Source organism: Peromyscus leucopus, chromosome 17 (genome assembly GCF_004664715.2).
Source record: "Peromyscus leucopus breed LL Stock chromosome 17, UCI_PerLeu_2.1, whole genome shotgun sequence".
Lineage (NCBI taxonomy): Eukaryota > Metazoa > Chordata > Mammalia > Rodentia > Cricetidae > Peromyscus > Peromyscus leucopus.
The window spans coordinates 9,069,685-9,213,863 of NC_051077.1; the positions used below are offsets into that span (position 1 = coordinate 9,069,685).

Genomic DNA, 144,179 nt, shown 5'->3' on the forward strand with positions numbered 1-144,179 from the left:
CAAAATTTGGGAGCCATCAAATAATGTGTTGTTGCTCATATCTCAGATTCTGCATTCTTTTTAACTTTTAGAAAATGTGAACTTACCGACAAGAAAGAACAACTAATTTAGAGAGGGTGATGTGCTTCTTCCCAGTCAGAAGTGCTTCTATTCCAAAGAAGCAACTGCTGTTCCTATACAAACCTTGTTCTGTGCATGTTTTTATGCATTTTCCCTCACTATGTATATGTCAAAAGATACAGAACATTCTACTAATTTCAGTCTTCATATGATGTCCCCGTGTGATAAGTGCTAGCTCATACTTACATTTTGATAAATACTGGTCAATTGTTTAATTGTTTTTATTTATAGCTGTGTTCCATTACTAGAAATCAGGAAGAATACTGATTTACATACTCATATTTAAACATATATATGTCATATTGTCTAATGGGACATGACCTCTCCAATATCTTTGTGAACTTAGATTTATCAGTCATAAAATATATATCTCCTATTTCAGATACATCCCTCAATGTCTTCGTGATCTTCACAGAGTTGACCTCAGTAGCACTCACTAAATTTGCATACCCAAAAGATCACCATGCTCATATGAGTGATTTATATTTATGTGTTTTCATTTCTGTTTTTTCCTGCCTGTACTCAGCACAGAACTGGTCATTGAAATCCCAGAGTATGTCCAACCAGCATATATAACGTTTAAAAAGAATGCCCATTTGAAGTAAGTCAATCAAGTTTTGATTTGCACCATAGTTATTATTTTTTTATTATTTTACATTCTCTCCTTTGTTTCTTCCCAATTCCTGGTAGCAGCAGATTTCTCATTTGAAGAAAGACATCTGCTCATGTGGACACCACAGAAGGTAGAGACCAGAATCCTCCATCAGTGTGGCCACATACTTACTTCCATGTTTGTTGAAACTTGGGGGGGCGGACGTGGAGAACAGATCTTGACTTTGTGTGTGTACAGTCTGCAGGAGATTTTATGGTCCTTGTGAAAGTTGATACATGTACTATTATGCTTTTCTAATATTTATTAGTCCCAATATAACAGGTAAAAATTGATATTTCAGCATCATACTAGTTTACCTTATTCTCATGAATTGATGGCACAAGTACCTATGCCCAAGTAGTGTGTGCACCATGTGTATTTGGTCAAATGCTCCATTGAGGGGGAGGGGATGGGAGGGAAGGAGGGAGGATAAACTGTGGTTGAAATATAAAATAAATAAAAAATCAATAATAAAAAGTCTCTTGTCTTTCTTGGACTTTTCACACGAGCACTCAGAATTCTCCTCACATGGCTGGAGAGTCATCATCCTTCAACCACTGTCTGTTCCTATGCAAGTTGTCATCTCTGCCAGTCTGTCACTCAGGGATTACTGGGACAGTCCAATGATCACCTCCCCTGTAAGAGTAGTCATGTACTAATCTGATGCACTCTTTTTCCAAACATAAGAGTCTCCAACAGGAAGTCCTCTGTGCACAGGAGCTATGAGGAGTCTCCCATGCCAGACACCTACCTTACCAGGCTTTCTAATCACTCTCTGGTAGATTATAAGGACACACCAAGGAAGAATCTATGGATCAGTGGGCTTCATAGAGAGGGACAGAGAGATCAGACAGAAGAGTCACATCTTAGCCCATAATGGTGTCAGACTGGCCTTTCAGGATCATGGATCTTGCCTGAATCTTAGAACACAACAGAATGAGAAGCTTAGAGACAAGCCAAATTCAGTTGGTGTTGGTTGTGATCAGCAGTAGAAAGAGTAGCAGAGGCATCTGGGTCCCAGACACACCAGCCTGTGACATAAGAGGACACTGCTGTTACTGACCTTTCTTCAGACATAGTCTTCCTATTTATATACGATGACTGTCCATGTACTGTCATTCTCTACACACACACCATCGTCAACAATCCGTGGTTGCTTGGGGAATGGCTCTCTGTCATTTTATTTTGGGTGTTTCTCTACAAAACTTCACTGTGCAGGAGATATCAGGGTCTCAGCTTTTAGGCAACCCAGGAGAGCACACACTGCTTTATGCAGTTGAAAAATTATGTTTCTACATTTCAGGTATGGGGAGATGAACTGTTGTTCTGGATATTAGAGCTCAGTCCATAAAACAAGGATCAAATCTACAAAATGAATCTTCAGCAGGGGAGACTGGGGACTCACAGAACCTCTTCTGCTGAGCTTATCTTAAGAGCTCCTACATAATCATTAAACCACGTTTATAAGGAATAGGTTTTGCTGAGTACATCATCAAGAGGGATGAAGACAAGGAAGTGCAGATAGAAGCATATCTGGGAACACAACAAGCCTTTACCTCTTAAGAAACAGCACATTGCCATGTTCTAGAGGAGGAAGCATCTATAGTCCAGAACATTTTCCTCGGTCCTTAGTGTGCTAAGGGTCAGGGTGCTCTTAGAAAGAGAGAATGGTTCTCTCTCAGATGAGCCTGCATAACAGTCCATACATCTTGAGTAGTGGCACATTCATCATTCTTGGGTGAGAAAATCCCGTTATATAGACTCTTTTCTTATGTCCTCAGTGAGCCAAGCGTCAGAATGCTCTTAAATGTGGAATGTGTCTCTTTGTCAAACAAGGCTGTTGGCCACAAATTGTACATATGTGAAATGAAGTTTTAGAGGATGTGGCTTATGAAGAATTCATGTGTCTATATGATACATATCATATAAATATAACTTATGATATATATACCATAGGATAGGGAATCTTATGCCTTTTGTTGTATTCATTTACTATTGTTAATAACCCATATATTCTCCTTTATTGTCATCTCATGTTTGCTTTTTGAGTGTTTATACATTTAATCACAACATAGATTATACAATGTTAAGTCTATATTGGTAAATCCTCTGTTGATTAATTTATTCTTTAAGTGGAAATTATCAGTGCATATGTCAAATAAGAAACGAATTTATTTCCCCTCTAGTTTTTTGTGGTACAATTAATAAAAAATTTTATGTAATGTATACAATGTAATGATTTGGTACATGTGTACACTGTGAAGTGATCACCACAACCAGCTTAATTTACATAACTATCATCTCTCTGAAATAATCCCTTCAAATTTCTTTTATCTTTTCAGATTAAAATATGTATAAATCCTTTTCCTCTCTCCAAATCCTCCCATGATATATCACCTTTCTCTCTTTAAAATTTACAGCCTGTTTTCATTAATTTTTGTCACATATACATATGTTCATACATATATTCCTAAACACATAAACAACCTAGATGCCCCTCAACTGAAGAATGTGTAATAAAAATGTGGTACATTTAAGCAATGGAGTACTACTCAGAGGTAAAAACATTAACTTCATGAAATTGCAGGCAATTGTATGAAACAAGAAAAAGTTATTCTGGGTAAGGTAACCAAGACCCAGAAAGAAAACACAGTATATACTCACTCACAAGTGGGTAGTAGATGTAAAGCAAAGGATAACCAGGCTATAGCCTACAGTCCTAGAGAAATTAAGTAAGAAGGAATACCTAGAGTGACTCTTGAATCTCCGTGGGAAACAGTAAGAGATGAGATTTCCTTTGTAAATGTTGGATGGGTGTGAAAGAATGGGAACATGAGGGATTGGGATGGTTGGATTGGGTGGGACAGAGAGGGAGAGCAACAAAAGAGGTATGCAAGGAAACTCCCACCATTCTACGTGGATGACCCCAGCTAAGAGTCCTAGCAATAGAGGATATGTAGTGTGAAACTCGCCATCTCTTGTAATCAGATTGGTGACTACCCTAATTGTATTCAGTACTTCAACCAGTAACTGACGGGAGCAGATGCAGAAATGCTCAGCTGAGTACTTGGCCAAGCTCCTGGAATTTTGTTGAAAGTGAAGAAGGATTGTGTGAACGGTGTGTGTGTGTGTTTGTGTGTGTGTGTGTGTGTGTGTGTGTGTGTGTGTGACAAGATTATCACAAGGGAACCCATAAAAACAATTAACCTGAGCTCATAGGATATCAGAGATCCTAGACTGACAGCTAAGTGCCCCTGTGGGACTCATCTATGCCTTCAACATATGTGTGACCATTGTAGAGCTCACTCTTCTTGTGGGACTCCTAGCAGTGGGAGTGGGTCCTGTTCTATGTGCTCAGGTCTTTATCTATATCTAAAATTACCTAGGTGTTGTTGTCCTAGGATGCCTTAATCAATATTTCTCTATTTGTGCTGAGCTGTTGTCAAAGGTGACTGATCTCACTTGTATATAAGATATGCCAGACCAGAGAGAGGTACAGCAGGAGGGAACAGCTCCCAGAGAACAGTATCCTCAGTCTCCACACCACCTCATGCCTCCTGTGCAGGGGCCTAAATAATGACCATGTATGGTGGACTGCAGGAGGAACTGTAGGCCTTGAGCTTCCAATCCTTCACAACCATCTGCCAAATTTTTCAGACAACTTAAACATGAGTGTTTGAGAATGCTTCCAAGCTTATTCTTTTCCTTTTTTTAAAAAAACCACTTAAAGGTCCTAGTTTAACACTAGCAAAACACAAAGAGACTCCCAAGCCTTCCAAAATCTAAAATGATAACAAGGAATCATGATTGATTTTGTGAACTCACACCCTCACTGATTCTTAGAAGATCTCTTAATTCATAGATTCCAGTCTCTTTTACAGAGTCTCTTATTTTGTTCTTGGAATGTTTGTTTTGGAACTGAGATGGTAATGCTGCGGGTTCAGCAGACTGGTGCTTGAGTATAATGCTCTGAGGGGCCTCTGAAGACTCTCTGAGAAAAGAAGAGTCTTTGGACAGCTGTTCCATCTGTCCAATTCTCTATGGGAGCTGGTCCTCCTTACTGGAATAGTGTATTCTTGGTCAGTGTCTCATGAAGAAAGACATTTCAATATGGAAGCACACTGGAGCAGCTGAGCATAGACAGGCAGACAGGCAGACCTGGGTCCCAACAGGCTGCATTTCAGTGCACCATCCTAGATGACTGGCTATTAAACTGGTTAGCTGTGAGTGTAAGACTGGGGTGAAGAGCCAAACCCAGATCAGAGATAAGATATTCTTGACTATCATCCTAGAGACTCCTCTTCAGCCTGGTAACTTAAGAAGGGGTAGGGGAGGGATGCTTATCTTGTTTGCATTTGGTCACTAAAATATTGTACTGAGAAAAACGCATTGTTCAAATAGGGTTATATTTTAGTGTTTGCATATGTGTAAGAGGGAGGCTTGGAAATGTGGACAGGAACCATACAAAGCACCATTATTCCCCATGAACCTTTGATGTTCCTCTGACCTGGGATTTCTGCTTATACCACATGTTGCCTGTATTTAAAGGCTAACGATGGTTACTTGATGAGCAATGAAAACATAATGATAAGATTCCTTGATCCCTAGCTGCTTAAATATTTATCAACATCCATGTGTATTCTCCTCTGTTGTAACATATTGCTTTTAGAACAGACCAGGAAAATTCATTAATTCTCCAAATATATCACCCAGTTCCACTAATATATGTCCTTGCAATTTAAAGAAACACTTCCAAGAATGGCTATAGTTTCCAAATGTTTTGACTCTGCAGTAATGTCAGCAATGCTCTTTGAGAAAGAACTTCTATACCCAGTGTGGAAGCTTCAGTCCTGATTCCTTGTGACCCAGGTATGTGTGTTTTCTCAAAACAAGTCTCATTCAAGCACAGCTGAGGTCAGGCCTGGTGGCACTGGGCTGTGACTCCAGTACCAGGGTGAAGCACTCAGGAAGACAGCAATACCCATGTCGGACTGGGCTGTATAGTCAGACCCTGTCTCACAAGGAGCAAACATGCACACCACAGTGGCTGTGATCACTCTGCTGACTTTCCTGAAAGTGTCCTTCAAAGCTGAAAACACTAATGTTGATTATGAACATGTGTTGCTTTTGTTGATTGCCAATCAAAAATTGTAACTCTCACCGGGCGGTGGTGGTGCACGCCTTTAATCCCAGCACTCGGGAGGCAGAGGCAGGCGGATCTTTGTGAGTTCGAGGCCAGCCTGGGCTACCAAGTGAGTTCCAGGAAAGGCACAAAGCTACACAGAGAAACCATGTCTCAAAAAAAACCAAAAAAAAAAAAAAAAAAAAAAATTGTAACTCTCTTGTCCTCTCCAAGATTTGATAGTCAGGTTTCAGTTCTAAGAACCTGCTTTACTCTGAGTTTAATTTTATACATCACGTGAGGTAGAATTCCACTGCATTTTATTGCTTGTGACTACCTAGGTGCTGTAGTGGGTAGCCATTCCAGCTTGGATCTGGAAGTTCCAATCCCCATTGAGACTCTGGCAAAGCCAGGGGAGGTGCCTGGAGACTCGAGAGCTGGATGGGCCAGCACTCTCTATGTGTGCTCTCTCTGTGCCGGGACGCTGAACGTTGGAGGTGGACTGAGCAGAGCTTCAGAGAACACCGCTGGACTGAGATACACCTTTCCCAGACCCTGCGACCTACTATTCACTTAATTTGTGAGTTACACCATTTAATAAATATCCTTTTAACTACGTGGAGTAGCCAAAATAATTTCTCCAATATCTGGCGCCCCACTTTGGGTGCCATTTGTTGCTGGAGGGCTTCTCTCCAGGTTCCACCAAGCCCTGCAGTCCCACAATCCACGTATAAAATAATCACTCAGACGCTTATATTACTTATAAACTGTATGGCCACGGCAGGCTTCTTTCTAACTGTTCTTATAACTTAAATTAACCCATTTCTATAAATCTATACCTTGCCACGTGGCTGGTGTCTTACTGGCGTCTTTACATGCTGCTTGTCCTGGCAGTGACTGCTGTGTCTCTTATGTTTCTTCTCAGGTCTTTGATGAGGTTAAAGACTAGATAGTTGTAATTTCCTCAGTTATGATAAAAGATAAGTTAGATATAAAACCTTAAACTCACAAATATAAGATAGATAGGACATCTTCTTTAATATTGTAACTGTAATTCTTGCTTGATAATTGTTTTGTTATATGTAATTTTACTATGTTAAAATTAAAACATTCCCTTTTTAAAAAAAAAGAAAAAGGGGAAGTGCTGTGGATATCACTCTATATAAATAAAACACTGATGGCCAGTGACCAGGCAGGAAGTATAGGCAGGACAAGGAGAGAGGAGAATTGGGGAAACAGGAAGAATGAGGGAGAGACACGGCAGCCACCTTTAAAAAGAATGCCCATTTGAAGTAAGTCAATTAAGTTTTGATTTGCACCATAGTTTTCATTTTCTTATTATTTTACATTCTCTCCTTTGTTTCTTCCCAATTCCTGGTAGCAGAAGATTTCTTATTTGAAGAAAGACATCTGCTCATGTAGACACAACAGAAGGTAGAGAACAACATCCTCCATTAGTTGGCCACTTACTTACTTGTGTTTGTTGAACCTTGGAGGGAGGGAGGGAAACAGAACTTTACTTTGTGAGTTTACAGTCTGCTGGAGATTTTATGGTCCTTGTGAAAGTTGATACATGTATTATGATGCTTTTCTAATATTTACTACTGCCAATATAACAGGGAAAATTGATATTTCAGCATCATAGTAATCAGGAATTGATGGTACAAGTACCTATGCCCAAGTAGTGTGTGTACCATGTGTATTTGGTCAAATGCTCCATTGAGGTAGTGGTTGGCATATTCATTTCATATTTTTAAGAAAACATTTACTTATTTTTATTTTGTAAGTATAAGGTATTTGCGTGTGTGTGTGTGTGTGTGTGTGTGTGTGTGTGTGTGTGCCTGTTGCCTGTGGAGTCCAGATGAGACAGTCGAATCCCCTAAAAATAGAGTTACAGAAAGCTATCAGCTAACATGTGGGTGCTGAAACAGAATTTGTGCCCTCTGAAAGAGCACCAAATGTCCTTAACAACTGAGCCATACCTCCAGACCCACATTTTCTCTAACTTTTAGCTATTGTTCATAATCTGGAAATTTTTTCTTTGTAACATGTTACAAAACTTAAAGATTATCTTTTTCCTTTGTCTTTTTGTTTGCTATACCAAAAATGCTGGCTTTTATTTTTTTTAATAATGTTTCTGAGTTTTATTTCTTTTAACTTAAATTTCTAAAACACAAATTTGTGTATTCGAGTGATTTTTGGCATTAGCAAAAATTTTTGTCATATCCTGTGATTGAGACAGAGTTGTCTTTCTTACTCACTGCTACAAATGAGGGTGTTTCATCTTCCCAGGATGGGTTTTCATGATCATTAATGATCTGGCATATATAATATCAGATGTGGATGCCCAACAATAAGTTAGAAAGTAGAGTTGTGATGAATGGAGTTGGTGGGTCAGATATATTGAAGTGAGGTTGGAGAAATGAAGGAACTCTTCATAGTTCACACTCCATTGTACTAGATCATGTCCAAGTACCATCACTTACTCAGAGTGGTCTCTAAAGAGTGGAAGTTACCTCCACTGGCCTCTGAAAGCTCAGATCTTGTAGTTGACCCACTTGTGCTCATGGGAGGGCTATTCCTCATTCTTCCTCACAGGCACTCAGACTCTACTTGACCTGTCGTAGGTGCTGGGTAAGATGAGTCACAGCCTTGAGAGTTTGTTTCTTCTTAAGATCTCCTGAACTCTAAGATGGGTGCAGATGTAATCACTCCTATACTTATTTTGTGTCCCAGACCAGTATGAAAATGTCAACAGAACTCAAAATTACCCTTAATAATCTACTCTATTTTATTAGCAGTGATTATACATGTGTCATTTCATTTGGCTCATTATAATTGAGTATGGGCAAAGTTATCTTTATCCTGAAAGAAAAATTTAGGTTAATTGTCAAATTCTAGGAAAGGTAACTATATCCTTCATTATCCAGTCTGTGTATAATGCCAAAGTTCAGGGTTTATCTCAAGTCCTTATTCAAGTACTCTTTCAGACTGGATCATCTCAGCTAGTCATCTCAAAATTGCTCTGAGCACCTTGTAGTTCAAAGCTGATCTGTAGATGATGTTTGTCAGCTTAATGATATTAGTATTGTCCACGTGGAATTGTTGTTGTTGTGGGGCCCCATCTTCTTTCTGGAGACTTCAGTTGATGTTAGGCACTGGCCGTGATTTCCTGCAGAAAACTGATAAGAGACTCAAACACAAAGACATATATATGCAGCTAATTGAAGCCTTTTTTCTAGAATTAGTACTCTATATGACCACTCATATCTTAACAAAGTTTAAAATGTATATATATCTATATATGTTAATCTTGTAAATTTTGATATAAAATTCATACTTTAAGAAAAGTTTAAAGAATCAGAATAGAATCAAAGAGTTTAGATTAGTAATAGAATAGTCCCTTAATTAATTTGGCTTTTGTCCTGTCCATAGCAGAAGATGGCTCTTTTTATTCTGGCATGATACAGGGAGTTTGCATTTTCCTTTTAAGAACATGCTTGAGTTTAAAGAAGGAGAGAGCCATTCTCCAACTCCAAAGTCAGCTTTAAATTTTAATTGAACTGGGACTATTAGAAGACCAATAGTGTTAAATTCTTTAGAGAAACAGCAGAAACAAACATTTAGGAAGACATAAGCTGTTTCACTCTGTTTCCTGGGATAGATGATTTGTCCCTTTTCTTCAGTTGTCTCATTTGTCCTGTGTTTTCAGATTCCTTAACCTTCATTCTCCTAAAAGACCAAAAAAAAAAAAAAAAACCTTTCCCCAAGACTAATTTTGGTGATGTTCCTTTTGGCAAGTTAATATCTGATTAAATGAAAAGGCATGTGTTACTGGTACAAGTTAGTTTAAAATTGGATGTTCATGTTGGTTGATGGAACTATCTCCTCTAATTAAGAGGTTTCTCTTGTTCAAATCGAACTTTATCAATTTTGATGGTATCCACAGCTTATCTCTCTGTAGAAACAAAAGCAAAACCTCTCCCCAACGTAATACATACCCTGGTTTCCATTCTGAGGTCAGCACATCTTAAAGTATATAGGCTGATTTAATTCTGTAGATTTTTTCTATTATCCAATGTCTCTCTGCAGCGGTTGTTCCTTTCTCATTAGCACTGAGAAAATTTAAAGTTAATAGAGCATTATGCAGTCTATTTCTGGGGTTTTTGTTACCCATTTCTGTTTATTTAGCATATCCTTTAGAGTTCTGTTTGATCTTTCTATAACTGCTTGACCTGTAGGATTATGTGGTATACCTGTAATATGCTTTATATTATAATAAACAAAAAATTGATTCATTTTAACAGAGACATATGATGGAGCATTGTCAGTTTTGATGTGTGCAGGTATACCCATGATGGCCATAACTTCTAGCAAATGAGTGGATTACAGAATCAGCTTTTTCAGAACTCAAAGCAGTTGCCCGTTGAAATCCTGAATAAGTATCGATGGTGTGATGTACGTATTTCAATTTTCCAAATTCTGCAAAGTGAAACAAGTCCATCTGCTGAGATTTCATTCCTCTGTGTACCCTTTGGTTACATCCTGCTGGTAATGGCATTTGATTGTAGAAGGAACAAGTAGGACATTTCTTTACTATTTCTTTGGCTTGTTGTCAGGTTATGGAAAAATCCTTTTTTAAACCTTTACTATTGACATGATGTTTTTTATGAAATTCTGAGGCCTCCAGCACATTTCCTATCAATAATTTATCAATCTCATCATTGCCTTGTGCTAGAGGGCCTGGCAGACAAGTATGGGATCCAATGTGAGTTATATATAAAGGATGACTCCTTTTCCTGATTGTATCTTGTAATTGAAGAAATAGTGAAGTTAATTCTGAAGCATCAGGGATAAATTCTGTAGTCTCAATATGTAATACTACTCTTTCAGCATACTGAGAGTTAGTTACTATGTTGAGAGGTTCTGAAAAATCCATTAATACCAACAGAATAGCATACAATTCTGACTTTTGAGCTGTATTATAAGGACTTTGAACAACTTTACTTAAATTTTCTGATTTGTAACCTGCCTTTCCTTGTTTGTTAGCATCTGTATAAAATGTACGAACTCCAGATATGGGTTTTTCCCATACAATTCGAGGCAAGATCCAATCAGCTCTATTTATAATATCAATTATATCGCTTTTGGGATATTTGCTGTTAATTTCTCCCAAAAAATGACTGCAAGCTCTTTGCCAAGGTTCACTTTCTGTCCATAATTTTTCAATGTCCTCCTTAGTTAAAGGTATGACAATTTCTGCTGGATCTCTTCTTGCTATTTGACCAAGTCTCAATTTTCCTTTCCAAATCAAGTCAGAGATTTTTTCCACATAAATTTTTAATTTTTTATTTGGTTTATTTGGTAAAAATATCCATTCCAATATAATATCTTCCCTCTGCATTAATATTCCAGTAGGAGAATGCCTAGAAGGTAAAATAACAAAAATGCAATCCAGGTTTGGATCAATACAATCCAAGTGCCCTTCATGTACTTTCTTTTCTACCAAGGCCAATTCTTTCTCAGCTTCAGGTGATAATTCTCTTGGACTATTTAAGTCCTTGTCACCTTCTAAGATTTTGAACAATTAGTCAGTTCATCATTTTTACCCCAACAATAGTTCGTAGATGAGAAATAGCTCCAAATAATCTTTGAAAGTCATTAAGAGTCTGTAGTCTATCTCTCCTAATTTGCACCTTTTGGGGTCTAATTTTTTGTAGCTCTATTTTATATCCTAAATAATCAATAGAATCTCTCTTTGTATCTTTTCAGGAGCAATTTGTAATCCCCAGCAAGGCAAAATTTCTTTACTTCTTCAAACATTCTTTCTAAAGTATCTGCATTTGAGTCAGCTAGTAAAATATCAGCCATATAATGATAAATCATAGATTTAGGAAAATTTTTACGTATCACTTCCAATGGCTATTGTACAAAATATTGGCACAGAGTTGGGCTATTCAACATTCCCTGTGGGAGGACCCTCCATTGAAATCTTTTAACCGGTTGAGAATTATTATAAGTAGGCACTGTGAAAGCAAATCTTTCTCTGTCTTTTTCTTGTAAGGGTATTGAAAAGAAAGTCTTTTAAATCAATAACTATGAGAGGCCATCCTTTTGGTAACAAAGTAGGCAAAGGAATTCCAGATTGTAGAGAGCCCATTGGCTTGAATTACTTTGTTAATTGCTCTAAGGTCTGTTACCATTTACCAGATTTCTTTTTAATAACAAATACAGGAGAATTCCAAGGGCTGGTTGATTCTTCAATATGCTGAGCATTTAACTGTTCTTCTACCAGCTCTTCTAAAGACTGGAGTTTTCTCTGTTGTTAAAGGCCATTACTGGACCCATACAGGCTTGTCTGTTAACCATTTTAAAGGTAGAGCTGTTGGTGTCTTTGGAAGATCATTCAGTTGTTGTGCCCTGGTCTTGTATAATATGGATGGCTGGTCACCACTCAAAAATAATGCCTTATAATATTTCTCTCAGAAACCTGTGATAGTTTATGATTTGTTTCTGAGATTGGAGGGATGTTAATCTGAGTATTCCATTGTTGCAACAAGTCTCGACCCCACAGGTTTCATAGCTATGTTAGCCACATATGGTTTTAATTTTCCTCTCTTTCCTTCTGGACGTATACATTCGAGCCATCTTGCACTCTGTTTCACCTGAGATAATGTCCCAATTCCTAACAGTTGAACGTTTACCTCCTGAAGAGGCCAAGTTGGATGCCAAAATTCTGGTGCAATTATGGTAACATCCGCACCTGTGTCTACCCGACACACAACAAAACACCATTTATATTTATCATTAATTTTGGTCTTTGTTCATTAATAGAAGTTTGCCAAAAATTTTTCTTTATGTTTTCTCCTGAATTTTCTATTCTCTCTGTTTCATCATCCTGACCAGCATGATTTATTCCAATAGGCATTTGGTTATTTAATTGCTCTGAGCAGGGGTTTCCTCTATGGCTGCAGGAAAGGTTTGAACTGGATTTGCTATGGGGGCCTGCATGAGGCCCATCTGGGAGTTTCCCGAAAACTGAGGCAAAGGATTACCCTGTCTGTCCTTTGTTGATCTACATTCGTTGGTCCAGTGTTTTCCCTTACCACACCTTCTGCATACTCCAGATGGAAGGGGCATTCTGTTGCCATTGTTCCTTGAAGAAACATTGTTTCTAGGAATGACCTGTTTACTAGTCCCTTTTCAAATATCCTTGCTTTCCACATCCAAAACATCTAACACTCCTCAAAGCTTTTGAAATTGATTCTCCTACCCACATATCATCATGCTCATGAGCCTCAACATTAACTGTGTTTCTAATCCAATCTTCCAAAGGTGCAGATCTTGCCTTTAATGGCCTGATTATTCTTTTGCATGCTGCATTCACATTCTCAAAGACCAAAGATTCAATTATTATCTTACTAGCTTCAGAATACAAGACCATTCTCTTTACTGCTGAAGCCAGTCTTTGTAAAAAATCTGTGAAAGATTCTTTTGGGCCTTGCATCACCTTTGTAAATGACTCAGGTCTTTTTCCTGGTTCGTCAACTCTGTCCCATGCATTCAAGGCTGCTGTAGACATAAAATTAGGGTTTGGACATCATATAAACCTTGTGCTTGTACTGAAGCATATTGCCCTTCTCCAATAAGCTGATCCTGGCAAACTTGTATTCCTTTATCCCTCCATTGTTTTTCTATGTTTTTAGCTTCATCCTTAAACCAAGTTAGAAATTGAAGCCTCTGGCTGGGTTCAAGAACAGCTTGTGCCAGCTCCTGCCAGTCCTGTGGTACAATCCTATTATATGTTGACCAAGAGTTTAACATTTGCTTTATATATGGGGAATGCATGCCATAAAATACTATTGCCTCCTTAAACCTTTTTAAATCCAACATTTCAATTGGAGCCCAAATATTTTGTGTAGTCATTTGATCAGGCAACTGCTGTACAGTTACAGGATAAATTAAGAGTGACTGTGTGAAAACAGGCTTTCTTTCTGTAACCTTATGATCCAAACTTGAAACAACTTCACTGTTAATTTCTTCTGTCTGAATTTTTACAGGTTTAACAAGTTTTTCTAAAGCTGTCATCCTGGCACTTAAATTGACTATCTTTTTAAATTGTAAAATGAGGATAAGCATAGTGATAACTGCATAATTCCAACAATTCTAATCTTCTCTTATAGTTGTTCCATTGTCAGACTGCCTAAAATTTCAAACAAAACCCAATTTTCTTCCAATGTACACATGAAACCCATTTTTTTTTAATGTGGAAAAATTTCTCTTTTAAATAGTTTCCTTTAAAATATCTGATATGTTGTGACTTACCAAATTTGTGTAGAACAGTCGAAATCTGATGAAATTTAAAACAGCCACCTAGTGTCCTATGTGTGGAGAGAGAGAGAGAAGAGAGAGAGAGAGAGAGAGAGAGAGAGAGAGAGACAGAAAGTATAGCCAGCTAAAGCTTAAATCCAGCCACGTATTCCCTCTTGAGCTGAGTCAAGGCTTGGCTCTGGCTTCCTTAAGCTCTAACCAAGTGTGTTGGCTTTACAGGAGGGGACCTGTTTGGCAGGGCAGGCCTGAGTTGTTTGTAGCATTGGCTTTAAGCAAGCAGCTCATGGTTAGTCCGGCCTGAGGCAAAGCAGAGCTGGGCTGGGGCTAGGGAGCCGGCTACTCAGACTAGGGAGCCGGCCCCAAGCAGTTTTTAATGGCTTCTTGTCATGTTGGGCGCCAGATGTAGATGTATTCAACCATCTTATTAAAATAAGAAACACAGAACCAATGTAAAAGAGAAAGCCGAGAGGTCAGAGCTTAGAGCTAAAATCTTACCTCCTGCAGTGCTCCTAGCTTCCCTGAAAGAGGCGCTATTTCCTGTGTGTCTGTCTTTAAATAGTCTTTCTGTTCTGCCTTCTCATTGTTGTAAACCCAAACACATGACTGCCTCGTCACTGCCTGTAAGTACCGACCTCCAGGTCTTAAAGGCCTATGACTCTAATGCGGGCTGTATCCCTGAACACACAGAGATCTACCTAGCTCTTCTACCAAGTGTGGAATTAAAGGCATGTGCCACCACCACCACGCTCTTGCTATGGCTCTAACAGCTCTGACCCCTGGGCAACTTTATTTATTAACATACAATGAAAATCACATTTCAGTACAAATAAAATACCACCATATGGGGAGGTTTTTGCTTTGTCTTCCAGGAAAACAAAACAACCATATAGAGGAATTTAAAGACCTTTGGACAAATAACTATCCAAAGAAAGAGAACTACCTGAAATAATTACCGAGAAAAGAATAATCTGGCCTAACGAGATCTCTGAAGTCTCCAAAAATTGGGAGACTCACAATGATGATTCCACATGGACTGTGATAATGCCACTAAGCTGAAAAACACTACCTAAATATCAACTTTGGACTATAAACTGCTCAGGACAATTTCGATGTGGCTAGATGAGATGACCCAGCCTCACTGACTGCTCTACCTAGGACTTGAGACATCCCTCCCTTTTACAGTACACAGAGACTGGACAACAAATGATGCAGCTGCCTCTCCCAACTTGACAATTAATTCAAATTTTTCTTTTCACGATCCTCTAAAGTTGCCATTACTCTCAGACAGCAGGAAGTAATTTTAAGAACACAATACCCACATTCCCAAGAGGAATGAAAAAAGGAAAAAAGGAAGTTTTATTAATGATAGAATAGAGTAGGTTACTAGATCTACTCTGAAAAGAAAAAAAGGGAGATAAAAAGGGAAATATAGATATGTTAGGATAAAAGGGTAGATTATTAAATCTATTTTTAAAAGCAACTATATATTTTGAATATTTTACATTGATATGACCTATGTTTAATGATACAAATTTGTGATTATTTTTGTTAGAACAGGTTATACAAACATTTCAACTCACATTCAAGGTATTTTACCCATACAACTCATTTAACAATGTAATGTAAATTTCTAGTCTTTGAATTATTAGAAACTATTTAGGATAATAAAGAAATGCAAGTTAGTAATTAGTTACTATAATCAAACTTGTAGTCATATTAGGTATGTCTTCAAATTTAAACAGAGATTTATTTAGGTAGATAGGTGGTCTTCAAACACTTCAGAGATCTCCAGAATATGGCATTTAAGATGTTTTAAATAACATAGGCTCTTTTTTTTAAATGACAATGAGACATGTCTGCTCATGACAATACCAATCTAATCCAGAGAAGATGATGGCCACTGAAGAAACTCCTTTTCTAGTTTACATCCTTTGTGGCAAAAGTTAGCCACTGGGCAAAAAAATGCCCTTGCCTTGACTGCTGACAGTATGCTTTCCAAAATGGACAAGGAGGACATAAAAGAAAGGACTGCCAAACCTTGACAAGACAAGGTAAGACAGCCATTCAGAAAATCCTGATTCACAGATAAGTCTGGCAGATATTCTAGGCCTATAGGTCAAAGATAGATATCCCAAAATTGCAAAGGAACTTTGGTGACTATCCAGGCTGTTTCTATCATTTCTGGCATTTTATAGAAGTCACTTTCTTGCACTTCCAGCATACTCAGGTAATATTATGCCCTTCTCAGGTCTCTGATGGAGTTGAAGACTTATAGTTTTCCTTGTTATCAGATTCAGAAAAGAAATTCACTAAAGAGGTATAAAGAATATAATCTTGAGAGCCATTAAAAAATAATTCTTGTAATGCACGTTAGAATAGAAAGTGAATTTGGTACAACCTTTTGGACTCACCAAGATAGGATAGATAATGGAATATTTTCTATGAATTTGTCAAATGCTAATAGATTACACATTGTTATTGTATTTATTGCCTGTATATGTTGTATACAGGTATTGTATGTATTGCATATAGTTTTCCATATATTAGTTACACCTTTTTATTTTAGATAAAGGGGAAAATGTGGTGATACTTTGTTTGTGCTCCAACAAATAAAGCTTGCCTGGAGATTAGAGAGCAGAGCTAGGCACTAGTTAACCATAGAGGCAAGGCAGAGGTAGCACACACCTTTAATCCCAGTACTTAGGAGGAGAAAGTAGAAAGATCAGGAGTTCAAGGACACTTTGGGCAACATGAAATATATCCGTTCTAAAAGAGAAACAGAGCCACACAGTGGAGGCTACACCTTTAATCCCAGCACTTGAGAATCTCATGCCTTGATCCCAGTGCTTGGGAGGCCCATGCCTTTAATGCCAGCACTAGGGAGGTAGAGACAGGAAGAGATATGGCTATGTGGAGAGAGGAATATAAGGTAGGAGAGACAGGAGCTCACCCCCTTTTCAGGCTGAGGGGTTGGCGAGGGAAGAAGTGACTGTGACATGCTCCATTGTCTCTCTGATATTTCAGCATTTATTACAATATCTGACTCTGGGTTTTTATTATTAAGACCAATTAGAATTCATGCTAAAGTTAAGTGTAAATATAGAAGAGTAAGCCAACAATTTTCACTGGAGGATTGACAAGACTTGTATGAGCTGAGAAATGAAGTGTATTAGAAATATTAATGGTGGTGGGAAGAAAAATATAGGGAAAGTACAATAGTGTAATGTGCAGATACTTCTGACTAGAAGGCTATGATGTTAGGATGGATAATGAAAAGTAAGTTGAGCTTCATATTAGGTTGAGGAGTTTCCTCAGACAAGGGAAACAAACCTCCCTGTTTTAAGGATAAGTATTTAGGAACCAGTGAATTCTAGTGACATTTTAATTGTTAAGTCAATACAGGAATTCTGATTCCAGCCCCAGTTTACACACATTTTCCTGTGTTTCCATGCTTTACAAGGAGTCTAGAGTCACAATAAGAAGCCATAACTTGGGCCTGACACAGAGTAAGTCAAGTATACTGGAGAGTACTCCCACAATGGCAGGACAAGTCTTGGTTATGCTGGAGATGCAGAGAGAGTATAAAGCACTGACAAAGAAATTACCAATGAGTGATACACAATCTTGGAAAGATGCTTGAAGAATCCAGAATGTTTGTCATAATGGCTTCATGATGGTCAACATTATGATCGACTGTCACAGGTGTAATAAGGATGACAAAATTGAGCATATATGATATTTTGTGTATTAGTGGGGTAGTGTAGTAGTACACCCAGCATTTATGCTTCTAGATTTGTAATCATACAAGTGTTACTTTTAGACTATATGGTAAATTTACACATGTGTATTTTAATTACACATGTATCCATATAATAATATTAATTGATATTTTCCTACTTACTAGAAAAGCACAGAATTAGCCAAATTCTTCCAATTGGGAAAGGACCTCAGTTTTTAAAAATGAATTCAGAGATAGCCTATAACATGAATAATTTAAAGCAAGACAAAAAATTTTGATTTTTTTTCATGCATACCATGAGTAAAATAATCTTACTGAGGAAAGGGTAAACATTCAGTAAGAAAAGTGTCCTGGTGAATACTGGTGGTTTCATGGAGCACCAGGAACACAGAATTTCCTAGCATGGCTGAGGATGAGCAATAGCTTGCAACACTCTTTACTGGGTATTTGTTGTTTAATTATTGTGCCTTAATCCTCATCTCCGAAAAGAAAATGTCCAAGATCTCAGATGTCATCCACAGCACATTTCATGGCTCTCAAAGTGTGAAGAGGCACCTGGAATGCACTCATGAGATGTGTTCAGGTCACACTGGCTTCTTCACAACAACCTGCTCTAGCTTCAGTCTGACCAACTCTGTCCTTTGTCTCCTCTTGAGCTCAATTTACCAGGGCCATGGGCTTTCTCCATAATGGCCCCAAAGGAAGGGATTCACAAAGTCTTCCTTCATGAAGGTGATAATACCCCAGTATCACTCAAAACCTGACTATCCAATCCACAGGGATTCAGGTCTGGTCCAGCATCCACACTTTCTGAGAATAGCAGGTTCCAACTTCAGAACATTAAAAACCACTTGTTCTATGAGCTTACTAACTTAGAAAGCGCCTGCCTCTTTTCTTTCCTGACCACAGAAAGGTAAGTACTCAAGCAGATGGGAAACAGGGGAAGATAGCAAAGGACCTTCATTATTATCAGCTGGAAGGGAGAGCTGTCACTGAACACACAGAACAACATCGTGATGACAGCTGTGAGAACAGAGGAACATCAAAGGGATCTTGAGGGCAACAGTCTCTCCCAGTTACCATCTGTGCATGCCCTCTCTAACAACAGGGCCTGTCTCTGCTCCTTCTCATGACAGCTCTATAAATGCAGGCTGGCTCCTCACTCCCCACACACTGGGCTTCTGCTCATCCTTCCTCCAGGTGACTCTCAGCCATGAAGACACTTGTCCTCATCTCTGCCCTTGTCCTGTTGGCCTACCTGGCCCAGGCTGATTCTCTCCCAGAAGCAACTGAGGAGATTAAAAATGAGGATCAGCCTGGGGTAGAGGACCAGGATGTGTCCATCTCCTTTGGAGGCCCAGTAGGCGATGCTCTTCAAGATGCAGGTGAGTGGTGGTGCCCAGTATGATAGTGGATTGGAGTCTCCTGAGAGAGGGTTGATGATGGGCTCCCAAATCATGTCCAGAGCTGTGTGATTTAGTAAGTATCTCTTCTGATCCTTTGGAGTCTTCACTGTATTATAGTTAGAAGTAACAGTAAGAGTCAGAAAAGTGTAAATGATTTTATTTCTTTTAAGTTTTTATTCTAAAAATTTATCTGTGGAATAGTTTCAAAATATAGAACATACTGATTAGCTCTTAGTCTTTCCATTGATAAGTTTTGTTATACAAAGAAAAATCTGCTTTTCTTAAAAAAAAAAAATTAAGGAGCAAATGCCAGTATGTGAATGTGTTGGTTCAGGAAGACACAAAACAGGTGAAGGAATGTGTAATGGGTGTCAAGTCATGCATATGATCAATATTTGTTTAATGTATTATTTCCAAGTATTTGAAGTTGAACATGGTGATGGATGTGATGTCATCAATAGAAACAAACTTGCTCTGTACCATGTATCCCAATCTTCAAATTTATTGTACACTATTGCATACTGCTGGCTTCCTTATTTAATGTCTGATGTTCAATTTTTTTTCAGATACAAGAAAGATCCCCATATGCTTCTGTAGAAAAAGAACCTGCAGATTTCTTGAACGTCACGTTGGCAAGTGCGGCAAAGGCTATATATTCTGCTGCCGCTGAGACCAGAGACAAGCTCACCATGTGCTCTGAGACTTTATCATCTGTCATCACCCCTATACTTTGCCTCAATGGTTTTTCCTTCTCCAATAAATTTCTTTGCAGAAGAAGAATATGTTTTTACATTTCTTTCATGCTTTCTATGTGTCTTAGTCAGGACTCTTCCAAGCTATCTAGCAGAATCTACAATGAATTGCTTGTAAAAACAAGTCTAAGTTACATTTTAGTAGTCATATCAAGTGTGAACAGGTAGATACAAAGTCACATCTCAGTGATTCTGCTGTAGCTACTTCTGTCTGTCAACTCTCCTGTCCTTTAGATGGGACTCACCCTCAGAAACATGTCCTACATTTCCAGAATCCATTCTTCAATTGAAGGACATTGAGGTTGTTTCCACTCTCCAGCTATTGTGAACATAGCATCAATGACCATCGCTGGGCAAGTATCTGTGGAGTAGGATGCCCACACTAATTTCCATAGTTCTTGTTTACAACCCACCAGCATTGAATGAGGGAATCTCCTTTCTCAGTCTCCTGAGAGAGGGTTGAAGATGTGCCTTGCAATCCTGTCAAAAGCAATCTGGCTCCCTTGATTACTCTATCTTACTTTCTTCTCTTTCTTATTCATAGAAGTAATGGTGAGAGTGGAGTAAGTCAATTGATTTTCTTTCTTATAAGCCTTTTGCTTTACAAGAACTCTTAGAAATTTCACCAGAATAGGGAGCAATATACTGAGTAGATTCTTATAGAACAAAATGAGTAGTCTTAGTTATAATGAGAAAATTTTCTTTGTCTAAGAGAACTTCATATCAGTTGTAGAGTTCAGTCTAGTATAATAATATTGAGAAAAAGACCATAATAATTATACACATCAGCATGGATCTCAAGCCCTACATTTTACCAACATTCCTTCAGCACATTATTTCAATTTGTGTTGAGTTGACCATCCTGCTGGCTGTAATGCTGCCAACAAAATATGCCCACTCTGTGTCACACATCTTCATAGGGCTGTATACTATCCCATCCTACCAACCTCTAAACTCAGTTCCTCTTTCTCTTTGTGTCTCTAGCCTTAAAAAAGCTCTTGATATGCTACTGTCAAAGCCAATCCTGCAAAATACTAGAACGCATCAGTGGGATTTGCAACAATGGTAGCAAAACCTATGTGTTCTGCTGCAGCTGAGCATGAGAAAAGAAACAGCAAGATGACCATCTGAGGCGCTTGTGTTTCTCCTTTGTCTCCAATAAGTTACTTGCGATATGTTCCTGTGGGTTTGCATTCTTTGGGTCTTTGTTATAAGGCTCAGTCAGGACTCTGGGTATCAAGTATCAGAACCTTAAGGAAACCTTTGCTAATAAAAAATTACATCACTGCCTATCATTCATTTATTATTAACAAGAGGCTGGAACGTTAATTACTTAACCTGGGATATATTGCTGAGGTGCCTTAATACAACAAGTTCATACCATGGAGAATGTTAATCAGCTCTCAAAAAATGTTATCACAACAACAACAACAAAAAAAAAAACAATAAAAATGTAAAGTATAGGGTAAATACTTAAAAGAAGCAGTCTTATTTACACGTAATCAAATTCAAAATATTGAGGTTAGACTAACTGTCTTTTGTCATTCAAAATTTAAATTTATTTATGCCACTCCACTTCCACACAATTCCTCTGAGATAACCTAGGCATAGGTTAGGTCCCACTTCCACTGCTTATGGAGCAGTTCTAAACTATTTGTAAACATGCAGTCTTTGCATCAATGAACCACAGCCATTAGTTTAGCTCAACTGTAGTCTGCCTTGGTAACTGTGGTAAGAAATATATTTTTATAACCTCTCACATTTTCTTCAGGACATAGCTTTTGATCTAGTATCATTAATTTGGGAATAACCCTAGGAGTTATGCTTATTTTGATTCTTGTCCTCCCAGTCATCTTTTTAAAAACAAAAGGGGGAGATGGCACAGCCATATCTGAATGGAATGGCAGAAGTCCTGAAGCCAGCACAGCTGCTTGACAAAGGTCCAGCAAAGCTGAGCCACATGATGGCTGCCATGCAACCTTTGGTTTTCATCTCCACCTGTTGCATACTTGGGGAACTTTTAAAATTGAATAATTTGGGGATATTGATTTGATGGAAAATTTCTTATGAATTATTTATGCCTTCTCCCAGGAATGCTGCTTCTTAGCTTCTCCAGGACAGTCCTGAACATACTATTTCTCCCTGCTTTTAAAAAGATATCCTTATCAACTTGAAGGTCTTCCTTATGCCTTAGAGGTTGTGACACATAAAGAAGCCAGAGGTCTCTTCATGAGGCTATGAGAAACTCCTGAAACATCTATCCCTGTACTTACTCTGGAACAAGATAATCAAAACAAAATAAAGTTTAAAAGGTTAACTAGAAGAGTTGTCCACAGTTCAGATTACAAGCCTCTTCCCACTGTACATTCAGACAATTATGTGGCATACAACTGTGCCCTACGCAGAGTCATATTGATGAGCCCAGGGCTAGTGAAATCATGGATGTTAGAGGAGAACTTACAATCACCATTTTACTAAGCCATCACAATCCCTAATTACACTATCTGTATTTGTTCTTATATTCATAGATAAGTATAGACCTTACTCCTTGTCAAGGAAACATCTCTTTGCAACCAAGAAAGACCATTACAGAAAACCACAACCAATCTAAATGTAAAGTTCAGTTCCAATACATCTACAAAAAACTGGCACACTGAAGGCTCAAGGGCAGAAATTTTGGAAGAACCAGATAATCATGGAGTTTGCTATATATATTGTGTTTCCAAAGAATGTCAGAAGACACACCCATAAATTCTCCTCAACCTGACTTCCTGAGCATGAGCTAAACAAGAACAACAACAGATATGTTGAAGTAGATGAGGGAAAGCTCAGGAGGCCTTAGCCCTACACCAACAACTAAAGGCAACTAAAGAATACATAAGTGGTAGAAATATTCTTCACTGGAATAATTTATCCAATTATTAGAGCACAGCAATAATTTATCCAATACTGAATGATTACCACTGAAAACATCATACAAGTAACATACCCACAGAACAAGATGTATTTACGTGTTTAGGAATATATGTATGAACATATGTGTATGTGACAACAATTAATGAAAACAGAGGCCGTAAATTTTAAAAAGAGAAAGGAGGCATATCATGGGAGCATTTAGAGGGAGGAAAAAATGATGTGTATATATATTAATCTAAAAAGATCAAAGTAATTTGAGTGATTATTTCAGTGATGATAGTTATGTAAATTAAGCTGGTCATGGTGATCACATCACAGTGTATACATGTGCCATTCTGACAGCTGTAAGATGGTATCTCATATTCATTTTAATTTGCATTTCCCGGATGACTAATGGTGTTGAGCAATTCCTTAAATGTCTTTTGGTCACTTGAGATTTTTCTGTTGAGATTTCTCTGTTTAGATCTGTATCCCATTTTAAATTGAGTTATTTGGTATTTTGACATCTAGTTTCTTGAGTTCTGTATATATTTTGGCAACCAGTCCTCTGTCAGATGTATGTTTGTTGAAGATCTTTTCCCAACTGCAGATTGCCCTTTTGTCTTATTATCCTTGTATTTTGCTTTACAGAAGCTTTTCAGTTTCAGGAGATCTCTTTTGTTTTTATGTTTTTATTTTAATATTTTAATTCATTTTACATACCAACCACAGGTCCCTCTCTCATCCCTCCTCCTGCTATACCTCCCTCCCTTATCCCCTCCTCCATCAGGGTAAGTTCTCCCATTGGTGGACAGCTAAGCCTGGTACATTCAGTTGAGACAGGATCAAGACCCTTTCACTTTATCAGGGGTGAGCAAGGTGTCTGATCATAGGTAATGTGTCTAGAAATCTGGCTCTTGCAGCAGGGATAGATCCTGATCACACTGTCAGGGGCCCCTAAAATGGGAAAAGAGGTTGTTCTGAAGAAGTGAGTGTGACCTGCACACATCTCAGAAGCACATTACAGGTGCCTCTTCAAAATTTGGAAGCCATCAAATAATGTGCTGTTGCTCATATCTCAGATTCTGCATTCTTTTTAACTTTTAGAAAATGTGAACTTACCGACAAGAAAGAACAACTAATTTAGAGAGGGTGATGTGCTTCTTCCCAGTCAGAAGTGCTTCTACTCCAAAGAAGCCACTGCTGTTCCTATACAAACCTTGTTCTGTGCATGTTTTTATGCATTTTCCCTCACTATGTATATGTCAAAAGATACAGAACATTCTACTAATTTCAGTCTTCATATGATGTCCCAGTGTGATAAGTGCTAGCTCATATTTACATGTTGATAAATACTGGTCAGTTGTTAAAATGTTTTTACTTATAGCTGTGTTCCATTACTAGAAATCAGGAAGAATACTGTTTTACATACTCATATTTAAACATATACATGTCATATTGTCTAATGGGACATGACCTCTCCAATATCTTTGTGAACTTAGATTTATCAGTCATAAAATATATATCTCCTATTTCAGACACATCCCTCACTGTCTTCGTGATCTTCACAGAGTTGGCCTCAGTAGCACTCACTAAATTTGCATACCCAAAAGACCACCATGCTCATATGAGTGATTTATATTTTTGTGTTTTTATTTCCGTTTTTCCTGCCTGTACTCAGCACAGAACTGGTCATTGAAATCCCAGAGTATGTCCAACCGGCATATATAACCTTTAAAAAGAATGCCCATTTGAAGTAAGTCAATCAAGTTTTGATTTGCACCATAGTTTTCATTTTCTTATTATTTTACAGCCTCTCCTTTGTTTCTTGCCAAATCATGGTAGCAGCAGCTTTCTCACTTGAAGAAAGACATCTGCTCATGTGGACACCACAGAAGGTAGAGACCAGAATCCTCCATCAATGTGGCCTCTTATCTACTTCAGTGTTTGTTGAGTCTTGGGGGGAAAAACAGATCTTTACTTTGTGAATTTACAGTCTGCAGGAGATTTTATGATCCTTGTGAAGATTGATACATGTACTATGATGCTTTTCTAATATTTACCAGTCCCAATATAACAGGTAAAATTGATATTTCAGCATCATACTAGTTTACCTTATTCTCAGAATTGATTCTCATGAATTGATGGCACAAGTACCTATGCCCAAGTAGTGTGTGTATCATGTGTATTTGGTCAAATGCTCCATTAAGGTAGTGGTTGGCACATTCATTTTACATTCTTTTTAACTTTAATTTTTTTATTAAGAGATTTTCTATTCATTTTACATATCAACCACAGATTTCATTTTACATTTTTAAAGAAAAACATTTACATATTTTTATTTTTACATGTATAAGGAATTTGCCTGAATATGTTTGTGTGTGTGTGTGTGTGTGTGTGTGTGCCTCTTGTCTATGGAAACCTGATTAGACAGTTTAATCACCTAGAAATGGAGTTACAGAAAGCTATTAGCTACCATGTGCATGCTGGAACAGAACTTGTGCCCTCTGCAGGAGCACCAAATGTACTTAACCATTGAGTCATCCTTCCAGACCCACATTTTCTCTAATTAACCTTTAGTTTTTGTTCATAATTTCTGGAAACTTTGTCTTGGTAATATGTTACAAATCTTAAAGATTATCATTTTTCTTTGTCTTTCTTGTTTGCTATACCAAACAAGGTGGGTTTTAATTTTATTTCATAATATTTCTGAGTTTTCTTTCTTTTAACTTAAATTTGTAAAACTCAAACTGGTGTGTTAGAGTGATTTTTTGCATTTGCAAAATTTTTGTTATATCCTGTGATTGAGACAGAGTTGTCTTTCTTACTCACTGCCACAACTGAGGAAATTTCATCTTCCCAGGAAGGGTTTTCAGGATCATTACATTCTGGCCTATAATATCAGATGTGGATGCAAAACAAGCACTTAGAAAGTAGAGATGTGGATGGAGTTGGTGGGTCAGAGACATTGAAGTGATGTTGGAGAAATGAAGGAACTCTTCATAGTTCACTGCTGTTTCTCCTACATTTCATTGTACTAGATCTTGTCCAAGTACCATCACTTATTCAAAGAGTGCCGCTAAAGAGAGGAAGTTACCTCCACTGGCCTCTGAATGTTCAGATCTTGTAGCTGACCCACTTGTGCTCATGGGAGGGCTCTTCCACTTTCTTCCTCATAGGCACTCAGACTCTACTTACTTGGAGGATTCTTCTTAAGATTTCTTGGACTCTAAGATGGGTGCAAATGTAATCACTCCTATACTTGTTTTGTGTCCCAAACCAGTATGCAAAATGTCAATAGAACTCACAGTTACCCTTATTAATCCACTCTATTTCATTAGCAGTGATCATAGATGTGTGATTTTTTTTTGGATTGTTATAACTGGCAAAAACCTTTTCTTTAGGTGTTTCTAGAGAATATGGGTTATTTATTGGTGAGTTCACATCAAATCCCAGAGAAGGGAATTTACAGAGGTAGAGACCAAGGAGAAGCAATGGAAAGCCCATCTATCAACAGGTGTCTTTCAACCTTGAGCCTCTGTGAGGTTCTAAACAAGAAAAACAAATAATTCTAATAAATGACAGAGGTTATCACTCTAAAATGCAGAACTTAAGGTGGAACCTTTGCTAGTGGTGAGGTACAAGGAATGCAGGATTAGAGTGTAACCCAAGTTTCATTCTCTGTCCTTGTGGAGAGAGTTAGTGGGAGGTGTATGGCCTTGGCAATTGCTAGAACATGAGGGAAATCAGAATGTGATTTTTTTAACTAGGAATTTAATATAATAAGGTTCTATAGATCTGCCCTTCATTCACTCTGCCACCATATCAAAGACATCAGTAAAAGAAAGAGAAATAAAGGCCAGCACAACATTATTATTCCTTGAACCAGTCAGTGTCTCTAGTCAGGATTCCTCTTAACAGTTCTCAAAAATTTGAATGAAAATGCTGCCTCAGCCTCAGGTGGTTCCTGAACCTTGAATCCAAAACTCCAGTTAATAATACATAGGCAAAACACGATCAGTTCTAATGTAGGGCATTCAGAATGAAAGGGATAGCTACAGCTGGCGTAGATATCGCCTGGGCATCAGAGTTCTCAGGTCATTCTAAAGCACAACTTTACTGAATCTAATTATCAAAGAACTGGTATCACCCACATCAGAAGACCTGAAAGCAGTGGGATAGATTATAATCCAGGAGTATTAGGTTGACACACAAAGAAGGGGAAATCTAGGCAATGGCAAGTGTGTGGGCATGTGGTCATTGGAAGAAGGGTTGAAGAGAGTGAGGTCACTGTCATCTAGGGAGTCAAACTACTAAGAGGTTGAGAAGGTGACCATCTGTGCCACCTAAGACCAGAGAAATTTTTCTCTAACCTGCACATTTCTGAAATGACCTATGGAGTTTTTATTGCCAAAGGAAAGTTCTCAAAGCACAGAAAAATATATTTTCTCAATCCTTTATATCCTGATTCTGGTTGTAGAAAACAGGAAACCAAACTTTCAAATGGAAATGAACACAAATTGGACAGATATTGTGTATTATAGCTCTGCACATTGTACATTATTGCCAAGAGATGGCATTGATCTCCATGTTCCACAGTGGGTGTGTGAATATGGAGAATTTGGTATACAGAAACATTGTGTGTGTGTGCGTGTGTTTGTGTGCTTGTGTATGTGTGTGTATGTATTTGTGTATGTACAGATAGAGTACTGTTCAACCATAAAAAGATGGAATTTTCAATAACTGAGATGATCCTGGAGGACACTTTCTGTGTAAAATCCAGATGCACAAATATAAGGACAACATTTTCTCACATATACAAGATAAAAATCAACATAATGGAAAGTGAGAATAGAATACTTGCTAAAGAAGACTGGCAAGGTCAAGGGTTGCAGAGGAAAGGTTGGTCAATGGGTACAGAATTACATCTAGGTAGGAACAATGAGTTCTGGTCAATTATTATATAATAACATGATTTTAAATAATAATGGATTATGTATTTCAAAATAGTTAGACAGTAGAATTTTAGTGTTTCATCAGAAAAAATTACAAATGTCTGAGGTGCCAGACATGCTAATTCCCCAGTTCAATAATTTCATAATCTGCATATACATATATCAACTCTTACTATTATGCCCTGTAATTTTTCACCATTACAATAGGTCAGTTTAAAAACAAACAACTCTTGAATTTTATAAGAAAAATTCACCCCAAACTTCAAAAGTGGGAAGGAAGAATTCATAAGATTAATCCAACCATGGTCAAGAATTGGCAATAGAGTGAGAAGTTTGAATGAACTCTTTAGAGACAAAGACAGGCTTTCGGCATTGTGGGCTAGTGGAGAAGCCTTGGAGAATGTCAGTGGTTTAATCAATGTGATTGTGTCAAATGTTTGCTGATTGACACTTAATGGAGTTATACTAGCTGTACCTGAAAACAGAGTACCTATGTCCTTAGATAATTACATTTCAAAAGGATGACCCCACATTTATTTAAATCATTAAGTTTATTTTGGAAAGGACATGATAGACTATTTTAAGAAAGAAATGTTTTGTGGGACTTTGGTAACTGCATATTATGTTTGCAATCACTCATCAATTTTCTGTGATATTTGAGGCTAAAAGAGTTGTACTGTCTGAAGTTACACTTTCTCTACGAGTTCATTTGGTGGAGCTGGTATCTGTCATGGCCCAACACAGATTGTTATAGCAACTACCAAATGAGATGCTTCTAGCATCCCTTTTTCCTCAAAGAGTGATGGGGTATTCTATTCTCCCAGCATGCCTCCTTTGCCCACAAGGATGTATGCTGTGAACCCACATTACCTGTGTTCCTGGAATATGCAATCTAAGAGGTCACCGATGATGTCTTTTCATCAGATATCATACATAACTCCACTAAGGAGTGTGCAATGTTCTGGAGTCTGAGTCTTAGCAATCTGTAGCACCACTGGGGACTCCAAGCTTCAGGGAGAACCATCTGTTGATTTTTTATTTTTCTTGGAATCACTTCCAAGCTACATTACACACACCAAAGCTACCAGATAACTCACATAGTGTATATTGCAGAGCAAATTGGAATCATTAGGCACATGCTCTTACTGTATATGAAGAACAGTTTTCTGTATATAAAATACCTTTTGCTGTATACAAGCTTAGGTGCTGTGAATATATGCACATCATATAATGGGTTGCTTTGCTTTTGTTCAGACCCATTCTGTCTTTGTACTAACATTTCCAATATTGGTAAAAGTTGTCTCTATGGAGCCAAAAACAACCCAGTGCTTAGAAGGTAGAGGCATAATCCAGGCCTAATCATTAAAATTTTAACACTGTTTAAGGGGACTGTGGTTCTCTGAAAAATTAAGGTTAGGACTGTATAAATCCAAAGCCCAAAGTAATAGTTTTTTCTTAAGATGTAGGCATGTCTTTGGTTGTGAGTTGAATCTACATGAAGGCAGAGTCAAAAGTCAAGAGAGAAATGTAGAAGAATCATAAGCACTCTGAAATTTCTTTACATTTTGTTTCCAAATGCTGGGATCATACGTTGGAGTCTGTATTTTGTGGGTAAAAACTAAATTATTTATTCAAATGCAAAAGTTTCCTTGAAGGCTCTGGTACTTAATTTCCAGAGTCCTGACTGAGTCATACAGCAAATACTGAAAGAATGCAAACACACAAGGAACATAATGCAAGAAATTTAATGGAGACAAAGGAGAAACACAAGGGTAGTGGTAAACAGAGGCCTCTCTTGGGGCTCAGATGGTCATCTTGTTGTTTCTGGTCTCCATGATCAGCGGCAGCAGAACACGTAGGTTTTCCTACCCCTGGTGCAGATCCCACTGATTCGTTCCAGTATTTTGCAGGATCGCCTTCGACAGTAGCATGTCAAGAGCTTCCTTGAGGCTGGAGACATACATAGAAAATCAAGAATTGAGTGTGGAGGTTGGCTGGATGGGATATTATACAGCCTATGAAGATGTGTGATACTGCATGGGTAATATTACAGCCAGCCATATGGTAAACTCAACAGAAAGTGAAATAATGTACTTGAGTCACATTCAGTGTTGATAACATGCAGAACATCAGATCTATTCTGATATGTCTATAATTTGTATGCTCATTTTCTCACCACTCATATACCTGAGTGAAATCTTAAACTGACTTGAAGTTCTCCTAAAAAAAAAATTATCTCCTTAAACCTAAGACTACTCAATTTGTTCTATAAGGATCACTCAGTATATTGCACTACATTCTGGTGAAATATCAAAGTGGGTTTTTAGAGCAAAAAACATGAGAAAGAAAATCAACTGACTTCCTCCTCTCTTAATGATAATGTTGTGAATAAGAAAGAAAAGGAAGTAAGACAGAGTTCCTAAGGAAGCCAGATTGCTCTTGAAAGGAACCCAAGGCACATCTTCATTTCTCTCTCTCAGGAGACTCCAACCCACTATCACACTCGGCACCACCATTCACCTGCTTCTTGAAGAGCAGAGCCTTCTGGGCCTCCAAAGGAGATGGACACATCCTGGTCCTCTACCCCAGGCTGATCCTCATTTTTAGTCTCTCCAGTTGCTTCAGGGATGGAATCAGCCTGGGCCAGGTAAGCCAGCAGGACAAGGGAAGAGAGAAGGACAAGTGTCTTCATGGCTGAGAGTCACCTGGAGGAAGGGTGAGCAGAAGCCCAGTGTGTGGGGAAAGAGTAGCCAGCCTGCATTTATAGGGCTGTCTTGAGAAGGAGCAGAGACCAGCCCTGTTGTTAGAGAGGGCATGCACTAATGGGAACTGGGAGAGACTGTTGCCCTCAAGATCCCTTTGATGTTCCTCTGTTCTCACAGCTGCCATCACCATGTTGGTCTATGTATTCAGTGACAGCCGTCCCTTTCAGCTGATAATGATGAAGGGTCCATACTATCTTCCCCTGTTTCCCATCTGCTTGAGTATTTACCTTTCTGTGGTCAGGAAAGAAAAGAGGCAGGCAACTTCCAAGTTCATAAGCTCATGAAACAAGGGGTTTTTGTGTTCTGAAGTTGGAACCTACTGTTCTCAGAAAGTGTGGACCCTGGACCAGACCTGAATACCTGTGGCTTGGACAGTCAGTTCTTTGATGCTTTGGTATTATCACCCTCATGAAGGAAGACTCTGTGAATCCCTTCCTTTGGGGCCGTTATGGAGATAGAAGGATTACTCTGTTGAATCAAGCTCAAGAGGAGACGAGGCACAGGATGGTCAGAGTGAAGCTAGAGCAGGTTGCTCTGAAGATGACAGTGTGACCTGACCAGTTCTCATGAGTGCATGCCAGGTGCCTCTTCACAGTTTGGGAGCCATCAAATGATGTACTGTGGCTTATGTATGAGATCTTGGACTTTTTACTTTTTGATGATGAGAATTAAGGCACCAAAAATAAACAACACCTACCCAGTAAAGAGGGTTGCAAGTTGTTTCTCATCCTCAGCTAGACAATTAAATGTTCTGTTCCTGGTGCTCCAAGATTTGCACCAGTATTCACCCGGACACATTTCTGTACTGAACTATTATCTTTTCCCCAGTAAGATTATTTTTACTTATGTTTTGCATAAAAAAATATTAAATTTTTCTCTTGCCTTAAATTATGCATGGTGTATGCTATCTCTGAATTCATTTTTATAAATTGGGATCTGTAGCTAGAGTTTTCCACAGCAGAGATCCTTTTCCAATTGGAAGAATTTAGTTATTTCTGTGCTTTTCTAATAAGTAGGAAAACATCAATGTATATTTTTATATATTTACATGTATCTATTAAATATATTTAATGAATAAATATATAATAAAAATACATATAAATAAATCATGTAGCCTAATAACAACCATTATTTTGTCTGCATGTCTAGAAACAGAAATGCTGGGTGTATTACTACACTAATCCAGTGAAATAAGAAGTCATACATGCTCCACTGTTTCCATCCACAGTACCTTGTGACAGTTCATCATACTGCTGACTGTCATGACGCCAATATGACAAACATTCTGGATTCTTCAAGCATCTTACCAAGTGTTTTATACTCTCTACATCTTCAGGCCTAACCAAGATTTGTCCTGCTATTATGGGAGTAGTCAACAGTTTACTTGACTGAATCTGAATCTTTGGATATATAAAGGTTGGTACATGCTGCTCACTTTGTTTATCAAGAATTGGAAAAAAACAAAGTACTGCTCTCTCTGAATCTGGAATTACACAGTACTTATCAATGATGATTTTTTTTTTATCAACAGTCCTTGGAATGTAAGTGTCTGCCTCTTAGATGAAAGTGTTTTAATCAAAAGACTGACTCCAGTTAGTAGCAGGTGCAAAGAAGAGCACAGATTCCAGATACAAAGTGAAAGAAAGAAGCTCAAATGCTTCTACTGGTCGAGTTGTATACTTCTCTCTCTCTCTCTCATTTTGCCTTAATTTACACTGGACTCAGTCACAAAGGAATCTCTCCTGCAATAGGCTCACATATTCTTCTGAAACAATCTCATTCAGAGAGAATGAATTCAAGACACCTGAAGAAGGAATATCAATGAATTCATGTAGTGGTAACTAGAGTGAAAAACAAAGAGAAAGGCTATTCACAAGATAAAATGTCAAGGAAACAAATCATGCACAAAGAAAGCCAGTTATAATAGAAATTAAACAAATGAGGGCCACAAGATGCCTTAGTGAGAGATGGTACCATCACACCTGAAAAACCATAGAACTCACACAGTGGAAGAAACAAGTAAATCTATTACCTCTCCTCTGACCTCCACACATGTACTGTGCTACATGAGTCCTCTCTACACATACATTAGGTAAATAAATGTAAAACAAATTTTCATGAGTCAGACTCCCCTATCATGCTAAATTTTACTTTAATGAGGCAAAACAGGTTACATTTGTTTATGTTGCAGTATATTAGTCTAACTCTTTAAAGGTTTATTATATTTGTTTATGCTATATTTGTTTGACAATGAAAGGATGTATATAAATTATGTAAAGATGTGTTGCATTTGATTCACCTTGCCTACCTAAAAACAAAACCAAAAAAAAAAAAAAATAAGCCTGGTACACCTCTGGGGATCAGGTACAGAAAGCATACTTTGTCCCACAGAGGGGTTCCCTAGTTTAACTGAATCACAAAGAGTCTAAACAGCTAACTTTGTTTGGTCTTGGACAAATATCGAAGAACTGCCAGTTTATATCCTAATTGACACTTACTTTAGTTTGTGATGCTCAGAAGACATGCCCCTATTGGAATCACATCTCCTCTATCAACACGGCATTGTCAACATGTCCACCAACTGGGCCCGATTCCATCACTTATCACTACAATGATCCTCTGAAGAAATTCCAGTAGGCAATCTGCATTATCATGAAAAAACACCTAAGATTTTTGAAAATATCCCACTCTTCACAGGAATTTAAAATGTACAGCACATGCTTACTGGCTCATACCAGCCATGGCAGGCCGAAATTATGGCTTCCTATGATGACCCTAGACTCCATGCAGAGCATGGAAACACAGATAAGTATGTAAAATGTGGCTGGAGTCAGAAGTCCTGTATTGACTTCAGAGTTAAAATTCCAACAGAGTTCTCTGGTTCCTGAACACCCATCTTTAGAACAGGGAGGTTTGTCTCCATGGTCTCAGGAAACTCCTCAGCCTAACACAAAGCTCAGCTACTTTCCATTAACCACCCTAAGATCACAGTCTTCTGACCAGAAATATCTGCACATTACTCTGCTGAACTTTCCATGGTTTTCTTCTTCCACCACCATTATCATTTCTAATACAGTTCACTTCTCAGATCATCCAAGTCTCTTTCATCCTCAAGTGAGACTTGATGTCTCACTCTTCTGTAGCTACACTTAACCTCTTTGACTTTATCTTGGAAAACTGCTTATTTTGTGTAATTTCTCTTTAACAATGAGATAACTAATTCCATAAAGTTCTTGAGTTATTTGAAACTAGAAAATATGATTCTTGCTAGTTTCACAAATAGAAATTATTGAGTACTGGATAAAACATTTAGATGCTAATGAACTTAACAACTTCTTACATAAGGTGAGAATACTAAACTTTCATTTATTATACAGTCAGGACAACTTTGTGTGACTTCACAGAAATCATGATAATTTCAAGCATACGATGCCAAATAGCATTTTCAAAGTATATAATATATGCATTATATTTATATTAATTGGTTGCTAAGATCTCTTTATTTATCCCAATAATGGATTTTCACAACTCAATAAGGTAGTTGCTTTTATTGACCAATATTTTGTGGCTTTTTAAAGGTACTTTGAAGAAGTTAATTAACTTACCCAGAGACACTAAAGTTTAGGTAACAGGGCTGTGGCCAAATCCCTTGTACTTCACCACTAGCCAATGTTCCACCTTAACTTCTACATTTCAGAGTGCTACCTTCCATCCTTTAATGGGACTATTTGACGTCCTTGCTTAGAACCTGACAGTGGCTCATGGTTGGAAAACAGCTGTTGGCAAATGATCTCTCCACAGCTTCTCCTTGGTCTCTCTCTACCTCTGAAAATTCCCTCTTCTGGGACTTGATGTGAATCCACTAGTAAATAAATTACACTCTCTAGAAATACCTGAAGAAAAGGTTTTTGCCAGTTATCAAAATCAAACACACACATGTGATAAATGCTAAAGAAATAGAATTGATTATTATAGGTAACTGAGAGCTCTGTTGACATTTTGCACACTGGTTTGTGACACAAAACATGTGCAGAAGTGATCACACCTCCACCCACCTTAGAATTCAGGAGATCTTCAGAGGAACATGTCCTCAAGACTGTGACTCATCTTACCCAGCACCTCCTGCGGGTCAATAGAGTCTGTGTGCCTGTGAGGAAGGAAGAGCAATAGCCTTCCCATGTGGACACATGGGTTAGTTGCAATATCTGAAGTTTCAGAGGCCAGTGGAGGTAACTTCCATTCTTTAGAGGCAATGTTTGAATAAGTGATGGTACTTGAACACCACCTAGTACAAAGGAATATAGGATAAACATCACTGAACTTTGAAGAGTTCCTTCATTTCTCCAACATCACTTCAATGTCTCTGACCCACCAGCTCCATCCACAGCTCTACTTTCTAACTGCTTTTTGAGCATCTACAAGTGATTTATATGGCAGAACATCAGTGAGCCTGAAACCTCCCTGGGAAGGTAGAACCTCCTCAACTGTGGTAGTGTTTAAGAAAATAAACTTTCTCAATCACAGAATTTTAATAATGCTGATAAATCACTCCAACACACAAGTTTGAGTTTAACAAATTTAAGTTGAAAGACAGGAAACACAGAAATATTATTAAATAAATTTATAAATCAAGTTGTTTGGCATAGAAAACAAAAAGACAAAGAAAAATAATAATCTTAAGATTTGTAACATTTTAAAAGAAAAAATTTCCTGAATGTATGAAAAACAACTAAAGGTTAATTAGAGAAAATGTGGGTCTGGTGGGGAGGCTCAGTGTTTAAGAACATTTGCTGCTCTTGCAGGGGACCCAGGTTTGGTTTCAGCACCCACATGGCAGCTCATATCTTTCTGTAACTGCAGTTCTAGGGATTTGACTGTCTATTTGGTCTGCACAGACAACAGGCACACACACAAACACACACACACACACACACACACACACAGGCAAATTAATTATTCTTATAAAATAAAAATAATTAAATATTTACCTATAAAAATGTAAAATGAATGTGCCAACCACTCCCTAAATGGAGAATTTGACCAAATACACGTGGTACACACACTACTCCGGCATGTCCGCATCTTCCCACAATTCATGAGAAAAAGGTAGACTGGGATGATATTGAATTAACAATTGTCAGCTACTAGACTGGGACAAGGAATTATGAGGAAAAAATCAAAGTACAGGTATCAGCCTTCACAAATTCCATAAAAACTCCAGCAGACTGTAAACTTACAAAGTAAAATTTGTTTTTCCCCAAAGCTCAAAAAACTCAGAAGTAGGTAAGTGGTCACATTGACTTCCCAGACAGAGGATTCTGGTCTCTTCCTTCTCTAGTGTCCACATGAGCAGATGTCTTTCTTCAAATAAGATAGATTTTGCTACCAGGATTTGGGAAAAAAACAAAAGAAAGAATAGAAAATAACAAGAAAAAGAAAACTATGGTGCAATCCAAAACTTGATTGCCATATTTAAAAAGGGCATTTTTCTTAAAGGACATATTTTAATGGTTTGAGATACTCTGGAACTTCAGTGACCAGTTCTGTGCAGAACACTGGCAGAGAGAATAGAAAGTAAAAACACAATAATATAAATCATTCAAATGAGCATGGTGTTCTTTGGCTATACGAATTTAGTAAGTGCTACTGAGGCCAACTCTGTAAAGATCAGGATGACAGCGAGGATGCGTCTAAAGTAGATGATGTGCTTATTGACTGATAAATCTAAGTCTGTAAAGGTATTGAGAGGTCATGTATCATTAGCAAATATGGTGTGTGTGTGTGTGTGTGTGTGTGTGTGTGTGTGTGTGTGTGTGTGCATGTAACATAATACTCTTAATGCTTTGCTAATTATTGCACAGAACTGTAAATAAAAACATTTTAACAATTGATTAGTATTTATCAACATGTAAATATGAGCTAGGACTTATAATACTGAGACCCCAGATGCTAACTGAAATTAGTAGAATGTTCTGTATGTTTTGGCATATACATAGTGAGGGTGGGGGAAAATAGATAAAAACATGTACAGAACAATATTTATATATGAATAGCAGCCACTTCTTGGAGTAGAAGTACTTCTTGGGGTTGAGATGAAACACATCACTTTCTCTACATTTGGAATGTTGTTTCTTGTAGGTAAGTTCACATTTTCTAAAAGTTAAAAAAAAAACCGCAGAATCTGAGACATGAACCACAGCACATCATTTGATGGCTCCCAAAGTGTGAAGAGACACCTGAAATGCACTCATGAGACATGTTCAGGTCATACTGGCTTCTTTAGAGCAACCTGTTCTAGCTTCACTCTGACCATATCTGTCCCTTTTCTCCTCTTGAACTGGATTCACCAAAGGCATCTTTCTTTCTCCATAATTGGCCCCAAAAGAAGGGATTCACAGAGTCTTCCTTCATGAGGGTGATAAAACCACAGAATCACTCAAAGGACTGACTGTCCAAGTCACTGGTGTTTAGGTCTGGTTCAGGGTCCATGCTTTCTGAGAACAGTAGGTTCCAACTTCAGAACACAAAAACCTCTTGTTTCATGAGCTGATGAACTTGGAAGTTGCCTGCCTCTTTTCTTTCCTGACCACAGAAAGGTAAATACTCAAGCAGATGGGAAACAGGGGAAGATAGTATGGACACTTCTTCATTATTAGCTAAAAGGGAGGGCTGTCACTGAAAACACAGAACAACATCATGATGGCAGCTGTGAGAACAGAGGAACATCAAAAAGATCTTGAGGGCAACAGTCTCTCCCAGTTCCCATCTGTGCATGCCCACTCTAACACCAGGGCCTGTCTCTGCACCTTCATGACAGACCTATAAATGTAGGCTGACTGCTCTCTCCCCACACACTGGGCTTCTGCTCACCCTTCCTGCAGGTGACTCTCAGCCATGAAGACACTTGTCCTTCTCTCTGCCCTTGTCCTGATGGCCTACATGGCCCAGTCTGATTCTCTCCCTGAAGCAACAGAGGAGACTAAAGATGAGGATCAGCCAGTGGTAGAGGACCAGGATATGTCCATCTCCTTTGGAGGCCCAGAAGGCTCTGCTCTTCAAAAAGCAGGTGAGTGGTGGTGCCCACTATGATAGTCGGTTGGAGTCTCCTGAGAGAGAGTTGAAGATGTGCCTTGGAATCCTGTCATGAGATGTGTGATTTGGGTAGTTATCTCTGTTGATCCTCTAGGATTTTAACTGTCTTATTTATACGAGTAACAGTGAAAGTTAAAAAAAAAATGTAATTGATTTTCTTTCTTTTGAAGTTTTTTGATCTAAAAATGTATCTGTGGAAAACATTTAAAATATGCAACATATTGATTAGCCATTTGCCTATCCAAATGATACTTTTATTATAGAAAGAAAACTCTGCTTTGCTTTAAATAATACAGTTAAGAACCAAATGCCTGTTGTATGATATTTTGTTTGTGTACTGACAAATAAGGCTTGCCGGGAGATCAGAGTGTGGAGGTAGCCAATAGTTAACCATATAAGCCTTGCAGTGCTGGTCCATGACTTTAAGCCTAGCAATTGGAGGAATCACATTTTAACTTGGAAGTAGAAACAGGAATATAAGTTAGACGGAGACAGGATCTCTCCCTACTTGGTGTGAGGATTCCAGAGGTAAATCATTCAAATGTCCTTTGTGGCTTCTGCTCTGCTTCTCTGATCCATAGGCAAGCTCTATGTTTCAGAACACAAACAAAAATTTCATACCACATACGGCAGTATATGAATATGTTGGTCAGGAGACATACAAAGGTAGATGAGTGTGAAATGGGTTTCAAGTGCTGCATGGGATCAACACTTGTTCAATGTATTATTTCCCAGTGTTTGGAGTTGATCATGGTGCCTGGTGTGATGTCACCAACACAAACAAACCTCCTCTTTACCATGTATTGTGAATCTTTATAGTATTGTACACTATTGTATACTGCAGTCTACCTTACTTAATGCCTGATCTCCTGTCTTCTTAGCCGGCGGAAAAATCTTGACTTGCTACTGTAGAAGATCCTGCAAATTTTTTGAACGTGTCACTGGGACCTGCTGGCAAGGGTCCAAACGCTTCAATTTCTGCTGCCACTGAGTCCAGAGATAAGATCACCATGTGCTCTGAGACCTTATGATCTGTCATTTCCCTAGTATTCACCTGAATTGTTTTTCCCTCTCTAATAAATTTCCTTGCAAACAAAGAATATGTTTTTTTTCTTTGATGTTTTCTTTTTGGCTTAATCAGGACTCTTTCAAGATATCTAGTAGAATCTGCAATGAATACTTTATAAAAGGAGCCTGGGTTACATTTTACTAGTCATGTGTGAACAGAAGGATAGATACAAAGTCACATCTTATTGATTCTGCTCTAGCTACTTCTCCTGTTTGTCAACTCTCCTGTCCTTTAGATGGGACTCACCCTCAGAAACATGTCCCACATTTCCAGGATCCATTCTTCTATTGGAGGACATTGAGGTTGTTTCCACTCTCTAGCTATTGTGAACACAGCAGCAATGAACATGCCTGAGCAAATATCTGTGGAGTAGGATGCTGAGCCCTTTGGGCATTTTCCAAGGAGTGTTTCAGCTGTGCCATAGGGAGAGTTCCTTATAGTCTTTGAGAAATCTGCACACTGATTTCAGTAGTTCCTGTTTGTAATACCACCAGCATTAAATAAGGGCTTCCCTTTCCCAACACGCTTACCAACAATTGTTGTCTGTTGTTTTCTTGATCTTAGCCATTCTGACTGGGGTTAGATTAAACCCCTGAGAACATTAAATTCATGTTTCTCTAACTGTTAAGATTGTTGAGCACTTTTAAATATATTTATTAGCTATTTTTCTTAGTTTTTTGAACATTTCCAACAAGCTGTTAACCTTTTGGGAAAATACTTATCATTCCCCAAACTCTTCCCAGATTACTGCCTTCTCTACCTACCCATGTTTGTGTCCCCCCTTTTTTAAATCCATCTAGACCATTTTTTGCTGCCCATATGTTTTTAGATATGAGGTTTTCATATGGCAAATTTACCATGGGATACACTCAGAAAGAATCAGTCCCCTCTCTAAGTAGCTAATAACTGGTAATACAACAACTGATAGGAGTGGATTTTTGAACTCAACTCCCATCTCCATTGAGGAATTTGGTCTGATTTGTGCTTATGCACTACAGTCATACCACGTTGACCATTCCTGATCTCATTTTAGGTATTTTTTTTATATCCATTCCCCCCCTCCCCGAATTCGCTGTTCTGATCCATACCTTATTTTCAATTTGGCTGTTTTCTTAACATCATTTTATCTTTTTGGGGTTTTTTTTTGTATGCTGAATGATATCCTTATCAAAGGTATAGCTATGCAAAGATCTTTGTCACACTCTGAACTTCCTCTTTACTGCACTGATTTATATTATTATTTGCTATAGGGAAGGTGATTTGTTTTATAAGGTCCTATTGTCACTTGGCCTAAATCCTAAGTTGTTAATCCTATACCCATGGATATATAAGCATTGTTATATAAACTCTCTTATAGATGCATGTATGTATTTGTAAGCATTCAAAATTTATACACACACACACACACACACACACACACAAACACACACATTATAATTAAAGAAGTGGTAGTATATTTGTGGTGAGGATGTGGGATGAATTGGAAGGTTGAAAGAGAGCCAGAAGCAGAGTAGATGCAGTGTTGTTCATGTACATGGTTCCCAGGAAAATGTTTAAAATGAAACTGAAATTTAAAACATTGTATCCCACGAGTTCTGTTAGAAACATCATCAAATTCCGCATGTCTCATAGATACTGTGCCCAATGGACTGTCCTCCAGAAGCCTTGGTATTAGCCCTGTACACTGTCTTTTCCTCCAGCCTGTGTTTAGTGTAGTACTGGCCACCACTGATGCCTGACAACCTGGAAGACCTCCTGCTGAGAATGTACAACAAACAGAATTCTGGCCACATAAACAAACTCCCTCATAGGGTAGTAATGAGGATACCTTTATAATATTAAATATATTTGACTTACCATATCTTCATTTTCCTATTTTTTACACTTTCTTCTCTCTTCCTTCCTGTGGGGTCGGGAGCCCTGTACCAACTATCTTCTCCATGGAAGAGCCAGTTGCTTGATGGGCATGAAGGACCAGATAGAGGAGGAGTTTCGGTGTCCTCAAATCCACAGTTTCAGACACTAAACTGACACCCTACTTTGCACATGTAGGGATTTGATGTGAGATTCATTGGATTCATTTGGGGCTGAAAATAATCAACTTGTGTTAAGTATATATTAAGTTGGTTTTTTGAGACATGGTTTCTCTGTGTAGCCCAGGCTATCCTGGAATACACTTTGTAGATGCTGCTGGCCTCAACCTAACAGTCACCCCACCTCTGCCTCCCAAATGCTGGGATTAAAGGCATGTGCCACCACTACCACCACCCAGCTAGATAATTTTAAAAATATACTTTCTAAGTTGATAGGTAAACATTGGTATTCCCTTGAGGTGCCATTTACATTTTTGTATGAGTTAGTGCTCGATTTGCATGGAAGGAATAATTTGTAGATCCTGGTATTCTCTTGTTATTGTTCATTTTGTGTTTGATTAATATGTAGTGTTACAAGCTCTTCATAAATTTAACAAACTAGCACTGTTTCCTAAGTTTTACAGAATGTTTGAAAGCTTATAATTTTCTCTGGCATTAACTTTATGGTTCAAAAGTTCTGTATGTGGTTAATATATCATGCACCCCAATAAACTTATCTGGATATCAGAGAACAGAACAGCCACTATATTAAACACAGGTTTAGGCAGTGGTAGCATATGCCTTTAATCCTAGCATTCCAGAGGAATGGAAACCACACTGGAAACAGCCAAGCATGGTGACACATGCCTTTAATCGCAGGAAGTGGTGACAGGAAGCAGAAAGGTATCTAAGGCATGAGGAACAGGAACTAGAGACTTTTTAAGCTTTTAGCTTTTAGCAGCAGTTCAGCTGAGGTTCATTCGAATGAGGACTCAGAGGCTTCCAGTTTGAGGAAACAAGATCAACAGAGAAATTGCGAGGTGAGGTAAGCTCTGGCTTTTTCTGTTTCTCTGAAACTTCAGCGTTCACACCAATATCTGGCTCCCAGGTTTGTTTTCATTAATAAGACCTGGAACAGTTCCTGCTACACGTGTATTATTCCCCCTGACTTTTGTAAACCTGGACTTTCTTTATTAGTGATTTCCTGCCATAAACGCATGCCTTCCAAATTGCATCCTGAGTCAAGTTCTTTCTCTCCAGCAGCGTTTCATGAATGTTGTCATTCTGACATATACATCACGTGCATTCGCCCAGCAAGTGCATAGGAAACAGGACTGGAGATGGCACTGATGAGTCAGAGATTGCAAAGTGACTTCGGTGACACCTTCCTAGGCTGTTTCTTCTTCTTCTCTGGTCTTCTGTGCCACAACCTTCTTTCCATCCTCAGCCAACACATAAGTCTTTCCATCAAAGATCCAAAGTTGATCCTGGACCTCTCATCTTGACCTGATGAATTTGTCTGCTCAGGATGCCCGATTTTTCCCTCTGTTTCAAAGAAATTCAGAATGATGCTCACCGCAGTGTAGAACCCCAAGATGGGCCACAATTTCAGTACTTATTTCTCCTTGCAGTCTCCTTCTAGACATAACACCAACATTTCTGTCCTTGTTTCTGACTTTTTATTCTTTTGGTACAACAAGTTCTGATCACAGTTTTTCCCTCTCAAATCTCCTCTCATATCTCCCCTACCCACCATTCCAATTTGATGCCTTCTCTCTCTCTCCCACTTTCGAAAACAAGCAGGCAAATCAAACAAACAAAGAAGAATAAAGGAAAAGCATGATGTACTCATCACATGTGGAGACACACACATATACAATCAAAACCCATACAAAACATACAGAAGACAGCATTAGAAATCATAATATAGAAAAAAAGACCAGTAAGGTTTTAAAAACAAAAAACAAAAGCCCAAACCAAGTTACAGGAGACAAAAATACCTTCATAAATAACTTTGAGTTAATTTATACCAATATTTTTTAATGAACAATTTTCTTCACTCACCTTTCATAGGGCATTTGAATTATTGGTGGTGTCATGTGATAAATATTGTTTTCATGCTTTCTAGAGTGCACACAAAAATCAGGTTTCATGGGCCTCACATCAAACCCCAGAAGAGGGAATTTGCACATATATCCTAAGAGGAGTCTGTGAAACCCATAGGAAGGAGTATGTAGAGATAGCCTAAGGAGAGGTTATGAGACTGAAAGGAGAGAATTTTGTACATAGTCCCTAAAGAGAGGCTCAGAGCAGCAGCAGCCTCATCTGAGAATCAATTTCCTATTTCCTTGTCTCTAATTCCACTCGTAAATCAACAAATGAACAAACATCTATCTCATTTGTTACTGAAAGTATTAAGTATTCATTCCCTCAGAATTAGAATGCCTGTGAAGAAAAACACACATTTTTTGTTTGTTTGCTTGAGACATGGTTTCCTGGAACTCATTCTGTAGCCCAGGCTGGCATCAAACTCACAGAGATCTGCCTGCCTCTGCCTCCAGAGTGTTGGGATTAAAGGCACGTGCCATCATCACCACCCAGCTCAAACACACATATTTTTTCAGTGTTGTTTTTGAAAATTGAAGTTATCCAGTCCCTAATTTTATATTTTGTAAATATAAAATATTGTGTATGTTTATTTCATATTTTTAATAAACAACTTATTTGTCATTTAAAGCTTTTTCTTTCTCCTTCAAGCCAATGTCTTGCTCAGCATCTCGTGTAAGAAGCAGGGCTGAGTGTCTGTGAGGGGCAAAAAGAAACTGGTCTCAAGTAAGCTCATCAGTCAACTGAGGGCTTCTCATGTGTGGTGTTGAAGTCCTTGTTAGATGGATTTTAGCTCTTGGAGGGAGAATTGTCAGCCCAGATGAGAAAATTTCATCAAAACTATATGTGCATATTTATAGACAGACTTACAGTGTTATAGATTCTTGTTTGCTTTTTAACAGTATGCTTGCTAATGCTGTCTTCAATGGAGCTAATACAATCTCAAGTCCTAAAAGACATACATTTTCTTATGGTGTTTTCAATAAAACTCCAATCTTTTAGGGAAGAAGGTGGTGGCTTTCCTTAGAAGGAAGTTGACATGAGTGTTTAAGTGTGTCTGGGAGAGAACTATCTTTGAAAATGTTGAAAATGTAAGTGAGGGCAGAGTTGAGAGACAAGAAATACACACACACACACACACACACACACACACACACACACACACACTAAACAGAAGTGCTCTTAAACTTTCCAAACACTTTACTTCTTAAGCTTATTATTTCCTGACATTTCTAGTATTGGAAGACAGGATTTTGTTTAAAGGGCTCTTGTTTCTTTAAAAATTGCTGTGTTGGGTTCCTAAGGAGCTCTAGTTTAGTCTAATAGCAAGTGGCCTAGAAAAGTAATCTAGAGAAGTGGCTGCAGTGAATTTATTTCAAATAAAGAAAATTAAGAACAAGTACAAGGACATTGTCAGCTGGTTCTTTGTTCTTGAGGATAAATGTGGTGTTGTTTTTATCTCTGCTCTTGATGCTCAGTGGCAGCATAGTAGGACAAGTATACATGTTTTTGAACAGGCGCCTCTTACACTTTGAGGACAACATGGCAGGGTCAACAGGAGCACCGCTGGTTCCTTGATAAACCTACTGATGTAGAGTATATGATTCCCTGAGTGCCGGGTCACACAGGGATGGTAAGGAAATTTAGAAGTTTTGTGCTGAATCAAATGGGTGTAACATGGGACTTCCTTAGATGCAGCTGCATTAACAACTCTGTCAACAGAATTCAATATACACAGTAAGTGTTAGTCACTTGGCATTTGAAGCTTTGCTCAACATTCTTTACTTCTTTGTACCTCAGACCCTCCAAGCACACACTGAAACATATTATCATTCCAGGCACAGATTCAAAATTATCCTCTATAATTAAAATATTCTGTCTTTAGCTAACTTGACTTGTTTTGACTCAGAAAGTATTAAGGTCTGTTGACGTCTTAAGATGTTGAGTTGCAGACAGATTTCAGAACCAAGTCTTTAGAGGAAGAGCATCTCTTAAATGAATTTGTCTCTGGCTTTTCAATCTTCAATTAACTTTCAATTCAAGTAACTTTCAACTTTCAATGGGAAAGTTCAAGCCTGGAGAAGTTAACTAAAGAAGCTTGCAAGCAATATGGACCTTTCCAGACCTCATCCACAATCTCTGTCCACCCTTCTCCTTGAACTCTGATCCTCTATCATGTGGATGTGTTCACCAGCTTCTTGAAGAACAGAGCTTTCAAGCCCTCCAAAGGAGATGGACCTGGTCTGCTGTGGGATGGTCTGTATGCCAAATTGCTTTGATTGGTCAATAAATAAAACAGTGATTGGCCAGTGTCTAGGCAGGAAGTATAGGCGGGACTAACAGAGAGGAGAAAAGAAAGAACAGGAAGGCAGAAGGAGTCACTGCCAGCTGCTGCCATGACAAGCAGCATGTGAAGACGCTGGTAAGCCATGAGCCACGTGGCAAGGTATAGATTTATGGAAATGGATTAATTTAAGATATAAGAACAGTTAGTAAGAAGCCTGCCACGGCCATACAGTATATAAGTAATATATGCATCTGAGTGATTATTTTATATGTGGGTTGTGGGCTTTGGGGCTTGGTGGGACCTGGAGATAAACTCTCCAGCAACAATGGTCTGGTCCTCTTCTGATGGCTGCACTGATCAGGGGCGTCCTCAGATGCTCCAGAAGAGGCTCAGCCTGGGCTTGGAGGACCAGCAGAAGAGTGGTGATAAGGAAGAGTGTCTTCATGGTTGAGAGTCACCTGGAGAATTGATGAGCAGTAACTAAGTGTGTGTGGCATGAGGACTCATTATGTATTTATCGGTCTGTTAGGAGAAAGTGCAGAGACGGGCTTTGCAGATAGAGAAAGGGAGCATTAATGAGGAAAGGAGGAACTTTCCCCTTCAAAGTCCCCTTGATGTCCCTCTGTTCTCATAGGTTCCAGGACATCTAAACTGTGTTTAGTATCTGCTTGCTGAAGAGCATGAAGATAAGAATATCATTATCATTTTTTATTGTCTGAGTCAATTTTCTCTCATTAATATTTGAAGAAGAAAAAACCCACAAAATTTTCCTTCCCTTCAATATTTTATAACAGTATGGAAAAATAGTATTAATTGTTTTTTAAACATCTTGGTGAATTTGGCAAGTGAAGCCATCATTCCTTGGGACTTTCTTTGTGGAGCTCTATAAACATTCTCAAACTTATATACTGTTGTAAGAAACCCAGAGTAGAAAATATAAATTTGGTCTAGACATAGAAGCCTGTTTCCAAATCCCCTCTAAAGCACTTGTGTATACACTGGACAATGCAACATGAAAAGATACGTCCAGATCTTTAAAGGGAATTGTCTTACAGTACACTGTTTTATTTTTAGTATGCGTACAATGTGATGGGTCATATTACTGCATTTTCACACACACACACACACACACACACACACACACACACACACACACAGATAACTGATATTCTTCTAGGACACCATAGTCCTTTTAGTAGGGACTGGGGAAGTCACTTTAATCAAAAGTTGTCAGAGCACCTAGGTAGTCACAAGCAATAAAATTTAGTTGAATTCTACCTCACGCCATGTGGCCACGTATAAAAGTCAATTCAGAGAGAAACAGTGTCGTAGAGCTGACATCTGATATCAAAACTCAGAGAGCACAGGAGAATGTTTATGTCTTATGATTGGCATGGAACAAAAGAAACATGTGTTTATCACTAAAATTAGTGCCTTAAGCTTTGAAGGACACTTTCAGGAAAGTCAGTAGAGTGATCACAGCCACCGTGGTGTGCATGTTTGTTCATAGTGAGATCGGGTCTGAGTTTACAGCCCAGTGTGGCATGCTCTCAACCTGTGTCATGAGACACTGATGAAAAATCACACTATTCCAGTAAAGGAGGGCCAGCTCCCATAGAGAAGTGGACAGCTGGCAGGGCAGTGGCCAGCAGGTGGCACAGCTGTCCCAAAGGCAATTCTTTTCTCAGAGAGTCTTCAGAGGCGTCTTAGAGTTGTATGCCCAAGCACCAGTTTGGTGAACACTTAACCTTACCATCTCAGTTCCAAAACAAACATTCCAAGAAGAGCAAAAGAGATGCTCAAAAGAGGCTGCAATCTATGAATTAAGAGATCTTTTGAGCATCAGTGAGGGGGTGAGTTTACAAAATCAACCATGACTCCTTGTTATCACTTCAGATTTTGGAAGGCTTGGGAATCTTTTGTATTTTGCTAGCGTTAATCTTAAAGTGGCTTTAAAAAAAAGGGGGAAAATAATGAGCTTGGGAGCATTTTCACACATCCATGTTTTAATATGTCTGATAAATTTGGTAGATGGTTGTTAAGGACTTGAGGATCGAGGTCTCTCTTTCCCTCTGCATTTTCATGTTCAGTTCAGGATCTAGTTAACTGTACAGGAGGCATGAGCTGGTGTGGGGACTGAGGATACTGTTTTCTGGAACCTGTTCCCTCCTGCTGTACCTCTTTGTTTTGTGGCATATCTTCTTATGTAAGTGACATCAGTCACAATTTCTAACAGCCCAGCACAAATTGAGAGCCATAGATAAAGGTATCTTAAAATACCTACACCTATATATCTTAAGGTATAGATAAGGACCTGAACACATTGGTTTCATGTTTTTAAAAGCCTGGCCTACCTATATCAAATTCAGCTTTACCAGATGTGGGAAAATAGTTCTGGTGATGAGCACATCTGGGAGGGACTTCCTGTTTTTCTTCTTATCTAGTACCTTTGCTGCTAACCTTTTTTAAAAAATATCTTTTATTAATTAAATTTATTCATTTATTTTGCATCCTGACTTCAGTTTCCCCTTCCTTTTCTTCTCCCATTACCTCTTCTACCTCCCCTCTGCCCGCCCTCCCCATTCCATTCATTACTCCTCTGTTTCTTTTCTGAACGGGACAGGCCTCCCCAAGGTGTTCACAAAGTATGACTTATCATGTTGAGATAGGAGTAAGCTCCAGCCCTTGCTAAGACTTGGCAAAGCAACCTAGTATGAGGAAAAGGTTCCCCAAGGCCTGCCAAAGTGTCAGGGACAGACCCCACTCCCACTGCTGGGTTTCCCACAAATAGACTAAGCTCTACAACTGTCACACATATATTGAAGGCCTAGATGGGTCCCGTGTAGATTCCTTAGCTAGCAGTTCAGTGTTTGTGTGATCCTATGAACCCATGTTAGCTTTTTCTGTGATAACCTTATGATAGCTTTGGACTCCCCCCCCCCTTATTGGTTGGTACAATCTTTCCTCCCTCTCTTCAACACAATTCCAGGAGCTTGGCCCAGTGCTTGGCTGTGGATCTTTGCATCTGCTTCCCTCAGTTACTGGACTAAACCTCTCTGATGACAATTCAAGTTGTTACCAATCTTATTACAGGAGATGCCAGTTCAGACTACCTATCCACTATTGCTAGGACTCTTAGCTGGGGTCACCCTGCTAGATTTATGGGCATTTCCCTTGCACTAGTTTTCTACCTGGTCCCAAAATGCACCTCCCTTCCCTCAAGATATCTTTTTCATTACTCTCTCCTTTTATCCTGTCCCTGAGCCCTCATGTTCCATCCCTACACGCCCCAATTTTACCCAGGAGATCTCTTCAATTTCTGCTTCCCAGGGAAATTCATGCATCCCTCTTTGAACCATTCTTGTTACCTAGCCTCTCTGGGGCTGTGGATTGTAGCATGTGCTAACCTTTCTTAATGCTACTTACAGTTATGTCTGTGGAGCTGATACAAATCTAGGGCTTTATGGGCAGATATATGATGTTGGCATGTTCAGTTAAATCCTAATATTGAGAATGAGGATGTTGTCTTCTTTGAGAAGTTAGGTCATTGAGACAGTGGAAACATGAAGATAGTTGTGTTGTTTTCAACCTCACACATTGCCAATGGCTTTGAGAGTTGTTCTAATCTAAATGAGGCAAGTTATGAGATGAAAAATGAGAATGATTACAATAGCGTTGAGTTGAGCTTTCTTATTTTCCAGAAGCCTGTGTGACAGCCTTGATATTCCTACACATCAGAGCCAGGAATTTCTTTATAGCATTCTGGTACTCCTTTCTCAGAGTCTTGCTTGGAGAAACCAGGCAAGCACAAGCACACACGTAGAGAACTTGCTGCAAGGACTTTATTTAGATATAAAGGAGGAAGAAATTCAAGGACACACAGTAGGGGACAAGTAATATCCTTCAGGCTCTCAACTCATATGGCAAATCTCTTTGTCTTGTTCTTAGTGATCATGCGCGGCAGCAGAGTCGGTAGATGACATTCCGGTACCTGCAGTACCCAATGAGGCGTTCTCCAAATCCACAGCCTCTTAATCTGCAATAGCAGGTCAAGCCTGACCTCACATCTGGGGAGACAAGGACCACAAGAAGCACTCAATGCCTGGGTCAGCAGGGTTAATGTGATCATGGGCACGATATGTGCTAGGTGAAGTGGGTCCCCCACATTCACCATTACTGACAGCAGCCTGAGCAATCACAGTCAATATGAATAAATATACACGTTAAACATTGGTAGTTTTGTTTTCTTCTCTTGTGCTGCTATCATCACACATTTTTGTACATCCTACCATTACATAAATCTCTAAACACCTGCCTCCAATTACTAAAATGTAATAGGCACAATAAGATATTCTCCTCATGACCAAGTCTAGCCATTTAGATCTAGAAAAAAACTAGTCATTAATCTCTTTATGTATTAAACCCAGTGATAGTCACAAGCATATCTTGAAACAAAAATCTTTGCAGAAAGAAATTGGTTTATTTGGTTCCTGCTGTTGAATGAGAATAATGAAGTAATTAAATCACCTAGGTGACCTGATTTCAGAGCTTTTCTTTATCCTTTTTCTTTGTTCCTATCTCTAACATGCTGACATCTCTCACCTGCATCTTGAAGAGCACTGCTTTCATCCCCTCCAAAGGATATGGACATATCCTGGTCATCCTCTCCCAGCTGTTCCTGGTCTAGAACTTCCTCAGCTCTTCTTTGGAGAGGTTCTGCCTGGGTCTGGAGGGCCACCAGAAAGGCGATGAGTAGAGTGAATGTCCTCATGGCTTTGGGTTTCCTAGGGGATGAAAAAAATCAGGAACCAAGTGTGTGTGTGTAGCATGTGAACAGAAGGGTCCAAGATAGGCCCTGAAGTTGGACAGAATTGATAAGGCTAAGGATCTGTCCTTGAAGTCCTCTTGATTCTCTTGTTCTCACAGCTTCCATCACAAAGTGTCTTCATCAGGGTGTTTGGTGACTGCCTTTGGTTTAAACTAGTGAGGATGGGGAGGACTCTGCTATTGTTTCCTGTTACCGCTTAGATTTTGTACTTACCATTTGAACGAGTGCTTACTTTTTAAAGTTAAAATAGAATAAGCAGCACTCTTATGCATTGAGTTCAAGAAAACAATGCCTCTAAATCTCTGAAGATGGATTCTGATGCCTTCTGTTGTCAACTCTGGGGTCAGACCTGGATCCTGATGATGCCTGTTAGTCAAGACTTGTTAGGGTTAGATGTGTTACAGCACATGTGATGGATGACCACTTTGACCTTATCACACTATGGATGAAATGAACTCCTGTGATTCTGAGTAAAGCATGAATCTAAGAAGGAGAAATGTTTATTCTTTCCACCTCTATGCAAGTAGGAGTGACATTTAAGTTATCAGAATTAAACCACACAACCCAATGATTTCATGCACAATTGGAACTTGATCTCAAATAAAATGAATGATTCAAAGACCTTGGCATATGATTTGAAAGCATTAAACTACTAGAAGAAAATTCAGACCTGGATCTGGACAGGGATTTTTTTTGTGTATGACACTAAGTGTGCTGAGAACAAAGCAAAGATGGGCAAGTGGGATTGCACTGGACTCTACATAGGAGAAGAAATAAGCATCAGCATGGAATGTCAACTAGAACATGGTGGGAAAGGTAGGCAAAGCATACACCTGATAAGAACCTATTTTCCATATACAGGTAATGTGTGCAACTCAGAAGCCAAACCCAAGTCAAACACTAAATGGTAGATGACCCAAAGAGATATTTCTTAAAACAGAAACACATTTTTAAGATGATATTATTCTCCCTACCTAAAGGATAAGTAAGACATCTGTTTTTGGAAAAAAGCATTGTGAATTTCCCCTTATCCAATGACTATTGTCCTTGGAAGCCACTAGAGGCCCATACAGAAGAGCCCTAGAAGTTGTGTCTTCAAATGTGGGCTCCTCCAGAGTGCCCTTGCCTTTAGGAAGTCAATTGCAGATAGGCCTAAATGCCATATCCATCCTTTGAAAATAAAGGGACTTTCATTACTTACAGATCCTTGGGCTGTGCGGAAAACAGAGCAGGAGACAGTACTCCTCTGTCCAGATCTTGGGATGCAACAGCAGTTGTAGCCTTGCAGGACAGACTTGCCCTTTTTAATGGTCACTTGTGATGTCCTAATTTTTTGTGGCTAATTTCTATTGGGTACTTCCAACACCTGTGGTGCAAGGACACTTAGGCAATTTGGAAAAGCTGGGGCAAGTCAGGGCTTCCAAGAAGGAACTTGTATCTATGTTGTCCAGGCCTAGACAATATTTGTTTACCCCATCTCTGCTTACACAGTGGAGCGTGTGCTGTATAGGCCTGTGGCTGAGGCCTAATCACTGATGTCAGAAAGTATGAAAGAGCACAAAGGAAACATATGGCTTACAAATCTGCTTTATACTTAGTGAAGATGACTAGAATAAATATTTAATGAGTGTGTAGAGAAGGACTTTAAAGTGAGTTCTCAGTGAATCTCCCCAGGACCTAGGTGGCAGCCATGAGAGCTAGTTAAGACATTCAGTGGATTAGGGATGCTGCACTAAGATGAGCTTGTACATTGGTTCTGCTGTGTGGCTGTACAGTTTCTAGTGGACTCTCTCACATGATTGATATGTATGCATTATGCCATTCTCTGGAGGGGCAGATGCAACCTTTCTTCACCACTAGCTAAGGATAAAGAGTTATCTAGAACAACATGGGCAAAATAGTCATGAGATGGTTATTTGACACATAATGGCTTCTGGATGTCCCAGAGACTAGACATATAGCAGAGAGATTGGTAGTAGATGGTCTTGCCAAGTGATGTGTGTTCAGAGGCATTATACCTAAACCAATATTGGTCATCTCTAAGGGCTGTATTAGACCAAGCATGACCAAAATGGACATTGCATGTTGGAGATGCACCAGCTTTTCCTGTATGCACCATACAGTCCCTAGGATAGAAAACAGTGCTTTAAGATGACTTCAGATCCTGAGACACTTGCTATCAGAATGCAGACTTGTCCAAACTCCTCTTGAGCATATATGGTAATTTCTTGACCAATAGCAAAGTCTCACACATGTCAGCACGCTGTATTTTTGCTTCCAAGACTTGAAATATTAATATTTTCACTTTCTTCTTATTGGATTATGTTATGGTCTGAATGCTTAAGTCTTACTAAAATTACTGTGTGGGCATCTTCCTCCTAAAGTTTATGAAATTTCTGAGTGTGGTCTTCTGTCAGGGGATTGGGTTAAAAGAGAAGAACTCCCAAGTATGAAGTAGTTCTTTTATAAAAGAGGCTGAGGGAACCTCCATGTCCCTTTTAAAAGTTGGGGTTATTTCCTGAATGTATCATTTGTCAACCAGGAAATGGGCCATCACCACAGAGTAAATCTTTTGACACTTTCATCTTAGACTTCCTAGCCTCCATAACTTCAGGAAATTGATCCCATCTGCTGTGTATAATACGATTATCAATGATCTGATACATGGTGTTGTTATATACCAGTCAAAATGTACTAAGACAGATGTTCATGCTCGAACCCATTTGCCATACTTTGAGGAACTCCATGTCTTGTGGAGGAGACCAGTGGGGAAGAACTGAGGCCTCTTATAGTGGTAGATCAGAAGTACTTACTTATTGCCAGGCTGCTCATGGAAAAATGATTTGATTTATAATGTTTACAATATTCATCATTAAAACCCACCTGGTTCACACAGGGACAACTGTCTAATGATTCTTCCCTCCTGAGCCAGTATGGATAGTTGTGGTCTGCACATCTTGTCTCAGCTCACAGCCCTGCTAAGCTTCCTCCTGACACCAGTACCACTTGCCTACTACGCTGGAGGGTTCATCTGCAGTAAACTCTTCAAATCCTAGAGAACCACTCCTTTCTCTGCCCATGGTGTTGACCAATGTTCAAGTGGTAAATTCAAGTTAGAACACGTGCGGGTGTTGTATGGAATCCATTTCTTACTCTAATGGTTTCTTACACAGCAGTAGGAGAGCAGAGCGTGCTTAGGTACACAGTGAGCAAACCTGTGACTTGTGTAGATTATTTTAAACATAAACTTTTGCTTTGTCAATGTATTTATAAAGGGGGACTTTATCTTTTCTCTTAATTTCTCAAGAATAACCCAGAACACATAATAAATAAATGGCATGAAATTCTGTACTCATTGGAATGTTATAGTGAACAAGTTCTTTTCATTTTTCATCTAAATTTCTGCCAAAGTGTGGTTCAGGTCTCTGTCCTTGGGGAGAGAGTTAGTGGGAAGTATATGGTCTTGGCAATTGCTAGAACATGAGGGAGACCAGGAAGTTGTCGGGTTTTTTTTTGTTGTTGTTTGTTTTGTTTTTGTTTTTAACTAGGAAGTTAAGCTAGTAAGATTCCATTGATCTGCCCTTCATTAACTCTGCTATCATATCAGAGTCATCAGAAAAAGAAAGAGAAAGACAGGACAGGACAGCATTTTTATTCCTTGAACCAACCAGTTTCTCTAGGCAGGATTCCTCCTTACAGTTCTCAAGAATTTGAGTGAATATGCTGCCTCAGCTTGAGGTGGTTCATTATCGTTGAATCCAAGACTCCAGTTAATACACATGGGAAACCCGACCAAACCTAATGCAAAACATTCAACATGAAAGAGCTGGTTACAGCTGTTGTAGGTAGAGACTGGGCATCAGAAATCTCAGGTCATTCTAAAACACATTACTGAGGCTAATTATCAAAGAACATGGGATCACTCACATCAGAAGACCTGAAAGCAGTGGGATAGGTTATACACCAGGTGTTTTAAGTTGACACTCAAGTGAAGGTATATCTAGGCAATGGCAAATGTGTGGACATGTGGTCATTGGCTAGAGGGCTGAAGAGAGTGAGGAGAGAGTCACTGTCACCTCGGGTGTCAGAGTTCCAAGTTGTTGGGAAGGTGAATATCCGGGCCACATTAGACTGGAGAATCTTCTTCTCTAACCAGTACATTTCTGAAATGATCTGTGGAGCTTTGAGTGGCAAAGAAAAGTTCTCAAAGCACAGAAAAATATATTTTCTCAATCCTTTATATCCTGTTTCTGGTTGTAGAAAGAGATCAGGAAACCAAACTTTCAAATGGAAATGAACACAAATTGGACAGATATCTTTGTGTATTACAGCTCTGTACATTGTACATTATTGTACATTATTGCCAAGAGATGACATTGACCTCCATGTCCTACAGTGGGAGAGTGGGTAAAGAAAATGTGGGATACATAAACATTGTGTGTGTGTGTGTGTGTGTGTGTGTGTGTGTGTGTGTGTGTGCATGTGTGCACACTGAACACTCTTCAACCACAAAACATGGAATTTTCAATAAATGAGATGATCCTGGAGGACACTTAATGTGTTAAATGCAGTTGCACAAATATAAGGACAACATTTTCTCACTTATACAAGATAAAAATAAACACAATGGAATGTGGGATAAAATACTTGCTATTGAAGATTGGCAAGCCAAGAGATTTGGAGTAGATGTTGGTCAATGGGTACAGAGTTACATTTAGGAAGGAGCAATGACTTCTGCTCAACTATGACACAATAACATGATTGTAAATAATAACGGATTATGTATTGCAAAATAACTAAGGCAGTAGAATTTTAGTGTTTCACCATAAAGAAATTATAAATGTCTGAGGTGACAGACAGGCTAATTCCCCAATTTAATCATTTCACAATCTGAATATACATGTATCAACCCTTACTATTATATACCTTATTTTCACTGTTACAATAGGTAAGTTTAAAAGCAATAAACTCTTGCATTTTACAAGAAAATTTCACCCCAAACTTCAAAAGTGGGAAGGAAGAATACATGAGATTATTGCATCCAGGGTCAAGAATTTGCAATAGGGAGAGGGGTTGGAATGAACTCTCTGGAAACAAAGGCAAGAGAGGCTTGTAGCCTTGTGAGCTGGTGGAGAAGCCCTGGAGAACATTAATGGGGAGATTGGTCAATGTGATTGTGTCAAGTGTTTGCTCATTGACAGTTACTGGAGTTACATTAAGTGTAACCGAACACAGAGGACCTCCATCTTTAGATAATTACCTTTCAGAAGGATGACCCCACATTTGATTAAATCACTAAATTTATTTATCCTGGAACACGAGTAACTTATTTAGACAGAAATGTATTATAGGACTTTGGTAACTAAATATTACATTTGCAATTCGATAATCAGTTTTCTGTGATATTTGAGGCAGAAAGAGTTGTACTGGCTAGAGCTACACTATATCTACTAGTTCATTTGGTGGAGTTGGTATCTGTCACAGCCCAACACAGATTGTTATAACAACTACCTAATGGGATGCTTCTAGCATTCTTTTTTCCTCAGAGTGATGTGGTATTCTATTCTCCCAGTATGCTTCCTTCCTTATTGAAGGCCCACAAGGATGTATGATGTGAACCCACATTATCTGGGCTACTAGAGTCAGCAGTCTAAGAGGTCACCACTGCTGTCTTTTCATCAGATAACACACATAACTCCCTTAAGGAGTGTGCAATATTCTGGAGTCTGAGTCTTAACAACCTGTAGCACCACTGGGGACTCCAAGCTGCAGGGAGAACTGTCTGTTGATTTCTTTATTTTTCTTGGAATCACTTCCAAGCTGCATTAAGCACACCAAAGCTATAAGGTAACTCACTTGAGTGTATATGGCAGAGCATACTGGAGTCATTAGGCCTATGCACTTTCTGTATGTGAAGAACAGTTTTCTGTATAGAAAATACATTTTGTGGTACATAAGCATAAGTGCTGCAGATAATATGCACATCATAGATAGTAATGACTTGATTTTCTTCCTACTCATTGTGTCTCTGTATTCACTTTTTCTAATATTGGAAAAAGTTGTCTCTATGGAGCTGAAAACAACCCAGGGCTTAGAAGGCACAATTCAGGCCAAACTCATTGAAACTTCAGCACTTTTTAAGGAGACTGTGGCTCTCTGAAAAATTAAGATATTAGGACTCTATAAACCTGAAGACCAAAGTTGTAGTTTTTTTTAACATGTAGGCATGTCTTTGAGAGTGAGTTGAATCTACATGAAGGCAGAGTCAAAAGTCAAGAAAGAAATGTAGCAAGATTATCAGCACTCTGAACTTCCTTTACACTTTGTGTCTGAACCCTGGGATCATCTTTAAAATTGTTAGTATTTGGAGTCAGTATTTTGTAAGTAAAGACTAAATTATTTATTCATTTGCAAAGGTTTCCTTGAAGGTTCTGGTACTTGATATGCAGAGTCGTGACTGAGCCTTATAGCAAACACTAAAAGAATGCAAACATGGGGAGCATAATGCCAGCAGTTTATTGGGACAAAGGGGAAGCACAAGGGCGGTGGTAATCAGAGGCCTCTCTCGGGCCTCAGATGGTCATCTTGTTGTTTCCGGTCTCCATGCTCAGCTGCAGCAGAACACGCAGGTTTTTCTACCCTTGGTGCGAATCCAATGAAGTGTTCTAGCATTTTGCAGGATTGGCTTCAATAGCAGCATGTCAAGAGCTTTTTTGAGGCTGGAGATACACAGAGAGAAACAGGAATCAAGTTTGGAGGTAAGCAGGATGGGATAGTATACAATCTTATGAACATGTGTGATACATGCATGGGTATGTTTTGTTGGCAACATTACAGCCAGCAAGATGGTTAACTCAACACAAATTGAAATAAAGTACATGAGGAGTGTTGGTAATATGCCAGACTTCAGATCCATTCTGATGTATCTTTAATTTTTATGCTCCTTTTCTTACCATTTATATAATTGAATGAACTCTTACACTGATTTGAAGTTCTCTTAGGCAATAAAATTATTTTCCTCATACCTAAGACTACTGCTTTTGTTGTATAAGGATCTACTCAATATATTGCTCTCCATTCTGTTAAAATTCCAAATTGTATTTTTAGAGCAAAAGACCAATGAAAAAGAAAATGAAAAAAAAAAGTTTTACTTCATTCTCACTGTTAAAGCTATGAATATAAAATAGAAGGAAGTAATATAGAGTTATCAAGGGAGCCAGATTGTTCTTGACAGGATTACAATACACATCTTCACCCCTCTCTCAGGAGACTCCAACCCATTATCATACTGGGCACCACCCCTCACCTGCATCTTGAAGAGCAGAGCCTTATGGACCTCCAAAGGAGATGGACACATCCTGGTCCTTTACCCCTGACTGCTCCTAATTTTTATTCTCCTCAGTTGTTTCTGGGAGAGGATGCCTGGGCCAGGAAGGCAAGCTAGATAAGGGCAGTGAGGAGGACAATTGAGTTCATGGCTGAGAGTCACCTGGAGGAAGAGTTGAGCAGGAGCCCAATGTGTGGGGAGTGAGGAGCCAGCCTGCATTTATAGGGCTGTCATGAGAAGATGCTGAGACAGGCCCTGGAGTTAGAGAGGGCATGCACTGATGGGAACTGGGAGAGACTGTTGCCCTCAAGATCCCTTTGATGTTCTTCTGTTCTCACAGCTGCCCATCACGATGTTGGTCTGTGTGTTCAGTGACAGCCCTCCCTTCCAGCTGATAGTGATAATTATTCTTGTTTGTCTATTTGTTTTATTTGCCTGCTTGTTTTCTAAAGAGAGGGATCAAGAGCAGGCATCAAGTTGGAGTGGTGGAGAAGATCTGGGAGGATATTGGAGATGGAATTCTGTGATCAAAATATATTGTACGAAAAGAACAATTTCAATGAAAATTCAGATACAAAGACAGAAATTTTGGTGTTGTATCTACACAGCGGCTTCAAGGAAAAACAAGTACTGAAAGCTGTGGCCCATCTTGGGGTTCCACACTGCGGTGAGCACCAGTCTGAATGTCTTTGAAGCAGAGGTAACAATCTGGCATCCTGAGCACACAAACTGGTCAGGTCAAGATGAGAAGTAATAGTCCAGGATCAACTTTGGATCTTTGATGAAAAGACTTATGTGTTGGCTGAGGATGGAAAGAAGGTTGTGGCACAGAAGACCAGAGAAGAAGCAGGAACAGACCAGGAAGGTGTCACCAAAGTCACTTTGCCATCCCTGACTCATCAGTGCCATCTCCAGTCCTGTTTCCTCTGCACTTGCTGGGCGAATGCACGTGATGTATATGTCAGAATGACAACGTTAATGAAATGCTGCTGGAAAGAAAGAACTTGACTCAGGATGCTATTTGGAAGGCATGTGTTTATGGCAGGAAATCAGTAATACAGAGATTCCAGGTTTACAAAAGTCAGTGAGAATGATAGAAGACTTGTGTACTGTGGAATTAATGCCAGAGTAAATTATAAGCTTTCAAAAATTATGTAAAACCTAGGAAACAGGGCTAATTTGTTAAATTTATGAAGATCTACTAATACTACATATTAATCAAATGCAAAATGAGCTATAAAAAGAGTATACCAGGAACTGCAAATTATGCCTTCCATGCAAATGGACCACTAACTCATACAAAAAACTGCAAGTAGCACTTCAATGAAATACCAATTTTTTACCTATCAACTTAGAAAGTATTTTTTGTAATTATCTAGCCCAGTATGGTAGCACATACTATCAATTCCAGCACTAGAGAGGCAGAGGTAGGCTGATCTCTGTGAGTTCCAGGTCAGACTGGTCTGAAAAGTGAGTTCCAGGAAAGCCAATGCTACACAGAGAAACCCTGTCTCTAAAACCAAATGTATAAATATTTAACACACATTGTTTGTTTTCAACCCCAACGACTGGAGGGATCCAATGAATCACATCAAATCCCTAAATGTGCAAGGCAAGGTGTCAGTGAAGTATCTGAAACTGTGGTCTTGAGGACACAGAAATTCCACCTCAGTCTGGTCCTTCATGCACATCAAGGAACTGGCTCTTCCATGGAGAAGATAGCAGGTAGAGGGTTCATGACCCCACAATACAGGAAGGAAGAGAGAAGAAAGTGTAAACAATAGGAAGATGAAGATATGGTAAGTCAAATGTATTTAATATTAAAAGGGTATCCTCATCACTACCCTTACAAGGTTGTTTGTTCATGTGGCCAGAATTCTGTGTATTGTAGATTCTAAGCAGGAGGTCTTCCAGTTTGTCAGGAATCACAGGTGGCCACTATTGTATTAAAGAAAGGCTGGAGGAAAAGACAGTGGGCAGGGCTAATGTCAAGGCTTCTGGACAGTCCATTGGGCACAGTATATATGAGACATGTGGAATTTGATGAGGTCTCTAACATAACTCATGTGGGATATGATGTTTTAAATTTCAGGTTCATTTTAAACATTTTCCTGAAAATCACATTCATGAGCAACACTGCATCTACTCCACTTTGATTTTTCTTCCACCCTTCCAGCTCCTCCCACCTCCTGCCCCAAACTTACTACCACTTCTTTAGTTATAATTATTACACATGTATCCATGGGCATGAATTAAAATGCATACAAATAAATGCATGCATATATAACAGACTCCATGTAATATTGTTTATATGTCTATGTCCAGGAATAACCATTTAGGATTTAGGCCAACAACCGACAATAGGACTTTATAAAACTAAAAACCTTCCCTGTAGCAAATAATAATAACAATAATCACTACCGTAAAAAGGAAGCTCACGGTGTGGTAAAGACTCTTTGCAAGCTATACATCTGATAAGAATTATTATCCAGCATAAATAAAAAACTAAAAAGATAAAACAGTTAAGAAAATCATCCAACTTAAAATGAGCTATGTATCTGAACAGAGAGTTCAGAAAAAAAAGAAATTAAAATGCCTAAAATGAAATTATGAATGTTTAGGGTGGTATGCATGTAGTGTGTAAGCCCAAGTCAGACCAGATTCCAGCATGGACTTAGGAATTGGGTGCAAAAATCCCACCTCTAGTAGTGGTTGTATTGCCAGTTGTTCGCTACTAAGACAGGGAAATGGGAATAGTTCTTTTTTATTGTATCCCATGGTAAATTTGCCATGTGAAAAACAGCACATCTAAAAACATATGGGCAGCACAAACTGGTCTAGATGGATTAAAAAAGGGGGGGGCATGAACTTGGGTAAGTAGGGAAAGTGGTAGATCTGGGAAGTGTTTGGGGAGAGATAAGTGTTCTCCCAACAGGTTAACAGATTGTTGGAAACTTTCAAAGACCTAATAAAAATAGTTAAGAGGCATAATTAAAAGTGTTCAACATTCTTAACATTTTAAAAAAAGTATATTAAAAGTACTCAGAGGTTTCAGCTAAACCCAGTAAGAACAGCTAAGATCAAGAAAACAACATATTGTGGGTGAGGGTGTAGGGAAAGGGGAGCCCTCATTCACTGTTGGTGGGATTGCAAGATTGCAAACTGCTGCAGGAACTGTGGAAATCAGTGTGGAGACTTCTCAAAAGACTATAAGGAAATCTCCATGAGGCACAGCTGTACCACTCCTTAGCAAATGCCCAAAGGACTCAGCATCCTACTCCACAGATAGCTGTACAGCCATGTTTATTGCTGCTGTATTCACAATAGCTAGAAAATGGCAACAACCTTAATATCCTTCAATGGAAGAATGGATTGTGGAAATGTGGGACATGTTTCTGAGGATGAATCCCCTCTAAAGGACAGCAGAGTCTACAGACTGGAGAAGCACCTAGAGCAGAATCACTGAGATGTGACTTTGTATCTAACCTCCTGTTCACTTTTGATATAACTATTAAAATGTAACCTAGATTTCTTTTATAAGGGATTCATTGCAGACTCTACTAGATAGCTCAGAAGAGTCCTGACTAAGCCACATAGAAGGCATCAAAGAAGCATAAAAACAGATTCTTTTTCTGCAAGGAAATTTATTGGAAAAGGAAAAACAATTGAGGGTACAAGGGTAATGACAGATGATGAGGGCTCAGAGCACATGGTGATCTTGTCTCTGGTCTCAGCGGCAGCAGAATACATAGCGTACTGGACCTTTGTTGCAGAGCCCTGAGACTTGTTCGAAAAGTCTACAGGCATTTTTTCTACAGAAGCATTTCACCCTTCTTGCAGCTGAGGAAACAGAGAACATCAGGCATTAAGTAAGGTAGCCAGTAGTATGCAATAGTGTACAATAATATGAAGATCAGGATACATGGTCCACAGCAAGTTTGTTTCTATTGGTGACATCACACCCAGTACCATGATCACCTCCAAACACTGGGAAATAATACATTGAACAAGTGTAAATTACATGCATGATTTGACACCCATTTTACATTCCTTCACCATTTTCTGTCTCCTGACCCAACATGTTCACACATTGGCATTTGGTTCCTAAATCTATTCTTTTAAGCAAAGCAGATTTTTCTTTCTATACCAAAATTATCAGCTGAATAAACAAAGAGCTAATCAATATGCTTTATATTTTAAAACTATGACACAGATAAATTTTTAGATCAAAAATCTTAAGGAAAATCAATTACACTTTTTTTGACTCTTACTGTTACTTCTACAAATAAGACAGTGGAGATTATAAATGATCAATAAAGATATCTACCTGAATCATACAGCTCTAGACAGAATTCCAGGGCACATATTCAACTGTGTCTCAGGATATTCCAACCCGCTGTCAGAATGGGCACCACCACTCACCTACATCTTGAAGAGCAGAGCCTTTTGGGTCTCCAAAGGAGATGGACACATTCTGGTCCTCTACCCCTGGCTGATCCTCATTTTTAGTCTCATCATTTGCTTCTGGGAGAGGATCAGCTTGGGCCAGGAAGGCCAACAGGACAAGGGCAGAGAGGAGGACAAGTGTCTTCATGTCCGAGAGTCACCTGGAGGAAGGATGAACAGAAGCTCAGTTGTGGGGAGTTAGCAGCCAGCCTGCATTTATAGGGCTGTCATGAGAAGGAGCAGAGACAGGCTCTGTTGTTAAAGAGGGCATGTGCAGATTGGAACTGGGAGAGACAGTTGCCCTCAAGATCCCTTTGATGTTCCTCTGTTCTCACAGCTGTCATCATGGTGTTGTTCTGTGTGTTCAGTGACAGCCCTCCCTTCTAGCTGACAATGATGAAGGGCCTTGCTATCTTCTCCTGTTTCCCATCTGCTTGAGTATTTACCTTTCTGTGGTCAGGAAAGAAAAGAGGTAGGCAACTTCCAAGTTCATAAGCTCAAGGAACAAGGTTTTTTGTGTTCTGAAGTTGGAGCCTGCTGTTCTCAGAAAGTGTAGAGCCTGGACCAGACCTGAATACCTGTGGCTTGGACAGTCAGTTCTTTGAGTGATGCTGGGGTACTATCACCCTCATGAAAGAATCCCCTTCCTTTGGGGACATTATGGAGAAAGAAAGATGGTCCCAGTAAATTGAGCTCAAGAGGAGACAAGGGACAGAGTTGGTCAGACTGAAGCTAGAGCAGGTTGTTCTGAAGAAGACAGTGTGACCAGCACACATCTCATGAGTGCATTCCAGGTACCTCTTCCCCCTTTGACAGCCAAGAAATGATGTACTGTGGCTCATGTCTGAGATCTTTGGACTTTTTATTTTTAGGAGATGAGAATTACGGCACCAAAAATAAAACCCACCCAGTAAAGACTGTTGCAAATTGTCTCTCATCCTTAGTCAAGCTAGTAAATGTTCTGTTCCTGGTACTCTAAGAAACCACTATTATTCACCAGGACACTTTACTGTACTGAATTGTTACCTTTTCCCCAGTAAGATTATTTTCACTCATGTTGTATATGAAAAAAAAACCATCAAATTTTTCTCCTAGCTTAAATTATTCATGGTATATGCTATCTCTGAATTCATTTTTAAAAATTGAGATCCTTTCCCAAGTGGTAGAATTTAGTTATTTCTGTGCTTTTCTAATAAGTAGGAAAATATCAATGTATATTATTATATGGATACATGTATAATAAAAATACATATAAATTTACCATATACCCTAAAAGCAACATTTGTATGGTTTAGAAGCATAAATAATATCTAGAAGCATAAATGCTGGGTGTATTACTACACTACCCCAGTGATACATAAAATATCATATATGCTCCACTGCTCCCATCCATATTACACCTGTGATAGTTGATCATGCTACTGACCATCATGAAGCCAATATGACAAACATTCTGGATACCTCAAGCATCTTTCCAAGATTGTGTGTCACTCATTGGTTATTTTCAGCCAGTGTTTTATACTCTCTCTGCATCTCCAGGCCTAACCAAGACTTGTCCTGCCATTATGGGAGTAGTCTACAGTTTACTTGACTGAAATTGAATCTTTTGGATACATATAAGGGGTAATACATGCTGCATATTCTGTGTACCCAGAATGGGGAAAACCAAAGTACTGTTCACTTTGAGAACTGGAAATTACATGGTATTTACCCATGATGCTGTGAAGTTTAGTCAAGAGTCTTTTGAACATAAGTGTCTGACTCTTAAATGAAACTGTTTCAAACAAAACCCTGACTCCAGTTTGTAGCAATTGCAAAAAGGAACACAGATTCTAGATAACAAAGTGAGAAAAAGAAGCTCAAATGATTCTGGCCAAGTTACATACTTCTTCTCTCTTCTCTTAATTTACACTGGACTCAATCACAAACGCATCTCTCCTACAATAGGCTCATATATTCTTCTGAAACAATCTCATTCAGAGAAAATGAATACAAGACACCTGAAGAAGGAATATCAATGAATTCATGTAGTGAAAAATAGAGGGGAAAACAGAGAGAAAGGCTATTCAAGAGATAAAATGACAAGGAAACAAATCATGCACAAAGAAAGTCAGTTATAATAGAAATTAAATAAATGAGGGCCAACAAGATGGCTTAGTGGGAGAGATGTTACCATCCCACTTGAACAACCTCAGGATCCACACAGGGGAAGGAGCAAACAGATCCATTAGCTGTCCTCTGACCTCCACACATGTACTGCAGCACATGAGTTCTCCCTACATATACAATAGGTAAATAAATGTAAATACAAATTTCATGAGAGAGACTCCCCCATGTTGTAGAATATTACTTTATCTGAGCAAAGATGTGTTACATTTGCTTATGTTGTGGAATATTACTTTAACTCCGTAAAGGTGTATTATATTTGCTTATACTACATTTGTTTAACAATGTAAGGATGTGTGTTTAATTATGTAAAGATGTGCTGCATTTGTTTCACCTTTCCTGCCTAAGGCACCTGATTGTTCTAATAAAGAACTGAACGGTCAATAGCTAGGCAGAGAAGATGGATAGGTGAAGCTAGTGGGCAGAGAGAATAAACAGGAGGAGAAGTCTAGGCTCAAGAGGAATGAGGGGAAGAAGAACGAGAAGAGAGAAGAGGAGAGAATGAGGGAGAAATAGAAGGAGAAGCTGGGGCCATCCAGGCAGCCACCAGGCATCAGAGACTGAGCAGGACATATAGAAAGAAGTGTAAAGAAAGGTTAAAAAGCCCCGAGGCAAAAGGTAGATAAAGAGAAACAGGTTAATTTAAGTTAAAAGAGCTAGCCAGAAAGGAGCCTAAGCTAGACAGAGCATTTGTAACTAATAATAAGTCTCCCTGTCATGATTTGGGAACTGGTAGGTGATCCAAAGAAAAAGCCTTTTACACCTCTGAGGTTCGAGGTTCAGTTATAGAAAGCATGCTTTTGTCCCATACACGGGTCCCCAGTTTAGCCTAATCTCAAAGAGTCTCAAACAGTTACCTTCATTTGGCCTTGGTAAAACATTAAAGGACTGTTAGTTTATATCCTAATTGAGAATTACTATAGTTTGTGATGCTCAGAAGACATGTCCATATTGGAATCACATCTTCATCAACATGGCATTATCAGCATGTCCACCAACTGGGCCAGATGCCATCACTTATCACTACAATGATCCTCTGAAGAAATTCCAGTAAGCAACATTTGGTATCATGAAAACAAAAACAACAACAACAAAAACCCAAGATCTTTCAAAATATCCCACTCATCACAGGAATTTCAAATGGACAACACATGCTTACTGGCTCATACTAGCCAACTCTGGGGCAGACTCACGTTATGGCTTCTTATTGAAACCTAGACTCCCTGTAGAGCATGGAAACAGGGAAGTGTGTAAACTGGGGCTGGAGTCAGAAGTCCTGTATAGACTTCACAATTAAAATTCTACTAGAATTCACTGGTTCCTGAACACTCATCTTTAGAACAGGGAGGTTTGTCTCCATGGTCTCAGGAAACTCCTCAGCCTAATGTGAAGCTCAGCTCACTTTCCATTAATCATCCTAACATCGAGGTCTTCTGGCCAGAAATATCTGCACATTACTCTGTTGGACTTTCCCGATTTTTCTTCTTCCCACCACCATTAACATTTCTAATATACTTCACTTCTCATGCAAGTCTCATCCATCTTTAAGGGAGACTTGATGTCTCACTCTTCTTAGTTACATTTAACAACTTGACTTTAACTTTGAAAACTGCTTATTTTGTTTGATTTCTCTTTAACAATAAAATTACTAATGCCATAAAGTTCTTGAGGTATTTGAAACTAAAAAATATGATCCTTGCTAGTTTAACAAATATAAATTATTGAGTATTGGATAAAACATTTAGATGCTAATGAACTTAACAACTTCTTACATAAGGTGAGAATACTAAACTTTCATTTATTGTAGAGTCAGGACAGCTTTGTGAGACTTCATAGAAATCATGATAATTTGAAATTTATGATGCTGGGTAGCATTCTCAATGTATATAATATATGCAATACATTTATATGAGCTTATATTTATTTACTGTTAAGGTCTTTTTATCTATTCCAGTAACAGGTTTTCACAACAGCTCAATAAAGTAGCTGCTTTTATTGACCAATATTTTGTGGCTTTGTACAGGAACTTTGAAGAGGTTAATTGCCTTGCTTAGAGACACTAAAGATTAGGTAACAGGGCTGTGGCCAAATCCCTTGTACTTCACCACTAGCCAATGTTCCACCTTAACTTCTGTATTTTAGAGTGCTAACTTCTGTCATTTAATGGGATTATTTATTTTCCTTGCTTAGAACCTGACAGTGGCTCATGGTTGAAAGACAGCTGTTGGTAGATGGTCTCTTCACAGCTTCTCCTTGGTCTCTACCTCTGTAAATTCTCTCATCTGGGGTTTGATGTGAACTCCCCAATAAATAACCCACACTCTAGAAATACCAGAAGAAAAGGTTTGTTGCCAGTTTTCACAAATCAAAAAATCACACATATGATCACTGTTAAAGAAATACAGTTGATTATTACAGGTAACTTCGAGTTCTATTGACTTTTTGCACACTGGTTTGTGACACAAAACAAGTGCAGGAGTGATCACACCTCCACCCATCTTTGAGTCCAGGAGATCTTAAGAAGAAAACGTCCTCAAGGCTGTGGCTCATCTTACCCAGCTACTGATTGCAGGTCAGTAGAGTCTGAGTGCCTGTGAGGAAGGAAGAGGAAGAGCCTCCCCCACAAGTGGATAAGTGGGTCACCTGTAATATCTGAGGTTTCAGAGGCCAGTGGAGGTAACTTCCACTCTTTAGAATATTTGAATAAGTGATGGTACTTAGACACGTTCTACTACTATGGAGTGTTGGAGAAACATCATTGAACTATAAAGAGTTCCTTCATTTCTCCAACATCACTTCAATGTCTCTGACCCACCAGCTCCATCCACAGCTCTACTTTCTAACTGCTTGTTGGGCATCCACATGTAATATAATATGCCAGATTATTAATGATCCTGAAAACCCTTCCTGGGAAGATGAAACTTCCTCAGTTGTGGCAGTGAGTAAGAAAAACAGCTCTCTCTCTATCACAAGATATGATAGGAATTTTGATAATGCCACTAAATCACTAAAACACTTGAGTCAGAGACTTACAAATTTACATTGAAAGAAAGAAAATTCAGAAACAATATTAAATAAAATAAAAAACCATGTTGTTTGGTACAACAAACAAAAAAGAAAAAGAAAAATAACAGTATTTAGGGTTTGTAATATGTTACAAAGGTAAACTAGCCAGAATTTATGAACAACAGCTAAGGTTAATTAGAGAAAATATGGGTCTGTAAGGATGGCTCAGTAGTTAAGAGTATTAGTGTTCTTGCAGAGGACACAGGTTCAGTTTCAGCACCCACATGGCAGCTCATAGATTTCTGTAACTCCAGTTCTAGGGGATTTGACTGCCTATTCTGGTCTGCATAGGAATAGGCACACACACATGCATGCAGGCAAATTTCTTATACTTACAAAATAAAAATAAGTAAATATTTTTCTTAAAAGAATAAAATGAATGTGCCAACCACTCCCTTAATGGAGCATTTGACCAAATACATGTGACTAGATCATGGTTTTCCCTCTTGAATCTCTTCCTAGAGCCTCCCTACCACTCCAACTTGATGCCTTCTCTCTCCCTCTCTTTGGAAAACAAGCAGACAAAACAATAAACAAAGAAACAGGAGTAAAATTAGCCAACAAACAAAGTGCATGAGACACTCATACACATGCAGAGACACACACATACACAAACAAAACTTGTAAAAAAAAAATCACAGCTTTGGAATCCATAAGATACATGCAAAAGACCAGTAAGGGTTTGTTGTTGTTGTTGTTGTTTTTGTTTATTGTTTTTTTTTAAGCCCAAACAAATAGGAGACAAAAATACCTTTGAGTTAATTTACATCAATATTTTTTAGGGAATAATTTTCTTTACTCAACTTTCATAGGACATTTGGATTATTGGTGGGGCCATGTGGTAAGTATTTGTTTTACTATTTCTAGAGTGTACACAGAAAGTCAGGTTCCATGGGCTTCACATCAAAGCCCAGAAGAGGGAATTTGCAGATATACCTTAAGAAGAGACTGTGAAACCCAAAGGAAGGAATTTGCAGAGATATCCTAAGGAGAGGCTGTGAGACTGAAAGGAGGGAATTTGCAGATACTCCCTAAAGAGAGGCCAGAGCAGCAGCAGTCATCAGGACTGGGCTCTTGCTGACTCATCCTACAACCCCCACATTTCTTTCCTTAATATCTCTGAGAGTCAATTTCCTATTTTCTTGTCTCTCATTCTGTTACTGTTGTGAAAGGACATGAGAGGCTTTGGTGGGTTTGGATCAATGTGCCCCGTGGTGGGTGAGGCATGCCGTGTGGGCAGGGTGGACAGCAGTGTGGTGCTGTGAAAAGCTACTCATGTGGCTGATGAGGCAACCACATGGAAAGTTTTTTATTGAGAGACAGAGAGAGAGAGAGACAGAGAGAGAGAGAGGGAGGGAGGGAGGAGGAGGGGGAGGGATGGAGAGAGAGAGAGAGAGAGAGAGAGAGAGAGAGAGAGAGAGAGAGAGAGAGAGAGAGAGAGATGCATGCTACCTCTGGGGAGAGGTGGGAGAGAGTGAATTGGAAGGAGTTTTTTCTTTTTCTTTTTTTTTTCGAGACAGGGTTTCTCTGTGTAGCTTTGCGCCTTTCCTGGAGCTCACTTGGTAACCCAGGCTGGCCTCGAACTCACAGAGATCCGCCTGGCTCTGCCTCCCGAGTGCTGGGATTAAAGGCGTGCGCCACCACCGCCCGGCTGGAAGGAGTTTTTTCTTAAAGGGGACTTCACATAAGATGATGTCAGGATGCTGGGCGGGTCCCCAAGGAGTGGGTCAGAATACTAACATTCCTCCGTTTCGATTATTTTAAAAAGGTGAGTTATGGATAGCAAGTTCAGGGGAATGAGGGCGTCAAATTCTCGAGGCTGCTTTCTACTGACAAGGGGCAAAGTGTGTGTGTGGGGGATTGGGAATCATGGCAGGAGGTGTGAGTGAAGAAGCATTCAGTTAGCTGTCACCATGGAGATCTCCAGTGTGGATCTCAAGCGTCTGTTCCTGGAGGGAGCTGAGAAGGCAGGTTGCAGCAGTGATGTTCCTCTGGAGGTGGAAATGCCTCTATTGTGTCGATAAATTAGGAGACAACAGAGTTTTTGTGAATGGGCATGTGGGTGAAGTTAACCTGTCAGTATTCTTCTGGTTGGCATCTTCAGTCGGTGGTTGGCATCTTCAGAGACGGTGCAGGGGCTGGTGTATCTGGAGGATTCCCTGTGGATTGGCCTTTACACCAGTCTGGTAGGAAGTGTGAAACTGTAAAATACACTCAAAAATGGGTGGGGTCAAAATGGGCTCTGGAGACAGGAAAAGGTCAGGAATTGTGTTGCAAAAGCCAGAAGGGCATAAAGAAGCTGTGGGCAACTCCAGAGGGGGTATAACAACCCAATTGAAACTTACGTGATTGCCAATGCTGGATAGAGTAGTGAGCGATTGGGTGAACCAGAGCCTGTTGTGGGTAGACTGGGTCCAAGATCCTGGCATGTGAGGGGCTGTTAGGAGGGCCTATCCGAGTCATGCAGCACCAATGTTAATGTTAATGAATGTTAATGTTAATGTTTATGTTAATGAAAAGGCATGAGAGGCTTTGGCAGGTTTTGGACCAAGGTGCCCCACGGTGGGTGAGGCATGCCATGTGGACATGGTGGATGCCAGCATGGCCTGGTGGAAAGTTAGTTACTCACATGACAGATGAAGCATCATCCATGAGGAAACTTGTTGTTGTTGTTGTTATTATTATTATTATTATTATTATTATTGAGAGAGAGGGAGAGAAAGAGAAAGAGAGAGGTGTTCACTATCTCTGGTGAGAGGTGGGAGAGAGAGGGAAGGGGAAGAATTTTTTCTTAAAGGAGACTTTATGTAAGGGGCAGGTCAGAATACTAACTAACCAACACATTCAACTCTTTATTCAACAAATGAGCAAACATATATTTCCATTGTTACTGAAACTATTTTCTGTTCATTCCCTTAGAATTAGAATGCCTAGGAAGATACACATACATCATTGTTCAGTGTTATTTTTGAAAATTTGATGTTATCCCCTCCCTGATGTCTAATAAATATTTTATATTTTTAATGAACAACCTATTTGTCATTTAAGGCTTTTTGTTTCTCCTTCAAGTGAATATCTTGCTCAGCACCTCCTGTAAGTAGCAGGGGATGAGTGTCTATGAGGGCATAAAGAAATTGGTCTCAGTAAGTTCATCAGTCAACTGCAGGCTCAGAGGTAATGGCCTGTTGGACATGGACTTTTGTACTTCCACTGCATATACAGTACTGAACCACAAGATGGGTTACAATTTCCAGAGCTTGTTTCTTCTTACAACTCTGCATCAGAGCCTTTGATAGGCCAGCTGTTCCTGTTCCATAGACCAGTGTGGATAGTCAACAGAGCTCCAGCCACCATTTCCTGGACAGACCATGTCCATTCACTAAATAATGGCCACATATGTAAATTATGACTTGACATGCCTGATAATTAGTTTTACTTCAACTATTTAAAGATAAAAGAATACAGATTCTCATTGTCTCAATGGTGGGGATATGGAAAGCACATACATGAGATGATCAGTCAGCAGTTGGGTTCTGGGCACAGAACACAAATGTTTCTAACATTGAGAATAACTAGTTTTGTAATATGTTGAGAAATTAATAGAGAATATAGGGTAGTAGTTATGTATATGGGACTATGCAACAGCTGTGTTGCTTAATCTTCAATGACTTTGAATGAGAGATGTAAACTCTCCAACTTGCTATTGAGACTCAAATAAAAAAACTGCTTAAAGAAACCTTTTCCTCCACAGGGTCATAACAGACCTATACATACCGTTAGCCTTCACTCTGCACACACACTTAGCTCGTGCTCTCTAGTCCTGCAGGTAACGCTCATCCTCTTCACTGCTATTCTCCTGGGGGTCCTCAGGGACCCAGAATGGACCTCTCTGAGAAAAACCTGAGTCATCTCTATGCCAGGAACATCTTAGATAAAGAACCATGACATGATCAAAGAGCAGGTGAATGGCCACAAGAGGATAGAGACAGATATCTAGAGAGGAGGATCTAGATACCTACTGCATAAAAACTTCTGGAAAGATTATATCTATATATCAATATCATCTACATTTATCTTTTCATCTATGTCTATATATCTATATCATCTATGTCTATAGCTACATATCTATATATTTTGTCCTTCTTTAGCTTATTTTATCTCACCTATATGTTCAAGCATGAGAACCAAATAAGTGTAGGAGACTTATTTCTAAGATAAACTTTTGATATGTTGGAAAATTTCTTAGTATAAGTTAGAAGAAAGCAAACTATGAGTGATTAATATTGCATTTATAAAGTTTAATTGCAGAGCCTATTTCAGTCTACCTATTAGAAGAGATTTTAGAAATTGGGGGTATGTGAGAGTCTGTATAAGCATATAGGCTGGGGTTGGGGTCCAGAAACACCAACAAGGAGAGGCAGTAAGAAAAATTCTCACATCCTGGAAAGAACAACAACTCCTCTGGATATCAATTCCCACCAGCAGAGTTGTTCAAGCTGCTTGCTCTGATGTAGCCAGCATAACACACCCACCCAATTCAGCATGGGGCTTCTCAGATTCTCCACTACTGGATAGTAGACCTATTTTTAGTGTCTAATGTTCTCTGTATCTCTAGGTCTGAAACTTTGTTTTCTTTTTTTGAAATGGGATTTTGTTTTGTTTAGCCCTGGCTGTCCTAGAACTTGCTCTGTGGGCTGGGGTGGCCTCAAACTCTGAGATCCACCTGCCTCTGCCTCTCAAATACTGGGGTTAAAGGCAGGTGCCACCACTGCCCAGCTAAGGAACATTTCTTCATAAAAAGGTACCTACCAGAAGAATAAAGGCCTGTATGTGTCACAGAATGAAACTTGTGTCTATATTGTGTAAGGAAAGTAGAAAAACCATTAGTCCTAATTTGCTTCTTTATTACAAGGAAATTATTAATGCAGTGTCTGCATTAACCCTCAAAGTCCCCTCTAGAAAATTCTTACTATTTCATTTGATATTTACTTTGTGTCTTTGTAAAGACTCAGTTTCAAACCTCAGAATCTTATTTCAAAGTTTTTTTTTTTTTTTTTTTTTTTTTTTTTTTTTTTAAGTCCTAGCTCCAAGTGCTATGGGTGCAGAAAACACTGACTCAGTTTAAATTGTAATTAGCTGAATTTGTATTTCAGGCTGCAGCTGTCCTCAGTTCCCATGGTTGGATTTGGAACTGAGATCCCACTAAAAGGGGAGGGCTGCTTTTAAATGCAAAGGCTACAATGAACTCTTGTGAAGTAAGTTTCCTCAGGTTTGAGAGGACATCTGGGGTCTCTTGCATTCCTGGGATTTCTGGTATTGTCTTAACAGCCTCAGGTTGCTCTCAAGGCTGGCCTCCAGAAGAAGTTTCTTTAGCCATCACATTCCCCATTGACTCTTGTTGTAACTGTCCCTTTATTGTCAGGTTCGAACCTGGGCCACTGCCAGGCAGATGGGGGTAAATGCAGCAGTGGCAGTGGGCCCAGCGGTAGAGGGTTTTTATAGGGAAAAACCACAAGCTAGGAATCACATGCTTTGGCAACTTGGGATTGAGTAGAAGGGCTATGGGGCAAGGTGATTTTTGGAAACTATTGGTCTAGACGTTCAGCACGAAACCACATTTGAAACTATTGGGTTGGACTTTTTGGTGAGAAACCACAACTTGTTGAGCAGGATTATCTGGGCTGCTTGGCAGGATTATCTAGATATCTTCAAGGGCCATAAACTGCAGACAGAATGTCTACAGGAGGATACTGCCCTGTATCCGTTCCCATTGTCATGGCACATTCCTGAGGTCCTTCCTGGAACTGAGTACAGCAGGTGGTCTAAGATGGTGGCCCTCCCCTAAGATGGGGTCTGTATTGCCTTCACACTCTAGATCACATGAATCAAATCATTGATTTGTGTTTGTTGTGCCCAGAGAGACCACCAAAGACGAGCATGCCAGAATACAAAAGCAAGGTTTAATTCTGGATATCCAAAAGCAATACAAGCCTAGGCAGGGACTTTGTCCAAAATATCAAACGCAGTGGAGGCTGGAGGAAGTGCCCACCTGTCTGCAAGTTCAGTTTTTAAAGGGAAAAGTCACAAGGTTACATCATTTAGGGGTGCTAGTATGGATACAATTCTGATTGGCTCGCTTCTAGGGACTTCTAGAAATTACTTCTAAGGGAGTGGTTGCCCGCCACCATTTCTCATTGGCTGCCCTCAGATGGGGGCATTTCTGTGGTCAGTTACCCTGGAAACCAGGGAGAGGACATTCCATAGTCTGGCAGGCATTACCTCATGGCTATCTTGTGACTCTGTACTTTTACACTTCCTGGTTTCTGGACTCTGAACTGACTGGTTTCAGTAACTAATGGCCTATTCCCAAAAGGAGAAATCTTAGGCCTTAATTTTAGGGTGAAAGCATTTTGGTCTTATTTCTAAGATGGCTCATTTTGGTGTCACAGTGTTGATACAGGCTGATACTGAGCATGTAAGGCTAATATTTTAACAGAGTTGATTATTTTATGAGATACATCAATTACAGTTTAGTAGCCTTTTTTTGTTTCCACTGGCTCTAGAAGAATGAGTCAAATCTGGGAGATTTAATTTTAAGTGTTTTTATAGTGTTTGTCCTTGATATCCACAAATGAGCATTAGGATGTATAAAGCAGTAAGAAAGAGAAAATAAACATCTGCTTTACCCAGGTAAAATTTGTAACCATGAAGTAAACCATTCAATCAGATCCCAGCCTCCGTGTTGAGTAGCCCTTTTCCAAGTTGGGGTTTTGTTTTGTTTTGTTTTGTTTTTGTAATATGTACTTGTGATACTGAAGGAATGTGGAGGCCAGCATGGGCCCTGGCATGTCAATAGGCACACAGGTAGCCATTTTGCAAGAAAGAAGGGAAGTGACTCCTTCTGGTAGAAGAGAACTAGTTTCCTTTGAACCTAACATTCCAGCCTTTTGTTGAGGGTAAGTGGTGACATTCTCTCTTCATAACTGCTTCTCTGCTGAATTAGGATCTCATTGTCAGGGACAAAGAAGGTTGGAATGCTGGTCAAGGCTGGGAGGGAATTTAGGCAATGGGGAGACATTGATCAGAAGCATCTGGTCAGCTGACCCAGTCTGAAGAGACAGGGATTGATAACATCAGCTAGCCTGGTTCACATCAGCTTTCAGCGAGTCCAGGGCTGTCCGGTTTTGTAGGACCACTTAGTGTTGGTGTGGTGTAGGTTACTTTGGAGCAATTTGTAGTCCGCAGCTGATCCCTGGATAGATGGTGTCTGTCAGCTGAGTGGAAGTATGCTAGGACAGACACAGTCCAGATACAGAAGGTAAAGAGCTTAGGAGAAAGTCTTTTATTTGGAACCTTTTAGGCCTGTAGTCCTGGTAAGAACAGGGGGGGAAATCTGTCTGCAGGCGTAGGCAGTGGGTAGGGAAGCTTAAACTGTTGAATGACATGACAGGAGTACTTATCTGGAGTCTGTTTGACCCACAACAGGTGGGTTAAACTCATGACTGTCTGAACCTTACATGTATTTCTTTTAAGTTTATAAAAAGATAAACATTTTAGCATATTATCATAAATATTGTGTGTAATCTGCACTGAAATCCTCATTATAAAAAAATAGTTGACATGTGTCTGTAAACTGTTGGGTAAATTAATACCTTGAGCCTTAGCAAACATTTTAAATGCCATATTCAGCAGATCTGAAGAGTTTTGAGGGCCACCAATTAATTATACCTGATTTTAAACAAACTTTATTTGTTTTTGGTTACTTGCTTCAGGCTTAACCTTAAAAACATATACAGGAAGCTAAATAACGCTTGTCCCTGTAAAGTGAATTACATTTGTACTTAGCATGACTACAAGCACAGTTCTGAGCACATTAAAGAATTTGATCATTTATAAGGTGACTATTAACTTGCATGTCCTAATTATCTTCAACAGTTTATAACAAGTTATCAGTTTTTAAAAGATTAGCATTTTATGGTTTTATCCTTGTTAAATTTTAGCCTTAAGAATTACAATTTTTGAATCAGAGATCTTTTAGATACAACATAAAACTTTAAATTTTAAATGCAGCCCATAGAGAGACTAGAAGTTTTATTAAAACATAAATATAGTTCACAGAGAAACTGGAAACCTTATTTTCTTGATTCTTTCATAGTACACCATTACAGAATATCACAGGTTTTTTTTATGGCTCAGTTCATCCAAATGGCTCAGAAACATCCAATGCTGTTTCTGACAGCTTGAACAGCTCTTAGAAATTTATAAACCTCATTTGTCAAACAAATCTTATTAGTCATAAATACATTGTTTCTTTTTTATAAATTTCTAGAAGTCTGGTGTTGAACGCAGTAATAAAAACTTAAGTGGGTAGATGTATATCTCTAAGTCAGTTTTTGTTAACCTGAATAGACCTTTCAAACCATTAGGAATTAATTAATAAATCTTAATTAGGCATATTTTATTTATTAAACATATGTTGTTTATTGTTTTCAATCTAAATTTTATTACTCTCAGGACAAAAATCATCATACAAAAATCCATCCTAATCCAAAATATCTTGGAGACCTGATGTTGCCTGCTTAGTTGATTTATAACATGTGATCACCTTAATCAAGATGGTGGTAAAGTCAATGGCATGTACCCTCTTTAACCTTAGTAAAGATGGCTGCCATCCACATAGTTGGTTTCATCCTCATGAGGTCATCAGTCAAAATGGCTGCCAGTCACATGGTTGTTATTTATTCCAAGGTGAGGCCATTAGACACATATCCCTTTAACATATATATACCTCTGTATAGATTTTTAACTATCAATCCTTTTGTTACAAGTTTTAAGTTAATTTTTACTATAGATTTTTAACCATACCCAATAAATTTACAAATCTTGAAGTACAAAAAGTTCACATAATGGTCTTACAAATCCCGAGATGACATTTATACTTTAGCAAAAGTTTTAGGGAGTTAAATAAAACCAAACCTAAAGAGTATGAGCTGAGTACCAATAATCAGTATTGGGAATAGTCTTCTTTTTGTTTGTTTTTAGCTAATTTAGAGCACATAGTGTGTTTTCCTGGGCTGTTTTATTGGGAACCTTTGGGGCAACTGCAAGTAGCCATCATACCTAAATTTGATAATTTGATATTGAATATCTGTGACTCTTTCATATGTGATTTGTTGACTCTTGTATTGATTTTCCTGTAACTGTTTTGTCCTTGATTTAAAAAAATAACAAGGACAAAAAAACCTTTTGTGTGTTTTGTTTGTTTGCATGCACATAAGAGTACATGTGTGTATATATATATATATATATATATATATATATATATATATATGCATTCATTTTTGTGGATATGGGCATACAAATGCAACAGTGCATGTGTGGAGATTAGGGAACAAGCTTGTGTGTCAGTATTGGCCTTCTACCTTGTCTGAAACAGAATTTCTTGATGTTTCCTGGACTGGGTGGTCCATGCGATTCTGGGAAGTCTCCTGTCTCCACCTCCCATCCATACACTACTACTACTTCAGCTTTACTTGAGTCCTGGGGTTCCAACCTCAAACTCTCATTCTTACATGGCTTCACCCACTGGGCCATCTCCCCAGCCTGTGCCCTTGATTTTAGATGGTCTTATTATAGTGTGTCTAGGATAAATCATCTCTGAATTGAGTTTGAATACAGATTTCAGTTTTTACTGTAGATAGTCATTGGTTGTTTAGGGGAACTTTTGTTACACAAGCTGGGAGATCCTACTACCTACTATTTCTTCAGAAACAAACTGGGAGGCAGAGATTGTCTGACATATAGTTTGATTCAAGTCTGGGCATAAAGTAGGATAGAGACTATCAATGTTTTATAAAAACCATTCCCCACTTCTTTAGAGGGGGAAAGTCTTCTGGCTTTTTATGGGTTTGGGGATGTTCTTTGTCATTCTACACATTCCTTGAGGGATTTGTAGAGTAAATAGTCCATATTTTTTTTTTTTTTTGAACAGCAATTTCCTTTGTCCCTGTTAACACATTAAGTTTTTCTTCTCTTTTTTTCTTTTCTTTTCTTTTTTTAAAATATGATTAACAGGAAAAGGAATGAGGAAGCACCACCAAATCTCTCTCGCTGGAACTTAGAGTGCTTTGTAAACAGCAAAGGCTGTTAAGGAACTGGGCAAAGGGAACAGAGTTTGGCAAGGCTTTGTTTACATTGCTTATCAATGCTCAGCAAAGGGAAGGCAGTTCTTTCCTGGCATAGCATGGCTTTTTTGTTGTTGTTATTGTTGTTTATAAATTCATTTTTATTTCATTTCTGTCATTTTAATCTCTTCAAATATGCCTCCCTCCCTTCTTCCCCCATCCCTCCCTCTCTCCTTTTGTGTGTGTGTGTGTGTGTGTGTGTGTGTGTGTGTGTGTGTGTGTATGTGTGTGTATGTTCCTATCGCTGAGAGCAATGTGTTTATTCTATAGCCTAAACTGTCTTCAAACACCTGTCACAAACTAAAGAAGATTAAGGAGATGTAGGAAAGGAAATCAGTCCCTCATTCAAGTGTCTGCTTGAGGTCCTTGCCATTCAAGAGTCCAGAATTTTGATATAATTAACAAAATTTACTGTGAGGGTTACCTGCACAGAGACAATATTTTTTTTAAAGACACTCCAAATAAGAATGATAAATAAGTATGAACCAGCTTAAGGCCTGAGTATGTGTGATCTCGGTGTTTGACTTTACTCCTTTCTCAACTTTATATCTTGAATTCTGGAAGAAGTTAATAAAAACAAGATGATGAACTTCGTTTACCGTCAAAATATATTTGAACTCCCCTATAACTTAGCATAAAAGCCCTCTTTTGAACATTATGACCTATGGTTTTATCTGTCTGTACTCTTATCCAGAATACCTCTGAAATAAGTCTATGATCTCATTTGGGAAAAGAAAAAAAGTTTCTTTGAACAATAGAATTCCAAAGGTATCAAGGTTATCTATAAGGTTATTGCAAAAAACATGATGTATGACTCTCTCTTGAGAAGCTCACCCCCATGTCTAGGGTGTGCTGCCGTTTTCCTGGGCTACCACCAATACACATGCTTAATTAAATGTTAAAACTTTTCTTAATAAAATGTAATTCTGCTTCATATGCATTGGTCCTGAAATTCTTTTCTGTTATAGTCAAAGATCCTGCTTTTCCTGAGTGAAAGTCCTCAAGGCAGAACCTCTCAGGCTACTGTTAGCAATGCTTCAATGTATCTCTCCTGCTGCCTCAGACATCATCACCAAGAAAATTATGAGGCTAAATATATATCTACCATTAGAAGATGAAGGTTATAGAAAATATATTTCATGGTTTTCCTCACTATTTTAGACACACACACACACACACACACACACACACACACACACACACACTCATTATAATTAGTTAAAGTGACATCACACTAGACATATTGTTTTGAAAACAATAGTGATTTATTTACTGTCTTCTATTATTAGACATTGGTTTGTAACCTTTCTAAGGATTGCTTAACGACTAGCACTAAATGAAAAATAGAGCAAAAATAGCAAAACATCTCACAATTCTGAAAAACTGAAAAAAATAGTTAAAAATCCAAATAAGATTATGGAATCAATTAATAATGCACCAAAATAAATGAACCTGGAAAAGCCAGGATTTGGACATTGTCATTTCTGATTTGTGATTCAAATCAATTTGGTGACAGAATCCTTACTTCTATCCATTTATCTTGTTGGGGAGGGCAATTTTGTTTTTAAAACACATGTTATCTGGCTCCAAATAGCAGTCATTTTCTTTTCAGGCATGACCCCCTGGCTTCAGAATGAGAATCCTCATCACTTGTAATAGATAAGGACCTACTTTTCTGAGACGAAGATCAATCCTACCGACTCTGCCTTCATCTCTCTACTCTGGCCATCTGTCAATATTATTTTGTTGTTGTTATTAGTATAAATCCATGTTCCAATGTTATTTGTCCTCCCATAAGAAGGACTTCTTAAAAAAAAAAAAAAGATTTAGAGGCCCCAAAAGGATCTAGAAGTGCCCTCTAGATACTGGCAAAGAAAGAGATCTGCTTTCTCCAGGAAGGTCCAGGCACAGCATCAGGATGCATGGAGAGTGGGATTCCCCCCTATACCCTGTAAAAGGGTGGAGCTAAGTACCCCCAAAAGCCTGGAGTTGACAAGGACAATAGAGGGGCAAAGTGAAAAGGCATAAGAATCATGGTGTCCTCTCTACACACTCTTGGTGAGCACACATGAACAAAATCTGGAGCTACCTGACAACAGAGTTTTTCTTTAATGAGAAGAATGAATGATAGCATGCCTTGGGTGTATCTGGTCAGCTCAAGAACACTCCAAATGGAACAGAGGATAATGTGTCTTCTGGTAACATGAGTGGATCTTGCTGTAGATGTCAGGATGGTGACCAACTATGTCATCAGAATCTGGATATTCAGGAGACCCAAGACACAGAAGTTCTGGAAAAAGCCAGACTTTTGGGCACAGAAAATAGTGAGGATTTGTCATCCACACAAACCTGCAGAGAACACAGGAAAAGTCAGAGTTAGAAAGAATTGGGTCTCTGCAACTGTGTTTAGAGACAGGGTTTTCAAAGAGGTGATCAAGGCAAAATAAGGCTGTTGCTATATTACCTGATGACATGACTGCTTCATGGTATGATTAAGGGGAAGGGTTTTATTATAGATATGAGAGAGAACATCCAGAGGCATCTAAAAAAATCCAGAGCAGAGAGAGAGAGATTGAGAGAGAGAGAGAGAGAGACTAAACATGGCCAGTCAACTGGACCTGGCTAGGACAGAAACAGGAGCAGAGCAGAGGGAGAGAGGAGTAGGAGAGGTGTGGGTGAGTGAGATGAGAAGACAAAGAAAGTGCAGGCAAAAGAGAGAGCAAAAGAGGAATCATCGCCAAAATAGCCGGGTTATAAGGAAAATGAGTAGCTGGAGGGAGGAAGCCCATGAGCTGGAGAAGTTTAGGGTAGGACAGGAGGTGAGAAGATCTAGGATGTCAGCTTTGACTCTGAAATGTGTAACAGGCACTGGTGATACAGAGGGAGCCTGGAGGCCAGCACACACTTTGGTATGTTAACAGGCACCACAGGTAGCCATTTGTCCCTTCTGCCACTGATGAGGGAAATGGCTCTTTTATTAGAGGGAACTGGCTTCACATGTTCCTAAGGCATACTGGCTTTGATCTAACCACCAGAATTTGTGAAAATGGAGTTTCCTGTGGACCTGATGGTGTACATCCTAGCCAATAGAGCTGGTCCTCTCCTAAGAAGTGATACCAGAGGCCTGTGGTCACAGAAGAAAAGTTACCTGATGAAATAGCAAGAATTAGCCATCTTGGGCACCAAGGAAGTATGAAGCACCCTAGTCACCTCCTTGGTCTTGGATTTCCAACCTCCATAATTGTGTGCAAACAAATTAACTGTTTCAACCACCCAAATGGTACTGTTTTGTGAAGGGAGTCCTAATTGAGCAACAAAAATGTTTTAAGAGCTGTTAAGTACAGTGGAGAACAATGAAATGAGAGAAAGAGTGAAGATGAGGGCATTCTACAGACTTCTTCTAGACTGACCAACCCATGTTGGCAGTCGGGTAACAGAGTGTTGAATGTGGGTGTTCAGGTGTTCATTCTGCAGTCTCTCTTTTCTCTTTTTATTCAGTCTAAGACTCCAGTACATGGCACAGTGCGGCCCACTCTTGGGGTGAGTTGTTCCTCCTTAGTTAAACCTTTGTGGGACACCTCACAGACATACCTCAAAATGTGTCTCCTCAGTCATTCTTAAATCCAGCCAAGTTGACAGTAAAGATTCACCATCTCAGTAGCCAATCCTGCTTCAGGAAGGAATATATCTTTAAATACTCTTAGGGCATATGCTAATGGCCTGGAAATCATTGACTCAATGATTCTGTCAGTTGATTAACACCAGTGTGCTCAGAACATGATCAGGGCATAATTGTAACCTGCAGCAATAACCACTCAAGAGTGAAGAGACTGAGTACAGTACTCTGCTGCCCAGAGGAGCAAAGTCAGACCGGAGAGGACTTGGGACGGGGCTGTGTAGTTCAATAACCTAGTTTTAGTTATTACATCCTTCCAAAAGATCCAATTAGACCAAATGAACATGTTTATTCTCTCTCACAGTTTTCTCCCACTCAGAGCTCAAGGTCAGGTAGTTACCGCTGGGCACAGCAAACACCTGTTTTCACATTATTGCTATTCCAAAGACAGGAAGGTCTGCATAGACACCGAGGTTGTATTTTATTTTTAGGAACAAAGTAAAATATACCTTTTATTTCATTATCTCAAAGATGGCATTGGTAAATGAGAGCCAGAGCACCCTGGTGTGGATAAAAATGCTGCTGAGGGACAGACATTCTTAGCTGAAGGGGGAGTTTGGGGTCACACAATCAATGTCCAGATCTGTCCAGTCAGTATATAGACAGAGGTGAGCTGAAGGATTCTGCATCTTTATGGAAGCTGTCTCGTTATAGAAAGGCATCATTCTCCATGTGCTTCATTCCCAGTAGTTCAATGCCAAGAAGACAAAGAATAATAAGATCTATGCTCAGAATGACGACTTAACATGTAAGAGGATCTAACTGGCTCTGGATGACAGGGAAGCAGTTACATTTTCTAGTGAGAGAGGAAGTTGATTCGGTGAACCTGACAGAGATGATTTTGGAAGCTTGGGATTCTACAAGCAAGAATGTTGTAGTGAGAAGAGACTATCAAAGGGTTTTGTTTTGTTTTGTTTTGTTTCCAAGAGAGATGAAATAGGCAGTGTTCTAATTCTCAAGTTGTCTACTCAGAGGCTGGCTTTCCCAGAGGGCACTGCCAGGAGACCTTGAAGAATTTCCAAAGACTCTCATAAAGTCCTTCCTCTCATCCTCCTTCTTTTCCTCCTCCCACTTCTTCCTCCTTCCTCTCTTCAATTTCATCTTCTACCTTCTCTTCCTCCTTACTTTGCTTTCTTTAGAAATCATGAATTATGCTTAACTTTTTTCTCACTTTCCTATCTTCTCAAGGACTGTTCTCAGGGCTTCAAACAGTGGTAATGCTCAGTTTGCCTAGACAAACACCCTCTGGCTCTACCTTCTTCAATTCTTGAGTTGAACAGAATCATACCAGTTTGGGACCCTAAAAGAAGCATACTCTGGTGAAGGATCACAGAGGCATCAGGCTTTTGTATGGTCATTAAAATTCTTTCAGTTTCTTTGCTAGACACAGACTCATTTCTGATCTCTAAGGACATCTGAACAAAGACTGCAACCTGTGCTTAATGCATGAGTTGAAATTCTTAATCGTGTTCTGGAAGAAAAATCAAAGGCTTTTATGGAAGGTATCACACATGTCAAAAAACTGCCAAAGCATCTATTTTTAAAGAGCTGTTCTCCCCTCTGGCTTTTGGATATCAAAGAAGTTGGTCCCTCCCATGTGAAGTATCAAGGGACAAGAAAGAAAGTAGGGAAGAAATAAGGCTGTTTCCCATGCTCTGCTAACTGAGAAAAAGTTGAGGGGTGTCTACCACAAGTTTGCTTGGTAAGGTGAAGTTTTTTTCTCATCTGACTGTAGTTTCCCATGGGTAAGATAGGTAAGGTTAGGAGGATCATCTCTGAAGGTTCTAGGAATGTTAGACTGTGCTATTAGATGAAGAAACAAAATGACAATTCTTTACATATTTATGTTTGAAAAACTGCTGGGCAGTGTTACAGTTACAGTGTCCCCCTATGGCCCTATGTTTGAACGCTCCTGCTGACTTGCACTTGGGAGGCTGTGGAGCCTTTGGGAGGCTGGGTCTAGCTGGAGGAGGTGAGTTACTGGGGGTGGGTCTTGTGGTTTACTGGGACCTGTTTCTGGTGAATTCTTTGCCTCTTGTTGCACTAGACTGTGAGAGGTGAGTAGTCCCAGGCACCTACTCCTGATTCCATGGAGCCTCTTCCCTGCTATAATGGCTTATAACCATCCAAGAATGGCATGGACCATGTCTTCTCTGCTATAACGTCTTATATCCATCAAAGAATGAGCCGAAATAAATCCTGCCTTTCCTAAATTGCTGTAGCCAGGCATTCTTATAGCAAATGCTAAAAGTAACAAATGGGAGATAACTACAAAAAGGTAAAGAATCATAAGAGTTCAGCTGTGAGATAGTGAGGAAATTAGAAAGCAAAATCATCAGCATTATCTATGGAAAGCAAAACAAAACAAACAACAAACCAAAATCCCTTGCCAATCACATGCAGAGAAGCTATACAATATAATTGTTCACAATAACTCTCAACTATGTTGTGAAAACATTCTGGATCTGTAGGAAAACCTTATCACATGGAAACAAGGAGAGATGCTAAAATAAGAAAATGTTTTTAAGGCAAACTCTTATGATGGAGTTCTTCACTTGTTTGTTTGTTTGTTTTTCTTCAACAAAACCTACAATTTCAATTTAACATGCCAACAAAGCAATGGCTTCCAACTTGAGAAGGCAAGAGTGAATCATGGACAGTGATCATGAACTCGTTCAAACCCCACTATACCCTATTTGAGTTAGACTATGCAGGGCTGGCACAGGGAGAGAGATGACCTGAGGGATAAGGATAATGGAGTTCCCAAGTCACCACTGCTATCTAAGCATCACACACCTGGCAAGGATGAAATTAAGAGCTCTGGAATTTGGTAGCCAATGAGCTTGAGGAATGCCCTTCTACAGTGCCCTGCTGCACCCCAGCTGCCAGCATCCCCAACGTCTTTATTCCTCACAATACTGTGATTTATTGTCAAAGTCTGTCAGACTCAGTTCCTTAGAAAACTAGCATGAAGCCATGCCCGTGCTTTTTATATGTGATTCCATGCTCAGTAATGGGATTTCTGTGGGCTTGGGAAGTCCGCATGTCTGGATGGGGCAAAAACCACTTGTTGTATTATAAATGCAAGTCTGCCATGAAGAACTAAGGGTGGCCCTGACACAATCAGACAAAACCACAAATAAAATGAATCTCCTTAAGAGAAAATGAACATGAACAACATACAGGTGAGTGTTAAGCACAGCCATGAACAGCAGCTACTGGATGATAGAGCGCCAGTTAAAAACAACTCAGAAACCATTTCTTTGACACATATGGCAAAGATTAGTGACCTGAAATACACATGAAGTTCTTAAGTCACTAAAAAAGATGAGCAGCATAGCAGAAAAAGGAGTTGGAAGTGACAAAAATAAACAATGGACATGAAAAGCAATTCAATCTTAGAAAAAGATTTAAAATGCATACCAATATAAACAGAAATATTATCATTCACTTGTCTCACTGACAAATGTCAAAAATAACGCCTAATAATCAGTCTTGGTAATAATATTAGTAGTTAAAATGCTTTCATACATATTAGTAAGAGAAGAAGATATATAGCAATTTCCAAATGAGTAATTAACAGTATGTAGTAAATCTTGAAATATATTTTGTTACAATATTCCATTTCTAAGAATTCATGCAAGGTCATAGTCACATAAATTTCTAAAGATACAAACACATTCAAAATGGATATATTTAAGCATATATTAAAGGTTTTTCAAGATAACCTTTTAATGAAAAAATATAAGTGAGCTGGCTATGAAGTTTGATCATATATCATAAATTTAAAACAATATTCATGATTTTATTAGCAAAGGAAAATAATGAAAACATTCTCAACCAGTGGTTTTCAACTTCCTAATGCTGCAACTTGACTCTAATATAGTTCCTCATGTTGTAATGACCCCCAGCCATAAAATTATTTTCATTGTTACTTCATAGCTGTAATTTTGCTACTGTTATGAAATGTAATGAACATATCTGTGTTTTCCAATGGTCTTACGTGACCCCTTTTGGTCACATAAATAATGTTTGAAAAATAGAAAGCAATGAGTGCTTCTTTTTTAACCTTTCATTTTTGGTATTTCTCTAGCATTTAAGATTCGACAAGTATGATGTTCTTATTTCCTTAGCATAGATATCTACTAAGATTATACCCAGTTCCAAACCACAGTGGATATTCCTTTGAAGGAGACTTGAAATACCCAGCATATGGCCTCAAATCTTTTCAGATTCCAGTCTGGCTTGTGAGGGACCATTCTTGGTTTCCTTTTTTAATAGCTCGACTCCTAGCCATGGTGGCCTTCTGACATTCAGATCTCAGACTCAGCTCAACCTCATCTTCATAGAAAACAGTGGGAAAGTATGGAGGGAAGGAGCAGGCAACAATGGGTAGGACCTGGGGAATGTGCCTGGAAGACCATGCCACTGTGAGCCACTGTGAGTCACTGTGAGTGAGTGAGGACAACCAGGGCCTTGGGAGAGAAAAACTAGTCTCAGTCATGATCCGTGTGCCACCACGAGTTCCTCTGATAGAAAAACAGACTCCTAACTCTGTCCTCTTGATTGTCACCATCAGGACCCACCTCGACAACAATGAGACTCCACATGTTCCTCCTGGCTTTCTTTGCCATCTTCCAGGTACTGCACGGTAAATACCAACTATCACGGCCTTTCTCATTATATTTTCTTTTTCCTTTCCCAATGTTAATGATTATTGGAAAGTAAAGCACTAAGGGATGACTCTGAAATCACCTCTGTGCCCCCAAAATCACGTGCATGACACAGGATACTATGCCTGGTATTGCCAAAAGGGGGAGAAGGAAAGACGAAGGGGTCAGAGAGGTAAAGGAGGAAAGATAGCTATGAACGTTCCTGTGGTATATGATCCCCATGTCTTCATGACACTCCAGTCTTCTTAGGAAAGTCATCTTCAGCTGCCTCTCTACCAAACGAATGGGATGAGTTGACAACCAAACTTATACACATGACTGCTGTAAATGTGTGTGATAGCAAAGACTCTTTCCATATGCCCTGGGCAGAGACCTCCAAGCATTTTTACCACAGCAATTATATCAGTTTTTCCAGACTTCATACAAATGTTCTCTTTTGCTTTTTAGCTATCAGCAGTGCACTCCATTTTGAAAGACCTTGCTACCTCCGAGGAGGCATCTGCCTGAAGCAGGGAACACCAAATTGTGAGCCTTTCCGGGGACCCTGTAGAGCTTTCACTGTTTGCTGCAAAATAAGAAATTGACACCAGAGGATCAAGGAACTGGATGAGCGATATGAGTGTGGATTCTGTTGTCTGAGTGACAGCAACACGTTCAAGTCTAAATCACACATTCCTCTGTTATAACTATTGATTAAAGAGAGGGATGTTGCCAATGAAGAGGTAGGCAGGGGGAGAAAATGGTAAGAATTCATTTGTGTTATATTTTAACGTTTATAAAGAGTTTTGTTCATGTATAGAATCTTTGAAAACATTCTGGCTTATCCACCACATTTTACAGATGTAGAAATAAAATATTAACTAGGTTGACTAACTCACTCAGAAAAAAAAAAAAAAAAAACCACAGACAATAAATTGAAATACAAAGTTGAAGATTCTTCTTTCAGTTTTCTGAAGACAACTCTGGCTACAATGGGACGTGTCAGGATATGAACGAGTTCATTACTATGAGGTGGATGCGGACTATGGTTGGCTTGAGAGCAGCCACAGCACAAGTGTTACACAAAGGTTCACTGAGGAGCTGAATGGCCCAGGGGCATTGGGCCGAGGAGGAAGCCTCCTTAGATAAGTTTCTATTGCTGTGATAAACACCATGACAAGCAAACAGCTTGTGGAGGAAAGGGTTTATTTCAATTTATAGCTTCTAAGTCCATCTTCCAGGATAGTCACAGGATGAACTCAAGGAAGGAACCTGGAAACAAGAACTGATGCAGAGGCCGTGAGGAATGCTACTTACTGGCTTGTTCCTTATGGCTTCCTTTGGCTTCTTTCTTATAGAACCCAGGACCATGTAGCCAGGGGTATCAATGTCCACAGTGAGCTGGGCCCACCCACATCAATCATTAATCAATAAAATGCCACACAGGCTTGTCCATACACCAGTCTGATGGGGTTTATTTTCTTACTCGAGGGTCACTCTTCCCAAATGACTCTAGCTTGTGTCACAGTGACATAAAATATCCACCATACCCCCAGTGTCCCTACACAGCCTATAAGAGCCTGCTGTGTGTGGAAATGTGGTTAGAAGCCAGAGGAAAGACAGGAATTCAAATTACAATCAGAAGGCTTTCCCCGAAGGGCTGGAGTCTTGGAGTAGAGGTAACTATTTTCTATCTTCCTTGGTCACTCTTCTTGTTCCCTTCTGGACATTAGCTGGGGTATCCGAATCCTTTGTGTTAGGCCTCAGTGAGGGACTTGGCCTAGATGTATCTGTTCCTAGCTGGGATTTACAATGCAAAGTTGGAATGGAGAGGAGATGGAGGCAGGAAATATTACATCAGGGAATTGCAAGGCAGGGGAAAAAATGCCAGCTAGATCAACATTTTTTTTTTTAAACCAGACACAGTACCATGGAAAGCAAGAGGTCACAAGTGGTCTGACAACTTGTGACAAACAGGATCAGCTGTGCAATGTGTCCTTATCAGTGGATAACTAATGTAAATGCAGTGCATGTTTGCAGGTCAGCACAGGTTACCACATCTGCAAGTCGATGTTTGTAAAGTGTTTGCAAAAATGTTGAGTCATTGGCATCAGCTCCCTATACAGTCTGTTAGGAGGGATTAGCACAGGATTTTGAGTACCTATTTTTTGATGGTTATATTCTTGTGAACATAAACATACCCTAAATCCTAGAGGCTGTACATGAGGATGGGAACTAAAACTCTAATCCAGACCTTAGTCCCTTCTGGCGAGCAGCTTTGAAATCTCTAGATTTTCATGGTAAACATAAATTATACCTATTCTCCAATTTCAGCCCATCTCCTAAATGATCTTAAGGTTGCCTCTGCAGAGGTGGGAATGCTGCAGTGGCAATGAAGGCTGATTATGGGAAAGTTCTTTATGGTCAAAGGAATAGAATCCCTGACTTGATGGAGACCTAACAATCCAGTTGAGTATGTGAATCGCCCAGCCAAAGGAAGATGGTTCTGCCTTAAGCCATGCTAAAGAGATAGCAGGGATAATCAATACTTTAATGAGCTAACACATTTTTCCTTCCCAGAATCCCTACCCCTTAACACAGTGGCTCTAGATCACCTTTAAGATTCTGTTAGGTCTGTTTGCCTTTCTGTGTCTTGATTTTTCCTGTTTTTCCCCTTGACTAATTTTTCTGTCAGGTTTTAGCCAGAGCCTAAGCCTGCTTTTCCTGGTCATTTGGGCATTTTCGTTCTTTCTCTATTGTCTGCCATATGGCTGATCTCCATGCTAACTGAGATGGAAGAGCTTTTGCTTTTCTCTCCCATTTCTTCCTCCTTTGCCGAGATCTAGAGCTAGCATTCTCCATAGTTTTTATTTGAAATTCTATTAAAATTATTCTTGAGCTTAAAAACAATAATAAATAAGCAACACTCGGCATTTTATATATTTACAAATGTGAGATTTCAAAAGATACCCAGGAAGAGAGATATGAAGTGTTGATGGTTCTGTAGCTGGGTCTTCGTGAAGGACCTCACTGAATACATAAGACACAAGTGGCTCTCCAGGACCTGATGACATCTGCTTGACAGTTTGGCTGTTTAGTCCTGAATCTGAAGCTGGTGTCTCTGGGAATTATCAGATCGTCTGAAATCAAGGCCCAGAGAACAGATTTTGCAGATCTGAGATCTGGGTCTGTTTCATTCATTCTTCATTAGCTAGTACTGTTATTCATACTTTTCATTTGATTCATTTATTTGCTGCAAATCTTATGTTCATATTAGTTGGCAAGCAAAGCCACATATATTTATTATATAATATGTCATGTTGCCATAAGTACACATTGTGGAATTGCTAAATCAATCTGTTTACCAATGCATTTTTTTTCACTTATTCTTTTCATGGTTTTTTTTTTTTTTTGGTTTTGTTCTTTATTGATGTAGTTCATTGGATATGGATTCTAGGATTTTTTATTTTTTATTTTTTTTATTTTACAGCACCATTCAGTTCAACATAATAGCCACAGATTCCCCTGTTCTCCCCCTCTCGCCCCCCTCCCCCTCCCCCCAGCCCACCCCCCATTCCCACCTCCTCCAGAGCAAGTCTCCCCTGAGGACCGGGGTCGACCTGGTAGACTCAGTCCAGGCAGGTCCATCCCCCTCCTCCCAGACCGAGCCAAGTGTCCTTGCATAAGTCCCAGGATTCAAACAGCCAACTCATGCAACGAGCCCAGGACCCGGCACCAACGCACAGCTGCCTCCCAAACAGCTCAAGTCAAATGACTGTCTCACTCATTCAGAGGGCCTGATCCAGTTGGGGACCCCTCAGCCTTTGGTTCATAGATCCTGTGCTTCTATTCATTTGGTTATTTGTCCCTGTGCTTTATGCAACCTTGGCTTCAACAATTCTCGCTCATATAAACCCTCTTCTTTCTCACTAATTAGACTCCCAGTGCTCCACCAGGGGCCTAGCCGTGGATGTCTGCATCCAGATTCCTCAGTCCTTGGGTGGGGTTTATGGCACCTTTTCATGGTTTTTAAATACATTTATTTATTAACAGAAATCTGTGAAACCTGCCTGCTGTGCAGTCAGTCTCCTGTGGTAATACTTGGATGTATTTTTAGTCTCAGAACCAATTGCTTAAAATAATTTATTGATGTCCTACCTTGACGGTGTCAGGTTAAAAAAAAAACAAAAAACCACACCTGATTGCTGTTTTCCTCCATCCTGAACAAGCCACACAGAAAGCACTATAAGAAATTCTTTAATGCATCAAAGATGACACAAGGGCTCCCTCCACTACCACCAAGCCTTTGGGGCAGACACCCATGTGGAACCCCTGACTTCCTCTTTCTGCAGGCAGAGGCCCAGCAGCCCATGCTGTGAGCTCTCAGGTTAAGATGAGTCTTCAAGAAGATAGAAACCACAGATCTGCCTGACAGTTCATGATCCCCCTATTGCTTTTGGTTAGTTACATCAAACAAACTTGTAGAATTAATAGACTCGATGAGCCAGGGCGCATGCAATGTTTCCTTCTTCACATGGAGCACAGCAGAAGTGGACTCAAAGCAATGAGGACCTGCCTCCCAGTACAAGGGTGGCTCCATTCTGTCCCAGGAAAGATGTGCCCCACTTGCATCATGGAGTCGGTCAGCAGGGATATAGATGATGGTAGTGGGACCAGGCAAAGCTGGCATTCATAACAACTTCACTGTACCCACAAGAGACCACGAGTGTTGACCAGAAGCCATGTGCACTGTATTTTGTAGTCTGAGAGACTCCACCACCTTCACTTCTGTCTGGCATCCCTAGCATCTTGTTGTCACTTGGCTTCCTGACTCTTCTCTGAGGGGAATGGTTGGATCCCAGGAAACAGCTTGGAGAAGTGGGGGCAGAAATGGAACTTGTCTGAGTTTCTGGATAACGGTGAGCTTTACAGACAGCCCATTAAGTGCTTCCCACTTAGAGTTGCCCTCTTGGTTCATGACAGGGAACACATTAGAGGTGCCTCACATTCACCAGGAAGATAACAGAACCCTTCTACAAGAACTCAATTTAAATAGTACCAAAGAAAAAGTACATTTTCAGTAATAACTATTCAAATTAAAACATTTTATATCCCCACGCCCAAGTTGGGAGAGGGACGTAGGCTAGGGATGAAAGAGAATGGGAAGATGGTCACCAAAGGTGAGAGACACTAGGCTCTAATATTCTAGAGTCAAGGAAGGTTGGTGTTTGGGGCAAAGCATAGCAAGAATCTAAGCCTGTAAGTGATGACCTCATTGCCACCACTTTAATCAGAAGAAATAATCAAAATCAAAGAATTTGGAGATTTCCATAAGAATCTCAGTTAAATCCCTTACAATGTGCAAAGAGCTTTGCTGCCTCTTCCAGCCCCTGACATCCTATGCACACAGTATAGGAAAGAAAGAGATGCAGGCTGTTGTCACCTGCTGGGCAATTTGGTCCTTTTAATCGGGTCTCAGGTTTATGCAACAGTAGATTGCACCGACAAAGGAGATCTCAATGATCATACATGATCTTTGTTTATGGTAACTGAAGCATTCTTGCAGTGATAAGAAATTCAGGGTTTACTTGAAAAGCAAATTTAAGTAGCCATATTTAAGTCTACATATCATAGATGAAGATAAGGTCCCAGGAGGTGAAGTTATTTGCCAAGGACTAGGAAAATGCTGAGGCAAAAGGTGTTTTATCTATTCTGAGATTGCAATGAAAAGAAACAAACAATCCCAAACTACACAGCTATTTTAAAAACATACCCAAATCTTATGTTAATAAATAAGAGGGGAAACAGAACTGTGAAACTGAGGCATTAGAAGCCTCAGAAGGGGAGGAGGCAATTAGATATGCAATGTTTGTTCAGGACAACAGGAACCTTGGGCTACAGGATGTAATGAATGATGGATGTATGGCAGTATGGAGGAGAGGAGTTTGACCACAGAGCTTCACTGGAACAAACAGGATCCAAGACTTTCTCGAGTTCCAACTGGTTGGTGCAACTCTCGTATTCTCACTATGCATCAGGGTATAATCTAAACAGAAGATGCATTGTAAGCTCAAGGTTGTGCAGTGAGGCATGCAGAGATGAGAAGCCAAAGGTCTTGCTTACTGAAGGAAGCAGCCTCCACAGTGCATGTGTTCTCCTAAGTAGAAAGAAGGATATATTAGAATTCTATTGATTTTTAAACATCAATTTTCATTGTAATATTAAAATTTTCATTTTAAGTACATTCACATTGCTGACCAATTTTTACTTCAATTTATTGCCAGCACTGTTTAATTTTGCAAAAATTGTAAGTCTTCTCATTAAAAAATAACAACTCATTAGCTCCTTTCCTCTTGCATGTTCACTATACATTCTGCCTCCAGAAGTTTTTTATTTTTTATTTTTTATTTTACAACACCATTCAGTTCCACATAATAGCCACAGATTCTCATGTTCTCCCCCCCCAGCCCACCCCCCACGAGGACCGGGATCGGCCTCCAGAAGTTTTAAGGTGGTCTCCCCACCTCAAAATATCTGGGTTTGGGATGGGTCTTCCCACTTCAAATGAAACGCCCAGCTTCTTGGGTTTTAGTTAATTCCAGGTGTAGTCAAGTTGACAACCAAGAATAACATTCACAGATAAGCAGACAGACAGATAGCATATCCCAGTTATTGTGAATAAAATTGCTATGTACGTTTGTGTACAACTATTCTAGTCTTTACTTTCATTTCTTTTGGTTATAAACTAAATAGAATTGCTAGGTCATATGGTAGTGACATACACACATACACACACACATACACACACACACACACACACACACACACACACACACGCACGCACGCACGCATGCACATGTGCACGTCTTTTGGTGAATGTTCATACTCTTCCCATAGTCTTGTGATATCCCACATTCTCATGAGCCCAATTTTTCCACATTCTCACCAACCCTGGTAATTTCTTTTCTTTTAAACAATAGTTTCCAGTGTGGGTTTCATGAGGTATCTTGTGATATCAAGCCATTCTAAGACATCTATATTTATATTTTCTAGTAGACACATTCCAATGCATTGCATTGGACGTTTTAAGTAAACAAATAAACGTATATGAGGTACTCTCTGGCTTCTCATAAGGGGAACTACCAGAGAGCACGGACAATGAACATGAAGGGACTTGCCTTATTGAGCCATCTTGTGGTTCTGCATCCACAAACTTCCTCTTTCAGTCTGTCTGGAGGTGGAAAACACCAGTTAGATTGATTGTTAAAAAAAATTCTGAAAAGTCTTGGTAAATTTTTCAAACTCTGTGCCAAAAAGAGCTTGGCAAATCCAAAAGCTTTGTGTAGATGTTAACAATTAGTATGTCTTTTTCTGATGTTATGTATGAAAAATCGTCTTGTTTACATTTTGCTTTTAAAATTTATTTCGAGACGGGTCTCATTCTATAGCCCAGGCTGGCCTGGAACTCTGTCTCCTAACAGGTTAATCGTATCTGGCAATCCTGCCACCTCCTCATCCATAGTGTGTCTGAGGAGGAACCCTGTCCTACACAGCAAGAAGACTCCTGCAGTATTTGCTGCCCAGTGTATTTTCTCATTGAATGTGGAGTACCATTGGGGCACTTCCCTTTAACTCTGTCTCTCAGCAACTAAAACTTTCTCTACAATTAAAGGATTAGTTCAATCCTAAATGGCACAATTGTCCCCGTGTATTTACATAACAAAAGAATCTGGGATCCTATGAAAACATAAAACCTGTCCTTTGCTGATGTTTCTGTGTGTGTGTTTCTCTCTCTCTCTCTCTCTCTCTCTCTCTCTCTCTCTCTCTCTCTCTGTGTGTGTGTGAATTCTAGATTAAGATAACTGACTTCTAAACAAACAAACAAAAACCAAAGCTCTCTGTCAAGCATTAATAGCCTCATGGTGAACATACTGACAAGAAGACCATCTACAACACAGTGATGTCATCCCTTTCCCAGTGTCCCACAGTGAAGACCACCGTTTTTGATAATTTAATGTCCATTTTGGGTTTCTTACAAAAAAGGAACTAGAGTCTGCTGGTAAGAATATCCTGTATCACATATAAAATATGTTATGAGGAAACATGCTTTTTAAAGATTATGAAATCTTTTCAAAAATGAAAGATTGCAAAATCATCTACTTCCTAGTTTTCACTATAAATTAAGGTACCTAAGTTACAAACTCTATTAGGTATGTCGGAACCCATTGGAAAAGAAAGATGAAAGGAAACAATTACATATGAAAATAAATAAAATAATATGTATGTTTTAAAGGAAAAACATGTCAGGCATATGTTTGCATTAAGGAAAAAAATAGTTTTTTTTTCTTGAAAGAAATAAAATTGTAAAATTTCAGAACAAGAAAGAAAAGGAGTAATATGTAAACTAAACAGAGATAGAAAGTTGCAGTGTGGAAAAATTTCATGTGTGGTTAAACTGTGATGATTAGATGGATTTGTTTACAGAGTTTTCAGGAGACGAGGCTTATGCTGAACAGATCAGTGCTAGAATTTCATTTTCTTTCTACATTCTCTGTTGTTGGTTGTTTTTTACTCTTTGGCTCTTTTGAGGGGCAGTCACCCAGCTCCCAAATAAACCACCCAGGGGCTTATTTTTACTTATAAATAAATGCCTGACCTTAGCTTGGCTTGTTTCTTGCCAGCTTTTCTTAAATTATCCTATCTACTTTTTTGCCTCTGACCTTTTATCTTTATCCTATATACTTTCTTTACTTCTTACTCTGTGACTTGCTGTGTAGCTGGGTAGTTGGACCCTGGAGTCCTCCTCCTTCTTGCACTCCTTGATCTTCTCTTTCCAGATTTCTCCTATTTATTCACTCTGCCTGCCAGCCCCACCTAGCCTTTCTCCTGCCTTGCTATTGACCATTCAGCTCTTTTAGGTATTTTAGACAAGCAAAGTAACACAGCTTCACAGAGTAAAACAAATGCAACATAAAAGAATTGAACACATCTTTGCATCATTAAATAAATGTTCCATAGCATAAACAAATGTAACACATCTTAAAATACTATTCTGCAACAGTTCTCCTGAATTGTTGGTCAAAGACATCACTCAGAAGGAGCTTTGCCTTATCTGTTAAATAGTTTGCCTAGAATCTTCAGATTCGTTTGATCTTCTTTAAGGAGAAATCTTAAATTGGGTATGCTTATCTAATATGCTGAATTGCTGGGTGAGCCTTTTCAAACACAGATAGTGTCTCCTTAACTCTTACCGGGTCCTTCTCCATGGCTGTGCTGTCCTGCTGCTTTCCTGAGAGCATCAAATGCAGCAAGGATGCAAATATCAAGAGAGTCATAAAAAACACTGGCACATGAGCAGTTCTAATGACCGCATTACCAGACTAGATAATTTTCAGACCTCTAATGGAAAACTCATGGGCTCATAAAACTGCTCATCCAGTGTCAAGCATAACAGCACTGTGTGACTGACTGACTGAATCAGAATGGTACTTATTTTTTTTATGGCTTTTATCATTGTTCTAGAATTTGGAAACTCCTGTTGACTATTCTTGCCACAGCCATAGGATATCTGCAAAAATCCAATAAGAAGGTAGTCTCCAAATGGCAAGATGGAATCAAGGAAGTCCTGGGCTTGGTTTCTTAGCACAGGAAGCTTTCTAAGGTTCCAGTGGGAGATTCCTTAGTACCAAGTATACATACACACACACACACACACACACACACACACACACACACACACACATATATATGTGTGTGTGTGATTTATATATTCATATATGTAATATACATACATATATATAAACCATATATATAATGGATATTATCAAAACTTTGAGTAAAAATAATATTTAAAAATGTGCCTAGGTGTTATTATTGTTACTAGATCATCAGTTCAAATTTAAAGATTTTATAAAAATAATCAACCTTCCTGTGATCATGTTGAATAAAACCAGTGCTAACCATAAAGCTTATTTTTCTATAGAAAATTTTTAGTTTGCCCTTATACAATTTTACTCCCATATATTTCTTAAGGTTTTGTTATCCATCTGCAAAATGGATTAAATCCTCTATTTTCTACCTTGTGGTTATGTATACATGGCTTGCTTATATATGAAGGCTTTCAGCACTGATGGCTGTTAAATTAGGTCACCCAGAAAGGACCTCTGGCTGTGAAAATCACAGTGTCATCACCAAAGCATGCTGCCAAAGGACCTATGGGAAAGTCCCAAGGCAGGGGAAGGGGGTCAGTGGTGCACATCACAGATACGGGATATGACAGGGAGTCAGGCTCCGTGATTAGCATTACAGAAAATTGAGGTGACTGTCCTTATTGTCTGAAGCCTGTGGGGATGTGGGAAAGGCTCCAACCAAGATTTGTAAGGGTAAAGAGTGTGACTCTGGAAAAACCCAAAGTGGTCACCAACTGTTAATAACCCTAGAAAATACATTCTCAATTTCAGGACACAGATTTTAGCAGATTAAAAATCAATGAAATTAAATATGATTTACCATGCAAAAATTGTCAAGCAGAGAAAGAAATCACAAAAAGGGGAGCCCATAGGAACACTGAATCTTAGTTTGAACCCTCATGAGACAACAATACCATAAAGTTGCACCACAGAAGATAACGGCTGATTATGTAACAATAACTGCTTAACATTGTAGAATACAAGTCTTCAAAATGAAAACTCTGCAAGTGATGAGGAAACTGACCAAAAGTACTGGACAGCTGTTACTCACCATCACAATCATGGATCAGGAATTCAGCTTATCACCTGAAAGTAGACTCGACATAGCTGAGAAGTCTCTGATGGAGCTGGGGAAGCCACTCAGGTTGCAGCACAGAGAAACAGGACTGTAATTAAGAATAAAAACAAGATGGCTGACACTATGCAATAGAAGCAAGGACTAAGAAGATGGTATGAGACAGTCTCAAGCAAATATGCAGCAGTCGAGGATGGAAAAGAAGCAACATTTGAAAATATAGTGATTGGCATTTGGAGGTGCTGTTTAAAGACAGTGGTGTACAGATGTGAAAAGCACCATGCACCTAAAGAGAACAATAGAAAGAAATTTTAACCTTGACATACTGATTTTAAACCACAAGATTTAAGAAGAAAGAAGAGAGAGACCAAAGTAACCACTTATCACCAGCAGAGCCCAGCAAAGAGGAGCTTCCAAATCTTAGTGGACATGGTGTGTGTGAGTCTGTGCTCTGCTTTGGAGGGGAAAGTGGCAGCTAGTAGCAGAGCATGCACAAGCCTGAACTTGCAAAGAATGCATGAGTGCAGAAACTGTCTGCTTAATGTTAAGGGATTTGGCCTAACTACACACACACACACACACACACACACACACACACACACACACACACACACTTCAGTAAGAAGTCATGAACAAACAGGTAACAAATGAAGAACAGTAAACCTTAAGAAAGAACAAGAGAGCTGGGGGCTGGAGAGAGGACTCAGCTGTGAGGACCCAAGTTGAGTTTATAAGTGCCCATGTCAGGTGGCTTAAAACTGCCTGTAACTCCAGCCATATGGCTTTAATTATTTCTTGTTATTGCATATTTTTTAAACATTTTATTTGTAGTTATAAGCCTTACACAAAATACCATATAGTCAATTTTTACGCCCATATCAAGCTATTTTTATTACTGTAGCTCTATAGTAGAGCTTGATGTCAGGGATGGTGATGCCTCCAGAGGTGGCTTTGTTGTACAAAATTCTTTTAGCTATCCTGGGTTTTCTGGTTTTCCAAATGAAGTTGAGTATTGTCCTTTCTAGGTCTGTGAGGAATTGTGTTGAGATTTTGATGGAGATTGCATTGAATCTGTAGATTGCTTTTGGTGAGACTGCCATTTTTACTATGTTAATCCTACCTATCCCAGAGCCTGGGAAATCTTTCCATTTTCTGATATCTTCTTCAATTTCTTTCTTCAGGGACTTAAAGTTCTTGTCATACAGACCTTTCACTTGCTCAGTTAAAGTTACCCCATGGTATTTTATATTATTTGTGGCTATTGTAAAGGATGATGTTTCTCACATGTGAACCAATGGAATCAAATTGAAGACTCTGACATTAACCCACACACCTATGAACACCTGATTTTTGACAAAGAAGCCAAAACTGTACAATGGGAAAAAAAGAAAGCATCTTCAACAAATGATTCTGGCATAACTAGGTATCAATATGTAGAAGATTGCAAATAGATCCATATCTATCGCCATGCACAAAACTCAAGTCCAAGTGGATTCAAGACCTCAATATAAAACAAGTTACACTGAATCTGATAGAAGAGAAAGTAGGAAGTAGTCTCCAATGCATTGGCACAAGAGACCACTTCCTAAATATAGCACCAGTAGCATAGACACTGAGAACAACAATTAATAAATGGGACCTCCTGAAGCTGAGAAGCCTCTGTAAGGCAAAGAACACAGTAAATAAGATGAAATGGCAGCCTACAGAATGGGAAAAGATTTTCACCAAACCCACATCTGACAGAGGGCTGATCTCCAAAATATATAAAGAACTCCAGAAACTAGACATCAAAATAATAAACAATTCAATTAAAAAAATGGGCTATAGAGCTAAACAGAGAATTCTCAAAGAAAGAATTTCAAATGGCTGAAAGAAATTTAAGGAACTGCTCAGCATCCTTAGTCATCAGGGAGATGCAAATCAAAATGACACTGAGATACCATCTTACACCTGTCAGAATGGCTAAGATCAAAAGCACTGCAGACAGCTTATGTTGGAGAGGATGTGGAGCAAGGGGCACAATCCTCCACTGTTGGTGGAGTGTGAACTTTGGAAATCAGTGTGGTGGTTTCTCAGAAAATTGGGAATCAATCTTCCTCAAGACCCAGCTATACCACTCTTGGGCATATACCCAAGGAATGCTCAATCATACCACAGAGACACATGCTCAACTATGTTCATAGCAGCATTATTTGTAATAGCCAGAACCTAGAAACAACCTAGATGCCCCTCAACTGAAGAATAGATTAAGAAAATGTGGTACATATACACAATGGAGTCTTACTCAGCAGAGAAAAACAATAACATCATGAAATTTGCAATTGGATGGAACTAGGAAATACCATCCTGAGTGAGGTAACCCAGACTCAGAAGGACAAACATGGTATGTACCCACTCATAAGTGGATACCAGAAGTAAAGTAAAGGATAACCAGACAACAACCCACAACTCCAGAGAAACTAGCTGACAAGGAAGATCTAAAGAGGGATGTATGGCTCATCCCACAAAGGGGAAATAGATGATATCTCCACGAGTGAACTGGGAGTGAGGGGTGGGCAATGGAGAGTAGGGGATGTGGGATGAGAACATAAGGGAATGGGATAGTTGAGCTGAAACAGGGATGGAGTGGGAAAGCAATGAGAGAGATGCCATGATGGAGGAGATATCATGGGGATAGAGAGAAACCCAGTGCCAGAAAAGTTGCCAGGAATCCCCAAGGGTGATCTCAGCTGGAACTACTAGAAATAGTGGAGGGCATGCCTGAACTGAACTGGCTTGCCCGAGTGATCAGATCAGTGAATACCCTAACTGTCATCACAGAACTTTTCTCCAATGACTGATGGAGGCAGATGCAGAGATCCACAGCCAAACTCCAACCAGGCAGAGCTCCAGGAGTCCAGTAGGAGAGAGAGAGAGAGGAGAGATTCTATGAGCAAGTGCATCAGGATCATGATGGGGAAACCTGCAGAGACAACCAAACCAAACTAGTAGGAACTCATGAAAGTTGGATCAATGGCTTTGGAGCATGGAACTGGGCTAGGCCCTTTGCATGGAGCGACAATTGTGTAGCTTGATTTGCTTGGGGGGCTCCCGGTGGTAGAATCAGAATCCATCCCTGGTGCATGAGTGGGCTTTGTGGAGCCCACTACCTATGATGGGACACCTCATGCAGCCTTGAGGCAGGGGGAAGGGCGTGGACTTGTCTCTACTGGATGTGCCTCCCCAATAGAAGGCCTTGCCTTCTTGTGGGACGGATAGGTTGGGGAAGGCTGGGGGAGGGCAGAAGGAGGGAACAGGGGGATCGACAATTGGTGTGTAAAATGAATAAAAACATTTTCTTAATAAAAAAATAAAAATAAACAAAATGTGTTGAGAAATCTGAAAAAAAAAAAACCCATACAGTCATTAACTGTCTAGTTTAAGATGATAACAGTTAAACTTCAAATGTGTTCTAAGATTCTACACTTTGGGACTTCTCTCTATGACACTGGGTGGTTGGTACTGATGTTACAATTTACATATCTTTATATTGTGCTTCCATGAACATTTCTATAGTTATAGTTTCAATATTTTAGTCTTTTAATTTTTACACTAAAATTAAAGTTGACTTTCCTGTCACTATTCTGTTACGATAGTCATCTGTATTTTTCTGTGAATTGACCTTACCAGCAACTTTTATTCTCTCGTACTCTTTCATGTTTAATTATTTTCATTTCACTTTGAAGGACTCTCTTTAGTACATCTTATGTCACAAGTCTTCCCAGCTATTTTTTTTTTTTGGGGGGGGTAGGGAAATCTATATTTGTGCTTTCTTTTTAACTTTTAAGAATATTTAAATAAATATATAAAACAATATTTAAAAGAATAAATAGTTTTTTGAAAATTCAATACATTTATACACTGCATTTTGTCCTTTGACAATGTCATAAATGTATATAATATTTTGATAATGTTATCCAACATTTTTACCTCAAGACCTCTTATTCTTTTAAAAACTTTTGAAGACTCTAAATTGCTTTAATTTCTTAGATTGTCTGTATTGATGTTTATCATAACTAAAATAAAATCAGAAATAGTTAAGTGGTTACAAATAATAAAGAAACTTTATGTTTTTGCTATACACACTTTATGAACAGTTACTGTTTCAAACAACAACATTTATGGAAAAGAGTAGAGTTGGTTTTTAGCTTTCCCCTTTTTTTTCTGGATTAAAGATGGCTGTCTTCCAAACAGTCACTAGTCTACAGAAAGTTATTGATGGTAAGGGCTTGATGCTGAGGGCCAATTATTGTGAAATAATTAAGTTATGTAGTATAGTGAAGAACCCAGAGCCCAGAGGCACATTGCTGAATGTAGTTTTGGTTTCACCATACACAAGCCTTATCACCATAATCAATAGTTCTAAATTCGTTTTTTTCTCTCAATTCCTTGCAGTTAGCATCAACACCTAGGTGCTGTAAGAGTAATTTCCTTTTATCTATATGAAAAATCACAATATGTTCATAATATATAAATGAAGAAAATGGATAATTAATCAAGACAGAAGAGGAAAAGTCACAAAAATTTTGAGTAAGCCACTTCCCAAGGCACTTCTTACAATGATTCATTGAGGAAAGCCCCTCAATTTTCATGTTCCCAAGGACTGTATTAGGTTTAGCACTGCAAGGGCCAAGAACATAAGGTTCTGTCCATCATGGGACTCCACTATCATCTGAAGAGAGACCTGAATCAGCAGGGTCATCCCAGGAGTATTTGACAGTTCTCATTGGTCCAGGTGGGTAGGGCCAGCCCTCGCCAAGAACAAATGGAAAGGGAGCCAGCAGTGGCTGGGTGGCTGGGTGTGATGTGGATGTCATATATTTCTGCAGACATGAATGTCTGTATCCTAAGAGAAAAGAAACCCCAGAAAGAAGATATTAAGAGGTAAGCAAAGATTTTTATTCTCTTTAGGCATTTGGTCAATACTCTGATAACTGTGGAAATAGATTTTTGAGCTGAGGGAGGGGATTATAACAGCTACATGAGAGTAACTAAAAACAGTGCCACGAACTAACCGAGGTTTTTCATAGAACAGATCATCAATTTTGTCATTTTCACTTTTACTACCTTTGTGTCTGTTCTTTCCTAATCCTTGATCCATTAGGTGCTAAGAAAAGAAATACCCTCAGCCATGCATCAAATGTTGTGAAGCGTTGTTTAAAATCATGGTTATTCATTGTTTGTTGTATATTTTAACTGGCATTGTTGACACAATCAGGCATTCCTTCCACATCCAGTTGGGCTGATTAAACCTGTAAAGGGGGACATTTATATTTGTTCAATTGTCATTGTTTATCTTGTCCAGGGACTTGAAAGCCTTTTCCACTGGAGTTGGTGTCATGAAACTACTTTACCTTCTCATCTCTGCTGTCCTCTTTATCTCTCAAGTCATGGCAGGTAAGCCCTACTTAGCATCTTCTTATCTGAGTTCCAATGAGTTCAACTTCCCTAAGGATGCTTCTAGGGAGCAATAACCAGTGTAAGGTAGAAACGTGTTAAAGGGAAAGTCTTACCAAATCATGTTTTCACACTAACCTTGAACTGTTTAGAAATGCTTAAACCTAGGAAGAAGAGAGAAGGGGACTTTTCTCAACCATTCTACTGACTCTGTTATTGTCCCTCTGCTGATGTGGCCTTGAACAAGCACTCTTCACCATTAGCCATGATCTGGAGATAGCATGTTTAAGGTCTGGCTGTAAAGCCAGGAAGACAAATCTTAGAGCTTTTTAGAAAAAGACACCCACACTATTGGAGCCTTGGCATTTTGGAGGAAACTTAGACAACTGTGTTCCCTACCTTGAGAAAAGAGTTCCAGGTGTGGGATGAAGGGGCGAGAGGTTTAACCTTCAACCTAGTGTCTGCACCTTACATCATGGTGTGGGGTTGTGGGTCACAGAGGGACTTAAAGGGCTTCAGAGAACTTTGATTCCTTAATTTGGGAGGTCATTGAGAATTTGGACCTTGTCTCCTACAGCAAGTTAGGTGTCATCCACACCCCTTAGTCTTCCTGCTCCCATATCCTTTCCTCTTATTATTAGCCTTTATATAAGCACATAAAAACAAATATTTACTTCCTGTGTCTTCTTGTTAAAGAGTCATTGTGATTTACAGGGTACTAATTCGGAAGACCAACACACAGTGAGCTCAGAAGTTGAGAACAGATTGGAGCAGTCCTTTCCTTCATCCATGGTCCTTCTATCCCTTTATATGGCAGTAGTTATTAACAATGACCCACTGGGAATAAGTAATAATGTTGTGTCACTCAAAACAGTGATCCTGACTCAAATTCCTTGCTGAGCTAATTTTCAATCAAGTAGATGGTAAACTATGAGGGGCTCTCTTGTGGAGGAACAAGGAGAGTGCTCAGCAGTCTCCATGAAGAGATACCTGCCTGCAGCATTTGGGTAGATGTGAGTTGTTCCCAGGAAGAGAAGGGGAACATTACAAAGTTTCTGAGTTACACTGGACTGATGATAACACACGATCCCATGATAGACACATGTGAAGTATCTCTGCTACATAGTTCTAGTCACTTCCCTTTCAGTGTATGGATAGAATGGTACCAAACTGGTCCATGGAAATAGGGCTGAGGTCAGGTTAGGATGACATGAGATGGGTAGATCTTGCATTCAGCCCTGGTGTTGGCTTTCGCATAGGATGGTCATAGCCCAGAAAGCTACTCTGAGGAAGCTGGTGAGAGTCACCTCTGGGACATCAGCTGTGTGAGTTCTGGAGTTGGTAGCCTCTGCTGATGGTTCATAATAGACAAGCCAGACCACAGGGAACACTGTAGCTGCTGCACTCAGTATGATCTTTCCTTTTCATCCAGGTGAGAGGCAGGCAAGAAGCCAGATCCAACTTTGAGTAAGGTGCAAGTTATTTTCTGGTTAGGAAATATCCACCTCAGATTGTGTTTATCCTTCTGAGTTCTGCAGTCTCATTTTCCTATGACACATATTACCAAGCATGATTTTGTAAACCTGGAAATTGAGTATAGGTTTTGGAGTATTGATACCTCAAAAAGTTTGGGGCATATCATATATCTTCATACATTTTATTATCTGTGTTAATACAATCCTTTTTGGAAACAAGCTATTGTATTATATTCTTAATGTTATCCTGTCCTGAAAAGAGCAAAGCATAAAGTCTTAATACATTGCTTCAAAATAGCATTTTGAACAGTTCCATGGAAGAGCTCCAGTGGTAAATATACAAATTCCATGATATTCTGGCCTTATAGGGATATTTGAAGACTCATTACCCTTCAAATTATAACACAAATACTTTCATTTATAACCAGCTCCTAAAGGCTGTAAACTGGAAGGAGAGACTGAGTGGAAAAATTCAGTACAGAAGGAAGACACTTTCATCAACAGTGAGTCCATGGGTTTCTGATCCTACTGGATGGTATCAATTCCGGCACAGGGAGCTTGAGAATTTCTACCTAAAACAACTTATTTTCCTTCTACAGATTATGATTACCACTACTGTGACTCTCACATAAGTGTGTGCCTGAGGAGGAAAACAAATTGTACTCGAATGCCAGGGTTGTGCCCTGGCAGGAGCTTCTGCTGTGTGAGAACCATGACCTGAGGAATGTACATTTCCTGTCCTTCCTGAAATATATCAGAACACCAAGACCTTGTGTGTCATTCTCTTCATTTATTTACTAATTTTTAAAGAGCCATTGATCACTTTCTCTGTATCAGAATGGTGTTAGTGGTTTGGAGTTATAATCCAAGATCAACTTTAATAAGAAACTTATAGGCATAGAAACTATATGTCGGTAGATCAAAGTTATCTACCTGGCAAGTCATGCCAGACCAGAATCTTGAGTGTTAAGGACTATCCAGGCAAAGGTGAAGTGATCTAAGTAATTCCTGTTGTGAAGGAAAAATATGTATGGCTTTCAAGCCATAATTATGATCCCCACCATAATTTGAGGAACTTTGGGTACTAAAACATGAGAGACAAAACTTGCAAAGGAATAGTTGACATTTGGAGAACTTCAGATGCTAAGATAAATGCATTTATCTTTTATACTATGAAGTAACACTGAAGAATTTTTAGTGATGTGGAAAAGGATTGGAAGACAGAGGGTAGAAGCATACAAGTTAGTTGGTATATTACACAACTTCAGTGGAACTATTTGGGGGTCCAGGGTGTGGATTAAGACAGCGCCAATGGCTTGTAGCTGGGCTTAGTAAAGAGCCAAACATGGTGGAACATGACAGTAATCCCAGTACTTGGGAGGTGGACACAGAGGATGAGGGGGTTTAAGATCATCCTCAACTGAGTAGTTTGAAGCTAACCCAGGCCACATGAGACCCTGTTTTAGAAAAATAAAAGGAAAATAAAAGATACATAGGAAATGACAGCATGGGGAGTTGGTCCTTAGAGATGTGGAATCTTGGAGGAAGACTTTAACTTTTGACTTGTTGAACAATGGACACTTCCAGGAAGTTGCAGTTTCTGGAGTTTTAGAGTGTGATTTAGGCAGGAGGTGGTTATTTAAGAGACACTGGGACTCATCTTGGATAGCAGATGAATAGTACTAATCTGTGAGAACACAATGGTAGCGGAGAATACTGGGTAGGAAGAGAGATTGTTGTCCTCTTGAACACCAACACTCAAGGTGGACCCAGGTTAGACATGGAAAAGGCACTGCAGTGCATTGGAGATGAGAGCACACATTCCAGGTGTGGAACAAACTAAAAAAGGTGATGAAAACCAGCTAGGGGATATAGATGCAACCTGTGGGGACTTTGCTTGTAGCCATCCTGATAAACAGCCCTCCAATATCGATTTTGACAGCATCACAAGATTGCCGTAGATCCATGAGATTAAAAACATCTTGGTTATATATTCAATTTTCATGTCTCCTACTCTAGCCATGCCCAACTTGAATCTAGATCACTGAGTGCTGCATTTGGCCTCTGCTACTCCATCTTCTTTGTGGCATCAGTGGGCTTTTAGAGGGTGGAATGTTTTCTCACTGTCCCTAGATTATGAAGAGTGGGCACTCCAGAGCTGTTCACGAGCCCTGCTCATAATTGTTGATGAGTTCTTAATACCCTGGTAAAGTGCAAGTTTCTGAATCTCCTTAGGTCACCAGGCAGAGCATAGCTCTGAGTTATAGAAAATAATTTTTACTACGGGGGAGATGGCTCCATGGAATAGATATTCCTGTTGTACAATTGTGAAGCCTTGAGTCTGAATCACTGGAGCCCAGTAAAAGCTGGATGTAGTGACCAGTTCTTGTAACCTCACCACTAGGAAAGTCAGAGGGGTGGGTTCTCCAGGGCTCACCAGCCAGTCAGTTTAGCTGAAATGGAGATTGCTAGAGGAAGATGCCTCAAGCAGCCTCTGAGACACACACACACACACACACACACACACACACACACACACACACACACATACACACAGAGTGACAAAATAAATCAGGTCACTCATTACTGACTGTGTCTTTAGATTTATTCTCTAATGTTTGGGGGCACTTGACATATTCTGAAACCTCTGCCTACTTTAATGTATCAGTGACTTCCTGTTTAACGAGATACCTCTTCAGGGGAAGGGATGAGGTTAGTTTCTCAGAGGCAGCTCTGCAGTTTCCTAAAGGATCATGGAGATGGTCACTGCTGACTCCATCTCAACTTTACAGCGTTCATTTAATCATTCTTAGCCACTGCTCCATTGCTGTGAAAACACCACAACCAAGGCAACTTATAGAAGAAAGCACTGGACTGGGGGGTTCTTTATGGTTTCGGAGGGTTTGTCCATGATCATCATGATGGGAGCGAGGCAGCAGGAAAGCATGTGTTGCTCTGGAGTGCAAGATTCACAAATTATGGGCTGGGTGGAAGACAGGATGAGACTGGGCCTTGTGGTCCTTTGTAACCTTGAAGCCCTTCCCCGTGAGACACTCCTAACAAGGGCACACCCCTAATCCTTTCCAAACAGTTCCACTAACTGGGGACCAAGCATTCAAACTATGAGCCAACAGGGGCTATCCCCTTTGAAATCACCACATTCAATTGTTACAACTTTGAGTCTCATTGACAAGTTTGCTCAGCCTTATGTTTCAATTCCACAGATTTTCTGGTTTAGGCTTTCCTCAAATTAAGTACTTACCTTCACTGAGATGAGAAAGGCAGGCAGGAAGTGGGAATTTCAGTTATCAACTTCCTTTGCTTTTAGCCCCAAACTTTCAGCAAAATTTCCTTGCTATGTTTGCAAATCTGGGTGAGTCTTTAATTTCTTGAATAAGAGGCAAAGAACCTGGAAACACTGGACCACAAACCCACTACCACCACATTCTCCCTTTTAAAGCACACTGGCATTACATCTAAAATTTACATCTTGGGAAGAGTTCATGTGCATTATGATGTCTTTATTACTCAGAAATCAGAGCAGGTGCCTACTCTCATGCTGAATCTCACGTCAGTGAGCGGCCATTAAACCCTACAGCAATGTTTGTAGCGACTTTTGCATTGTGCAGGCAGGATGGAACATCCATGGGTTTTTTGATACTTGCACATGCCACCCATTTCCTCACACTGATGAAATTTCAAATTTCCTCTGCGCCCTGTAAGGAAAAGGTAAAGAATTGGTGAAGAAACAAAGCTTCATCAAAACAAAGATGCTGTAATTTATTCTGCCTAGCAAGGGTGCGCAAACCAGCCCACAAGACCCACACTAACTTTCTGATGGCTTGGGTGTGACCATTTTCTCATTGGCAGACAATTACAAAGAAAATTAGATGAGGGAGCTCATTTGATAATATATGAAGTCCACATTTCAGTGTTGTTGAACAAGACAGCTTACCCATGCTTACTCACTCACTCTCTGTGGTTGCTTTATGATAAAGACGGAGGTGACTTGTGGTTGCTGAGGCCATGTAGCCACCAGAGCCTTTTTTTTTTTTTTTTTTTGATTGTTATTTTTTTCCTGCTCCATCAGAAAACCCTTGATGCCTGTAACTTAAGTTTCATTTTCATGTGAAGATGCTTGGATCAGAGAAAATACCTCCCATGACGGTGTCTCAAGAATCTGAGTGTAATTCACTTTCTTGCACATGTCCTTTATAAAGCCTTCCTAAAGTGCCTTCCTCCTAGACAGTGCAAAACTTGACTAGTGTGCAACCAATATCAGGCTGTACACAGCTAGTGAATGACCGAAGAGGTGTGCTGCTGGGGTTGAGTGTGTACCTCCTGTGTTTGGTGTGGTGTGCGTGATTTCATACATGACACGCCATGGCACATAACCAGTGTCAACTGTCCTATGTCACAGTGAGTTAGGCTAGGAAGACCTGAAGCCATAGAGTTAGAGAGTAGAGAGAACCTGAATTCTGTCCCCAAACCAAGAAAGCCAAAGAACGAAAAACAGCCATGAGTAAATGCTGAGCATTGTTTCTATCAAAGCCTGTGTCTTTTTGAGGTGCTGTGTTCTGATGGAGAGCACAGCAGCTGGGAATGAGACTTTAGTTCTAAATCTAGCTATATTGCCACTATAGAAAGGAAACAAAAATAAACATGCTGATGCAGATATACGCTACTATCACAGTCACTTCCACAAGCATATCTATCATCAGTGAATATACCCATCATCCAGTTATCATCTATAGGCTATCAATCATCTGTCCATATCCCCTTCTGCCTCTCTCTTCTATTAGGGTGTTCAAAAAATGGTCTGGCTCTCTGTTGTCTCAGCACAAAAATATGATGGTCTTATCTTTTGCCTAAGTACATATAGCTATGAGGCGAGCAAGTGCCAGTTCCTAACTACTAGCGTGAAACTCCTTGGATGTGCTTCCCTTTTGCAATGGTAGCAACACCTGTGGCGGTGGCTGTTTTGTGAGCTTGGATTGCAGTGAACAGAGCACAGAGTGGCCTGAGTGGATTTGCACCTCCGTGAGGAATGAATCCCTTTGTTCTTTTAAGATGTCAAGACTGGGGACATAGTTTTCTCCACACAAGATCACCAGGTAAAAATGAGACCACTTCATTAAATCTGAATTTTCAGGTAGGTAAGAATTATGCTTTTAGAATAAACACACCTCAAACATTGCATGGGTCATATTCACACCAAAAATCAATCTTTGTTATTTATAGCATGATAAATAAATTTACATTATCTAAGATTGTTGGGTATTTAATAGTATTATCTTCAGAATTGACCTATTTTTACTTGTGAATTTCACCATGTATAGTCTCTGGCTTGAAGCAAGTTATGTCATATCTACATGACAGCTATAAAATACCCACTCTATAACTATCACTGCAAAAAATAGAGTAGCTGCCTCATGTTGGAAACCTGTGTTGTGGCATGGTGGTGTACATCTTCAATCCTAGCACTCAGGAGGCAGAGAGATTTGAGTTTGAGGCCAGTGTGGTCCACATAGTAAGTTCCTGGCCAGCCAGAGCTCATAATATCTGAAAAATTTGTCTAAAAAAATTAGGTATTTAGGGGCTAGAAAGATGGCTTGGCAGTTAAAAACACTAACCATTCTTCAGAGCATACAAGTTTGATTCCCAGCATCCAGATCAAGCTGTATACAATCACCTGTAATTCTAGGTTAGGCAAATCTAATGCCTCCTCCGTGGACATAATATTTAAAAGTAATAAAATGAAATCTAAAAATTTTCAGGAAAATGGATCAACTTAGAATATATAATGTTAATCGAGACACAATCTTAAAAAGAAAAAAATACATACGATCTCTCCCTTATGCAGAGTGTGTATGTGTGTGTGTGTGTGTGTGTGTGTGTGTAAAGAAGTGTACATGTGGATGTGGTAGAACATGAATACACAAACAAGATGGAGTATAATGGGATGAGAAAGGACTGAATGCAGGTGTAGACAGAGACATGAAAAAGGATATAATTGGCATGTCATGTGTTCTTTGGTTTCGGTAATGACTAAGTGCATGAAATATATCCAATACTGAAAGTGTAAGATTGAATCTGAAGCCCCACAGCTTCTGTTCTGAATGCCTAGTCTAACTGTAGCAAGCCCACTGAGTAGTCTTGATCTTGGGTCTCATTAATATTGATGTGTGATGTTTTCATTTATTTGCAAGGCTTTTTAAAATAATAAAGTTTAAAAAATTCAAAATAAAATAATAATCAATATTTGAATTTGATATTCAATGATATAATTTGATAAAAAATGATATTTGGGAAGAGAAAGTTGTCATGATCATTTGCCATTGTTAGTATTTGTGTTGGTGCTGTTTTCATTCACGTGGAAGTGATTTGTAGGCTGAAAGGCACACTAAAACTGTTGTCTGTCACAATTATTTGTTATTACCAGTTGAAGACCTCAGGGAAGTCTTTTTTTAAAAAAAATTTATTTAAGCTTCTCAAGTGTGTGTAAAGTGAAACATTTCTACACACTGTCTTAGTCTCTTCCCTATCACTATAACAAAAGCAACTTAAGGGAGACAGCCTTCACTTTAGCTCACAGTGAAGTCATGTTGACAGGAACTTCAGGGAGTTGGCCGTGTTGTATCAAGGTCACGAAGCAGAGGGCATAAATGCCTGCATGTTAGTGCTCAGCTGACATCCTCCACTCAGAGATAGTCCAGGATCCATTGCCCAGGAAGCACATGGGTCTTCCCATATCAGTTAAAGTAATCAAGACAAACCCTCCACAGACATACCAAGAGGCCCTCCATCTACACGATGCTGATTCTGTCTAGTTGACAGCACCAATGACCAGATACATTATGCTTCTGATAGCCGTATCATATACCACTAGCATATATTTCATTTAATGACTGAACTATGAATTTTTTTAGTTTATGCCGGGCTCCAAAGTCATCGACCATCTCACCCATCCAGGTGAGTTCACAGCTTACCTGATCCTACCTGAGTAAAACATATAAGAAGGAGAAAGAGAAGAAACAGCAGCTTCATGGTGAAAAGCAAGTTCTTGGCATGAAAGGAGGCAGTGTCTGAGGGCAGAGACTCTTTCTTCAGTGCACATCAATGATCTGGGAAATTGGAATGATTCAGCTAGAAGAAACACTTATATTCTTAGTGCAGATGTTCAAATACGACCTGAGTGTGATTTGGGGATGTCTTACCCATGAACTCATGGTTACAAACCCAAGCTTCCTTCTGTCAAAAAGAGGAGCATTTAGCTGAGCAGGCCAGTTCACATTCATAATTCCAATACTTAGGAAGTAAAGGGTGGGAGACTTGTGAGTTGAAGCCAGTCTGGGTTACACAGTAAGTTATAAGACAGCATGAGCTACATGTTGAAAACCCGTCTCAAAAAAAAGGAGAAAGAAACAAAGAAAGAAAAAGAAAAGAAAAAAGAAAAGAAAAAAAAAAGAAAGCAAAAATACCCCAAAACAAAACAAAAAATCCCTACATGAGATCTACAGTAAGTCAGGATTTTCCAGTGGGTTTCGTTTCTACTTGTGATTTGAAGGACTTATGTTTAGTTTTTGTTTTAGTTTGTTTGTTGAGACAGGATCTTTCTATGTAGCACACTGGCTGACCTCAAACTTGCTGTGTAGATCAGACTGGCCTTGAATTTGCAGTGATTCGCTTGCCTCTCTCTCTCAGGTGCTGGGAAAATAGGGATACACTCCCACCCCTGACCCAAGAAGCTAAAAACTAGAAGAGATTTTGTAAATGGAAACTCCCTTCTTTGCTTATTCAGTTTCAATAGTTTGTGCTAACCAGTGGAGAAGGGCTGCTCCTGTGCAGGTTCAGCTCTTTCCATGGCCAGCTCTTGTATAGCCACAGCTGGTAAGGCATGCAGTGCCAGAAGATGCCTTAATACTGATGCTGCATCAAAGCCATCAATACACGGCTAAAAAAATGTATGAGCAGATGGGAAGGAAGCAGAAGGGAAGTAAAAAAGTGTTATAGTCTTCATGTTTGTGTCCCCTGACAAGCTCTGTCTTGAAATGCCAATCCTAAGGAGCAGGATTTGTGAGAGTCAAAAGGTTGGCATCTGTGCTCTCAGAGAGATCCATGTCCTTACACAGATCTCCTGACACCTTCAGCAGGGGTTCTCAACCTCCATGGCTATGAGAAATGAAGTGTGTGTGTGTGTGTGTGTGTGTGTGTCTGTGTCTGTGTCTGTGTCTGTTGCAGTTTGTTGTAGCATCTTGAAGGATCAAAAGACATTAAGAAGTAAATGAAACAACAGAGTGAAGAAGAGAGGTTAAGAACAAGGGAAGGAATTCAGAGACCCAAATCTCCCTACTCACTTGCTAGTGGTTACCCTACACTGCTAAGTGATATCCCTGTTTAAGAATCAAGGGTAGAGCCAGGCGTTGGTGGCACACTCTTTTAATCCCAGCACTCGGGAGGCAGAGCCAGGCGGATCTCTGTGTGTTCGAGGCCGGCCTGAGCTACCAAGTGAGCTCCAGGAAAGGCGCAAAGCTACACAGAGAAACCCTGTCTCGAAAAAAAAAACAAAAAAACAAAAAAAAACAAAAAACAAAAAACAAACAAACAAAAGAATCAAGAAGAATCAAGGTGCTGCTTGAGATATAGCCATCAAATCAATTGCTCCACCTCTGAAGGAGGCTGGATCTTTAGGGGATAGGGAAAAAGGAATCTTATCTACTAGTTAAAAGAGCTATGTGGCTAGATAAGCCTGGGTTCAAAGACTGCTTTGCTGATCATTGAGTGATATTCTGTAAATAATTCGACCTTTTAATGCTTTGGTTCTTCCTCTGTTCTTGCCACACAGTTGAGTGTCTGTGTGGGAAAATGGACTCTAGGAGCACTCAGCAACTCAGTGGTGATGATTATATAGCCAACTTCCTTCCTTCTCTACATCCCAGGAATGGAGACTCAGGGCAAGTTGGTGGTGGAGTTACACATCTTCATAAAGAGTGTTTAGCTTTGCCTGAGATCATGGCTAGGAATTTCAGAATAAACTGCAAAGGGATTAAGCAACCTCTGAGCATGTGTTTCCTCAGAGGAAAGCTAAGTGGTCTCAGAAAACGGGGGAGAAAGAAATTTAAAACTAAATAAAGACAGTCTGTCTCTCTTCCAGTCCATAAGTGAAATGTCAGGTGGGAAACTGGATATGTGGCATAAAGATCTTAGAAATGAATTCAAATTGTAAACACAATTCCCCACTGGATTTCACTTCTAAATATTGTCATAACATAACAGCTTTATCATTAAATAAAATGGTATTGAACATTACCCATCGCTCCAATAAGAGAATTTTCTTAAATAACTTTATATTTCAGAGTCTTAAATGTAACACTTAGCTCATACAGCATTCATGTAACATAGGTACTTTCTTCAAGAAAGAATGCATACTGAGCCTAATCAATTTCAAAAATTACTCTTTGAACAATTTTTTTCTTGCTAATATTTGAAGAATGAAGGATATAGATACAGGAAGACTGAGTGTGTGTTTGTGTTTTGTACATGTACAAATGTACATGCCTAAGAACTAGAGAGTATAAGATCAGAGAATGAGTTGTTATGAAAATTTTAGTTATCCTTTCTATCAGAGGGAAAGGCCATGGCAGGGTAGAGTGTGGTAGGTTGAGATGCTAAAACAAGGTTACCGAATGTGTAATTGTCTAAAGAGAAGGACATTCTAGATTTCAATGTTTTATTACTGATAGTTGCTGTGGGGCCAGAAAAAGGCTGGGAAATAGAAGATATTGCTGCCTCATCCCTAGGGAAACCTGCCATTTTGTAAGCATATTCCTGCGCTTCAGGGTCCTTCTCTTTCCTGCCCATCCCCAACTCCTGAAAATAACCCCAAACAGTAATGGACCACAATGGTTTTCTAGGACATGGTGATTGTTAATGGTGATGGCTTATCTTTCCAACTTATTTGCCTATTTCCCTTCTCAGCCTAAGAATAAAGGAAAGATGAGATGAGAGAATGTCAGTCGTGAGCCCCTGGGTTCCCCTTGGAAGTCATCTCTAGAGTTGAGAATTTATCTCCAAATTTACAGGAAAGTCAAATAACTGCACTTTTAATTGTACACATTATTCATAGTGCATCCCACCAAAACTGTGCTGATGCAAGGATTCCTTATCTCAAAGGAGACCTTTAAAAAGGTTTTTCTGCTGTCTATTACTGACTGTAAAAATACATTTGGTTTTTTTCCCTCTTAGCTCTCCTTCAGCACAGTGTTTTTAGAGTAAGACTGGGGTGTTGATAAATGACTCCCTTCACATACTGACTCGTGTCTCCTACTGGGTTTTGAGAGATCTGGAGAGAATTCATTACCCTGCTCTTCAGTGTCTCTGTGGGAGAACATTTACTTCCTCCCTGACCACCTCCTCCTCAGCCTTCCACATTTATAAGGGAACTAATTCTACTCATGAGGGCTACCCTCATGGTCTAATCAAGTCCCCAAAGACTCACTTCCTAATACTGCTTCACTGGAGATTGTATTTCATTATACACATTTTGAGCAGACACACAAGCATTCAGATGATAGCAAATGAGGAAACGAAAGCATGTGGTGAAACTTTTCCACACTTCCCTCTCTCCCTTTTCACTTGTAGAAGTGAAAAGCAGTTACCTGCTCCTCACCTCCTCTTTACCACAAGTCATCTCCTCAGAACTTACCTAGGTAGTTGGCTCCCTCTGCCCTCCACAGGCAATGTGCTGCCTGAACTCTGAGGCAGGGCCACTTGGGAGTAGGTGCCCATTATGATATAATTAGGAGTCAGGGAAATCATGTACAGAGTGAGGGGCTTCATAAAACACACACTATGACCCTGTTGACTAGTCATACCTGAGTGGGGGAAGAAGGGGAAAGAAGTGGGGCTTGTGTGAACTGTTTCAAAGTTTCACTGAAAAAACTTAGCAAAGCAATGCATAATAGCTGAGGGGTAATGTAGTGTCACATGTTTTTTGGTGGATACACTCAGTAGCACAATATACAAGGTAAAGCCTTGTGGCCAAAGAGCCAAGCTCTTCTCCTTGGTTTTCTTTAACTACAAGTCTGTAAGGTGTCTTCCAGCCCTGTCTTCTATTAGATTGGTGCTTCTTAAGAAGACTAAATGTCTGGACAGTTGTGGCACATGCCTTTAATCTCAGCCCTGGGAGGTAGAGACAGAGAGATGGAGGCCAGTCTGGTCTACAGTGTGAGTTCCAGGATGGCCAGGGCTATGCAAAGAAACCTTGTCTCAGAAAGTAAAATAAAACGGAAAAAAAAAAACAAAACAAAACACAGGATAATCAATAGAAAATGGCTTCCATGAATTCATGAATTCCACAAACACCACATGCCTGATAGGCATCAGGAATGAAAAAGTGATCTAATACGATACCAGGAAATGCCAGCCTTAATTTTTTTAAAAAAGTTTTTTTTTTAAAGAAACATTACTTTTACATCTAAGTTGGCCCTGTCCACTGCAATAAACATTGGTTACACAGGCTAATGTTTATTTACAGTTACAATTAGCCCAAAGGGCAAATCCCTGTTCAATGAACCACAATGTACAACCTTGGTATTGGAGACTTTCACAAAAGACCAAATTACCCCCAAAACTAATTCTTTTAAAAATCTGTCATGGCCCTTGGGTTAGACTGAGTGTGACTAGGTGTCTGGTGGAAAAGATGTTCATGACTGACAGACAGAAGCTGGACCTAGAGTCTTCTCAAGACTCACATTTGTGCTAATGACTGAGTTGAGAGGGCTTGAGAAAGTCAGGGGGTGGGGAGTCATTGGGCAGCACTCTTTTATTCCTCCTGGTTTCTCCAGATGGGCTCTCAAACATAGTGATTTCAAGGTGATCAGGACTTGCACACTATGTTTAAAGGTTCACATCACAGGGCATGTTATATTCTGGCAACTAGAGAGCCATGTGGAAGATTCTCATCCTTTATGACATCAGAGGCTCTTCAGCAACACAGAGACCACCTTCTCAGTACAGACAACTACAGTGGCCTATTAGGGAAGCGTCCTCAAGCCACCTCTTGATGGAATAGTGGGCTGTTTGGGGAACATTTGGAAACACTCATCTTTCATGCAGAAGAGAGTGGAAACACATGTGCCATGCAGAGACTCATTAAAAATGAAATGCAGCCAGGCAGTAGTGGCACACGCCTTTAATCCCAGCACTCAGGAGACACAGCCAGGCAGATCTCTGTGAGTTCGAGGCCTGCCTGATCTACAGAGCGAGATCCAGGACAGGCACCATAACTACACAGAGAAACCTTGTCTTGTCTCGAAAAACCAAAAAAAAAAAAAAAGAAAGAGAGAGAGAGAGAGAGAGAGAGAGAGAGAGAGAGAGAGAGAGAGAGAGAAAGAGAAAGAAAGAAAGAAAGGAAGGAAGGAAGGAAGGAAGGAAGGAAGGAAGGAAGGAAGGAAGGAAGGAAGGAAGAAAAGGAACCCAAGCACTTAACTGGCCTCCCTCACCACAGGGATCAGAATCTAAAGCTGGAACTGATCCTACTGCATCCAATAGAGCAGAGTCACTCACAAATGACAGCTGTGTTGTGGGACAGTTGGCAGACATTCTCTCTTGTCCATCTGAGGACTCTGGCCTTAGACACAGAGAGATGTTTGCTTCTCCTTCTGTACAACAGGCAAATGCCAAAGTGACAGTTTCCTGTCAATTCTGATGAGGAGCTTCCTTATTCAGGGCCAATTCTGTAAGATTTAGCTTAAAATACTCATGCCTAAAAGGAGGTTAAATTGGACCAAGTCTTAACATAATTCCTTGCCTATATCCATCTGGAGCTAACACAGGCTAACCCATCTATTTGCCACATGAGTACACAAACTTTTAAGGATTTTGAAATAACCAATGGCTATTGGTACTCCTAACAATGATAATAGTGAAGATACATCTGTGTGTTTGGATCATTTACTCTGTCTGGAACTAAGCAGTTTCCAGGTATTGTTTCAGTAAGTTCTGTTCCTAATGTGAATCCGTGTTCTCCAGCCTCCTAGGATCAGTCTTCACTCCCCGACACACAGCTAAAAATCCTAATGATGTGTGTGAGCAAATTTTTAGTGTTTCTGAAAAGTCTCCATGTGCATTTCCCTCCCTCCTCCAGTGTCTCCTCAGCACCTCAGACATCTACCCTTTTCCTTGAATAGCTTTCCTCTCTTCCCCAAATCCCGCTGTGGAAAAGTCTCTATTGCTCTGCCATATCCTACAGCAGCAGACCACTGTATGTGGCAGGATCCTGTGAACCTCTGGAGAGAGTACACGAGGCCCTCTGTTGGTCAAAGTATGGAAGAGAAGAAACTAGCTGAGGACAGGAGTGTTGTCCCTCACTGGGGGCCCTGGGAGTCTCTTCATTTCTTCATCTACAAAATACCCCTAAAGAGAATGTCTCTTTCTTGTGTCCTGTAGGAATAAGACTTTGCACACATATGACAGGCACATAAGCTTTCCTGTGAGGATTATTTTGAATTGGAAACAACTGTGTCTGCCTAAAAGTGATCTTGGACTCTGAGCCACCAGGGCTAACTCTAGACGCATCCATCCCTGAAAAAGCACTGAGCAGAATCTGCTCAACAGATTTACTAAAAGGATTTGCATGCTCCCTAAGTTTTGCTTCCATCTTGCTGCCCCTAAAAGACAGAGCAGTGATTCCCTTTTCTGTTCTGCTACTGTGCCCTTTGCTGAGAGGCGGCTTAAGTCTGTTTTCTACTGGCTTCCTCTCAGGGGATGACTCCTGCACTCTTAAAACCTTTTCCTGCTGGGCGGTGGTGGCGCACACTTTTAATCCCAGCACTCACTCAGGAGGCAGAGGCAAGAGCTACACAGAGAAATCCTGTCTCGAAAAAGCAAAAAAAAAAAAAAAAAAAAAAAAAAAAATGTTTTCCTGCTGTTTTGTCCCTTGCCACTCTAATTCCCATGACTATGACCAAGGGAATCCAGGAAGACAGAAGAAAATGTCTTCCTCCCCACATCCCTCATGGTTCCCAGCCCCTGGTGGTAGTTAACAAGTAAACTTTTGTGCAGGACAGACTTGTTTGGTGTCCTCTCTCCTTTACTCCACAGTATATAGCGTTCCAAGAAAAGACAAAAGGGACCAGCCATGTGAAAGTGAAAACTCATCTACTATCCAGGGATAACAAGCTGCATTGTTTCTTTGTGTGACCAATTATGGAGCCAGTATTTTCCCATATTACATTTAAGGAAATGAATTTGATGCTCTTAAGCTAAATTCGCTGAACAGGTCAACCTCCTCCAAGGCAGCTTCTCACAGGGCAGACACTCTCTTTCTTTTAGGAACACAGAGATCTCCTTCGTTTATGTCACTGAAACTCTGTGGTGCGCTTCTGTGTGTGTGCACCCCATAGCTCTGCTTCTATCAGAAAACCAAACGGCCCTTTCATTTTTAGAAATGCAAAGCTATTTAACATTTTCTTGCTTTTTACAGGTTTCCCTATGCACGCAAGCATCTTGCCTTCAAACACAAAATAGTCATTAAAGTCTTTTCTCAGGTAAAATTTGCTGCAAAAACCTTACAAGTCGCCGTGCCATTCTCTAGAAGATAAGAACGAGGGCTTCACTTCCTGCAGTAAACATCATCTCATTTCTGCAACCTAAGACAGTGACTTTGGATATCAGTAAAATGGCAAGTTTATTATAGATAAAAATATGAATTATCAAAAATAATTATTTGAAGACAGGCTTTGAATGGTCTAGTATCAAAGTGAGGTGTGTGGGTTTAGCAGTGCAATTACAAGGTCAGATATTATCCTTATATAAAAGTCAAATACTTCCTTACTTTTATTTGTGTGTTTACGGGTGTGATGTGTATGCTTGTGTTCGTATGGATATGTGCATGTGTACATGTGTGTGAAGGCCAAAGGTCAAGTGTTTTCCTCAGTCACTCTCTACCTTATTTTAAAAGTTATTATTATTATTTATTTTATGTGTATGGTGTTTTCCCTGTATGTATGTCTGTAAATAATTTGTAGGTATGGTGCCCACAAAGGCCAAAAAAAGGTGTTGGGTCCCCTGGAACTAGAGTTATGGAGGGTAACCATGTAGGTGCTGGGAATCCAGCTAGGTCCTCTAGAGCAGCAGGTGTTCTTATCTGAGGAGCCATCTCTTCAGTGACTCCATCGTTTATTTTCTTTTTTCTTGAGACAGATCTTTCATTGAGCCTGGGGCTCATCCATTTGGTTTGGCAGGCTGGCCAGTGAGTTCTGGGGATCCACCTGTCTCCATCCCACCCCTCAGCACCAGAATTACGGATATGCTGCTGTTCCTGGTTTATTACATGGATGCTGGAGATCAAATTCAGGTCTGCAAGCTTGCACAGCAGGCATTTAATTGAGTATGTCTTGTCTTCAGGCCCCTACTTTTATTTTAAGGATACCCTGCATTATGATATTTATTTTCAGTAAATAATCTCTTGTTACACTTCAATCATTTGGCCAGTGCTTCTTGTATCAGTTGCATCTGTCCAGATGAAATAGTTTTACTCCAAGGTCTCATTTCTTCTTTCAGTCTGGAAGTATAGAGACTCTAGGGTATCATTCTGGAGCTGAATTATATGCACAGACAGGGACCAAATGCACATTAACTGAAGAGTGAAATTAAAGGAATAGAGAGCTTTGCCCAAGCAGGACACAGAGCCCATTGTACTGTGAGAGCCCCAGTGGGAAGTGATAGGAATTCCAACCATGCCCGATGGTCATACATGCCCGGCAGGACACTTAGTCATCTCTGCCTAGTCATTTCCGGGTCATACGTCCTGCGTGACCCATGCCCCATGGTTACTCGGTCACATAGTAGCATTGACGGACATGACCGTGTGATCTCTGCACGTGGACCTGTGTGTGCAAGTGCGTCCTGGCCTTTATAAGGCGACACCATGTTCCCCAGGTCTCCTTCTTGCACGTGTCCTTCCACAGGCCTGATCACATCTATCCCTTTGTCTTGATAAAACTCTTGTTAGTGGATTCTGTTTGTCGTGTGTCATGACTTTTCCTTTGGGGCAAAAGCGCTGCAATAAAAATGATCAGGAAGGTCTGGCCTAGGACAGAATCTGACCTCTTTCCTTACTAACTCTAATCTCATTCTCATCTTCACCCTGGTCTTCCTTTTCTGTTGCTTTCAGTAGGGTCTTGTTTTCCTCCGAAGTTCCTTGTATCTTATGTCTACATGTAAGAAAGCCCCTTCCTGCCCATTTGATTTAAAATAACCTATGATGCAATCTTTCCCTTTAGTAGTCAGTACATAAAGGAATAAGACCAAACCCACATCCTAGAGATCTCACCGCCAGAGAGTGTATTAAAGTCTTAACTACAACCACGCAAGGCACAATTAACTCAGAGGCACAAGCCAGAGGGAAGCTGGGGCTGCCTTCTTTGGCTTCTGCTGGGTTGGGATGAATGAAGCAAGAGGTTGGAGGACACACAGGAATGCAGAAGGCAGGGCAGGAAGAATGCTGGTTACAGGAAATCACCCAGCTTGTCAGGGACCAGAACAGATGTCCATCAACCCAGGAAGCATAAGAGAGCCCTGCTTTCTCACTGATTGATTTCCTCAAGTGTAGATGTAAGTCTTATTAAATAAGAAACACAGAGCCAAATGCAGAGTTAAAAGCCCAAGAGGTCAGAGCAGTAGCTAAGAGCTGATACTAAAAACCTTTTCTTAACCTTTGCTGCCGCTGTCGTCCTTCCCCTCAGAAAGAGACCTATTTCCTGTGTATCTGTCTTCTATTGACTTTTTGTTCTGCCTTCTCATTGGTTGTAAACCCAACCACATGACCTCGTTACTACCTGTCTATACAGACCTCCAGGTCTTCTATGGTTGGTATTGAGATTAAAGGCGTGTGTCTCCATGCTGGCTGCATCCTTGAACACACAGAGATCTGCCTGTCACGTGATCAGGATTAAGATGTATGCCACCACCACCTGGCTTCTGCTATGGCTTTCTCTGACCCCCAAGCAACTTTATTTATTAACATACAAATAAAACACACTTTAGTACAAATAAAATATCACCATATTTCCCCTTTTCTTTGTAGCTAGAGTTTTCCTGGCTGGCCCATGGTCAGGACAAGTCTCTCTCACCTGCCAGTCCCACAGCTGCTCAGACCCAACCAAATAAACACACAGAGACTTATATTACTTATAAACTGTATGGCTGTGGCAGGCTTCTAGCTAGCTGTTCTTATATCTTAAATTAACCCATTTCTATTAATCATAAGTTGCCATGTGGCTCATGGCTTACTGGTATCTTAACATCTTCTCATGGCAGCGACTGGCAGTGTCTCTCTGCCTCAGCCTTCCACTTCCCCGAATTATCTTCTCTCCTTGTCCCGCCTATACTTCCTGCCTGGCTACTGGCCAATCAGTGTTTTATTTATTAACCAATCAGAGCAACACATTTAACATACAGAACATCTCACAGCACTCAAAGGTTTTATAATTCAACCTGTGAGAAAACAAACAGCAACCTCACACAGCCATGAGGAAGCAAGATTTTATATTTAAGGAAAGGACTTTAATTTGGTTTAAGTTTTGCACATCTTCATAGAGGAGCAGATTCTGGTATTTCATTTGTCTCACTGGTTCTTGGTCTTCTTATTCATTTTTTCTTGCAGCACCTGACTTTAGGAAGGCCACAAGTGCCGATCTGTTGAAAACCTCTAGAGCATGCACCCCAGCATATGCCCCCATTGGTCAGGCAACTTATAGGATTCTTGACTCTTTGAGTAAAAGCTGAAAGATGAGTAAGAAAAACCACACATTAGAGTTCAAAGCATCACATCAGAAATACACACCCATGTGCTATTCTCTTGAATAACTTGCAGCAGGCTTTCCCCCCAAGGCTGGGATATCTGTTTCTTCAGGACAGAATCCAGTTCTTGATAGAGACTGGCACCGATGCTGTGAGGTGGTGCTAGCTTTCCTAGGACCCAGAGGTTGAAGGGTCTGCTGCATAACTGAATGACTAAGCTCCAGGCCACCAGGAAGGAGCTCAGCAAAGAATCTGTGTGAGTCCCCAGCTATTTCACAGCAGCCCTGCCTCCATTTCCACACACAAGCCCATTGGTTCTAGTATCAGAATCAGCCAGTGGGATATGAGTGTATGTGTGCATGGACTGTGTGCACACACATGCAGAAGCCAGAGGTCAGTATCAGGTGTGTTCAGCAGTTACTCCCTACCTCGTTTTCTGAGACAGCGTCTCTCGCTGAACCCAGAACTCACTGAGTAGGTTTGTCTGGCTGCCCAGTGTGCCCCTGGGGACCTCCCCCATGCTAAGGTTATAGATGTGCACCAGCTTGCTCTGCTTCTACTTGGAAACTGGGGATCCAAACTCTGATTTTTGTGCTTACACAGCAAGCGCTGTACTCACTGAGCAATCTTCCGATTTTTAACTAAGGTATTTTAACTCCCATTGCCCATTTTTAACAAACTCTCTGACTGGAAGCTCAATGAATAGGACTTGTCTAATGATAACGTGATACCTACATAACTTAGAATTGAAAACAAAAATCAACAGTAAAAATAAACTTTTTCAATAGTTTCTAATGTCTAAAATTAGGTCTTAATTCTCATTCTTTCTTCCTTTCTCCCTCCCTTCCTCCTTTCTTCTTCACATGCACCTGAAATTCTGAAATAGTAAGTGCTTGGGTATCCCTTGGTACCATATGCTCCCCTGTAACCAGAGCCCATCAATAAAATTAGGTTTTCTCTCTGTAATTTATGTCTAATGCAGTTTCAGATCTTGTCTCAGCCATCTCATTTTCTCTCTTACTTGTTTTAACACCTTCTCTTGAGTTGTCTATCCCTTTTATTCTGTTTGCCTAATGTCAAGGATGAAATACAATATTGGAGCTGGAAATATGGCACAGGAGTTAAGAGTGCATACTGCTCTTGCAAAAGACCTGAGATCAGTTCCTAATGCCCTTATCAGGCAGCCCACAACTACCTATAACCCCATCTCTGAGAGATCCAATGCCCCTTTATGAATTCGATGGCTAATGTACTCCTTGGCACATACCCACACACAGTACACATAATTTAAAAGAAAATTAACCTTTCTACAGAATACAATAAAGACAGAGTTTGGGAAGCTGTTTTCCACAGTTTCTCCTGAGCTGTGAGTCTCATTACCCCTGTAGAGAGTGTGTGCTTAAGGATATTTCATGGGATTTTGGAGGACCCAAAGTTCCCAAAGAGAGGCTGGGCTGGTTATTCTGTGAGATTCTCTAGAGTAAGCAGAGACTCTACTTCTTCCTGTAAAGATTTTTCAATAAATACTTTTTTCTTCAAATAAGAATCAGACTTTCTTCATGTTATTATTTTTTAAGTTACCAATGAGAGACTCATCCTGTAATCTTAAATTCAGCATGAGGAGCTGGAAACAGAAGTCATGTGCTGCTGATAAACTTAAAGTCTGCATTAGGCCCCTTCCAGTCAAAAGAAAGTGTCCTTGGTTCATGTTAGCAGTGCTTAGAAGAAAGAAAGAAAAAGAGGAAGGTAATAAAGGAAGAATGGGGAGAGAGGAAGAGAGGAGAGAGTTGAAAAGAATGGGAAAAAAGAGGGAGGGTATGAGAAAGGGAAGTTGGGAAAGAAGTAGAGGGTTAAAGAGCAGAGACAGATGAGGCAAAAATAAGAGAAGACAGGATAGGGAAGAGAGGGGAAAGAGATGGGGAAGGAAAGGGAGGGAAGGACACACACACACACAGAAAGAGAGAGAGAGAGAGAGAGAGAGACAGACAGACAGACAGACAGAAACACACAGACACACACACACAGAGAGAGAGAGAGACAGACAGACAGACAGACAGAAACACACAGACACAGAGAGAGAGAGAGAGAGACAGACAGACAGACAGACAGAAACAAACAGACATACACACACATACACACACACACACACAGAGAGAGAGAGAGAGAGAGAGAGACAGACAGACAGACAGACACAAACACACAGACACAGAGAGATAGACATACACACAGAGAGACAGACAGACAGACTCTGTCTCTCATTTCCCTTTGGAACCACCCCACTCCCCTGCCTCACCTGCAAGAGGTGACAGCAGCACCAGGAGAAACATGAAGAGGAGGTAATGGATCCTCATGACTGACACTTGGTGAGTTGCAGAGATACAGAGGGAGTCAGGCTCAGTGCCTTATATAGGTCCAAGTGCTGGCCCCTGGTTAGACTCCTATGCTGATGAGAACCCCAGTAATTACAGTTATGAAACAAAGAACACCTTACCTCTCTTGTTGAGGAGTGGCCCTTTGAGAGCACACTCATTGTCACTTATGCAAATGTGGGGAGCCTCAGACAATTTCTTCCTACCCTGAAAACCAAGAACAGCTTCCTGCTTTATTTCTTTAGGTATGAGGGACCTAGGTTGCCATGGGTCACAGACTTACTGGTTACAACTTGACCTTACTTGCCTGTTCCTCACAGCTTTTACTTGGTCACCTTAGAGTGTGGCATCAGGCTTAGACCCCAGTGGGAACTAATTTCTCATAGATTCATCAGGGCCTAGGCACACTCAGCTGCTGGATGCAAGGTCCCCAAGGTTTTCTGGGTCAGAATATGGGCCTAGTCTCAAAGATTTCTCCAAGAAACTACAGAATAGTGAAAGTCGTCTACTATTTAAAAAACTGCCAGCAATTCACCATCCACCCAATGTGATGGGCATGGAGTCCAAAAAGTGTGCTATTTCTTCTCACCGAGAAAGCAATGAGTTGGTAACATTTTACCGGAACATGTCTCCCTTTGCCCACCTAGAACAAAGCCAGTGAGAGGTTGGTTCTGGCCACCAAGTGATGCACAACCCCATGGGATTTGATAGCTGTTGAGTCTGTGGTTTTCAGCTTTCTGGGATGATGTGAATATCAGTGGTAAGGAGTTGAGTTGAGTTTTGGATTCTATTATGAGAATCCATGACAGTGGGACTCCAGTCCTTCCTACCAACTCCCTGTTGATCTTGGTGGGACCTGTTCTGAGGGAGGCCATGTGGCTTGGAGCTGAGTGAGATGTCATATATCTTTTATAACCCAGTTGTTTATTTTTAACCTAGAAAACTGTTGACAGTGATCAGGACATAGCCCATGCAAAGGACTGAGAGATGAGGATTTTCTAAGGGAAAAGAGGCTACATCAATCACAATTTGTTCCTCAATTCCTTATTTGTTTAACAGGAAGTTAAACAAATAAGCACATAGGTAGAAACCTATAATTTAAGGTCAATTTTAACAAAGGCTTTTATGGAGTTCCAAGCCAAGAGATTTGAGGCTGGAGAATGAAGAGTTTAGACACACACTACACTGCTTCACTCCCACCATGATTTGAAAACCCATGGTGTTGAGCTGGGTAGGGAGGGTTTTAAATTGGCACACAGTAGAGATTGTTAAAAATCATACACAGTGAGTATGCATTGTTGTGGAATATGCGTACTTTTTCAATATATGCATACAGTGTGCAATGATCAAATCAGGATAATTAGCATATCCATCACTTCACATTGCATAGTCTTACTATACTGAGTAGCCTCAATCCCCTTTTGTAGCTATTTTGAAACATACAATAGCTCATTAGCTCCAGTGACATGACTATACAATAGAGACAGTGGAAAACAGGACTTAATTTTCCTATCTTTTCTACTGCCCTCATCCCTGCCTTTCTCTGTCATTATTAGCCTACTCTGTCACTAGAGGTGCTCTTAAAGGAAGCTGATGATTGATCTGTAATGATGATTTGGTCCAAAGAGGAAGTTTCTGATGGATCAAGGAACGGCAGGGCTGGGTTAGGATAGTGTTGCAACTTATAAACAAATTCCTGTCTGGGGCTGGAGGATAGCCATATGACATCACACCCCTTGTCGGGACTTTGTTTCCCTGTGTGATGCTTGTATTAAAGGCAGGCTTGTATTGAAAAGCTTGCTCATTCATCCCCAACACTGAGAATATTTCTTCCAGGCCAAGAAATCACATACAAAAACTGAATGGGGGAAGATAATTGTCTGTAAGTGTGCCGCCTGAACTAATACTCCATCACTCTCTATTTGCCTCAGTTCTCTCACTTTTGACAGTAAAAATTAAACTTATCAGTTTTCTGTCAATGTGGCAGAACACTTTTGACAAATCAACTTCGATGGAAGAAATGTTACTTTGGCTCAAGGCTCAGAGATTCAGTCCATAGTCAGTTGGCGCCACTGTCTCCTGGTCTTTCATGAGCCAGGACGTCAAGGCAAGGAGCATGTGGTGAGGTAAAGTCACTCACCTCCTGGCAACCAGAAAACAGAAGGGAGGGGTTTGGAATGCTGGCATCCATTGCTGTGGTGTGTGTCCAAAGACCTAGCTCACTTCTACTAGGCCCACTTGCTAAAGGATCCACCAACTCCCAGAGGAGCCTAGGCTAACCAAAACGTTAACATATGGCCTTTGGCAAGCATTTAGGATCTCAGTCAAGCCTGGTATGGCTATGAATAGCCATAATCCCACCCATGTAATCCCATCCATTCAGGAGACTGAGGCAGGAGGGCCTGAAGTTCAAAGCCCATTAGAGCTACATAATGACTTGGAGGCTAGCATGAACAACTTATGGAAACCATGTCTCAAACTGGAGTGGACAAAGAGGAGCTGTGGAAGAGGCGCTCGGGTTTAAAGAGCACTTGACTAGCACGTACTAGGCTCACGGGTCATTCCTTAGTATCATGGGGGGAAAATTATTAAAAGTCCTGAGTCACAAAACTTCATTAAACTTTTTCTTAATTATCTCATCATATGTTTTTTTTAGGAAAAAAAATCCCTCATACACTACGGTCCTATTTATATACATAAAGAAGTACTCCTTAATATAATTTAGAATCTGGTCAATATTCATAGACCTCCCATTTTTACAAGTAGTATCTCAATAACTATTGATTTTTTTCTGGATCATTTTAAATCTAAAACATGCACTTTGAATAAAGTTAGTGTAACTATTTATTTGTAGACTTCTGTTTTGTTTTGCTTTTGAGCAAGCAATCTTAAGGAATTCTTACACTATAGGGGAGAGGCTTTATTGGGCTTAGAGGTTGAATGAAGTTAGTGGTTATGCTTAGCCTTGACTCTAACTCGTCCTTTCTTGATGAATCATCTGCTTCCAATTACTATTAAAGCAATGTGCTGTCATTTGAAGATCCACCCATACAAGTGTGAATTTCCCATAAAGTCCTGTTGCAATCCCAGGGAGCAGCCAGCAGCGCTTTCCTGGATGAAGTCTGTCCTGTTTTGAACTCAGCGAATGAGTGAGGCCTTGATAAAAAGGAAGCAAAGATGATTTGAAACACACACACATGAGAGAGAGAGAGAGAGAGATTTTTTTCCCACCTCCTTTGAGGACAAACACCTCAAAGATGTTGAGGACAGTGGCCTGAATGTCCCATCAAGAACTCTTGTGCCTGCAGTTTATACTTCTTGACATGGGCTGTGTCCATCCTACTAAATCTGCTTGAAAGAGGCCCCCAGAAGGGAATTTCCCCCTCAAAGGATGACCATTCTGCCTCAGCCTAGAAGACCATACACCATCATAAACAAGGGCCCCTCACCACAATCTGGAGATGAGGTTGGTAGCTTTTAGAGTGAGTTCAGGTGTAAATCTAAACAAGTTTTAGTTATGAGCTTCATGCTATGGGTACAGTAGTAACTGACAAAGCTGGGAGCTTGGGGAGAGTAGACTCATGGCTCTTCTCTTTTTAAGGAAAGATAAAGACTGTACTCCCACGTCTTTCACCTGTACCCGGAGAAAGCAAATAGATTCTATGTCTCCATAGGGAGTAAGTAGCTCAGTCACCCAGGCAAAGGGAAAGCCTACTGATTGGTGCTGGAGATGGCATATGAAAAGCCTGACGTGTTGCCAATGGAATCTGTGCTGGAGGTACCTGAGAATGAGGACATTGATCCCTCTAGGCCTGCCCTGTCAGATACTCTACCAAGCCTGCCTTCTGTGAGCTAGGGAGAAAACAAGCTTTGTGTCCTGAGGGCAGACTTTATGGCGTATGCATGTCCTGTTCCCACCCACGTAACTGTTAACTGGTTCTTGGAATCCTCCACTTTGTTTGATCTTTATGATTTTCTTTCTCTCTCCTGCGGTGGTTTCCATGACATTAGAAATGATATTGAGATTGTGACAGTGGCAGGAGTTGAAGCTGCTCTGCAGGTCATGGGAAAAACCCAGAAGGCTGGTGGAAAAAAATCTGTAGATGGAGTGACATACAGATAGGATAAAAGACAAGAGTGGCCCAGAACTAGTTAGAAAAAAACTTGACAAATTACGGAGTGATGAAGACGGACTTAAACTGAGAGGAAGCTGGCAGTCTGGCACCTTAAACTGTTGCTTGTACTTCTGTGCTTTCTGAGAAACTGCCAGTAGATGACCTCTGAGGTGATAACCTCAGATGTTCTGATAATTATTAACCTGCAAAAGAATAAGCTGGTATGCTTTGGCTTTCTGCCTGGGAATTTCTACATGCAATCAAAGGGCACGGGGTACACTTTGCTGATTTCCAAAAAGAACTTTTGAAACTATTGTGAAAAACCCAATCACCTGTTGAATTTTCTCATCCCCTATTTCCTTGTTTTATTACAATAAAAGACTGGGGTTGAGTCGATTGGGAGGAGGCAGAGAAGACGCAGAAGAGTCTTTTCTTGTACCTGCCAGACATCCCTGCCCTTCGAGACCCTTGAAACTACTGAGGCTGGTCCCCAGAAGATGGGCATTCAAAAAGCAAAGCTTTTATCATGGGTGTTATTTTTGGAAAATGCAACTTCGCAGCATGGTGGTTTCAGTCTTTCCTTCTTTCTTTCTCTCTTTCTTCTTTTTTTTTTTTTTTTTTTTTTTTTTTTTTTTTTTTTTTTTTTTTTTTTTTTTTTTTTTTTTTTTTTTTTTTTTTTTTTTTTTTTTTTTTTTTTTTTTTCCTTCCTTCCTTCCTTCCTTCCTTCCTTCCTTCCTTCCTTCCTTCTTCCTTCCTTCCTTCCTTCCTTTCTTTCTTTCTTTAATGTGGCTGTGGCTGTGGAGCCCCCGTTGGACTGGACTAGGCCCTTTGGATACGGAAGATGGTTGTTTGCTCGAACTGTTTGGGGGACACCCAGGCAGAGGAATCAGGATCCATCCCTGGTGCATACGCAGGCTTTTGGGAACCCGGTGCCTGTGGTGTGACACCTTGCGCAGCCTTGGTGCAGTGGGAAGGGGCTTGGACCTGCCTGGGCTCAGTGTGCTGGTCTCTGCTGACTCCCCATGGGAGACCTTGATTTGGGGGATGTGGGGATGTGGGGTGGCTTATAAGAGAGATCTGAGGGATGGGAGGAGGGAGGAGATGGGATCTGTGGGTGGTATGTAGAGTGAGCAGAAAATTTTTTAATAAAGAAAAGTGAAAAAAAAAAGAAAGAAAAATATGTCTTCACCCTTGTCTGTGTAAAAGGTGGGGACAGGTATGAAACATTTCAGAAATGTTTATTATTCATTAAAATTAAAAGTGTTGCATGGCAGATTCTAAGTAAAGGTTTTTTGACTGGGTGAATAACTGGATGCAGGAAGGTTACTTCTTCCACACCTTCCCCCACATTACTGAATAAGTGGGGTGGTAGAACAGGACTCCTCTGCCGAGTTCTGTTTTGTTTATAGATACCTGATTCTGTCTTCTAAGAACAGCTCAAATAGAAATGTGGCATCATTTGGCAAGGCACTTGTCGCCAGTGCCTTCAAGTACTATCCAGCCATCTTTAGGAAACATCCTCAAAGCATTTGGAATGAAAGCCGATGATTGGTTCTCTTGCAGATGTGGATTTTCTGAGTCAAACCAGTAATGGATACAAGTGTAGTTTCCCTGGGTAATTGGCCTGTTTAATTAAAGAGTTAGTTGTTCTTTTAAAGGAAATGGATTTGTCATATGCATAATAGGGGTGTGTGTGTGTGTGTGTGTGTGTGTGTGTGTGTGTGTGTGTGCGCATGTGTGCGGCTTGTAAAATACAACCATATGCAGAAAAGTTAATAAGATAGAAACAGACAGCTATACTATCTGTGTAAAAAGGCCAAATGGAAGTTATACTTAGCCTTGTGCATCAAAAAAAAAAAGAAAGAAAATTTTTTTCATTCATTTTACACACCAATCAAAGATCCCCCTCTTCCCTCCTCCTGCTCCCCCCAGCCTCCCCTCCCAACCCATCCCCCACTCCCTCCCACAGGAAGGCAAAGCCTCCCATGTGTAGGCATATATAGTAGAGGCAAATCCAAGCCCTTTCCCCTGCCTCAAGGCTGCATGAGGTGTCCCATCTTAGGTAGTGGGCTCCACAAAAGCCAGCTCATGCACCAGACATGGATTCTGAACCTACCGCCAGGCGGCCTCCCAAGCAGATCAAGCTACACAATTGTCTCACCATGGAAAGGGCCTAGTCCAGTCCCATGTAGGCTCCACAGTCATCGATCCAACTTTCATGAGTTCCCACTAGTTTGGTTTGGTCGTCTCTGCAGGTTTCCCTATCATGATCCTGATGCACTTGCTCATAGAATCCTTCTTCTCTCTCTTTGACTGGACTCCTGGAGTTCTGTCTCATGATTGGCTGTGGGTCTGTGCATCTGTTTCTATCAGTCATTGGAGAAAAGTTCTGTGATGACAGTTAGGGTATTCACTGGTCTGATGTCTGGGGCAAGTCAGTTCAGTCCAGGCATCCTCTCCACTATTGCTAGTAGTCCAGGATGGGGTCATCCTTTTAAAATATAGTTTTTCACCTTTTGCTCCTGGATAGGGTTGAGGTGGGGTAGAATTCAGGGCTTGAATGTTGTGGGGTGTCACACAGGGTCCTGAACACAGAAGGTGGGTGGTGCTTGGTGTCACACTCTGTGACCATGATCTTAATCTTTTTCTTTTCTGTTAACTTGGCATTTTGTAAGTAAAGTGTAATGAGATAATGGAGTCAGCACTTCAAAGACTGGACATTTCTGGAAACAGAGTACACAGACTCAGGCTCAGAGGGCAAGGTTGACCTGGCCATCTTGAGCAACTTAGGAGCAGTCTGGGAATCTCAGGGTCCAGATGTAATGATGATGGCAGCTGTGACCCCAGGTCTGGAGACAAAGGATGGTCTCTATGTGAACCAACCTTGGAAAGTGCATTTATCCATTAGTGGAAATATCCTGTGCACAATATGTGCACAGATGTTAATTCTGACCTGATCTCTGGGCTGGAATGCCAAAGGTCCTAGCAATAGTGAAGGAATGATCTCAAACTAGATGTGATCATGTAAAAAAGGGAGAAAAACACCAGAGCTCTTAAAACTCTTATAGGAGCTTAGAAACTTCAAGGGCTTAGGACTAACTCAGAAATGGGGATTAAATGTATGAAGAGTCAAGTTCAATGGAGAAGAATGCCATTTTCACATGAAGTTTTAGATAAATCCATTGTTAAGGAGGGCTGCTCAGTCGGCAGTGGCTGTTGTTGGAGGGCTTCTCTCCAGGTTCCACCAAGCCCCGAAGTCCCATAATCTATGTATAAAATAATCATTCAGATGCTTATAATACTTATAAATTGTATGGCCATGGCAGGCTTTTTGTTAACTGTTCTTATATTTTAAATTAGCCCATTTCTATAAATCTATACCTTGCCACGTGGCTGGTGGCTTACCGGCGTCTTTACATGCTGCTTGTCCCAGTGGTGGCTGTAGTGTCTCTCTCCCCTTCTTCCTGTTTCCCCAATTCTCCTCTCTCCTTGTCCCGCCTATACTTCCTGTCTGGTCACTGGCCATCAGTGTTTTATTTATATAGAATGATATCCACAGCAGGTGCCGCATGCCTTTAATCCCAGCACTCCCAGAGGCAAAGGCAGGCTGATCTCTGAGTTCGAGGCCAGCCTGGTCTACAGATAGAGTTCCAGGACAGCCAGGGATATGCACAGATAAACTTGTCTTGAAAAACAAACAAACAAACAAACAAAACTAAGAAAGATGATTTTAGCTTTTCCTTTTCCTTCATGGTTTAGATTCAGCAACTGAGTGCAGCAACAGAGTATAGAACTGGGTTCACCACCTTACCTATACAAAACGTAAGCAGAAATGTTAAAATCCCTGTTGTATGCATTTCCACTTAAATTCGGGAGCTGAAGAGATGGCTCAGTGATTAAGAGCACATATTGCTCTTGTAGAAGACCCAGGTTTGGTTCCCAGAACCAATATGGTGGCTTGCAACCATCCACACCTCTAGTTCTAGGAAATTCTACCCACTCCTCTCACCTCCATGGGCACATGGCGCATGGACAGAAATGTAGGCAAAACACTTGCATATAAAATAAAAGTAAACAAATCTTAAAATGAAGTAAGCAAAATTAATTTAAAGTCTACATGAAACAGGCATTTAAATAATTAAACATTAGGATCTTTAAAAGAATCACTATCATCAAAATACCCGTGCCGCTTTTGAACACCAAACTGATATATCTGCAACACAATCCCTACACCTAAGGCTCAGGAAACATCACTGAAGAAAGGGTAGGAAAGACTGAAAGACCCAGAGGACCAGGATATCAACTACAATATTTTATCTTCTGTATGTGAGAGGGAAATCTTTTTTTTTTAATTAAGAAATTTTTTTATTCATTTTACATACCAGTCACAGATGCCCTTCTTCCCTCCTCCCGCCCCTCCAGCCTCCTCCCACCCCAAACCACCCCTATTTTTTCCTACAACAAGGTAAGGCTTCCCGTGGGGAGTCAGCAGAGCCTGGTACATTCAGTAGAGCAGGTCCAAGTCCCTCCCCGCTGCCTCAGGCTGTGCCAGATGTCCCACCATAGGTAGTGGGCTCCAAAAAACCAGCTTGTGCACAGGGATAGATTCTGATCCTACTGCCAGGGTTGCCCTTAAGCAGATCAAGCTGCGCAACTGTCTCACTTATGCAGAGGCCTAGTCCAGTCATGTGAAGGTTCCACAGGTGTCGATCTAAATTTCATGAGTTCCTACTAGTTTGGTTTGGTTGTCTCTATAGGTTTTCCCATCATGATCTTGATGCCCCTTGCTCGTAGAATCCCTCTTCTCTCTCTTCCACTGGACTCCCAGAGCTCAGCCTGGTGTTTGGCTGTGGATCTCTGCACCTGCTTCCATCAGTTACTAGAGAAAGGCTTCGTGATGACAGGGCATTCTCCAATCTGATTGATTACTGGGCCAATTCAGGCACCCTCTCTATACTATGCTAGTAGTCTAAGCTGGCACCCAGGAAATCTTAACAATATGATTCCCTAAACAAGATCTGTACAGTGACATTACCAACCAACATTTCAACATGGTTGGGGGAAATCTCACAAGGGTCCACCCTCGGGTGAAGAGATACAGGCCATCAAGGGCTGCTGAGAGAGGGAGAACCAGTCTTCTCCAGGGATCAATCCCCTTAGGTTATTCAGTTCCAAATGGTTTGCTCAGAACACGTAGACACATGAGCAACATTAAATGAACTCAGCAGGCTATATTTATATATACACATGTGTATAGTTATAGAATACTAATAATTAAAGAAGGGGTCATGAATTTGAGGACAGGACACAGGGAGAAGGAGAAATGGAAATGTTATATAGTACTTACATACAAAATTCTCAAACAATTTAAATTAATCTTTTAAAAAAGAATCAACATCTCTAAATATAGAAATATCTTTATTTTATAATAACTTATCCCAATATTTCCATAGCCTAAAAAATACCCTTCATTCCTACACAGTTTAAATGATCTAAGGAAATGAATTTATAAAACTGTTGGCTGGAAAAATTGAATACCCAAATACGTTTTTTTAGACATTCTTGTTATCGCTTTCTACTCACTTTAGTCCAGCTTCAACTCAAAATACTTTTTATGCTATTAGTGATTTTCCAATAATTATTTTTTTTATAACAACTAGAATAGTCTTTTAGTATTTACAAGTCTTACTATTAATACCCTATAGCTCTTATTCTTAATACATTATACAAATTATAAAGTGTTATTTAAGAAGAAAGCTCTTTATCTCCTTGTTATCAACAGAGCTTCTTGTCCCTGGTCTTTGCACAGGTCCCTGCATTTTTGTTCAGCACTGAGCTTTGTAAATGTATAGCTGGCTCTGTTTTGATCACATGAATATGAGTCATCTCATTTAATCCCCATTCACAAACCTGCCAGAGAATGACTCAATTTCACACATGAAAACCCCAGAACCTGGAAAAGTTAACAGACACCCAAGATCACTTAGCTAAATGACAGGGCTGTCACCAGAGAACAAAACCAACCTGCTTTTCAAGTCTTTGTCACAAATTCCCCACCCAATAACTTTACACCTACATTTTTCTACCACACAGAGCCAGAAGGGTACTCTACCAAACACCAGCCTTACCTGGCCTGCCGTCATCCCCTCCAGTCTCTTGAGAGGATGGAGAGCAGGGCTGAACTTGCTGGGAATCAGATTGCAGGCTACTGCCACCTTGTGGGGAGCCATCACAGACCACATCCCCTTAAAATGCACAAGCTTTATCACTTCCCTGCTTGCCAGAAGCATGTACTGACCTGAGACATCTCATAAACCATGCTGACTTCAAGCTTGACATGGAGCCAAGGATGACTTTCATCTTCAGAACCTCATGCCCTCACCTCCCAAGTGCTAGGATTACAAGCATGAGCCAACACGCCTAGTTTTATGCAGTGCCAGGGCTGGGGATAGAACCCAGGGCTTCATGTATCCTAGATAAACACTCTACCAACTGAGTCACATCTCCTGCCAAAATTCAGAATATTTTTATTCAGATATTTACTATTCATCTCTGGAAGTTTCATTCAATCCTTTATATGCTTCATCTCTTTCCTCATGAACAGTTTTACCCTGGGCTTTGGGAATGCTTACAACTGACTCTTTTTATACATCTGCTGGTTAGCTCTACTATCCTCAACTTCACTAGGTACATTTGACTGCATGACATTTCTTCTGGTAGTGCACTGTATTCTTATGCTTCTCTGCCTATCTGGTCATTTCTATGGCATCTAGCACACTGGAACACTTGAGTGGTTGAGGATAGATTCTACCATCTCCTTTAAATGAAAGCTGGGCTTTATTTTGGCTCAGATTTAGGTTTTTCTCAGGTGGGTCTTTCAAAAACGTTTCTGAAAACTTGCCAGAGAGCTGCGGAAATCTTTGTAAAGAGCTCACCAGTGTCACGGTGCTACTTTATGAAGGTGGACCGCTCTCTCCACTTTGCTGGTGAAATCCACTTTCCAGGCCCATGTACTCCTGATACATCCACACAGTTCTTTTCTGATGTTTTCATATTCCTCTGGCCATGTGATGTTTTGTCCCAAGTGTCCTTTTTGCAGCAAATCACCCCAGGACTGAAGTTCCCTCTACCCCTCTGGTGCAGTTCTTAAACACTCTCTCCATCTCAGGCCCTACCCTCCTTTTCCCACCTCCAAAGGGAATTGGGGGTTTATTGTACTATTTGAATTGTCACAGTGGCTTAAACCTGCTGAGTCTTGTGGTCTTGTGACTCCACCTCCCTGTGCCTTGGCTTAGAAATTGCCCATGTTAGTAAGTGCTGTGTTCATGGACTTACCTGCCTACCTACCTTCCTTTCTTTCTTCCTCCATCCCTTCCTCCTCCTTCTCCCCCTCCTCCTCCTTCTTCTTCTCTCCCCCCACCCCCCAGTCTGCACTGGTTATTGCTTAGTGTCTGGAAACAACCTTTCCCATCATCATTTGGATGGAAGAGGAGTTCCATAAATTGTGCAACAGGATGGTTCTTCCGCCCTAACTCTCAACTGAGAGCCTGGTTACCCTGGCTGTGTATCCCTCTAACTGGGTGCTATTGTCAGGGAAGATTACTAACTGGGTGTACCAGAATCACTCTGTATCAACATCTCGAGAACACCAGACAAACTGAAGCACCTGTAAGCTATATGAATGTCCTTCAACTCAAACTACACTTATTAACCAGTTCCATGGTCAGGGTACTAAGTGTCCAGGAATGGAGACAAAGGCTATCCTGTTAAAGAATCATGCAACCCAATGTGGATTGTGGCAATGCGTGAATGTCCGCAGATCAAAAACCAAGCAGAGTCATAGATAGAGGACTCGAGTCAGAACCTGTGGCACATCTAAGGAAAGCACCTTCTATTTGGGAAGCTTTCTGTTTTGAGGAAGAAGAGACCGGGAGACAGGCCCTCGAGGGGCACTTTAGGGTTGAGAAGTGAGTGGGTGGAGTGTGTATCAGGCAGGAAGCAGCAAAGTAAAGGCCTGAATAGTGCGAAAGCAGAGAGAACACTAGGTTCCCATTTCTCCGAGCAAAGTTTTCAGAAGGGCTTAAGGTTGACTTCTGGGGTGAACTAATGTTTTAGATTCAGGAAAATGAAATCCCGAGGAGAAGACTGGAAAGATCAAAATATCTACAGTAAGACGCAAAGGGGTATTTCAAGAGACAACGGCTCCACTTCCAACGGAGTATAGAATGTACAAAATGTAAAGTGTATGTGTGTGTATGTACATTCCATACATACACATGTTTATATACATGTTATACACACAGAGACACACACAGACACAGACACACAGACACACACTCACACACACACACACACACACACTCACACTCACACACACATCACACACACTTACTCAAGTCCTGGGCCCTTGGAAAATAAGCTTGGGGATCTTGTAGACCACTCCAGAGTTGCTGCTTCATTCAAATCAAACTGAGTCTGATGACTTCCTTAGTTGTGTATTTGTTTAAGATGGCAATGACCAAAATGTTAAAAAGGATTAAACTACTAGTTTTTTTTTTAAGAAAATATATATATATTAACTTGATTTACTTTTATACAACCCCAAGAGGATTCCCCCCAATGATGACATCCTCAGCCTGAATCTGGATCTTCTATTTCTTCTTTCTGCAGCATTTTCGACCTTTCTGAGAACATTTACCTATTTGTTCTTCTGTTGTAAGGCAGCTGATCATAGCACACCGGCCGCCTCTTACTCTGCAGAATAACTTTCGGAGGGTTTTCTCGATGAATGCATCCCCTAACAGGGAAAAAAAAATCAAAGAATAATTTAGAAAGAGTGTTAGAAAGACATTGGATTCAGCAAACTAGACATTGCTGAATTAGTTTCTTTTCACTTCTGTTTCTTTTCTCTTCTCTTATAAAATCAAAAGTAAAGTTAAAGGATGTCTAAGCAGAAAACAATGTCTCTATGGGCTGCATCTGAGCTGTGAGCACACAATAGCCTGGTCTCTAAGCTCTGCTCTAAGAACTAGGAGTTGGGGGCCACCATTGTCCTTAGTACCTTTCAAGCAGCCTAGTGTGTCTCTTTACCTCCAGCCACTAAGCCCATTTAGAATAGATATCTGTGGGTTTGGGTATCAGGCTAAATTGTTCATTTCCATCAGAATTAAAATTTCACATCAACTTCTCATGTCTCATTAAGAGTGTTCCTGCCGGGCGTGGTGGCGCACGCCTTTAATCCCAGCACTCGGGAGGCAGAGCCAGGTGGATCTCTGTGAGTTCGAGGCCAGCCTGGGCTACCAAGTGAGCTCCAGGAAAGGCGCAAAGCTACACAGAGAAACCCTGTCTCGAAAAAAAAAAAAAAAAAAAAAAAAAAAGAGTGTTCCTGTGATGAGGTGGGTGGAGAGCTGGCATTTGTAGCACTATTTAGTCTTTTAAGAGTGGAATGGGGCAGACTCGGAAGCCTGCCTTAATGCTTTTAATGATTGTTGTCAGGAGGAGACATTGGCAATGTTTGGTTTCCACTCAACTAATCCACCTGGTCTCAGGCTCACCAGGAACAGAGAAGGGCTGATTAAATTACACGGTCTCAACCCTTTCCACCCCTTGTTTCCCAACCCATCTTACCTGGAACAGGGACCAAGAACAAGATGAGGAATGCAAATAGCAGATAATGGAGCCTCATAGCTGACTGCTTCCCAACAAGCCGAGACTGAGCCAAAAGATGTGGTTGTCCACCTATATAACGAGGTAAGCTATGATTGTAATTCTTGTAATGTCATAGTGATGACAATATGAAATATTTCCTGACGTACCTTTCCAGTGTCTCTCACCACAAAGAACACACCCACTCAGCCAAACCTGATGGGTGTAGTCAAGCTTGGTGGGACTCTTTTGAGGTCCTCCAGGCCCTGGGCATATTTCCAGATCAATTTCTGGCTGTGGGTACAGATAGAACTGGTATGGACAAGATATTTCTTTTTAGGGGTGGCCCCAGGACATGTAGCCTAGGGCTTGATTGCCTTTGAATGTAATCTGCTTTCTGTAGCTACCTAAAAGCCTAAAAGAGGCCTGAGAGTCTTCTGAGAACCAAGTAGGTTAAGCTTTGGACATATTCAGAACTAGAGAGACAGAACTAGAATTTAGGTAGTGAAGATAAAAGGAAAATTGGGTTATGTTAAAAAACCTTTGCTATGGGTATACTCTAGTTTAAATGAAACCTATCTCATACTTCATCATTGTCTGAAAACTATCTAGAATCGTGAGTGAGGGTGTTTCATTTTATCAGCGAAAGTGTCATAGTGATACATAATTTATCTTCTCTCTATACCAGAGAGGCTTACAAAGACAACACTGAAGACTTCCAGAAATTCTTGACCCATGAACTTTTAAAGAAGGCTAAGGTTCAGTTAATTCCACTAGGTATAAATTCAGTAGCCGAAGAATCAACAGATATCTTGACTAATACACTCAAATGTTAGGAATCTAATTTACCATGTTATGTTCATTAACAGTGTATTCAGTCAGAAGATCAAGTCATCCCATAGAGCTCAGCTGTTGCAAGGTGTCAGTGCAACTATAGAGGATCCAAGGTTCTGGGTGTGTTAGTTGTAGGATGGAAGGGATTCAAAATGCTGGGATACCTAGAAGGATTAGTAAACAAACTCTTATAGGTACAGACTAGTCCGTGTGCTCCATGGTGGGGGTAGCAGGGCAAAACCACAAAATAGGAGAAGGAAAAGGCCTCATTTCTTCTCTCACGGAGCTCAAGTTGGGCTGAGGCTTCTGAGCAGACTTTCAAGTCTAGCATGGGTGCTGACAAGTGAGAATGGCAATTATTCATGCAGAGGACTATACAAATGGAAAAAATAGTGGCTCCTGTCGAAGAGTGGGTTCAGGTCTGTAGATTTAGGAATACTTTGGAGCCATAGACACTGGCTTTTTAAAATCTAGTTTCTTCTTATGTCTGGGAGTAGAGACAATGGGAAATATTTTGAAATGGAGGAAGTTGATGAGTGTAGAGCAGGCTGGGTGTTGGCTTGGCAGTCTTACTATATCTTAATATATTACAAAACATACAAGGACTGGTCTGGGTGTCAGAGGATGACCAGATCCCAAGCCTTGTGTCACTGGGCCATCCTATCACTAGAGATGACTCATTTTTCCACGTGGAGAACAGGCTCCACAGGTGAAGCTTTGCCTATGACATGTGTCTTTGAAGGCTGAGAGGCCTTTCTATTGCACCATCATTATCCCAGAAGAGGTTCATTAGGAATAAGGGTCACTTTTCCTTATTAATCACCTTGCAAATTTTGTTTGCTCTGTTTGTGTAGTCTTGTGGTCACGTATCTCTCAATGGCATCTCAGCTGTGACTGCAACTTTAGATGATTCTGCCTCCCCCCTCCCTCTTTTAAGGCAAATTCAGAAAGCTACCTCACAATAGCAGAAGAAAACTAGGGAAAACATAGGCTTTACTTCACACTGTGTAACTGAGTTGTGTGACACCACCAAGCCACTGGATATGCAGTAATGTCCCATGCCATCTTCAGACCAAAGGCTTTTCAGAGTTTTTATACCTTGCATGTAGGAATGCACACTGAGGGCCCTATGGCTTAAAAAAAAAAAACCACTGAATTTTAAACACTGGTACTGTTCTCTATCCACCATACTCCATACACTATATCAGGAGGAGAGAGACAGAGAGAAGTGAAGGTAGAGTATCCAAAGCAAGGATGAAAAATAGCACAAAGGATCCCTTGCTCATCCTGAGCCATAGGACTCAAGTTATGACAGATTCAGTAGTTCAGGCAGTCACACAGACAAGATTTGTCCCCAGAAGCAAGATCACAGAGGTGGGAAGCATGGAAGCAGCTGGGAAAACAATGAATGGTGACTGTGATTTGGTTCAAGTTCGCATTTGATTTAGTTAAGGAAGCATGGTGTGGGGATACCGAAACTAAGATTCAAGTTATCTGAAATTATCATCCTCCCAATAATTCCTTACATGAAGACAGAGGAGAGGGCCTGGAAAATTCCGTACAACTTAGCTAATGAATCTTTACAAAAATCCTTGTGTTTACATAATCTACCTGCAAATAATGCTATCTAATGACTGCTGGAGCTTGAGCACTGTGGGGTGTTCTACTCAACCTAGAAGCATTCACTGGGTCTTCAACGTTCTGCCCTCTGGTTCTCATTGCAAAGACATGGTCTGATAGCCTAGGAACTTCTGTTTGAGAGAACAGCCCTACACAAGCAGTGTGTGCCCCCTCGCTCTTGTTAAGGACGTGATCTAGGCCCATTCATGTGACGCAGTCATCCCACAGAGAGTCAATGAGGCTCCATCTTGGTAGAATACTAGAGTTACCCTCCACTACCACTTCGGATCCTCTTTCTGTAAGAGCAAATGTGCTCACTTGAAGAGTTGGTGTTTTCAGGGCTTACCACTCTATATTGGCTAACCAATCGGGGTCTTTTTTTTTTTTTTTTTTTCCCAAGGAAAGCTATTTTCTTGTGCTCCCAGCATTCCTTAGTTGCCTGTAGTTCTTGGTCTAGGGTTGGAGCCCCATGAGATTTCTGCCTTCCACTAGTCTGTGTCTTGCTGTTGTCCTTCCTCAGATCTTGTTTGGCAGCCATGATTTTGAGACTTCATCAGTGCAGCTTCCTTGATATTTCTAGGGCAGGGGTTATGCTTCAGGTAAAGGCCTCTTTTCACATGTCTGTGCATCCACCACATCTTACTCTGACAGCAGTAAGACACATGTGCTGCTTAGCTTTGGGAAGAGAGGATACCATTTCACAAAATGAACCCACATCCATATTGGTCACCAACACCACAGAGCATTCCTATTGATCCCTTATCTGATCATTGGTCCAAGTCCCTCCAAATGCCCTCATGCTGTCTTTCAAGAAATCATTATGCTTAGCTGATGCTGCCTGAACAAGCACTACAAGAACAAAGAAAACCAAAATTGCGTCAAGGAATAGGGCCTCCAAGGACTACAGGGGATGGAGTCTGAAGACTGTTGTCCAGAGGTCAAACCTTAAGGCAGTGAACATTATGAACAGAGATGAAAGGAGAAACCAGATTACTGTAAAGAAGCCTGGGAGTGAACATTCTAGCAAGCTCTGGGCAAGGGCAAACTATGGCTTATATGCACACTCAAGTTGGTTTCTATCAGGAAAAGAAAATAGTGGTCCCTTAATTAATGCAGGTTTTTGATAAATTAGATAGCTTGATACCCGTGTGCAATAAGGAAACAGTTCATTCACAGGGCATGATTTCAAAAAAAGATGAAAAGGACATACACAAGGTTCTAAAAGTCAGTTCTTCCTGTTTATTCACCGGGTGGCCAAGACTTGTGATCAAAACAAAAAGGCAAAGGTCTGCCACATAGAAAAGAGATAGCGCACACATGATTCAAAATTCTGATGGTGCCGATAAAGTGGCACCAAACCCCAGATCCACTCTGCAGCCAGCTGGTTATGCACTGTGTTTCTTGCAACAGTGAAAGGAATCAGGCCCTGCTGATGGATTCTGAATACAGACGCCTGGGTGGGTGTCAGAGGCCATTGATGCATACACAAAGGACCTTTTCAGAGAAGTCTTGCCCAGACACTCATGATTCCTCATTCTTGGTATAAGCAGTTGGTCCTGAAGGCATCCACAGCCTGACAGCCTGTCCTGGCAGTTTCTTACTATAGAGTTTAGCTTAATGGGATCAGAACCCACCACTGTTGCCCAGGTTAATCTCCATATTATAGACTCTTTCTCAAAACCTTGTTTCCACCCATTCTTAATTCTTTTGTCTCAGAGAATAATCTTCTTCTGCAGTTGTGTTTCTGTACCCCTGGAGCCCAATGCTGAACCATTGTCCCATTGCCACCTTGTTCAGCTCTCTCTCCTTTCTCTCAGCATCTATAGTGGCCTATACCATATATATATATATATATATATATATATATATATATATATATATATGCATTTGATTTAGTTAAGGAAGCATGGTGTGGGGATACCGAAACTAAGATTCAAGTTATCTGAAATATATATACATACCTATCTTACCCTTAGCTAATTGCCCATAAACCTACTATTTCCTGGCATCTGTCTCAATAACCTAACAACGTTTTCCTTTTTAATTTCAACAATGAATTTTTGCATATTCAATCCATTGGCTTTTTTGCTGAATCATCTTACTTGATCTCTTTGCATCATGTGACCTATGGGGGGCATAGTCATGCCTGAGGCCACCCTTCTACTTCAACACCCAGAAACCATTGAAGAGACCCTCTCTCAGGACCTTAGGAACTGAGACTGTGCCAGAGTCAAACATAAATAGTATTCAGTCTTTGGGCTCTGTGTCCATCACTATTTGCAAGTTAGATTGTGGGAAAACCACAGAGACTGACGTGGTAAGACAATCCACTTTCTATGTCCTTCAGTTCTGATTGCTGCTTTCAATTCCTCATGGGCTGTCCTGTCTCCTCTTTCTATGACAGTCTTCAGGAATTTGACAACCCTTTTCTTCCTTCTCCTCCTCCTCCTGTTTTTATCATCATCGTTAATTTTTATCAGCATGCACTATGTACCATACGCAATGCTAAGCAATGTAAATGCCCTTATTTCATTTGAATCATTCAGTAGTTAATACAGTTATATGTATTTTACAGATAAGTAAATGGAGGCTTAGAGAAGGTGATAAAATACCTCATGCTCTTAATTAGAGATGTTTGAACTCTTTTTCCTCTTATCACCACACATAGTGTTGGGATGTGGTACAGACTGTTTTCCAACTTTTCTGACTGACTTCCACACTTACTGGATTATCATGAGCATGACATCTGGGGCCTCTGTTGCCTCTGCTTGTAATAGATCCTTCAGTCTTTTTGTGAATAACATCTGCACATTCCAGTTTTCTTTGTTATGGAATCTGGGACTTCAAACCATTTTGATTCTTCTTATTTCCTAATTGTTCAAATGCATCACTTACCATATCTATACAACTATTTCTACATGGTGGTTTGCACAATGTTCAGAGCCTGGCCCAAATACCAAGTCTTAATGACCCTGTCATCATGGTTAAAAGGGACCCCTCAATACTCTGCACTAACTCGGAGCATAGTTTCCATGGCAGTTGGATCCTTTGCCTATTCCACCATGGATATAACATGTTATTTGTAATAATTTCTGGTGATCTACATATTTACTGTTTTTTTTTTCTCCTTGGATTCATGAGAAAGTAAAGGCATGAGTCTTATATTTCCCTTACTTTTTGAAATACAGGAACTTTTTGAAACGTAGGCACTTCAACTTAATTATTACTAAGAACATCTAATTCCAGCAGAGGGTGGGGGGTGTGAATGAAAAGACCTTCATCAGCTAAAGAAAACCACACAAAGTATTGGCAACAATGCAACAACTAGAAACATGTTTACAAGTCAATAGAGCATAGAATGTGGTAGACAGTTGTGGAAATGAAGACCAGGGGCCTAAGCTCACTGAGTAGTTGTCATATGTCAATGCCAGTGGAACACACAGATGGACATGAGGGTCACAGTCCTTTAGAAGGAAGACACAAAAGTTACTATCATGGTTAAGCTTGAGTGAAGGAAGTCATGAAAGGAAGCAGGCTGTGAAGACTGCCTGGCTTCCCTTCAGGACACAGGGTGAGGAATGTAGGAAGTGCAGCTTCGAGCAAGCATTGGAGAAACCAGGATTGTCAATCATGCAGGCCTGCTTTCCTCCAAGGAAGTGACTGATACCTGGTCACCCAGAAGGCTGGAGTGAATGTTGTCTGAAAACTTGGTCTTTTTGCTGTTCTACAGAGCCAGCCTTCCAGAATCTGCCAAAATCCTGAGCATTGTTTAGGCCCGAATCCTGAGCTTTGTCTCTCAGTGAATGGAACCTGTCCTTACAAAAGATGTCCCATGTACTTTGCATCCTCTACCAACAGCATCTATCCTTACACTTACTGCAAACTCTTTGTCTGAGGCCCTAGCCCTGAGCTCTGTTTTTTTAGCCAAAAGAACTCAGTCTTATTGTAAAAGTTACAGATGATTTGGTACTTTGCTAGGGAGTTTCTATAAACTATGCCTAAAGCTTTGCTATGAGAACTGTCACATGGAGATTTTCACCCAAAGTTTGGCTGTGTTTAAACGTGTAAGAGAATTAAACCCCAGAATCAGACTCTCTAGAAGTATTGATTCAGTCTGACTGGCCAAGTCTGGCTGTACCAAGTTTTCATTCTCACCTCTTCATGTTTTGCTTCCTTACCAGCTGTGATACCTGTAGGGACCCCACAACAGATGAAGGTACCATTAGGGGGCAGAAATTAGTGGTAACACTTGCCAGGGAGACATGATCTGGAGAGAGAGCCAGTACAAAGACACCCTACTTTTTTTGTTTGATAATTTCCTACAAGCATAGAATGTGTTTTAATCAAATCCATTCTCACCCTTCCTCCAATTTTCACACTATCCCTCACTACAATTCTCTCCTAATTTCATATGGTCCTTTTTCAAAAATCACTGACTCCACTTAGTGTTGCCAGTATGTGCGTGTGTAAACGACCATCTACTGGAGCATGGGCAATGTCTCAGGGGCCCCAACCCTGAAGATGACTGACACTCCCTCCTCCAGTAGCCATCAACTGCCAATGGCATGTCAGCTCAAGGTGGAATTTAGTGACTGCCTCCCCCACGCATGCTGGGATTTTGTCTAGT

The 144,179-nt window shown here is 40.0% G+C and overlaps 8 protein-coding genes across 9 annotated transcripts; 2 read left to right on the forward strand and 6 right to left on the reverse strand.

Moving 5' to 3' along the window:
• The first annotated feature begins 19,177 nt into the window (after nt 1-19,177).
• LOC114701866 (alpha-defensin 16-like) lies at nt 19,178-21,219 on the forward strand. The gene is made up of 2 exons (XM_028882059.1): nt 19,178-19,349; nt 21,107-21,219. Exons 1-2 carry the CDS (start codon nt 19,178-19,180, stop codon nt 21,217-21,219), a joined length of 285 nt encoding a protein of 94 aa, XP_028737892.1.
• An 8,590-nt stretch (nt 21,220-29,809) lies between these two features.
• Nucleotides 29,810-30,672, reverse strand: LOC114701852 (alpha-defensin 3-like). The gene is made up of 2 exons (XM_028882047.2): nt 30,493-30,672; nt 29,810-29,922 (listed from the first exon to the last, which is right to left on the reverse strand). The coding sequence occupies exons 1-2, from the start codon at nt 30,662-30,664 to the stop codon at nt 29,810-29,812; spliced, it is 285 nt and encodes a 94-aa protein (XP_028737880.1). The 5' UTR covers nt 30,665-30,672.
• Nucleotides 30,673-37,608: 6,936 nt separating this feature from the next.
• On the forward strand, nt 37,609-38,926 carry LOC114701865 (alpha-defensin 23-like). Its single transcript, XM_028882058.2, has 2 exons — nt 37,609-37,803; nt 38,711-38,926. Exons 1-2 carry the CDS (start codon nt 37,632-37,634, stop codon nt 38,818-38,820), a joined length of 282 nt encoding a protein of 93 aa, XP_028737891.1. The 5' UTR covers nt 37,609-37,631; the 3' UTR covers nt 38,821-38,926.
• A 10,043-nt stretch (nt 38,927-48,969) lies between these two features.
• Nucleotides 48,970-51,233, reverse strand: LOC114701864 (neutrophil antibiotic peptide NP-2-like). Its single transcript, XM_028882057.2, has 3 exons — nt 51,174-51,233; nt 49,747-49,928; nt 48,970-49,211 (listed from the first exon to the last, which is right to left on the reverse strand). The coding sequence occupies exons 2-3, from the start codon at nt 49,913-49,915 to the stop codon at nt 49,096-49,098; spliced, it is 285 nt and encodes a 94-aa protein (XP_028737890.1). The 5' UTR covers nt 49,916-49,928; nt 51,174-51,233; the 3' UTR covers nt 48,970-49,095.
• A 9,766-nt stretch (nt 51,234-60,999) lies between these two features.
• LOC114701851 (alpha-defensin 9-like) lies at nt 61,000-61,917 on the reverse strand. The gene is made up of 2 exons (XM_028882046.2): nt 61,722-61,917; nt 61,000-61,139 (listed from the first exon to the last, which is right to left on the reverse strand). Exons 1-2 carry the CDS (start codon nt 61,891-61,893, stop codon nt 61,030-61,032), a joined length of 282 nt encoding a protein of 93 aa, XP_028737879.1. The 5' UTR covers nt 61,894-61,917; the 3' UTR covers nt 61,000-61,029.
• A 44,747-nt stretch (nt 61,918-106,664) lies between these two features.
• LOC114701861 (beta-defensin 33-like) lies at nt 106,665-113,953 on the reverse strand. 2 transcript variants are annotated; one of them, XM_037211621.1, is made up of 3 exons: nt 113,870-113,953; nt 110,154-110,288; nt 106,665-106,880 (listed from the first exon to the last, which is right to left on the reverse strand). In XM_037211621.1, the coding sequence occupies exons 2-3, from the start codon at nt 110,209-110,211 to the stop codon at nt 106,750-106,752; spliced, it is 189 nt and encodes a 62-aa protein (XP_037067516.1). In that variant the 5' UTR covers nt 110,212-110,288; nt 113,870-113,953; the 3' UTR covers nt 106,665-106,749. The 2 variants fall into 2 exon arrangements, with proteins under 2 accessions (XP_037067516.1, XP_037067515.1); XM_037211620.1 differs by having other exon boundaries at nt 110,154-110,310; nt 113,870-113,945.
• Nucleotides 113,954-120,574: 6,621 nt separating this feature from the next.
• LOC114701859 (beta-defensin 4-like) lies at nt 120,575-123,403 on the reverse strand. Its single transcript, XM_028882053.2, has 2 exons — nt 123,263-123,403; nt 120,575-120,950 (listed from the first exon to the last, which is right to left on the reverse strand). The coding sequence occupies exons 1-2, from the start codon at nt 123,318-123,320 to the stop codon at nt 120,817-120,819; spliced, it is 192 nt and encodes a 63-aa protein (XP_028737886.1). The 5' UTR covers nt 123,321-123,403; the 3' UTR covers nt 120,575-120,816.
• Nucleotides 123,404-136,030: 12,627 nt separating this feature from the next.
• Nucleotides 136,031-137,185, reverse strand: LOC114701872 (beta-defensin 14-like). Its single transcript, XM_028882064.2, has 2 exons — nt 137,081-137,185; nt 136,031-136,250 (listed from the first exon to the last, which is right to left on the reverse strand). The coding sequence occupies exons 1-2, from the start codon at nt 137,136-137,138 to the stop codon at nt 136,105-136,107; spliced, it is 204 nt and encodes a 67-aa protein (XP_028737897.1). The 5' UTR covers nt 137,139-137,185; the 3' UTR covers nt 136,031-136,104.
• Between the last annotated feature and the right edge of the window lie 6,994 nt (nt 137,186-144,179).

Coding starts and splice junctions, on each gene's coding strand:
- LOC114701866 (XM_028882059.1), top strand. CDS start 19,178: ATGAAGACACTTGTCCTCATCTCTGCCCTTGTCCTGTTGGCCTACCTG. Junction 19,350..21,106: donor CGATGCTCTTCAAGATGCAG/GTGAGTGGTGGT, acceptor TTGTGTCTCTAG/CCTTAAAAAAGCTCTTGATA.
- LOC114701852 (XM_028882047.2), bottom strand. CDS start 30,664: ATGAAGACACTTGTCCTTCTCTCTTCCCTTGTCCTGCTGGCTTACCTG. Junction 29,923..30,492: donor CTCTGCTCTTCAAGAAGCAG/GTGAATGGTGGT, acceptor GTATGTCTCCAG/CCTCAAGGAAGCTCTTGACA.
- LOC114701864 (XM_028882057.2), bottom strand. CDS start 49,915: ATGAGGACATTCACTCTACTCATCGCCTTTCTGGTGGCCCTCCAGACC. Junction 49,212..49,746: donor CAGTGCTCTTCAAGATGCAG/GTGAGAGATGTC, acceptor TTGTCTCCCCAG/ATGTGAGGTCAGGCTTGACC.
- LOC114701861 (XM_037211621.1), bottom strand. CDS start 110,211: ATGAAGCTGCTGTTTCTTCTCTTTCTCCTTCTTATATGTTTTACTCAG. Junction 106,881..110,153: donor TTTTACTCAGGTAGGATCAG/GTAAGCTGTGAA, acceptor TTTTCCTTACAG/GGCGCAGAGGAAATTTGAAA.
- LOC114701872 (XM_028882064.2), bottom strand. CDS start 137,138: ATGAGGCTCCATTATCTGCTATTTGCATTCCTCATCTTGTTCTTGGTC. Junction 136,251..137,080: donor GTTCTTGGTCCCTGTTCCAG/GTAAGATGGGTT, acceptor TTTCCCTGTTAG/GGGATGCATTCATCGAGAAA.
- LOC114701865 (XM_028882058.2), top strand. CDS start 37,632: ATGAAGACACTTGTCCTTCTCTCTGCCCTTGTCCTGATGGCCTACATG. Junction 37,804..38,710: donor CTCTGCTCTTCAAAAAGCAG/GTGAGTGGTGGT, acceptor CTGTCTTCTTAG/CCGGCGGAAAAATCTTGACT.
- LOC114701859 (XM_028882053.2), bottom strand. CDS start 123,320: ATGAGGATCCATTACCTCCTCTTCATGTTTCTCCTGGTGCTGCTGTCA. Junction 120,951..123,262: donor GCTGCTGTCACCTCTTGCAG/GTGAGGCAGGGG, acceptor CTCATCTTTCAG/CTTTTACTCAAAGAGTCAAG.
- LOC114701851 (XM_028882046.2), bottom strand. CDS start 61,893: ATGAAGACACTTGTCCTCCTCTCTGCCCTTGTCCTGTTGGCCTTCCTG. Junction 61,140..61,721: donor CTCTGCTCTTCAAGATGTAG/GTGAGTGGTGGT, acceptor CTGTTTCCTCAG/CTGCAAGAAGGGTGAAATGC.